The 132,548-nt window shown below is 60.7% G+C and overlaps 2 protein-coding genes across 3 annotated transcripts; both read left to right on the top strand.

Moving 5' to 3' along the window:
* The first annotated feature begins 47,338 nt into the window (after positions 1-47,338).
* BACE2 (beta-secretase 2) lies at positions 47,339-103,253 on the top strand. Of its 2 annotated transcripts, none has more exons than XM_055127373.1 (9): positions 47,339-47,803; positions 73,590-73,678; positions 79,787-80,003; positions 81,283-81,403; positions 82,104-82,238; positions 84,282-84,373; positions 87,115-87,264; positions 88,012-88,180; positions 102,839-103,253. In XM_055127373.1, exons 1-9 carry the CDS (start codon positions 47,543-47,545, stop codon positions 103,090-103,092), a joined length of 1,488 nt encoding a protein of 495 aa, XP_054983348.1. In that variant the 5' UTR covers positions 47,339-47,542; the 3' UTR covers positions 103,093-103,253. The 2 variants fall into 2 exon arrangements, with proteins under 2 accessions (XP_054983348.1, XP_004602388.2); XM_004602331.2 differs by having other exon boundaries at positions 47,378-47,803; positions 81,283-81,411; positions 84,272-84,373; positions 102,839-103,251.
* A 7,561-nt stretch (positions 103,254-110,814) lies between these two features.
* Positions 110,815-128,415, top strand: MX2 (MX dynamin like GTPase 2). Its single transcript, XM_004602517.2, has 14 exons — positions 110,815-110,884; positions 112,562-112,689; positions 113,786-113,978; positions 114,567-114,701; positions 115,063-115,217; positions 115,577-115,715; positions 117,224-117,422; positions 120,395-120,473; positions 121,313-121,435; positions 121,565-121,706; positions 122,910-123,068; positions 124,592-124,668; positions 126,503-126,748; positions 128,182-128,415. The coding sequence occupies exons 2-14, from the start codon at positions 112,606-112,608 to the stop codon at positions 128,413-128,415; spliced, it is 1,965 nt and encodes a 654-aa protein (XP_004602574.2). The 5' UTR covers positions 110,815-110,884; positions 112,562-112,605.
* The last annotated feature ends 4,133 nt before the right edge of the window (positions 128,416-132,548 follow it).

The following is a 132,548-nucleotide window of genomic DNA, read 5'->3' as shown; positions in this document are numbered from 1 at the left end:
CCTTCTTTCCTTAATTCCTTCCCTCCTTCCTTCCTTCCCTCCTTCCTTCCCTCCTTCTTTCCTTCCTTCCTTCTTTCCTTAATTCCTTCCCTCCTTCCTTCCTTCCCTCCTTCCTTCCCTCCTTCTTTCCTTCCTTCCTTCTTTCCTTAATTCCTTCCCTCCTTCCTTCCTTCCTCCTTCCTTCCCTCCTTCTTTCCTTCCTTCCTTCCTTCTTTCCTTAATTCCTTCCCTCCTTCCTTTCTTCCTTCCTTCCTTCCTTCCTTCCCTCCTTCCTTCCTCCTTCCTTTTTCCTTCTGTTCTTCCTTCCTTCCTCCCTTCTTCCCTCATCCCTTTTTACTTTCCTTCCTTTCCTCCCTCCTCCTCTCTTTCTTTCTCTTTCTTTCATTTTTTTGGGGAGATTTTTGGTTTTGTTTTTTTGTTTTGCTTTTTGGGTCACACCCGGCGATGCACAGGGGTTACTTCTGGCTCTGCACTCAGGAATCACTCCTGGCAGGGCTCAGGAGACCATATGGGGTGCCGGGGACCTAACCCAGGTCAACCACGTGCCAGGCAAGCGCCCCAGCTGCTGTGCTGATGGCTCCAGCCCCGCAGACCGGATCTGCAGACTCAGGTGCAGTGCACTGGCCTCGCTTTGTGCCACTGCAGTCGCTATCTTCTGTACAGGCCTTAAAGCCTCATTTTAGAAAACCCAAGTATGCTTTCTCCGCACTAGGAGAGGGAGCGTGACCGATGGCGGGTTCAATCCAGCAGGCTCCAACTAGGTCTGCAGGCCTTGTTCAGAACTGTGATCTCGGGACGGCTCTGTCTGGTTGGAAAACTCTGTGGAGTCATGGCGATGGGGGAAACGGACAGGGATGGCGTCTTATTGGACCGTCCATTGATGGGGCGGGGCGCACCTGGCCGTGCTCAAGGACCCTCGGGCAGGAGCACCGCTGGACCCAGCTCACCTGGTGCCTGTGTCTGGTGAGGAATCAGCTGTGAGGGTGCGGCTGGGCCGGCCTCTTCCCTTGCAGCAATAGGAGGAGCTGCGGCGGGTGGGAAACTACAGCACCCGGAGCTCTGGGGATCTGGGAATCTGAAGGGCCTGAGGGAGGCTGGAGAGGGGCCGTGAGACCCCTCCCTCCCCAGGCCAGCAGTGAGCGCAGGCACGAGGCCAGACCAGCCATAGAGCTGGGGCTATCCCCACCCCACCTCTGGCTGGGCGGTTGCAGGGGCCACCCAGCAGGGGCCCGGCCTGAGCTTAGGGTCTCCCACGGCTGCTGCCCAGAGTGGGGGCGGCTCCTGGACAGCACAGGGAGCTGGTCCTGCACCTCCCCTCCCTGCAGCTGGGACAACTGAAGGGAAGGAACTAGAGACCGGGGGAGGGAGAGGGTGGGGGAGAGGGAGGAAGAGGGAGAGAGAAAGAAAGAGAGAAGAAGGGAGGGAGGGAAAGAAAGAGGGAGAAGAGGGAGGGAGAGAGAGGGAGATGGGGAGAGAGAAAGGGAGAGAGGAAGAGAGAGAGGAAGAGAGAGGGGAAGGGAAGAAGGGAGAGAGAGGGAGAGAGCAAGGGAAGGAGAGAGGGAGGGAGAGAGAGGAGAGGGAGAGAAAGGGAGAGAGAGGGGGAGAGGGAGAGAGGCAGGCAAAGGGAGGGAAAGAGGGAGAGGGAGGGAGAGGAGACAGGGAGAGAGGAAGACAAGGAGAGAGAGAGAGGGAGAGAGGGGGAGGAAGGGAGAGAAGGGGAGGGAGGGAGGGGGAGGGAGGGAGAGGGAGAGTCAGGGGAAGGAGAGAGAGGGGGAAGGGAGGGAGAGAGGGAGGAAGTGAGGGAGGGAGGGGGAGGGAGGGAGAGAGGGAGACAGAGAGGGAGAGGGAGAGAGGGGAGGGAGAGAGAGGGAGAGAGAGGGGAGAGGGAGAGAGGGGAGGGAGAGAGAGGGAGAGAGGGGGAGAGAGAGAGGGAGAGGGAGAGAGGGAGGGAGAGGGGGAGAGAGAGAGGGAGAGAGGGAGAGAGAGGGAGAGAGGGAGAGAGGGAGGGAGAGGGGGAGAGGAGGAGGGAGGGAGAGGGGGAGAGGGAGGGAGAGAGGGGAGGGAGGGAGAATGCTCCTAAGACACAGAAAATCAGAAATTCCTTAGACTTCCCTCAGCGTGGACTCTGCCTTGCGCACACCCCTCAGCACCTTCTTCCCTCCCCCGAGCCCCCAAACCTGACCACCTCTGCGTGCAGGTGGGGGGCTGGGGGGCAGTCAGGGTTAGGCCCCCCTCGAGGGCCCGGTGGCGCGTGCCGCACTGTCACTGCATCGGGGGCTGACGCCAGGCGCGTGCGATATCACTAGCACGGTGACTGCGACTCCGCAGCGGCCCTGCCGTGCTGCCAAAACACGCGCGGGGTAATCGCCCTGTGATGACAGGACGGTTCCTCCTCTCCTTACCCTCCCCCTCCCTGGCAGGCTCCGCACCCTCCCCGCGGGCACCTGCCCCCACGCGGCCCCAGCCTCCCCACCCACCACCCCCCCTCCCCCGGCTCCCACCGCCCCTTGGAGAAGCTGCAGACACGGAGCCAGGGCCCTGGTCTCTGCTCATGGCATCCGCGATGCACCCCGCCCCGCGTGCAGGGACCACCGCCCAGAGACCAGGTATGGGGGCCCGATGGGGCCCAGCTGGGAAGGAGACCCTGGTGGGCTCAGCAGGACCCACCCAGCCTCTCTGTGGAGTCCCAGGCACAAATTATTTCTTCTCCTATTTTTTTTCCTCTTTGCTTTAATTTTTTTTTTCCCTGTCAGTACAGGAGCACCAGGAGGGGCGCCGCCTCCTACCCCCTCACACCTGGAAGGGGCCCCGGGGGACTGATCTGGGCTTCCATGGGGGCCAGGTCAAAAGTCTCCCCCTGGTTCAAGGGGGTCACCGGGGGCTTCTGTTCTATTTATAACCTCGGGCTTCTCGGGGGGACCCTGGCGCGCCGCTCCCAGGGGCACCCCAGGCTGGGCTGTTTTTTACAGAGTTTGAGCTGTTAATTGCCCTCCTTCCCTCGCCTGTGCTGCTAAAGTTAACGTGCCGACTTTCTCCAAGGCGCCCTGGGACTATTTCCTGGCAGGGTTTTGAAGTTTTGAGCTCCAAGCCTACGCCCCCTTCAGGGAGAGGAGCGCGGGGTCCCTGGCCCTGCCCGCCCCGGGGGCCAGTCTCCGCACTGACCAGCAACTGTCAGCGCCGCCCCTGGGCACAGAGAATATGAACCCAAGACCCAGAAACCCGAGAATGTCAATTCAAGATGTAAGTATAAATCCAAGATGGTAGAACTTGAGCAGAAAATAAAGCAAGCCCACCGACAGCAGGAAGAGATGGACAGAAACTTTTTCAAAGACTTACCAATGCCCAAGAGGCCTGTGAACAAACGCTCTGTGTGACTGATCGTCAGGGACACGCACATCAGAACACGGAGATATCGGCCCAGCCCGTGAGACTGGCGCACATCACAAAACAACCAGTATGGGCATGGGTGTGGGTGTGGGCAGAGGGACCTCCGTCCAGTGCTGGTGGCAATGCCGAGTGGCCCAGCCACTTGGGAGAGCAATGTGGGCACCCCTCAAAGAACTAGGCATTGAGCCTTCTTAGGATCCAGCAGGCCCACTTCTTTTTTTTTTTCTTTTTGGGTCACACCCGGCAATGCACATGCATTCAGGAATCACTCCTGGCGGTGCTCAGGGGACCATATGGGATGCTGGGAATTGAACCTGGGTCAGCCGCATGCAAGGCAAACACCCTACCTGCTGTGCTATCACTCCAGCCCCAGCAGGTCCACTTCTTGGTGTTTACCCCCAAGGGCCCCAAATCTCTACTCAGAAAAGCCATCCGCACGCCTCTCCCCAAGGAAGCACCATTCACAACCGGCAAAATCTGGAAACAACTCAAGTGTCCGAGAACAGGTGGCTGGATAAGGAAACTAGGGCACGTACACACAGTGGAATACGGCTTGGCCGTAGGAAGAGAGGGAACCACTCGGTGTGTTCATCTGCAGAGGATCTGGGGGTTATCGTGCTGGTGGAGTCGGCCAGAACAATCTCTCTCGTGTGGGGGATGGGAAGGAACCCAGTGAGGAGATGACTAACGCCCAGAGGCCAGACCAGCTGAGACCTGGTCTCTGTGGGAAGGTCACGGGCACAGTGGGTGGGACAGGGGGACGCTGGGACAGCGGAGGGAAGACAGGTGCTCTGCAGACACCGGCTTTACCGGAGCCAAGGAAAACCCCCTCCCCAGATCCGCACCCGGAGCTGCTCCCACCCTCCGGGTCATTTCCGAGTTCCCCCGGGGGGCAGTGGCACCCTCTGCCCCAGACACTGACGAGGAGGATGTGGAGAAATCTCTAGTACCCGGCAGGCGGGCAGCCAGCTCCAGGGTGTGCACTAGACCTCAGTACCGCCTGCGCCCCGGGGTACCTGCAGCCTCTCCCACTGTCTGGGGACAAAACCCCGGGGTTCTCAGTGCCTAATACCCCCCGGCAGACCCAGCTGCAGATGCCAGCTGTCCAAGCCATTGGCAGGGACGTTCTACAAAGCACCATTGTCCTCGGGCAGCTAGAACGCTCTCCGAAAATTACTGGGGCCCGTGGAAGAATTCCTCGGAAAGTCACACCATCCTGCAATTAGAGCTGCTCACCCCCACTAGCCACGGACAGGGGCGGCTGACAAAGCACGGAGACGGCCTTCCTGCGCCCCTCAGGCCTGATGACCTAGAATTAGTGGCGGAGAAAGCGCAGCTCAAACACCAGGAGAGAGGAAAAGCAAGACGCCGGGCGCCAAGCCTGCCACGGGCGAGGTGGGTGCCACCATGGGACTGGAGAGCAGCTCGTCGGCAGGCAGAGGAGGGAGTCCTCCCTCTGCCAGGCCGTGGGTGCTCTCGATCTGGCGGTTCTGAGGGCTAAAGATGACGGCTGAGGGGCTGGAGCGATAGCACAGTGGGGAGGGCGTTTGCTTGCATGTGGCCAACCCGCGTTTGAGTCCCAGCATCCCATAGTGTCCCCCGAGCACCGCCAGGAGTGATTCCTGAGTGCAGAGCTAGGAGGAACCCCTGAGCTCCTCAGGGTGTGGCCCAAAAAGCAAAATGTAAAAAAAAAAAAAAAAGAACACTGGGGGGGAAAGACGACAGCTGAGATGTACGAGGAGCTAAGCAGTCAGGCCTGTGGCTGTCGCGCTGCTGCCACGGCTTCACACAGTGCCCTGGGCCCGGCAGACACACCTGCTTGAGGCCGGCCTGCCCCCCGGGGCCCCTTCAGGAGAAGGGGGCTCTCGGTGTGGGTGGGCCAAGAGCCTGGTGGCTGGTGGGGTGTGTGGGATAAGGGGCCTCATCGTTCCAAACTCCGAGGAGCATCGGGCACTCCCGAAGCCAGCAGCAGAGAGCCGGGCGCCCGGGCTGCGGGGCAGGGGGGGGCGGCACCGGGGCGACAGGACCCGCCTTGCAGAGCCGCCCAGAGCGAAGCCTCGGAAGAGGGGGCGTCTGGCCAAGCTGGCGAGAACAGGCCGTCAGCCAGCACTGGGCGTCCGGCCTGGAGCCCCACTCAGCCTCCTGGCCACAGGCGCCAAGACACAGGGACTGTTATGTGTGCTTAGCAGGTCACCCTGGCCGCAGCGTCCAGCCTTGACCGGGGTGGGACCAGGGCGTAGCCGAGCAGGAGCCGTGATGGGCCCGTCACGCTGAGCTGCATGGGACCGGGCCTTCCTACAAGCCGAGACCCTCCGTAAGACACGTGTGTACTCGGCGACGTGAACAGCCATCGGCTGCCCCCCTGCGTGGTTTCCCCGCGTGCCCGTCATCCATCGTGCCACGTGCCGGGCTCCTTGGCGCGGGGCCTCGCCCTGGGCGGCCTCTGGGAGGACGCAGCCACGTGGGGAAGGCCCCGGTGCACTGCAGGCCCCGAGCCTCCTGCCAGCCCCACTGTGCCCACGGAGGACACTGATGGACCGTGGGTCCCTCCCGGATGCCCAGGACCCTCCAGGGCAGGTTCACTCCCCCCCGCCTGTGCCCACATCCCAGAGCCAACGTGGCATTGCAGACGCCAGCTGCTGGCCTGCCCGATCTTCCCTGTCTGCAGGCCCCTGACAGTGTGCCCAACAGCTGGGCAACCCTTGGTGTCCCGCGGACGGTTCCTCAGTGACCAGGAGGGTCCCCAGGACCACGCGCACGGCAGCGGCCTCGGCCTCCCCACATGGGCCTGGCAGGGTGCCCACGGGCGGCTCCTCCCGCCCAAGTCAGGGCCAGCAGCGGGCAGGGGTCCCCAGCACAGGACACCTGCAGGGGCAAGGCGAGGCCATTGCACTGAGTGGGGAGAGTGGCCCTGACCCCTACACTCTGGTCACCCCCTTCCAGCTGAGTGGGGCGGGTTGTTGGGCCGGCCACCGGCTGCCCGCACCCCCCTAGCCGGCTCAGCCATGGAAGCCAGGACGGCCCACTCCAGGCCGGCCCTTCTGGCCCCCAGCTGGGCGATGGGTTTGGGGGTTGGGGGGTGGCCTCTTCCCCTCCGGGCCCCTCCAACACCATCACCCTAGCAGCAGGGCACAAACAACCTGTGAGTTTCCTGGGGACAGGCTGAGTCCTTTGCGGCGCTGATGGACGCTCCCCCAAGGTGTGGCAGCGTGAGAAGCAAAGGGGGGTCCGGGTCTCCTCTCCGAAGGCTCAGGGTCCCAGACCCCGGCAAGACTAGCCCAGCCGGGCCCTCAGAATGGGCAGCCCCAGGCTCTGAGCCACACTGCGAGTGAAATGAGTCTTCAGAGAAGCTCCAGGGGCCACAGTGAGTGCACAGCGGCAGGGAGCTTGCCTTGCAACGGCCAAGTCGGGTTCGATTCCCGGCATTCCATACGGTCCCCTGAGCCCTGCCAGGAGTGATCCCTGAGCACAGAGCTAGGAGTCTGCCCTGAGCACAGCCAAGTGTGGCCCGAATACAAAAAATAAAATAAAAGAGAATAAAATAAAATAAAAGAGAATAAAATAGAATAGAATAGACTACAGGGGCGCCGGCCTGCTCCTTCTGTCATGCCTCCGTCGCAACAGTCCCAGACGTTTTCTGCCTGTAAGTGCGAACAAACTGGCAGCTCTGCCTTCTGTGGCAGCCGCGCCCTCGGCCTCTCACTCCCTGACTGTGCGCCGTGGTCAGCGGCTGCTCTCCGCAGACCTCAGCTGGTCACTCAGACCTTTCGCTGCAGGACAGAGAGGGAGCGGAGGCCATCCTGTGCCAAGTTCTCACAACCTGGAGAAAATGCCTACAAGCCCAGGAATGAGGACTGTGTGTGTGCACGTGTGTGTGCATGTGTGTCTGTGTGCGTCTATGTGTACATGTGTGTGCATGCGTGTCTGTGTGCATGTGTGTGCACGTGTGTGCATGTGTGTGCTTGCATCTGTGTCTATGTGTGCATGTGTATATGTGTGTGTGCGTGTGTGTGCATGTGTGTCTGCTTGTGCGTGTATGTGCATGTTTGTATGTGTGCATATGTGTGTGTATGTGTGCGCATATGTACATGTGTGTGCACATATGTGTATGCACGTACCCTTAAGAGAGGCACCAGGGGTCAAGGCCTCACATCTTTTGCTTCTAGTCCTCACGGCTCCGCAGCAGGCCTGGCGAGAAGGCTCCCATCATGAGCCATTAGCAGCGGCTCTCCCCACCTCTGCCTGGTTCCGTTTATCTCTGGCCTGGTCTCTCGCTCGCCTGCCGTCACCGTGACCGTGAGATCAGGTGCTCCACGGCCTCAGCCGCCAGCTCCAGGCCTGACTCGGCTCCACGCACAGTTTCAACCTCGGGGCAGGAGCTGGGAGCACTGCTGTGGCCTCGCCCGGGCCTGGCCAGGTGAGGGTGGTCCCAGGCCGGCCTCAAGAGTGGTGGGGACCCCTGGCGCTGCTCCCGCTGGCACCCCCCTCCCGAGACTCTGCAAAGGCAGAGAGGGGACCCGGCCCAAGTCTCCGATACAGTCAGCCTCGGGATGGGCCGGCGGCTTCAGGACACCCCAGACGAGCACCCAGGACTCGGGGACCACTCGCACCCCCTCCCCCCTCCCAGCATCTTAGGGCCCCGAAAGCCTCCAGCACCCAGAGCTCACGCTGACCCCGCTCACCTTTCTGCCCTGGGAGGAACATCTCTGGCTCCGTAACCAGTGCTCCCAGGAGGGCCGTCTCCGGCCTTCAGGGGGCGTTAGCTACACACCAGCCCTTCCCGCTCCCAGGAGGAATTGCTCGTTCTCTGCCAGACACACTGAGCCACCCGCCCTCACCTGGGCCCCTTCTGCTCCTGTCACAGGCCTCTCACCGGGAGGCTGACTCTCGAAGAATCGGGCCGGCTCTCCTCTCTGCCTTTGCAGAGAAGAGCGGGGTGTGACTCTCTGAACAGTGGCGCCGCTCGGACCCAGGAAACGACTGCCAACTTTCTTGCTGACTGCAAGTCAAGTTTGCTGAGACTTTTCTTCTCTCTGTCTGTATTTATTTATTTATTTATTTATTTATTTATTTATTGGAAAGGAAATATTGTTCCAGGGACTATTTCGAGAAATACATCTCTATTTAAAGATCATTATCCTCAAACATGGACATCCAAAGTCATTGACAGTGCTGCATTCACATGAAGTAGCGGGGAGGCAGGTTAAACATGGCTCCACTGTGTGTGAACTTGGTAACTCTCGGTCTATTTTAGAATGCTTTAGTTCTGTGTAATTACTACGGTTTCTAAAGGAGTTTCTGTGTAATTACCTCGTAGTTTATTTCATGGTAACTAGGCAATTAACTTGTCTCACTTCTCTAAATGGAAAATACTATAATTCTAATACAAATGGTTTGGATGCTAGTTTTCTCAACTGTAGTTTAAAAATATCTGTATTTTAAAAGCTTTCTTCCTTTGCTCCCTTCCCTTTCTTCAAATAATGTGTCCTCTTTAGTTAATTTTTTTTCCTTTCCTTTTTTTTTTCTTAGACTAAAGAAAGGCAAGTTGGCTAAAATCTAATTGGACTGCTCCAAATTATCGAGACATCTTTTGTGACACAGAAAAACAACAATGGGGGTTCAATTGTCCACACAGTGAGTGCTGGGCAAGGGTCTGTCAAGGCTGAGTCACGGGCTGATGGAAACCAGGTGGTAACGGGAGAAGAAGACAGTGGGTTTGCACTCGCTTCTCCCTAGACTGGAATCAGCCTAGGAGGAAGGGGCTTGACTTGAGCTTGTATTCTGCATCTTACCGGGAGAGAGGACACAGCATTCGGCTCACATCTTAGGTATATCCCGACCCTGTCCCCTCGGGGAGAACCACGGGGTCAGGAGGTAGAACTGGGCATAAAAAAGAGACATTGAACATTCACAGTAATCCCTCTAATGACAACCCAGGGAATGAGGAAATGTCGATTCGTCGTCTCTGCTTGTCCCTGTCTCTAAAACCAGCTTGGGTGGCACTTATGCGGCCCATTGAAGTGCCCGATGAATTAATCTCTGAAAGCAAATCAACCCCGAGAGCCTGCCAGAGGCACTCTTCTTCCTTGGTGGATCTGATCAAGCCATCTGTCCGCTCATCTACACAAACATCCAAGGAATACGGGCTGCCCACGGCTCCAGGGTCCACAGAGAGGTGCTTCCTGCCCCTGGGACCTCCCTGCCCAGGTGAGGGGCAGTCAGGTCGCCCGAGACTAGAGCAGAGCAGGGCCGGCCCTGAGATGCACACACTTTACTACAGAAACGCACCGGAATCCTTGGATGTGGAGACCCAACAGCGAATGGGAGGGACCCAGGATCCCTGTCTTCATGGTGCTTCCGTCCTGCGAGAACAAGCAAGAGGGCCAGTCGGACCAGGTCCAGACACAAGTGCTGGCCTTCTGGGCTGGGCTGGCCACGCGAGTCGGGGAAGGGTTCTCTGAGTGACTTTGGAGTCAGGACTCAAGGGGAGTCAGGACACGGTGAGTCTCGGAAGCCCCGGGAGACTCGAGGTGGGCTGAGCGAGCACCGGGGTCGGAAGGAGCGGCCAGTGGAGAGTAAGAGAGCTCTGGAAACGAGACCGGGGAACAGCCCGGTGGACCGGGGCACGTGGGACCAGGAGAGCCCCGGAGAAGTCAGTGGGGGGGGGGGGGAGTCGGTTGGGGACTCCATTTGCGGGAGACAGGAAGTCAGGGGAAGATGTTTTGGTTTTGTTTGGGGCCACACCTGGCAGTGCCCGGGCTTCCTCCTGGCCCTGCACTCCTGACCTGGACTCCTGACCTGGACTCCTGCCCTGGACTCCTGACCTGGAGGCCCTCTGGGCTGTCGGAGACTGGACCGGGGCCAGCCACGCGAGAGGCAAGTGCCTTACTTGCTGTTCCGTGTCTCCGTGCCAGGGAAAGGGTCTGTCAAGGAAAATCAAATCACATTTTCTAGTTTTCTGGCTCCTTCTCTGAAACCAGACCATCATGGGTGGGGAGAGAGGAGACAGAGCAGGTCATTCTCTTGCGTGGCTCGGGACGGCGGCACGTCACCAGGTGTTGGTGGCAGATGCTGTACGTAGAAGAGGTTGCTGCTTATGTTTGTAAAGGTAGCAGCTGGTTGGTCTTGCTGCTTAGTTCCATGTAAGGAGGCAGAAAATAATAGGAAACAAAAATGACACCTACTGGGCTGGAGCGATAGCACAGCGGGGAGGGCGTTTGCCTTGCATGTGGCCAACCCGGGTTCAATTCCCAGCATCCCATATGGTCCCCCCAGCACCACCAGGAGGAATTCCTGAGTGCAGAGCCAGGAGGAACCCCTGAGTGTCGCCAAGTGTGACCCCCCCAAAAGAGCTCCCCCTCCCCAAAAGACACCCGCATCTTTGGCTTGAACAACCTCAGAAGTGGGAGTTTGCTGCCATGGAGAAGGTTCTAGAAATGATAGGGCTGGAGTTTTGATGGGGCACTTTCATCCCGGGGCAACTGTGTTTGATATGCAGGTTTGGCATCTTTTGAACAGACACTCCACTCAACGCGTCTCGACTTGGAGAGGGAGTTTGTGCCGGGAGAAGGCAGGAGACGCTTAGGAGTTCATCACAGACACCACAGATACTGCGGGAGGAAGAGCAGGGAGAGGAGGGTCTGAGGAAGAGGCTGGGACACTGGCAGGAAGAGAAGGGCAGGGCCACCGCTGAGGCTGATAAGATGCAGATGGGGAGCCGGGGACACCCTGAGGAAGGCCGGAGGTCGGAGGAGACATCCCAAAGGGAAGAGATGCAGGGATGCGGAAATGGCGCAGGGCTGAAGGCACCTGCGTGCTTGTGGCCAGCCCTGGTTCCAGCCCTGGCACTTCCTGGGCCCCAGGCATCCCTGACCACAGCCTGAGAGCCCCCAGTACCTCGTCCTCCGCAGAGAGAGGGGCTGACCACCGTGGCCACGAGCTGAGACGCCAAGGGGGACGAGAGCCAGTCGCTCCCACCAACAGTGTCTCAGAGGACAAAGACCCCCAAGGAGTAGCTTCAAGGACTTGAAGGCTCGGTGGCACGGAGAGGCGGTGTAGGCACTGGGGGGGGGGGCTAACGTGGGGAGGGGGCTGTGGAGGGGGTGGAGATAAACACAGGCTCCAGGGCAATATTCTGAGGGAAAGAGGCATTCACCCCCGATGGCTGGTTTGAGATGACTCCCTGGGGAAGGAAGGGCTCGCTGAGGCTCGAGGGGGTGGTCTGAAGGGCAGTGGACACGGGCCAGGAGGATCGCTCCACGGCTGGAGGCCTGCCTCGAGAGTGGGGAGAAGGCAGCTGGGACAGAGGAGGGGTCACTGAGTCAATGAGGGTTCGGGATGGGAGATGTGTGCTGAGAGTAGGTAAAGGACCAAACGTGACGGCCTCTCAGTGTCTGTACTGCAAACCATAGTGCCCAAAAGGAGAAAGGGAGTATGGGGGAGATTGTCTGCCACGGAGGCAGGGGGAGGGTAGGAAAAGGGGGGTACTGGGGACATTGGTGGTGGGGAACGTGCACTGGTGGAGCGATGGGTGTTCAACAATTGTACGACTGAGACTCAATCATGAAAGCTCTGTAAGTGTATCTCATGGTGATTCAATTTTAAAAAAGGACAGTCTGGTGTCCCACACGAAGGCCAGAGTGGGGGGCTCTAGCCCCCTAGAAGAAGGAGATTCTGAGAGCAGTAAGAGGGAAAGGCAGAGTATGTGGGTGCAGAGGCCCCCTGGGCCGATCAGAGAAAAGATGAGGGGCTGGAGTGATAGCACAGTGGGGAGGGCGTTTGCCTTGCACATGGCCGACCCGGGTTTGATTCCCAGCATCCCATAGGGTCCCCTGAGCACCTCCAGGGGTAGTTCCTGAGTACAAAACCAGGAGCAACTCCTGAACATCGCTGGGTGTGACCCAAAAAGCAAAAAAAAAAAAATGAGAGAAAAGATGAAATGTTGGGACCGGAAAGCCACCCAGAGTCGGGGGAATACGGCGGCCAAGCCCGGTGGCTGCCCCGTCCCTGGGGACACCTGTGACACATGTCTCTACTTGCATGGGACAGGGCAGCCTCTGGCCAGCACGAGCCTCAATGACGCTCCTGCCCAGTGCCCTGCGCTGTCTGAACAGGAGACGCTTCACCCCAGGCGTGTCCTAACTCTTCTGCCGCTAGGCAGGAGGCCCCCGAAATGCCAGCGCCCCAATATTCCTCCCCCGCTGAGAGCTGGCTGTGCCGTGACGGAGGGCAGGAGAAGATCTCGGGCGACCTGGGAGGGCCCCCCGTAGGCCGCGGGGGACCTCACACGGGCGAGGCACGGGCTCGACCTGCCCAGCTGCCATCCCCGGGCCCTCCTGGCCCACCTGCCCATATACACACATGCCCAACACATCTGCTCCACCACGGTGCTCAGCTCTGTGGGTGGGGACCCCTTTTTTCATTATTTTTTATTTCTAGGCCACATCTAGCAGTGCTCAGGGCCTACTCCTGGCTCTGTGCTCAGAGATCACTCCTGGCAGGCCCATGGGACCACGTGGGGGGCCGGGGATCAAACCAGGTCAGCTGCATGCCAGGCAAGCGCCCTCCCCCCTGTTCTATGGCTCCTGCCCCTGGAAAGCATTTTGAGGGGAAGATAAAATCTAAATCAGAGACTGCAGAAAGAGGGCAGGGGTTAGGGGCTCGCCTGGATTGGTTGACCCTGGCCCACTCCCTGGTGTCACACACGGAGCCCACCAAGGGTCACTCCGGAGCACAGAACCAGCCCCGGCTGCCAGGGTCTCGGGCTTCGCCCCGCCTGAGGCCAGCCCGCGGCTTGCTGCCTGGCCAGACACATGATACCCCAAAAACCGGTATCATGTGTCGTGCTCATGTGGGGCTCAGACGGCACAGTACAGGGGACAGCCCGGGGGCTGGCAGACTCATTCCCGGCGGCCGGAAGCGGCTCTCTTGGCTGCAGACGCCGGCCCGCCCTGTCCTACGGACACCAGCGGGGGGGGGGGGGTGGACAGGATGTGCCCCCTACCCTGAGGACAGTCTCTCATCCTGCATAAAGGAAGCAGTGTTCGTCCTAAACACTGAGTGATTTGTCCCAGGCGCTCTCTCTCTCTCTCTCTGGTTATTTCAAGTGGTGAATTAAGAAACATCCCAAAGATGCTCAGTGCATGGCTATAGCTGGCTTCGGGTTCACAACTGCCAAGAACAGAGCAGTCAGTAAGAGCTGCCCATGAGCAGGGATCAGCCCCCCCCCCCCCCGCTGTGGAGAAGCCGGCAAATACGTCTCTCGGGGGCTGGGGGTGCCAGGGTGGGACCGTGTAACAGCCTCTGGTCGCCCACCACCAACACCTGTACATGGGGGAGTGCAGGTGGTTCCAATAAAACTTTATTTACAAAAGCATTCGAGGGGCCGGATCTGGGCAAGTCCCCGACTTGGCGATGCCCCTTATCCATGGCCCCCCACCCTGACGGTGGGTCAGCCCCGCACTGGGAGGCAGCTGGGGGGGAGGGTAAACGGCCTTGCTCTGAAAAAACTTGTTTTCTGCAAAAGCAGGTGCAGGAAAGAGTGTGAGGCCAGGTGGAAGCAGAGGCACGGCTGCCCCGCCCACTGCCCCGCCCACTGCCCCACCCACTGCGCGGCCCACTGCCGCACCCAGGGGTGGGAGACAGGTGCGCTTACCCCGAGGCTGCACGCACACGGCCCCAAAGGTGACAATCTTCGGGTACTACACACCGCGCCCCCCAGGCCGGGCCTTCCCACCTCGCCCTGCCCGGGGGTCCCGCTGCCCCTTCCGGCTCCTCTGCTCTCGGGCTTCGCCCCGCCTGAGGCCAGCTCGCGGCTTGCTGCCTGGCCAGACACCACCCCCTTGGCGCCCACGTGCGGGCAGAGGGCCCGGGGTCCGTACTGGGCAGGGCAGCCCATAAGCTCCTGACGCCCCCCTCACCTCCAGCTAAGCTCCCACCAAGAGGGGCCGCATACGGGGGTCCCCTCCCTGGTGGAGAGGGCGCCAGACCCCCCAGGACCGTCCTTCCGCCTTCAGACCCCCACAGGGGGGCTCACTGCCGCCCCGGGGAGTCTGAGACCACGCCCAGGAGTTCCCTGAGCTCTGCCAGCGGGGGCGCCTCCCTGCGGGGGTCGGGGGCGCTGCCTTGCTCTCCCCTGGGCCCCCTCCGGGTTCAGCGCTGGCAGAGGCTCCCAGCCGCTCCCCAGGTCGGCTCGCTGACCCCCTCTGCTGGCCGGAGGAGCGCGCGGCCGGCCGGCCAGTCCCTGGAAGCCCCTGTCCGCGGGTCCTGTCCGCGGGTCCTGTCCGAGGGTCCTGCCGTCACCTGCTCTGCACGCAGGCACCCTCCTGGGACTGGCCTGCGGGCACCTCTGCATGGCTGCCCCGGGGTCCCGCTCCCTCTTCCAGCTCCTCTGCCTTCGGGCAGGAGCCTGCGGGCCTGGGTGCTTCGCCCGCGTGAGGCCAGCCTGAGACCCGAGGCCCGGCAGACACCCCCTGCTGGCGCCCCTTGAGTGCAGAGGCGAGGTCCAAGCATGGTCCAAGATGGACGGAGGACGGGCCGGAGCCCGGTGCGGAAAGGGCGCAGGTCCAGAGGGTGCTGCCTCTCCTCCCACCACCCAACCGAGGCAGCACATGCCGGCCCCTGGGGAGTGTGGCTCTCACCTCCGGCCCACTCACTGCGGCGTCTGCGGGGGAGGTGGCGAAGGAGAGGGACACGAGCTGAAGAGGGGACACCCAGGACCCCCGCTCCCTAGCTGCAAACGTGGACGCGCTCTGGAGAGCCCTGCGTGTGCACCCGTCATTCCTGCCGCTCCGAGGGCAGGGAACTCAGGGGGAGGGCCCGAAGACCCAAGCAGGTGGAGAAAAGGCGTTTGGGGCACACTGATGAGCTCCTCACATACACACATGCACGTGTGCACAAACACATTGCACAGACACATGCACACACATGCATACACACATGCGTACACATGCACACACATGCACACACACATATACTCACACATGCACTCACACACATATGCACACATATTCACATGCACACACATGCACATGCACACACACATGCGCACACACATACCTATACACACATATGCACACACATGGATGCATGCACACATTCACACACGCACACATGCACACATATGCATGCACATGCACACACACACCACACACTCACACATATAGACACACATACCCACACACATGCACACATGCAAACACATGCACACACTTCACACACACATGCACACACACGCATATACTTTAGGAAGTTCATTCAAAGAGCAAAAGCCTCAAAACCACCAGTGCAAGGTCCTGGGTGCTTCCAGGGGGAACAGAGCAGCCTTTAGACCCCCATGTCCCAGGGTGGGGGACCCCATCATCAGGACCTGGAGAAGGGGCCTGCGGGAGTGTGGGGTCCCGTCCTGTCCCACAGGGAGGACCCTTCGTGGGGCTAAGGAGGGGACGTAACCGAATGAACAGACGCAGAGCCAGAAGGAGGAGGAGAGAGAGAAAGAGAGTTTATTCACAGCAGTTACAATACTTATACCTCTTGGTGGGAGGGGGGTGGTATGCATGCTTGGACCCCCATAGGAACAGTAGTAGAATGTTGATCAGGCATGGCCTTTGACTAGTGAGACAAATGGTGAAATGATAAGATCACAGGAATCCCAAGCAGCCTCTGCCTGACTAGACGATAAGAGCCAAACTCTGTGAGACGGCTCCCTACACGGGAGGGAGTAGCCTCAGAGAATGTGGGGGACTTCTTTTTCCAGGGAGGTTTCCGGGGAGAGCCAGACAGCCTTTTCTGAGGAGGCGCTAGTGAATCCCTGGGGAGCGTTGCCGGCCTCCTTCCTGCGGACAGGTGTGACAACAGGGCTGACCTGGGGCCACGCCCGGCCGTGCCCAGGGCTTCCTCCGGGCTCTGCACTCAGGACCGCGGCTGGGCTGAGACTGCTGGAGACCAGACCAGGGTGGCCGGTCCCTCTCGCACGGGCCCAGCAGTGGTTTGGAACATCATTTTAAGACGTGCCTGCGTGTGCCGTCTCCAGGAGCCATGTCTAAGTGAATCAGCGTTTCCGCATGCCTGCCTGTGTCTGAGGCATGTCAGCCGTCCGTTCCCTCCACGGACACGGATTCTCCTACCCGGGGCTGGGCGGGAGAGTGAGCAGCACACGGGCCCCACGGGAAGTGCCCCGGGGAGGGACACACCAGCGTCAGGGTTAGAGGCCCCTCTGGAAGAGGTCACGTGTCCAGCTGTACTCTGAAGACTGTGGATTGTCGGCCTCGTGCTGAAGGGACGGGGACGCAGAGATGTGTAGCGCACCAGCTGCCCACAAGAAGTGGGGGCGCCCTCGGGAGCAGGCCGAGAGCAAGGGAGCACTCTGAGGGGCCCCAGCCAGCTGGGGTCCTGCCGGGTGTCCCTCTGGGCAGCGGGTCCCAAGGCAGCCGGAACCCTCGTCCTCACGGTGCCCCCCTTTAGACCCCCACACGGACCCTCGGCTTCTGCATCATCTTGTCTTCACTTCCGTGTCTATTCCCGTATATTCCTTTCTATCCGTCCACCACAAATCAATCATTGTCCGTCTCCTTGTCTATTTGCCATCTGTCTGTCCGTCTGTTACCTATCCACATCTGCCTTCTACGACCTGTCAGCACGTATTGACTATCTGACCTGTCTTCACGTATTGATTATCCCTCAGTCCCTCTCTGGACGTCTGTCTGGCAATCACCTAGGGTGTGACCTACCAGCCATCTGTGACAGCCTCAGACAGCCGCCACTCTCTATGGTGACCACTGGCCGAGAGCAGCGGGGACGGATGATCAGCCATGCAAAGCCAGGTTCTGGCCCTTCCCGGGAGAAGGAAGAGAAACCCGCCCGGGAAACACTCGGGGCGAGCCCTGGGGAGACTGAGGCAGGAGAAAGCAGTCCCCGAGAACTAACCCAAAAAATCTCAGTGCGCGGGTGGGAAGCTGAGGAGGATGGAGAGCGGCCAGGAGCAGGGGGCCTCGTGGGCTGCGGAGGGGCGGTGGGGAGGGGGCAGGCGCGGCCCGGAGCATCTCTGCCCACGCACAGGCACCGGAATGCCGCCTTATTCGCCGGCATCTGCAACGGGCCACTCCGACTGCACGGGTCTCTCCAGGACGCACTTGCTTTATTTCTGGGAGCTCAGAAACGGCGGAAGCCTCCGGAAACTTGGTTATCCCACAGAGGAGTATTGACCCGCCGCGCCTGTGGGGGAGGATGAGGCAGTGCAGCTTCCTGGGGCTCCACAGGCCAGTCGGCATCGCCCAGGCGAGTTCCGGAAAGTTCTCTGTTCTGCAGAACTGGACCGGTCTCCATCGCACACACTGTGGTGGTCGGTCAATACCCACCAGCAATGGGCCAGCAGAGAAGGCCCCGTCCTCCCCCCCAGGGCACGTCAGCCCTGCAGCCCCCCGCACCCCATCCTGCAGAGCCTTCATGCCATGTTTGTTGTCCATTTGAGGCTCTGAGCGGAAATGTTGCAGAATCGTGGAGACAAGTGTGAAAGGCTGAGAAACGTGGAGGCGCGAACAGTGCGGGGCCATCTGGGCGTGGAGATGGCACTGACTTCTCAGAGGGAGCACGCCCGGCCGGCCCTGGAGGCAGGGCTGCCGCTGGCTGCTGACGTGGCTGCTGGCTGTCAATCTCACCGGGGGGGTTGTTCCCCCTAACAGACCAAGACCCTCTCCCTGTGGGCAGGCTCCGCATCCGGAGAGCTTCCTCAGGTCTGTTTCCACACACACACACGTGCACAAACACACACACTCACACATGTATGCACACACACGCATACACACAACATAAGCACACACTCACATGCATGCATACACATGCACACACAGCACACATGAATGCACGCACACACCACACACACTCACACATGCACACCACGCATATACATACACCACACACATGCACACACATGCACATACATGCACACACACATGCACGACGCACACACACGCATATACACAAGCACACAATCACACATGCATGAACACATGCACACACAACACACATGAGCGCACGCACACACCACACACATTCACATATGCACACCACGCACATAACACACACCACACACATGCACACACACATGCATGCACACACACGCATATACACAAGCACACACTCACACATGCACGCACACACTCACACACAACACATGCACACACACACACACATGCACACACACACACACATGCACACACATACGCTCACATACACACTCACGCACTCACACCACACCCCAGGACCAGAGAGGTCGAACAGAGGGGAAGACTCTTGCCCTGCACGCATCTAAGCCAGGCCGATGGGCCCTCAGCACCCCAGATTGTCCCCCCCACAGCAGTGACGCCCGAGTGCAGAACCAGGAGTCAGCCCTGAGCACTGCTGAGTGTGGCCCCCAAACAGAGAAACCAGTGCCCCCGCCCGGCTGCCTGCCTCACTTGGCAACTTCCCAAAGCCAAGAGCCGCAGCTGCCCCATGTCGGGCAGAAAGGGAATAAGTCCAGGCTCAGCTGCAGCTTCTAGAAAGTTCTGGGGCGTCTGAGGCGTGTGCCCCGAGGACAGAAGCATGGGTTGGGGCGGGGGTGTCTGTGACGGGCTGTGCCCTGTTTGGGTGTCTTGGGCCCCGTCTCCTCAGAATCAAGCTCAGTGATGCTCATGGGCCCAAGCCCGGACCCCTGACCAGCGGGTGCACAGCCGCAAGGCCCAGCACTGACCTCGGCCTCCCAGGCCCGGGTCCTGCTGAGGCATGAAGCCACCCCTCATGCCCTCCCGGCGCCTCCCCCCACAGAGTCTCCCCTTTGTGCTCCCGAGTCCACCTGCTCCACCCTAACCTCCCCCCACACCCACACCCCTGCTGCACCCCTACAGCTCCCGGCTGTGCCCCGGGTGATCCCCACCATGCCCCCCAATCTCCTCCCTCCCCTAACCCCTCTCTGATCGGACTTCATGTACACTCCACCCTCTGGCCCTGCCTTCCTTAAGGGAAGCCGTGCTCCCTCCTTGGGTGAAGCCGTGCTCCCTCCCTGCATGTGATGATGCTCCCTCCCAGGTGTGATGATGCTCCCTCCCTGGGTGCCACTGTACTCCCTCCCTGGGTGTGATGGTCCTCCCTCCCTGGGTGCCACTGTACTCCCTCCCTGGGTGTGATGGTCCTCCCTCCCTGGGTGTGATGATGCTCCCTCCTTGGGAGTGATGGTGCTCCCTCCCTGGGTGTGATAGGGCTCCTAGGGCCAGAGTGAGAGCCCGGCAGGTGGGGCGCTGGCCTTGCATGTGGCCGACCCAAATTCGATTCCCAGCATCCCATATGGTCCCCTGAGCACCGCCAGGAGTAATTCCTGAGTGCAGAGCCAGGAGTAACCCCTGAGCATCACCAGTGTAACCCAAAAAGGAAAAAAAAGGCAATTAAATGGCTGTGCAAGTCCAGGTCACAGTGGCACCAGCACATTTTCAGGTCCCTGTAGGACATAAAAGTCACAACTATTCTGACGAGAGAAACTATAGTGACTGCCAGACAGCACCCACCCAGAAAATTAACATCAACCTGCTCTCACGTGGGAAGAGTCAGGGCCCGAGGAGCTGACTCCGGGGTCAGGACACCTTCTGGGCGTGTTCAGGGCCCGGGTTTAGACCCCGGCACCACGTATATTTTTATGGACCGCAAATATATATAGTAGAAGACTAATATCCACAACCAGGGAAAACAAAGGCTAGTAGGACTGGTCAGGGGTTGGAACCAACCACAGTGTGTGTGGGGTGGAGGGTGGGTAAGACAGAGAAGGACCAGGGTGACCATAGCAGCTGGGAAGGAGCTGAGGGTTCAAAGTAGGGAGGGATATTCTGGATAACCTTTCAGTAGCAATATTGCAAACCACAGTGCCCGAAAAGGAGAGGAGGGAAGGGAAGGAGGGAGAGGGAGAGACAGAGACAGAGACAGAAAGAGGGAGAGAGAGATGGGTTGGAAGAGAGAGGGAGAGAGAGAGTGGGAGGGAGATAGACGGAGAGAGATAGAGGGGGAGAGAGGGAGAGTGGAAGAGAGATAGAGGGGGAGAGAGGAAGAGAGAGGGAGAGTGGGAGAGAGATAGAGGGAGAGAGATAGAGGGGGAGAGAGGAAGAGAGAGGGAGAAAGAGAGTGGTAGAGAGAGGGGGAGAGATAGAGGGAGAGAGATAGAGGGGAGAGGGAGAGAGGGGGAGTGATAGAGGGAGAGAGATAGAGGGGAGAGGGAGAGAGAGGGGGAGAGATAGAGGGAGAGAGATAGAGGGGAGAGGGAGAGAGAGTTGGACAGATAGAGGGAGAGAGATAGAGGGGAGAGAGGGAGAGAGAGGGGGAGAAAGAGGGAGCGAGAGGTGGGTAGAGAGAGAAGGAGGGAGAGAGAAGAAAAGCACCTGCCACAGTCAGCCGGCGGGGGGTGAAGGGAGGGACCCTGGGGCCACTGGGGCTGGGAAACGCACACTGGTGGAGGGTCGGGTGTTGGAGCACTGTAGGACTGAAACCCAATCGTGAACAGCTTTGGAAGGGTCTGTCTCACAGTGACTCAATTAAAAAAAAATTTTTTTTTAAATCCCTGAAACCACATGTGCACCCAGAACCGCTGAGCAGCTCAAATCCCCCGGGGGAGCAGGGGCCGCCCAGAGAGGGATGGCTGAGTATCAAGGGCCGGCAGAAGAGACCCCCCACCAAGCCCCTACACATGGGCCTGAGAGGTCAGTTGTCAAACTCAGTGTTTAGGGACAGGAAACAGAACAAACCTATGGGAATAAGGATATGCACGAGAAAAGTGCTCACGGGACGGGCGGGAGGATGTAGAGAACCACAGTGGCCAAGCAGACCCGTGGAGAACCCGCTGAGTTTGTGCAAGAGCCACGTTAGGCGTGGGCACCTCGACATCAGCCCACAGATGTATGGGCACAGGCGCGGGCTGGACACGACAGAGACATCGAGACAGTATGTGCCGCAGACACAGCCACCATAGATCTGGGGATACAGGGTCACAGGGTGGCACGGTGACATGCAGACACAGAGAGGCCTAGACAGTCACACGCAGACACGGACACAGACACAGAGACACGCAGACACAGAGACACACAGACACAGAGACACACAGAAATACACAGACACAGAGACACACACAGAGACACACAGAAATACATGCACAGAGATACACATAGGCATGCACAGACACACACAGACACACACACACACACTCACGGCCATGACCATGGGCTCGCTCATCCTCCCCGGGCTGGGCCTCCTTCTCCCAGCGGCCTCCCTGACAGAGCCTCAGGCAGGCGGAAACGCAGCGTCCAGTGTGCCCGGGGCAGGAGGGCCTGATCAGAGAGAAGGAAGCATCAGGGAGGGCCAGCCGCAGACAGCCGTGCAGGAGAAGGGGCGAGGGGGGCCGGGAGCTAAACCACAGTAGTTAACACGCTTGGATACGCTGACCATAGGGCAGGCAGTCCCGCCAGCAAGGCCTGCACCAGAGGTCAGGGCAGGGGAGGTCCCGGGGAGCCACCCCCACGGACAGGGCCCAGTGACTCCCCACAGACAGGGCCCAGTGACTCCCCCACAGACAGGGCCCAGTGACTCCCCACGGACAGGGCCCAGTGAGTCCCCACGGACAGGGCCCAGTGACTCCCCACGGACAGGGCCCAGTGACTCCCCACGGAGAGGGCACAGTGACTTCCCAGGGACAGGGCCCAGTGACTCCCCACGGACAGGGCCCAGTGACTCCCCCACAGACAGGGCCCAGTGACTCCCCACAGACAGGGCCCAGTGACTCCCCACGGACAGGGCCCAGTGACTCCCCCAGGGACAGGGCCCAGTGACTCCCCAGGGACAGGGCCCAGTGACTCCCCAGGGACAGGGCACAGTGACTCCCCCACAGACAGGACCCAGTGACTCCCCACAGACAGGGCCAGTGACTCCCCATGGACAGGGCCCAGTGACTCCCCAGGGACAGGGCCCAGTGACTCCCCAGGGACAGGGCCCAGTGACTCCCCAGGGACAGGGCCCAGTGACTCCCCACGGACAGGGCCCGGTGACTCCCCCAAGGACAGGGCACAGTGACTCCCCAGGGACAGGGCACAGTGACTCCCCACGGACAGGGCACAGTGACTCCCCAGGGACAGGGCCCAGTGACTCCCCAGGGACAGGGCACAGTGACTCCCCCACAGACAGGACCCAGTGACTCCCCACGGACAGGGCCCAGTGACTCCCCAGGGACAGGGCACAGTGACTCCCCCACAGACAGGACCCAGTGACTCCCCACAGACAGGGCCAGTGACTCCCCACGGACAGGGCCCAGTGACTCCCCAGGGACAGGGCCCAGTGACACCTCACACACAGGGCCCAGTGACTCCCCAGGGACAGGGCCCAGTGACTCCCCACAGACAGGGCACCGTGACTCCCCACAGACAGGGCCCAGTGACTCCCCACGACAGGGCCCAGTGACTCCCCACGGACAGGGCCCAGTGACTCCCCACGGAGAGGGCCCAGTGACTCCCCAGGGACAGGGCCCAGTGACTCCCCACGGACAGGGCCCAGTGACTCCCCACGGACAGGGCCCAGTGACTCCTCAGGGACAGGGCCCAGTGACTCCCCAGGGACAGGGCCCAGTGACTCCCCAGGGACAGGGCCCAGTGACTCCCCAGGGACAGGACCCAGTGACTCCCCACAGACAGGGCCCAGTGACTCCCCACGGACAGGGCCCAGTGACTCCCCACGGACAGGGCCCAGTGACTCCCCACGGACACCCAGCCGGCAGGGCGAGTGAAGGACAGGGTCCTGGCGGGGCAGCTGGCTCAAGAGCTGCGAAGCCTGAGGCGACCAGGACGGAGAGAACTCAGCAGGGTGAGGGGCTGGCCTTGCACACAGCCCACCTGCTTCCACCGCCAGCACCACAGGGTTCCCCGAGCACCAGGAGTGCTCCCTGAGCACCTCGTGGGTGGCCCAACCCGACCCCCAAGAGAGCTGCTCTGGAAGGGCAGACCCCTGCCTGTCCCGCACGGTGAGGGGTCGGAGGCAGGCAGCTGGAGGGTCACAGGGACAAGCTGACCCTGCGTACCTTAGCCTGAGGTTGCCATGGAGTTGGGGGCCAGTGGGTGCAGCAAGAGACCCCTCTGGAAACATCATGTGGCCGTGCAGACCACGCCTCACCCCAACACGGGTCCGGGCCGGCAGAGACCAGAGGCTGATTCCTCGGCTCCAAGCACGGCCAGCAGGGGGGCTGTGGCCCCTCAGTTCTCCCCACACACACACCTTAGAAAAGGGCAGGGGGGACTCGATCCCGGCACCAGACACGGTCCCCCAGCCGGAAGTGGCCCCTGAGCAGGGAGCCAACAGCAAGCCCTGAGCACAGCTAGTGTGTCCCCAGACCACACAGACCCCCAAAGCCAGCCAGCTCTCAGACGCTCTTTGAGGGGCCCCTTTTCTCTGGAGAACGTGAAGCCCAGGTGCAGGAGGGACAACAACACACGCACAGACACGCTCACACATATGCATACACACTCACACTCACAAACTTGCACGTGCTCATGCACAAATATGCTCACAAATATGCTCACAGACAGGCTCATACACACATGCATACACACATGTTCACAGACACACACGCACAAACACACTCACAGACATGCTCACACATGCACACCCAGATACACACACATGCATACATACATGCTCACATATGCACACACAAATGTGCTCACTGACATGCTCACACATGTTCACAGACACACATGCACAAACACGCTCACAGACATGCTCACACACATGTACATGCTCACACACAAACATACTTACAGACAGGCTCACACACTCACAGACATGCATACACACATGTTCACAGACACATACACAAACACACTCACAGACATGCTCACACATGCACACCCAGACATACACATGCATACACACATGCTCACACACGCACAGCACATACACATGCTCACACATGCACACACATGCACAAGCATGCTCACAAACATGCTCACACATGCACACCCATACACACACATGCATTCACACACAAGCATACACATATGCTTACAGATGCGCACAGACACACACAAGCACATTGACAGACATGCACACACATAGACACACACACATGCATACATGCTCACACTTGTGCATGCATGTGCTCACATTCATACACACTCATGCTCACATACCCACATGATACACATGTCACACCCATGCACACGGACACACTCATACAGACACACTCGTGCACAAGTTCATGTGCATGCACACAGATATGCTCACGCACACACACAGACATGCTCATAAACATGCACAAGTTCACATGCGTGCATACAGACAGGTTCACACACATGTGCAGAGACACACAGGCACACGCGTGTGTACATGCTCCACGCATGCACACCTTGCGTGTGCCACTGTCCCTTAGAAGCCCCGGGTCTGCCTTCTCGGGCACTGGCCCCGGGAGTGGCCCGCCCTCAGCAGTGAGGGGCGCCCAGCGCAGGGCGGGCTGGGACAGGGCGCTGCGCGCAGCCTCCGCCAGAGGGCGCTGGAGGGCCGCTCAGAGCCGCGCGGGGCGCGGGGACCGCAGCCACCCGGGCGCTGGGGCGCTGAGACCCTCCCCGCGTGCCCCTCTCCGCCAGCAGCCGCCCGGCCCGCCCTCGCCCGGCCCGGCCCGCGCCTCCTCCTGCGGGCCAGGGCGGAGCCGAGTCTCCGAGGACGGGCGGCGGGGGCGGGGGCGGCCCTGCGGGGTCAGCGCGGAGCCGCGCCAGCGCCCCCCTCCCGCCCCTGCTGTGTCCCAGGTGTCAGAGGCGCCCCTGGACTGCGGGTCTCTCAGCTCTCGCTCTGGCCCACTTGCCGCGCCGGGGGCTTCTCCCCGCGGGCCCAGACCCAGAGCCTGCCCCGGCCAAGGCCATCGGGCCGGTCCCTGCCCAGAGCGGGCTGCAGGGCGGGGCGCGCCCACACGGGGCTGGCGGGAGACCTGGGGCCTGGCCTGCAGCTGCCCATCGAGGCAGCGCCCGGCTCCCCGGGGTGGGGGCTTGGGGAGACAGGCCAGCCTGCCTGCATGGACACCCAGTAATGACTGTGGCGCGCCTCCGGACGGGCGCCTTTTACCAGCCCCCGCCCATAGACCTCAGGCTGCGGGCCAGAGACCAGAGGGGCCACGCAGCCAGATTAGGGGCGCGGATCCCAAACAGAGCGTCCGACTCGCGGTCCGCGCTCCTCATCAGTCAACCAGAGAACGAGCGCCGAGCGCTGGCGTGTTTCCTTCCAGCTGGGCTGGGGAGGAGCCCAGGGTCTCGGGGCTGCCTTCTCTACGGCCATCCTTGCTCAGTTGATCCCGGCACCTCCAGGAGGGAGCCCTGAGCACAGAATCAAGAGCAAGCCCTGAGCACCGCCAGATGTGACCCCCAAACCAAGAGCTTCCTTTGGTTTCAAACCGAGCCGTGAGGGCCCGGGCTGCCCTCACAGGCTCCCGCAGAGAGGGGCAGGCAGAAGGGGGACTGGGGGACAGAATGAGGGGGGGATGTGTACACAGTTGTGATGCCTGCAGGAATGAGCGTGAATGATCCAACTGCGCGCGCGCGCACACACACACACAGTGGCATCACCGTGTAATTTGTACACGCACAGCAAATGCTCATGGCTCAGCATGGAGGTGACAGTGTCAGGGTCCAAGATGAGAGTGGTGGCAGCAGTGTCCGGAGTGGGGCGGCCCCGTGCTGGACGCCCTTCTGTGGGGATCAGACAAGCCCACGGTAACGTGAGCTGCGCGCAGGGGAAGCAGGGGCCCGGAACACAACCCCTCACACGATGCGTGTACAGCATCCACCGGGGCGCTGAACACGTGAGCCAAGGCATGATCTCCCTGGGAGGCAGCTGGACAGGGAGAGGGAGCACTGTGCAAGGCGAGAGACGGGCAGCGCCAGAGAGGGCTAAGGCGCACCTTGCGTGTTCTATCCGAAGCACAGCATATGGTTCCCCAGTCCGGCGGGGAGTGATTCCCGGGCACAGAGCCAGGAGCACTGGCAGGCTTGGCCAAACCTCGTCCCTGAGGGGGGGAGGGGGAGGAGGGGAAGAGGGGGAGAGGGGGAGAAAGTAAGAAAGAGAGAGTGAGGGAGGGAGAGTGGGGAGGGAGAGGGAAAGATAAAGAGGGGGGAGAGAGAGGGAGAGAAAGGAAGACAGGGAGAGAGAGGGAGAGAAGGGAAGAGGGAGGGAGGGAGAGGGAGAGAAGGGAAGACAGAGAGGGAGAGAGAGGAAGAGAAGGGAAGAGGGAGGGAGGGAGAACAGCCACCCAAATGGATAAGGGCAAAATACATTGAGCAGTTCACTTTCTTTTTTCTTATTTCAAGTATAAATCCTGCAAAGATATCCCTCCAATCATAGTTTGGGCTAAACTTAGCTCTGAGACCATCAAGTGTCCAAACAACATCTCTCCCCCCTGAGTTTCCCGCCCTCCGGAGGAACGAGAGTTAACCCAATAGTTAACACTCGGCTGAAGCGGAGGCAGACTCTGCAAGGCTCAGGAGAAGTGCGCACCCATCAGCCACGCTGGCCACTGAGGCTCAGGCCAGCTCCCCCCGGGCACCCGGAACAGGCCGTGCCCGCCGTCCGTGAAGGCGCAGCCTCGAGAGGGCCCTCAGCAGACGGCAGAGACACTGAGCGCCCAGCTCCCACGGACGCTGACCGCCAGCACGGGACAAGCTTCCTGGAGCCAGGGCCCCCCCGCACCCACCCTTGGGCCTGGCTGACGGGGTCTGCTCCCCGCTCTTCTTGCTCCCCCGCCTCCCCGAGATCCCCAGCCCCCCATCAGAGTCTGGCGTGTGATATTCCATAATCCCTGGGCCTTGGCCCCCGTCCCAGACTCGGGGACGAGGAGCAGCAGCTGGGCGCTGGGCCCCACGGGCCACCCGTGGGCGTGGGTGCGATTACACAATCACTGACGCCCGCCAGGGACCAGCGAAGCCTCCTGCAGAGCCAGCGGGCTGGCGGGAGCCCAGGAGGGGTGTGGCTGTCGGGGGGGCAGGGCAGCCTCCCCCCACAGTGCTCGGAGCCTTGCAGAGACTGAGCTGGCAGTCCCTGCGGCAGACCACCAGCTGTTCTCATCGGAGGGGTGAGACGGGAGATGAAATCATTCATTCTCCCCACAGTCGCCGAGCTGGGTGATAGGGCCGGGAGGGATCGCGGGCAGGGAGCAGCCCAGGGCCTTAGCCTCGCTCTCTGGGGGCGGGCGGGCAGTGTCCACGCCTCAAGCTGCCCCCTGAGCTCCCCTGCGCCATCCCAAGGGATCAGACCCCCCCAGCACCGGGCTTCACAACCCTTTGTGGGTGCTGGACATGGTCGTGGCTGCACGAGAAGGGGTCCAGGAGAAGCCCCCCATCTCCTGCCTATGCGAGTTCCAGCCCCCCCCCCCAGGGCGAGGCCAATCCTCGCAGAGCTTGGCCATCATGGGAGCAGGCGACACCCAGACCAGAGTTTGGCAGCTAAGACAGTAGGAGCACTTTGCACCGAGTACAAGATGAGAGAAAACATCACAGATTGGGGGCCCCAGAAGTCGGCCTGGGGGTGTCCTTGCGTCTCTGTTGGGCACCAGGCTGTGGGCATTGGGGGAAAAGCCACAGCCGCCCAGGCAGAGGGCCCCTCCCAGGGGGGCGGGGAGCGAGCGGTGGTTCTGGAACGTGCAGAGAGCAGGGAGGCCTAGAAGCAGCCGCTGGCAGGATGGACACGGCTCTCAGAAACGCCCCGCAGGAGCAAGGCCCCGGCCCCCTCACCTGGACTCAGAGCAAGTCTCGGAGCATTGTACTGAGTCCTGGAAAAGTAGCTCCTTGCCAGCGGTACTGACTCTGTAAGCAAGACGGCGAGGTGGGAGATGAGGCACCCGCCAGCATAAGAGCCGTAAGGTATAGGGGTGTAGACTGAATAACGGAGCCTGGAGGGAAGTGGATGATCAGGATCCAGAAAGAGAGGAAGGGGCGGAGGCGTTGCCTTGCACGCCGCCAGTCTGGGTTTGTTCCCCGGCATTCCCTGTGGTCCGTCTGCCCAAGAAGGGGTCCCAGAGAAGCCCCCCGTCTTCTGCCAGATGCGGTTCCAGCTCCCAACAGGGTGCAGCCAACCCAGGAGCACCTCCGGGAGTGCTCCCTGAGCACAGAGCCAGGGGTAAGCCAAAAGCTCAGCGTGGCTCAGAAACCAGAAAAGAAAAAGGAACGACGACACGTGTTAGGAAGTTAGCTGACAGGGATTTTAAGACAACTCATTAGTGACACACACGGAGAAAAACATGAACATGATGTTAGAACAGTTGGAGACTCTCGGCAGAGGAGGGGAAACTAATAACGAAACACCACGGGGAGGGTGGATGAGAAAGACAAAGGTCACAGGTCAGCGACTCCTGGGCTGCACCGGAGTGTTGGCACAAAGGCCTTCGAAGGGGAAAACTCAGACACAGAAACCGTCCAGCTTGAAAACAGAGAGGAAAAGGCTCATGGAAAACCAAACACTTCGGTAACGTGGTAAAAATTAAGTGTTATTATGGTCGGTGCGTGGAGTCTGGCTGGAGAAGGATTAAACACTAGAGCATGGAATAGCGCAGAAGCGAAGAAAGACCCCAACAGCTCCAGATTTTGTGGAAACAGCTTCCCCGAGCCCTCAGAGAAAACAAACGTAGAAGTCCAGGGCAGCACGTGGCAGCCGGTGCCGAGACCCTGGCACTCGGGTCATGCTACCAGGGCGTGCCGGAGAATGAGAATGATAAAATGCAGCTTTTTATCTGGGTCCAGCAGGGACCAGAGCTCAGAGCCCTCAAACACCACCCACCTGCCCCGGAGCACCTCAGGCCCGAGCAAACCTCGCTCAGAACTAACAGGAAACGCGAGTGTTTTCGGACAAACACGAGGAGGAGGGCGTCTCACTGGTCTGCCTGAGCTGCACAAGGGCCTGAAGGAATCTAGAAACGGCAGCAAAGTAAGGAACGAGGGGCAGGGCGGCCGAAACGTCCTCCCTGGGACAAACTCTTCAAGTCGACTCGCTGTTGAAAGTAAACCCGGGGGACCCCTAAAGGAAAACCAGCTGGTGCGGGAGGCAGAGAGGAGCCCCGCCAAGCAGACGCACGGCACCTGGGAGGGGACCGGGTGTCGGGGGGGCAGGCCAGCTCTGTGGGCAGTGAGGACGGGGCTGCCCCAGAGACACTAAAACCACAGCCCGGGGGGGGGGGAGGACCAGCTGCCCGGACCCCAGACTCGAGGCCATGTGGCCGGGAGGAAGAGCAGGTGCTAAGACACCCCCACGTCAGGGCTGGAGCGAGAGCACAGCGGGGAGAGCGTTTGGCTTGCACGCAGCTGACCCAGGTTTGATTCCCAGCATCCCATAGGGTCCCCCGAGTAACTCCTGAGTGCATGAGCCAGGAGTGACCCCTGAGCATCACCAGGTGTGACCCACCCCCCAACAAAAGACCCCCTGCCGGAGGGCGCCAGGCTCCTGCAGGAAGCAGCTGTGTTTGTCTTCCTGAAGAACACCGCACAAGGACAGAACGCCCCGTGCCCGTGCCGGTTGGAGCCGCCCTGCCCCGCACGGAGACACGCCTGTCCCACGCGGCCCGTGCTGCCTCGCACCTGGGCTGCCCTCCAGGTGGGCTTCCCGAGTCCCGTCTCTTTAGTCCCTCTGGCACGGGCCCCTTGCACAGGAGATGATGGCACCCGCACTGCGTGGGCCCGAGCAGTTTGAACACCCATGGCATCATGCCACAGATCCAGCCAAGTCGGTTTGTATTTGACCCCGAGACAGTCCACACCTCCCGCGGGGCCTGACGCTAACCTTGTCTTTGAGAACAAAATGACTCCATCTGGGGCTGGCCCCTCGCCTGAGTCCCCGGGTGGCAGGGGACAGAGCTAAGGGACGGTCTCATCTGCTCTGTCTGTCCTCTTAGCCGGCAGCCCTCCCCCTCCGTGGGCCAGGGCTGCTGCCCGGCCGAGGGGAGAGGCAGCACACAGGCCGGGATGCGGCCACTCAGACTCCGGGCCCGCCCGGCCCCCAGGGAAAGGCATCAGTCAGCCCAGGCCAGGGGAGCACCGTGAGGGAGCAAGTCGGCTTCCCTGCAGAACGCTGCCTGCTGGAGTCAGCACTGAAAGCAGAGGAGAGAGGAGCGGGGCGTGACCGGAAGAGAGAAGAGTTGCCCAAAGCAGACGGTGCCCGGCAGAAATCAATCAGCGTTTGGTAGCAGCCCCGGTGGCGCGGAAGCAGATCCTGACCAGTCCATCTGCCAGCTGGACAGAGAAAAGTCTGGGGCAAGCAGGTCCCCCCTGCCAGGCTGTCAATTAGACCAAGCAGCTCCAAGGGACAGAGCAGAGACAGAGCTGCCCCCGGCGCGGTCCTGTCCCCACGGAGCCCTGGCTTCAGGGAGAGGGCCAGTCCCGGCAGGGGTGGGGCTGGACGGGCCGCTCTCAGCTCAAGCTTCCCGGGGGCTCCGGAGCAGAGCAGGGCACGAGGCTGGCAGGGGGCACCTGGGCCCCGCTTCCTGGGGGCTGCTGGCGTCCTGAGCTGGGTGGGGCACCCTCTCCCTGCCACCCCGATCTAATCCCCACCACCCCTGGCAACTTGCCAGGGGCCCCAGGATGGCCCTGGGAGGGAGGGGAGAGCGGTGTGGTCGGAGGGGGCAGGGAAGACCCTCATTTTTAAAAAAAATTTTTATTAGCGAATCACTGTGATGTACAGTTACAAACTTAAGAACTTTTGTGTTTGCATTTTACTCATACAGTGACCGTTTACCCATCCCTCCACCAGTGCTCATTCACCTCCACCAATGATCCCAGTATCCCTCCCACCACCCCCACCCCATCCCCCACCACCCCACCTCTGCGGCAGGGCATTCCCTTTTTCTCTCTCTCCTGTTGGGTGTTGTAGTTTGCAATAGAGATACTGAGTGGCCTTCATGTTCGGTCTATAGTCTACTTTCAGCTCGCATCCTCCAACCCGAGTGGGTCCTCCCGACATCCTCTACTTGGTGCTCCCTTCTCTATCTGAGCTGCCTCTCCCCCAAGCATGTGAGGCCAGTTTCCAAGCTGTGGGGTAGACCTCCTGGTCCTTATCTCTACAACTCTTGGGTGTTAATCTCCCACTCTCTTACTTTATATTCCACAGATGAGTGCAATCTTTCTATGTCTGTCTCTCTCTTTCTGACTCCTTTCACTTAACATGATACTTTCCATGTTGATCCACTTATATGCAAATTTCATCAGGAAGACCCTCATTGTATCACTGTATCACTGTCATCCCATTGCTCATCGATTTGCTCGAGTGGGCACCAGTAACATCTCCATCGAGAGATTTGTTGTTACTATTTTTGGCATATCGGATACGCCACGGGGAGCTTGCCAGGCTCTGCCGTGAGGGCGTGACAGCTGCAAAAAAGTAGAACACAAAAAGTTAGTGAGTGAACATCAAAAGCTGCACAGCTAATTGTTTGCCGGCTCCAAAGCCTCTACCTGACTTCTAAGAAAAATTTAAGTAGGCAGTTCAGGACAGAGAGATATTGCTCAACGAGCTGGAGCACAGGCATTGCACGCTGAGGGCCATGTCCAGGCCAGAGCGATAGCACAGTAAGGCAGGTGTCCGCCTCGCATGCATCTGTTCCCCAAACCCTCCAAGAAGGCACGGCCAGTACGTCCTGAGCGGTGCTGGGTGTGACCCAATGCCCCCCTCCAATAAAACAAAAACCAAAACCCCCAAAGCGCATGCTGAAGGCCTCAAATTGAGCCCCGACACCACTGCAATTATTTCAGGGCCTGGTTTGTCCCTCTTTGAGTATTTATTCCTACAACGGAATGCTTGTTTCTTAGATTTTTTTTGTTGTTCTGTTGTTGCTGTTCAGGGGCCACACCCTGCAGTGCTCAGGGCTTACTCCTGGCTCTGTGCTCAGGAATCAGTCCTGGTGGGGCTCAGGGGGCCATACAGAGTGCATCGGTCAATGCAAGGTAAGCACCCTACCCACTGTACTATCTCTCTAGCCCTCTTAATCACCTTTTTTTTTTTTTTTAACCAACTCACCTCTCTCCAGAAGCTGTCCCTCTGTGTCTGAGCAAGTATAAGGGAGGAACAGCTGTCTACCCCCTTTCTGCCTTCCAAGGAAGACCAACAAAAAGTGACAAACCTGAGACTCCTGTCACCCCAGAGAGTGCTTGCAAAGGTCTCCAGGTGACTATATTTTCACGAGGCCACAAAGTTTGTTTCCTTAAGAACTTTGTCCTAGTTGCACAAAATTAAAGTTATATGTCATTAAAACGCAGACGGTGCCTATTTATGCAAGATCACATCCAACAGGCAATTGTGATCTAATTTCTAAAAAAAAAAAATCAATGTCAGCGGTGAGCATCATTTATTTACACAAGAGTCTTCTAGAACATTCTAGAAAATCACACCATCTCAGATTTCTTTGTCCCCTTTTTGCCTGTGTTTACCCTGGGATCTTTAGAGGTGGTGAGTAAGTCAACACTTACTTTCCCTTCCCTGGTCCCTTCTGGGGCTGTTTCTCACACATCTGTGCAGTAGGAGCCGTGGCCAGGACAGCTGCGGGCCGGGGCTTGCAGGCTGTGCTCGGCCTGGGGCCTCAGTGGCCGAGTGCTGGTTCTCAGCAAGTCCATCTCCTCCGGCGCCCACGGTCCCACTCGGGCTCTGCTGACACCTGCCGGGGATTCTCAAGGCGCCGGTGCCGCCCCTCACCGCAGAGACTGTTTTTCTGGGTACATCGAGATGTACCTTTACCCGAAGGCCGACGTGGACCCTGGGGGTCGGTCCCCCTTTGGCCACTGTGGGTGTCTCTACCCCCGATACCCCAGACACCCTGACTCCCCCTGTCCCTCCGACCCTGCTCGGAGCAGGCCTTCAGCGTGTTGCTCCTTCACGTCCAAGCAGAGTCAAGGCAGAGTTCCCGGGGGCATCACAGGGCATCTGGACCTCACACCCCCAACCCAGACCTCCCCTCTTCTGCCACACAGCCACTGGGAACGCATTCAAATGCAGTCCAGCGTCAAGCTCAACTTGCTCATGTGTGGGATCAGTGTGGGATCAGTGTGTGGGATCAATGTGGGATCATTGTGTGGGATCTGTGTGTACGATCAGTGTGGGATCTGTGTGTGGGATCAGCATGGGATCCATGTGTAGGATCAGTGTAGGGTCCCTGTGTGGGATCAGTGTGAGATCAGTGTGTGGGATCAGTGTGTGTGATCAGTCTGGGATCGATGTAGGACCAGTGTGTGGGATCAGTGTGTGGGATCAGTGTGGGATCCGTATGTGAGATCATTGTGTGGGATCTGTGTGTAGGATCAGTATGGGATCCGTGTGTAGGATCAGTGTGGGATCCTTGTGTGGGATCAGTGTGAGATCAGTGTGTGGGATCAGTGTATGTGATCAGTCTGGGATCAGTGTGGGATCCATATGTGGGATCAGTGTGGGATCATTGTGTGGGATCAATGTGGGATTCATGTATGGGATCAGTGTGTGGAATCAGTGTGTGGGATCAGTGTATGGGATCAGTGTGGTATCCCAGTGAGGGATCAGTGTGTGGGATCAGTGTGGGATCCCAGTGAGGGATCCATGTGTGGAATCAGTGTGGGATCAGTATGGAATCCCAATGTGGGATCAGTGTGGGATCTCAGTGAGGGAACTGTGTGTGAGATCAGTGTTGGATCAGTGTGTGGCATCAGTGTGGGATCCATGTGTGGGATCTATGTGTGGGATCCATGTGTGGGATCCCAGTGTGGGATCCCAGTGTGGAGTCAGTGTGTGGGATCAGTGTGTGGGATCCATGTCTGGATTCAGTGTGTGAGATCTGTGTGGGATCAGTGTGTGGCATCAGTGTGCGATCCTAGTGTGAGATCCATGTGTGGGATTGGTGTGTGGGATCCGTGTGTGAAATCAGTGTGTAGATCAATGTGTGGAATCTGTGTGTGGTATCCATGTCTGGGTTTAGTGTGTGGAATCAGTGTTTGGTATCCCAGTGAGATCTGAGCCAAGTGAATTCACAGTTTACCATATGCTTCCAGAAACTTCTTCCAAGGAAGGATCTGCACTGACACACAGATCGCCATCCCTCACCTCTGCTCCTCCCCTCTGTGCTGTCTCCCCATCTGGTCTTTCCCCCGAGAACAGTCAGCACCCTGGCTGGGCCCCCCACCAGGCAGCAACCCGAGCAGAACCACGCACAGCCGGGCACCGCGTGGCCCCCAAAATCTCCTGGGCTCAGGACAATGAGTTTCCTACAGGCAAGCGAGTGGATTTTAAAACATGCATGCACACACATAAGCACAAACACAGAGGCAGACGGGCACAGATGTGCACACCCACACATGTATGAGCACAAATACACAGGCATACAGGCACAGATGTGCACACCTACAAACTTGTTACCATGTGTGCACAGATAGACATGTGGACACACATATGCTGTGCACATCAGCATATGTATTTATATAAGACCACAGTACTGTATCTGTACAGATACACATGAACATGGATATACCTGCACAAATCACATACATGCATTGCTGTGCACACATGAACACATGTATGTGCATGCATATAGAGAGATGTGTATGTGTATCCACACTCCAGCAAGTTACATATATATACCTAAGGACAGTCGTGTACATACATGGGTATGGACACACATGCTTCTCTGCATACCAGCATACATATGTACACACAAAAATGTGTGTGTGCATATGAATGGGCACACATCACATATGAACATAGATGGACCCACATGCACACATGACTATATATTTACGTGCATGAACATGTGCATATATGCAGGTATATAGAAACACGTAGTCCATATATATCATCACCTGTATGTAACACATCCAGTGGCAGAGTGGTGCCTGTACATGCACACATGAGCATAGATGTGTACAAACACACATGAATGCACATGCATGGGTAAATGTACATATATGAATACCGGTATGTACATTTACCCATGTGTCTGTGGTGCCAATACACACCAGCACATGTGTGTTCATGCACAAGGACATGCTGGTGTACTTGCATGCACACACGTGCACACCCCCTCCTGGGTAGTAGTACTGCATTACAGGCTGTGGAGTGGAGGAGCTGCGGGCTCGGGGGAGGAACCTGCTGAGTCCGTCGCCTCCCGTGCAGCCTCCCGGTCTCCACGCAGCTGGGGGACGAGGCGCCATGATGCACGTGAGCCCTCCCAGCGGGGGGAACGCAGCGGAGTTTCCCCCTCGCCGCCCTTGAAATTGGCTTCGAAAGAAGCCTGGGAGAAAGTTCCGTCCATCTGCTGCCCAGCCCCCCGCACCCCCTCGGCAGGGTCACGCGGCATGAGCAGCCGGGGAAGCTCGCAGCAGCCGCCCGGCCCCCGTGCCCACACTCCGGCGCCGCCTTCCTGCGCGCTGGGCACTGGGCACGGCTCCTGGCTCGCCAAGCGGGAGGCGTCTTGGCAGGGACCGGAGCCTGGTCTGCGTCTGACGTGACCCCCCCATGTGCTCGAGGCCCAGACTGGGCCGGGTGCCTGGTGCTCTCCGGGCGGGACCCCCCGGCTCCGTGGGTGCCCACCCACCCCTGCACCCGCGCCGCCAGCTGCTCACTTCCCACACACGCCACGTGCTCATCCACACGCCAGTCCAGAGCCCAGCGATGGGGCTGACGGCGGGGCTGACGGCGGGAGGGGGGTGGGGGCGGGCAGTGGTCTCGGGCCTCCCAGAGCAGCCGAATGCGACCCCAGGGGGCATCTTGGACCCTTCCTGGGGGGCCCCTTCTTGCCAGTGGAGCCAACCAGACCTCAGACTACAGGAACCCCTCGGATCCCTGGCAGGGGGGATTCTGAATTAGCTGTCGCCTGTTGCCAGTTCGGAAAAACATTCACTGCTGCCAACTCTCTCACGCCCGGAATCAGCCACCCCGCCCCACCCGCCTCACGGACCACTGTTAGGGGCAAACGCAGCCCTGGACGACAGCGGTGACCACTGAACCCATTTTGCAGAAATGCCCCCCACCCCGCAGCGTGCCCAGCCCCCACCGTGCCCACCCCCCAGCGTGCCCGCCACCCCCAGCACACCCACCCCCCAGTGTGCCCACTCTCCAGTGTGCCCACCACCCCCCAGCATGCCCACTACCCCCCAGCATGCCTGCCACCCCCCAGCGTGCACACCCTCCAGTGTGCCCCCCACCACACCCGCACAAGCACCAGTGAGTGGCCCCAGAGGGTGTGAGTTGCGGCCGGAAGGGCCGGGCAGCTCCGCAGCAGGACGCTTGCCGACTCGCGGCCAGAGCTGGACCGGACTCTCTGGGGAGCAGGACATCCTTCCAGAGCAGCCAGGGCAGGCTCGCCAGGGGCCCGCCTGTGGGGCGCGGGGTCCCCCCTCTGCTCCCGGCCATGCCCCCGAGCCCCCCACTGAGTCTGTACCCAGAAAGCACAACTGTTTGCTTTGTGTGGCGGCTCCCCCTGACAGTGCTCAGAGCCGACTCCTGGCTCCACACTCAGGAGTTGCTCCCGGCAGGGCTTGGGGGACCCTATGGGATGCCGGGGACCGAGCCCGGGCCAGGGGTGGAACCCAGGTCAGCCACACGCAAAGCAAACCACTGTGGCCCCAAAAAGCACCACCTTGGGAAGGAAGGGAGACTCTCGCAGGGGAGCTCGGGAGGCTGTGAAGGAGGGCTCGGGGGTCCCAGCGGGGCACAGGGAAAGGGAGAAGCAGCTGGTTACGCCGAGGCTCCCGCTCGCGGCCCCCTACCCCGGACCACAGCTCCCAGGACAGTGCCCGCGCCCCCATCCTCTGGAGCAGCTCCAGAGACCCAAAATCCTTCCACTACCTGGCGGGCCACAGCTGAGGTGGGGGGGCAAAGAGGGGCTGACGGGCTGGCTGGCGGGGCAATGGGGACCAATGCCAGCAGCCCGGGCCCCTCGCTCCCGCCGGAGAGCAGGTCCCGTCAGGGGCAGCGAAGGCCACACTGTGACCCCGGTTCCCAACCCCGAGGGAGCTAGCATCGCCCTGTCCAGTGGCTGGGACGCAGGGAAAGCAGACACCGGTCACCAAGGGCACTGCCCGAGGACCCTGCTCCTAAGGGCCCGGCCCGGCCGGAAGGAGCCCTCGGAACCTGCAGGCCCCAAGGTGTCCCACTGACCACAGCCACGCCCTCCGTCGGCCAGGCACAGATGCGTGGGGAGGACACGGCGTGTGAAGCTGTCAGTGGCCCAGAGAGGGTCATGTCAGTGGGCAGGCCTCGCAGAACACACACCTCGCACACGACAGTGCACATGCAGCATACATGCCTCACACATACTACATGCAGCATACATGCCTCACACTTACTACATAGAGCACACATGTCTCACACATACTGCATGCAGTATACACATCTCATACTTATTACATACAGCACACACATAACACATGCAGCATACACAACCCACACATACTACAGATAGCACCGGCCTCACACATACTATATACATCACACCTCACAATACTACATACAGCATGCACATACCACATACAACACACACCTCACACATACTGCATGCAGCAAACAACCTCACAATGTGACACGTAACACATGCATCACACATACTTCATACAATACATACCTCACAATACTACATACAGCAACATACATCACACACTACAATGCAGCCATGACACACATACTACATACATCGCATGAGTCATACACACAGCACATGGCACACACTACATATAATACATATCACACATGATACATACAGCACACATAGTGCTGTGTGCTGCATATACTATGTATGCTGTATGTGTTAGATGTGCTGTGTATTATGTCTGTTGGGTTGCTATGTGGAATGTGCTATATGTTGAATATGTAGCATGTGCTGTGTGTGTGCTGTGTGTGTTCTGTTCAGCATGTGCAGTGTGTGCTGTGTGTGTGCTGTGTGTGTGCTTTGGGGTATGTGCAGTATGTGCTGTGTGTGTGCTGTGGGTATGTGCAGTGTATGCTGTGTGTGTGCTGTGTGTGGGTTGTCTGTGTGTGCAGTGTGTGCTGTGTGTGTGTGCGGTGGGTACGTGCAGTGTGTGCTGTGTGTGTGTGCGGTGGGTACGTGCAGTGTGGGCTGTGTGTGTGTGCGGTGGGTACGTGCAGTGTGGGCTGTCTGTGTGTTGTGTGTGCTGTGTGTGTGCTGTGGGGTATGTGCAGTGTGTGCTGTGTGTGTGCTGTGTGTGGGTTGTCTGTGTGTGCAGTGTGTGCTGTGTGTGTGTGCAGTGGGTATGTGCAGTGTGGGCTGTCTGTGTGTGCTGTGTGTGTGCTGTGGGTATGTGCAGTGTGTGCTGTGTGTGTGCTGTGTGTGTGCTGTGTGTGGGTTGTCTGTGTGTGCAGTGTGTGCTGTGTGTGTGTGCTGTGTGTGTGCTGTGGGTATGTGCTGCAGTGTGTGCTGTACGGTGGAGGAGGTAGGTGCCGGTGCGCCCTGGACAGTAGTACTGGGTGCAGGGTGGGGCAGCACCCGGGAATCCTTGGAGCTTGCCTGGCCTTGCGCCCTCCTGAGTGCCCCAGGATGACACTGAGGCGCCTTCCCGGTGGGGGAGGTGGGGGCAGGGCCCAGGAAGGGGCAGGCACTGGCGCCAGGCGGGCCATGGGGCACTGGGCGGGGCCTGCCCGGTGGCGCCCAGCAGGAGGTCCACCCGGTGCCAGGGGCGGGCCCAGGAGGGGACTTGCCCAGGCAGGCCTTGGGGTGAGGAGCCATGCCCTGCCCCTCTTCCCACCTGGTGCCTGCCTCCTGCCCACAGGGCTCCCTGAGCACTGCCAGGAGCAACTACCCGAGCACTGGGCTGGGAGCAGTACCCGAGCACTCTGGGCATAGTATTAGAACCAAAAATATTCAAAGACTCAAGATCCTATCGCCAACCGCCACCCCATCCCAGACGGAGGCCGGACTCCTCCTGCAGTTCTCACAAGCAAAGCAGCCCTGGGCCAGCCTGTTGGGGCACAAGGCCTTGCCACGTCCTTCCAACGCCTGTGAGAGAAGCTCCACAGGAAGGAGACGTTGGAGATGGCGGCCAAGGGCCAAACGGAGCCCGTCGGTCCAAACCCGCCCTGAGCTCAGGCACAGAAGCTGGGACACAGGCACAGCCTTCGCCCTGCATGGGGAGCCCGGCCTCTGGCACTGGTGCATCACGCCTCCTCCCTGGAGGAGCAGCCCGGCCCAGGGGCTCACCCCGGGAGCCCAGCCTGCCCTCCCGACCCCCGGGTCCCCCCCGCCCCACGGTGACCTCACGGGTCAGTCCCCCAAGAGCAGGGCTTTGGGCGGGTGCCCGGTCAGGTGCTCCCCTGGCTCTAGACTCAGTCCTACCCCCAAACCACCCTCCAGCTGCTGCGTGCTGGGCCAGAGGAGGGGCAGGAGATGGCCGGTCCACACAGACCCAGGGGCCGTGCGACTGGGGTGTCGAGTGGGGCCCGTGTCCCTGAGGCTGCCACAGCAGTCCCAGGAATCCCAGGGGCCCCGAGAGGCTGGTTGAAGCCCCTTTCCACACTGCTGACAGTGAAGGCGGTTCTCATGGAAGTAAGAACTGGAGGGAGAGTGGACTGAAGAGCGTTTGCCTGGGGAGCACTGGCCCAGTCGGTACCCTGAGCACTGCCAGGAGAGTCCTGAGTGCAGAGCCAAAACGGAAGGGAGGGAGGGAGGGAGGGAGGGAGGGAGGGAGGGAGGGAGAGAGGGAGGGAGGGAAGGAAGGAAGGAAGGAAGGAAGGAAGGAAGGAAGGAAGGAAGGAAGGAAGGAAGGAAGGAAGGAAGGAGAGGGAGGGAAGGGAGGGAGGAAAGAAGGAAGGAAGGAAGGAAGGAAGGAAGGGAGGGAGGGAGGGAGGGAGGGAAGGAAGGAAGGAGGGAAGGGAGGGAAGGAAGGAAGGAGGGAAGGAAGGAAGGAAGGAAGGAAGGAAGGAAGGAAGGAAGGAAGGAAGGAAGGAAGGAAGGAAGGAAGGAAGGAAGGAAGGAAGGAGGGAGGGAGGGAGGGAGGGAGGGAGGGAGGGAGGAAGGGAGGGAGGAGGGAGGGAGGGAGGGAGGGAGGAAGGGAGGGAGGAGGGAAGGAAGGAAAGGTCTGAAGGAATGTGTTGAAAGTATGTGCACAAACAGATCTGGTGTCTCAATAAAACTTTATTCGTAACCCAGGCAGCCACCCGTCAGTAATGCGGAGATTTATCCGATGAGGGGTTGAGTAGGACGCTGGGCTGTCTCGGGAGCCTGAGTGTGGGGTTGGCTTCTGTGTGGCACCTCTCGGGCGTGCTTGCCGGGTGCTGGCGCAGCCCGCCATGCTGCTGCCTGCCTCCTGCTGAGCCTCAGTCCCCCGGGAGTGGCCCCTCCCTGTAGCATGCCAGGCTGAGGGGAGTTGATGCAGACAGTCGATATGACAGGAGGGGCACGGGCAGGTTTCCCTCTGCCAGACAGCCCCGCTGTCCCCACCCATCCCCGGCTCCTTACAGCACAGAGCTGGCCCAGCCCCCCGAGCCCTGAGCCCTGCACCACAGCTGAGTCTACGGCGGAGAGCTGACCCAGCCTCACACGCCGCGCCTAGTCTCAGGAGGGGTGCCAGGACAGGGAGGCTCCCACGAGCGCCCACCTCAGGCTGGAGGTTCTGGGGCCTTCTCAGAGCAGGGGCAGACTCGCCCCCCACAGCCTCTCCCACACCCCTCCGCCTTCAGCACGTAGAGGGCCCAGCTTCCTGGCCAGCCTCAAGAGGCGCCAAGCCGAAGAGTCGCCCCAGTCGACAGCTCCTGGGGCTCGCGGCAGCTCATGTGGCTGCAGGACACCTCCAGATTCCACGGTACCCACGGCCCCGTAGGAGCACAGGTCACTGGATGGGAAAGAGCGTGAACACCCACTAAGCTCAATAAGGAATAACGCAGAAGGTGCCCCCAGCAGCAAACAGCTCCGTAAACTCTCAATGCCTCGAAGGACCCCACTGTGGAATTTAACAATTTCCACAAACTTTCTTTCACTCAACTGTTTTTTTTTTTTGATCATTTTGTTTACCATCTTGTTGCAACTAGCAATATAAAATAAATTGCTCTGCACTGCTTAGGAGGCAGGATTTTGGTGACACCAGTGGGGAGAATACCCCACTGGTGGTGGGACGGGTGTTGGAACACTGAGTGCCCCAAACAACCGTATTAGGAAGCACTTCGTAGACCGTGGTGTTTAAATGCAGCGAAGAGCAAGATGGTGGCACGGCTCCAAAACTAATCCTAAGAGAAGGCTGAGTTGCCTCGGGGACCCCAGTCCAGACTGAGAACTCCGGGGTCTTCGTGGAACGGGGGGGGGGGCCAGATTCTCCCTCCGGCCCCCGATGGACAGCCGCCCACCTGACACCCTCGGCATAGGAACAGCCCAGCTCCTCAGCTGGACCTCCTCAGGCCGCCAAGCCTCCAAATGGCCCCCACCCCACAGCTCCGGAGCACGTGGCCACACGTGTGGTCACACGGCACCTCCCAGTTTCAGAGTGCTGACAGCCCCTGGGAGCACAGCCAGCGGGATGGGAAAGTCGCGTGGAAACCCACAAAGCTCAGCGAGAGGAACAATAGCACAGAAGACGCAACTAGCACCAGGAAGTCCTCAAGCTCTGCAGTGGCCCCGCGGTGGCGTGTGGCATGGACAGCAAATTGACTCCCGCTGATCTATTTGATCATTCTAGTTGCCATTTGACCTGAAGATCTACACAAAGCAGGTGCCTTTGTGCCTGCTAAAGGGGGCAGGTGTGGAGGGCGGGTGGAAAACCGGGGACACGGGTGTAAGGAAGGTCGCACAGGTGCCGGGATTGGTGTTGGAACAGTGACTGCCTGAAACATCAGTCATGAACAACTTTGTAGATCACTGAGTGTAATAAGAAGGAAGAAAACAAAAGGAGGAAAGTTGAGTCTCGACACTTGCTCTGGCCTCTTTCTGCCGGGCTTCCAAAGGAGCTTGGTGCTCCTGCATTTTTCTTTTTTTATTTATTTATTATTATTTTTTCTAATTTTATTCGTTTTATTAATGAGTCGCCATGAGGGTACAGTTACAGAGTTTCGTGCTTGTGTTACAGTCATACATTACTCAAGTACCCATCCCTCCACCAGTACCCATTCTCCTCCACCAATGGCCCCAGGGTCCCTCCCACCACCCTGGCCCTCCCCTCCATCCTACCTCTGTGGCAGGGCATTCCCTTTTGTTCTCTCTCTCCTTTTGGGTGTTGTGGTTTGCAACAGAGGTATTGAGTGGCCATCGTGTTCAACCTGTAGTCTGCTTTCAACCGCCTCTCCCATCCCGAGCGGGTCCTCCAACCACAATTTCCTTGGTGTTCCCTTCTCTATCTGAGCTGCCTTTTCCCCCAGCATGTGAGGCCAGGTTCCAAACCATGGAGCAAATCTCCTGGTACTTATTGCTTCTATTCTTGGGTGTTAGTCTCCCATTCTGTTGTTTTATATTCCACAGATGAGTGCAATTTTTCTATGTCTGTCTCTTTCTTTCTGACTCATTTCACTTAGCATAATACTTTCCATGTTAATCCACTTATATGCAAAGTTCATGACTTCATCCTTTCTGACAGCTGCATAGTATTCCATTGTGTAGATGTACCAAAGTTTTTTTAACCAGTCATCTGTTCTCTGGCATTCGGGTTTTTTCCAGATTCTGGCTATTGTAAACAGTGTTGCAATGAACATTCGAGTGCAGATGTTATTTCAACTGTACTTTTTTGCCTCTCCGGGATATATTCCCAGAAGTGGTATTGCTGGGTCAAATGGAAGCTCAATTTCTAATTTTTTGAGAAGCGACCATATTGTTTTCCAAAAGGTTGAACCAGTCAGCATTCCCACCAGCAGTGTAGGAGGGTCCCTTTCCCCCATATCCACGTCAACAGCGGTTGCTTTTGTTCTTTTGTTCTTTTGGCCAGTCTCTGTGGTGTGAGGTGGTATTCATAGTTGTTTTGATCTGCATCCCCCTGATGATTAGTGATGAAGAGCATTTTCTCATATGCCTTTTAGCCATTTGCATTTCTTCCTTGAGAAAGTTTCTGTTCATTTATATCCCCCATTTTTTGATGGGGTTGGATGTTTTCTTCTTGTAGAGTTCAACCAGTGCTTTATATACCCTTGATATCAACCCCTTATCAGATGAGTATTGAGTGAATATCCTTTCCCATTCCGTAGATTGTCTTTGTATTCTGGTCCCTGTATCTTTTGCAGTGCAGAAGCTTAGTTTAATATAGTCCCATTTGTTTTTCTGTTCCCACTTGGTTGACCAGTTGCATGTCATCTTTGAAGATCCCTTCAGTTTCAGTATCATGGAGGATTTTGCTGACCTGTCTTCAATGTACCTTATGGATTGTGGTCTGATGTTGAGGTCTTTAATCCATTTTGATCTGACTTTTATGCATGGTGTTAGTCGAGGTGTAAGCCCATTTTTTTGCATGTGGTTGTCCAGTTATGCCAGCACCATTTGTTGAAGAGACTTTCCTTGCTCCACTTCACATTTCTTGCTCCTTTATCAAAGATCAGATGATCATATATTTGGGTTGCATGTAGGGATATTCCACCCTCTTCCATTGGTCTGCGGCTCTGCCTTTGTTCCAGTACCATGCTGTTTTAATTGTTACTTCTTTGTAGTAGAGTTTGAGGTTGGGGAGGGTGATGCCTCCATCGTCTTTTTCCCAAAAATTGCTTTAGCTATTTGTGGACGTTTATTGTTCCATATGAATTTCAGGAGTATTTGATCCATTTCTTTGAAGAATTTCATGAGTATCCTTATAGGGATTACATTGAATCGGTATAGTGCTTTGGGGAGTATTGCCATTTTGTCAATGTTCATTCTTCCTATCCATGAGCAGGGAATATGTTTCCATTTCCTCGTGTCCTCTTTTATTTCGTGGAGTAGCATTTTGTAGTTTTCTTTGTAGAAACCCTTTACCTCCTTAGTTAGGCTGATTCCGAGTACTTGATTTTCTGGGGCACAATTGTGAATGGGACCAAAAAGAAATGGATAAATTCCTTGATTCCTACAATCTCCCAAGACTGAATCAAGAAGACCTGGAATACCTGAATAGACCCATTAATATCAAGGAAATTGAAACAGTAATCAAATGTCTTCCCAAAAACAAAAGCCCAGGCCGGGATGGATTCACTAGCGAATTCTTCCAAACATTTAAAGAGGACTTGTTGCCAGTTCTCCTCAAGCTTTTCCAGGAAATTGAAGAAACAGGAACTCTCCCAAACAGTTTCTATGAGGCTCATATCTCCCTAATACCAAAGCAAACAAAGACACCACTAAGAAGGAAAACTACAGGCCAATATCCCTGATGAACACGGATGCGAAGATCCTCAACAAAATACTAGCAAATAGAATCCAACAACTCATCACAAAGATCATACATCACGCTCCTGCATTTCTCAAAGGCAGTCAATGCGCATTCTTAAAGGAGCAAGCGAGTTTGGATGCCATGGAAGCTTCTGGAGACGACAGAGGCTGCGTCTCGCCTCCGAGCCGAGCAGCCCTGGCTCCACCTCTGTTTGTACCTGAGAGAGAGATGGGAGTTTGGGGGTCAGTGGGCGCTCCCTCCTAGTCCAGAACAGAAGGCTGGAGGTTACAGTGGCCATGAGGGACACTCACGGGGCAGTGCTCTCCCAGGCCCCCAGGTGTGGGGTCGCAGGATGCTGCAGTGGCCTCACCCCCCAGGCCTCCTCAATCTACCTGCTCAGCCTCCTGCCCGGCTCTCTCTCCCGGGGGGGCACAGAATTCGGAGGAGCTGGGGGGGCCGGGCAGGAAGGGGATGAGTGGGCAGCTCAGAGGCACTTTCTAAGGAGTACAGGCCACACCAGGAGAGCCCAGGCTCAAACAAGTCTGGAAAGAACAAACACAGGGAAGGGTGTGTCTGAGCTCTATGGAGAAGTTGCTGGAAGGAGCAGAGGCGGTGGGGAGAGGAGCAGCCGTGACACCTCTGCCCAGGAACTGGGGTCTGCTGACCTCGGGGGTGCCCAGGGGCCCCTCACCCAAACGCCTGCCGAGGAGGAAGCTCACGTGTGACTTTCCTCCTTCACTCATCTGCTCCTGGGGTCGGCTAGAATTCCTGAACACAACACAGAGGCAAGACTCCAGCCACGGGCACCAAAATCATGGTGCAAAATGGGGGGCCACCTGCTGGCCTGAAGGGGGGCGGGGGCGGGGAAGCGCCCAGGGGGCCGCCAGCTCTCTCGAGATGTGGAGCAGAGATCTAGAGCAGTTGCCCATGATGGTTCTTTCTGAATTCACAATTAGGTAACAAGAAGCGGGTCTGAGGAAGATGAACAAAGTCTCTCTGGGTCACGGGTGGGTCTCACAGCGTGAGGGGACCGGCCAGCGGCCGGCTAGAGCAGAGCTGGGGCTGGAGGCGATCAGATCTGGCAGGGGAAGAGCCCGGGGGAGCAGGGGGCACGCGAGACCCCTGCTCAGTGAGAAGGCTTGCTCTCTGCAAGCTCAGGGCACCCAACAATGAGCCTTTGTTTCTCTGGGTGCACAAGGAAACTTGTGTGGGTGAAAACGGAGGCGCTTATACAGCCTGGAGGGGAGGAGGAAGGGGAGGAGGGGCGAGGCCCGAGAGGCCGAACTGGGGTTAGCCCCCCACCCCCAGTCTTGCACCACTTCAGCACTGCATATGGCGCCCAAGGAGTGACCCAAACCTCGGGAAAAGAAGGAGGGAAGGGACAGGAAGGACAGGACAGGGAGGGACAGGCAGGGAGGGAGTGGGGGAGGGGCTGGAGGGATGGGACAGGAGGTGCTAGAGAGGAGGGGGAGAGGGAGGGCAGGGAAGGAGGCCACTAGAGTGAGGAGAGGGAGGGAAGGAGGACCCTGGCACAAGCCCACAGGGCGACAGAGACCCTGCCCCCAGCACAGCTGACTCCTGTCCCTGCGGGCTCCTTGGAGGCCCCGGGGCTGGCAGCACTGTGGAAATGGCCCGTCCTCTGCCTTCTGCAGCCTTGCACGAAAGTGACTGGGCAGGGGCGCCGCGTGGGGCAGGAATGTCCAGTCAGGAATGTCCAGTCGGCTCTGCCATAGACCAGCCAGGCTGGGTCCTGAGGCTAGGGGGTGGGGGGTGGTGATAAACTTGGGGTCTCGCCTGGGAAGGTGTCACTTAGAGCAAAGTCATGTCCGCACCCAGACCGCCCTGTCCAAGCGGCTGGGGCAGTGCCAGCCTGGATTCTGCAAGTGGGAACAGGGAGCCTCGGGAGCTGGCACTGCGGGGCCCTGGTGGCGCTCAGCGCCAGCCCGACGCCGCTCGGGATGGGCGGGCTGTCTGCAAGCATCCAACGCGGTTCCCTGGCGGGAGGCGCCCAGGCCCGGCGACTCAGGGCTTGGGCAGCAGGATCCATGGCGCTGAGCTGGGGCCAGGGCCGCTGCGAGCCTCAACTAACATCCCACACAGCGCGGCGCTGGCCTGGCCGCACGGTCCGGGGTCCGGGGCCAGGGCGGGACGCTCGCGCGCTGCGGCCCCGGGATGGAGCGGGGCCAGGTGCGCTCCGCAGGGCGCACAAGCCCGAGCCGCAGACGCCTCCCCCTCCTCACTCTCTGCAAAGCGCTGTGTGTAGGGGGTTCTCGCCCGCCCCCTGCCACCCTGGAGACGCCCTCCCGGCCTCCGCTCACACCCCGTCCAACTAACCCACTCGGGAGTGCAGAGGGGAGGGGCCGGGACTTGGGGGTGCAGGACTGGCCGGACCACCGCCTCCCCAAAAAAATCTCAGGGGAGCCCGGGGTACTCTTTGAGGGGAGGCCGGACTCGCGGGCTCCTCCGGGACCCCCGCCCAAGCCGCGGTGGGGTGCGTGGCCGGGGTGACGGCGGCGGGGTGGGGGGGCGGGGCGCGGCCTCGGCCCTCGCTGCCCCTTTAACGGATCCCCGAAACGGTCCCCCCTGGCACCCGGCGCCTCGTCACATCCGCCGAGCGGGCGGCCCCGGGGAGAGCGGGGGTTCCCCGGCGGGGGGCGCGGGCCCCGCGCTGACCTTGGCCGCGGGGGAGGAGCGCGGCGCGGGCCGGGCGGCGGCCGCCAGAGGGGGCAGCGGCCACCAACTCGCACAACTTGGCGCGGGCTGGGGCGGCTCCCGCGCGTCCGCCGCCGCCTCCCGGGCTCGCCGCCGCCCTCCGGGCCCCCCGCCGCCCCCCGCCGCCCCGACCCGCGGCCCCGGACCCCGGCGCGGGCATGGCCCTGGCGCGCGCGCTGTTGCTGCCGCTGCTGGCCCAGGGGCTCCTGCGCGCCGCCCCGGCGCCCGCGCCCCTCGCGCTGCCCCTGCGCGTGGCCGCAGCCCGCAGCCCGCGCCCCGCGCCCCGCGCCCCCGGGCTGGCGCTCGCCCTGGAGCCCGCCGGCGGCCCTGTCAACTTCTTGGCCATGGTGGACAACCTGCAGGGCGACTCGGGACGCGGCTACTACCTGGAGATGCAGCTCGGGACCCCGCCGCAGACAGTAGGTGCGGGGGGCGCGGGTCCCGGCCGCGTGTGCGGGCGTGGGGGGCGCAGGCGCGCGCGCGCGGCGCTGTTGGCACAACTTGGGACGGGCGCTCCGATCCGCGCGCGCCCCCAGAGCGCCCGGGGACGCCGTGGCTCGGGGAGTCCGGGACGCGATGCCGCCGGCGCTCGGCGTCTCCTGGGGGTCCCGGGCCCTGGGGGCTGGGGGCGCCCTGCCCTGCAAGGGGGGGGGGCGCTGGCCCAGCTCACCCGCTCCAGCCCGGTCCGGGGCTGCTGGCGCCGCCTTCCCCGCACCCGACTCCTCCTCCGGCCCCGGCAGCCGCGCACCCGCGTGTGCCCAGGACTCCGGGCTCTCGGGGAAGGTGGACCCCCAGGACGGGAAGGCAGCAGAAGCCAAGCGCGCCCCTCTGCCCCGCTGCCCGGCTGCGTCTCTGGGCACGCTGGTAGCAAGACAGGCAGCTCCCCCCAGGCGTGTAACTTAGCACCACCCCGACAACAAAAAGAATAGGTCCCCCAGTGTTCAGGGCCCGCTGGTGGCTCGAAAGCCGCTGGCCCAAGGGTGACTGAGTCAAGGCTCCTTAGAGCAAGCCCTCTCCAGGAGCCTCTGTTTGTATTTTTAACGTTGTCATTTGGCTTCTAATTCAGCAGCGATTTCTCCACAAATAGAACCGTGCTGGGGACTTTGGTGTGAATCTAATTGCATTATTCACCACTCCAGAAAGACCGGCCATGCAGATACTTTCTCCTCCAAAAAAGGAAACTGCCGAATAACTTCTAGAATTGTTTAATTAATTTAAACCAAAAGACAAGGAACCCTCACAGCCTTGTGTTCTGCCCAACACTTTGATCCTGGCTCCTTTGATCTCCATGTGGCCTTTGCTCTCTCCAAAGGAGGCTGTTTGCTGAGCCGCCTGGGGAAGGAAGTCAGCTGAGAAAGCTCAACTTGACCCTGTGATGTGGTTCTGCTGGTCAGGCCGTGCAGAGGCCTGCGGGAGAACCTGGCAGGGTGTCCCTCACGAGCTCTCACGGGACGGGACGGGGGTGGTGAGCGTATCCTGGCCTGGGACACTCGGGGCGGGAAAGCATGACTCCCAGACTGAATGGGTGTCCTGTGATGTTTGAGCGGAAGGGAATTCTCTCTGCAAAGTTGTGGAGTTTGGGGCCACCTGGACCTGTGGACCAAAGGAGTCCCGGCCCGGGGCAGGAGGGGCAGAGACAGCTGCCTCGAGGCACCACAGCGTCGGAGAGATGGAGCCAGGAGGAAGGCGCTTGCCTGGGTTTGATGCCCAGGTATGGTGGAACCCTGAGCACAGAGCCAGGAGCAAGCCCTGAGCACAGTGAATATGACCCGAAACCCAAATTGTCGTCCTCGTAACCATTACTATTAATCTTATTGATCTTTCATTAGTAGCAGCTCGTCTTAGTCGTGCCGTGGCCTTGACTGAAAACCGTGACTTTGAAGGAACAGTGTATCTCAAGCTCTGCTCTCCCAGGGTCCTTTCCCCGCCCTTGCCACCGTCATGAAGAGCACACGTGTTAGCCCACTGACTTGCGGGGCGCACTTGCGTGCTCTCCGTGGCCAGATCCTCTTTTGCGTCGTGTCGCTCCTGCGCATCCTGGAGGTGGTGCCTGCTGGGGGCTGCTCGCTTCCTTTGTTGGGCTCACACAGGTGCCCCTTGCTGGCTGCACTCCTGGATGGCGCTCACACGCCTTTCTCTGTGGCATTGGGGGGCAGGGGTGGGTTTCAGTTCCGAGCTGCTACCCACCAGCTGTGCCAGACGGTGGAGCCCCAGGCTCTGTCCTTTGCATACAGGGACACCAACTTGGGCCTCACATGCTTGGCAAGGCAGGTGCGTCTGCCCCAGACGCCCCACGTCCCCCCGACCATGCACACACACACACACACACACACACACACACACACACACACACACACACACACACCAGGCCCCTGTGCTCCCATTTTACTTTGAGCAACGCAGCTCCTCCCAGGTTATTGGGGAGTTAAGCCTGACGTGCTTCCAGGCAGGGCCACCTCTGTCCCCCCAGACTGAGGTTTTGCACTGGTGGGCCCTGAAGCCCCAGGGCCCCTCTGCCAGCCTGCCTCAGCAGGAAGCAGCCCTGGGGCCCCGTGCACGAATCCGCCCGCGCTCTGCCTCTGTGCTCCCCGGCACCACCGGTGCATCTGGACTCGGCCAGCCCGGTGCCCCCTGGGATGTCCCTGGCCACCCCGGGTGGCGTGAGTCTCCCTGCTCTGCTAATGGCCAGAGATCAGGCATCTATTCTCTGCTGATCCTCCAAAGCCCAAAATAAAAACTGCTTAGGTGGAGGGAAACGCGGACGGATGGGAAATAGCCCCGGCTTCTTCAGGAGTTAAGTAGCGGCTCCGGGCAGTGCCGGGCCCTGCTGGGGAGCCCGTGCCTCCCCACCCCCAGGCCTCCCAACATCTCAGACTTCTTCTAACTCTTCAGAGGGTGGGAAAGCAGGAGCTGGGGAGGGGGACTGGCGTGTCCAGGGCCGCTGGACAGGAAGGAGAGGGGGACGCGCAGGGGGATAGGCAGGCTCCCGGGTTTAAACTCTCAGCTGCCCCCTCCCACCGCCGCTTCCAGCTCCCTCCCTGTCCTGCCAATGTCTCTCATTGGTGCTCTCAAACCAGCCTGCCCATGCCTGAGCTAGACACCCCCACGCACAAGAGGAAGCTCTCCCCACCCTCCGCTCCCCTCCTCTGGGGTCTGCAGGCAGCCCACCCCCCCCAGACCATGTGGGCAATGGGAGAGTAGGGTCAACCCCTCAGGAAGACCCCCTGCTCGAATGCGCTTCCGAGATGCCCGATGGATGCCCGGGGGTCTCACGCCGGATGGGGGCGTAGTCAGCTCCCGGAGGTCCCCGAGGCCGGCCGGGTTGGCATGGAGATGGCGGGTGCCCTGTCTGGTACCCATTACGTGTGACTCTCTCTAGTGGTGGAGAACCGGCACCGGCTTGAACCAGCAATTTGCTCTTATTAATAATAATAATGGTGTTCTAAAGTGATTCTAATTGCAGCAATTTCCATTATTTGAGGGAAAAGGGACTTTCATGCTCGCACAGTGAATCCCGCGGAAGATGCAAAGGTCCGCATCTCCTTACCTGCCGTGGCCTCAGAAAAGCATCTGAGTTTCTGCTGAAAGGGTTTCTGGAATTTTCGTTCTGATGGAGCCAGGGGCTGGGAAAGGCCCCTCTGGACACACGGGATGTCAGGGGCCCACGGTGTTGGCGGGAGGGCCCACCTTTTAGAACCGGCACGTTGGCTTGATCTTCCACTGTTCCACTGTCCTCAAGTCGGGGGGTTGGTTTCAGATGGGATCCGACTTCAGAGTTGTGGGTTGTTTTTTTTTTCCCGCAAAGCCCGTGCGGTTCAGCCAGATGGTAGTGACTCAAGCCGCTTGGGAGGGAAAGATGACGGATCAGAAGGATGAGCAGGACAAGTCTTCCTGCGTGCTCTTTGGAGTGTGAGATCCTTTCTGAGACCCCGAGGAAGAATCCAGGACCGAGGCTGAGAAAGCCCGGAAGCCGCGGGGGTCAGACAGAGCCATGGGCCAGCCCTGACCGAAGCCTCTCCACTCTCTGACGGTGCAGTGCTGAGCGTTTGCGTCCTTGTGTAACCCTCCCCTAAGCAAGAGCCCCTTCGGTCATCTGAATTCACCTGGGGTTGGGCAAACTGAGGCTTGGCAACTGAGTGTCCAGGCCCTTGTGGGATGCTCAGAGTTCCGTGCTCTGGGACAGACTGCCACACGCTGGCACAGGTGTTGGGACCCTCGTCCCCGTGTCCGGCCCCGTCCTCACTGGCCAGCCCTCGCTCCTGGTCTGTGTCAGGCGGTCGCTGTGCTAGATCGCCGGGAACCAGGATACTGGACACTGCAGCTCTGTCCCCTCCCGGGGCTGGACGCCACTGCTGGCCCCGTCCAGGGCTCTGTGACGGCTCCGTCCTACCCCGGCCCGGCCTCCTGCCCTGGGCCAGCACCCTGAGTAAGGGGCCTGTCATCCACAGGGTCACTCTGGCTCCCCCCACGATGAGTGACACCCACATGGGCAGGCCTGCGGGGGAGGGGTGCCGCTGGGGTGCCCCCCGGAACGTGCCGTGACAGGGCCCCCGAGGCAGGGAAGCACAAGGGAGAGTGTGGGGCAGGAGGTGGCCAGAAGGCCGGAATATTCCAGGGATTTCTGCCAGGTCCTCCCCCAGCCCCGGGAATCCCGAGGGCCCCGGAATCCCGACAGAGGCCACGGGACTGGGTGTGGCCAGCTGGGGTTTCACGCGCCCACTCGGACCGTGGGGCAGGTGCGTCCAGAGGTAGCATCACCCGCCCCCAGCCCAGGGCCCCCGAGGCTGGCAGGGGCCTTCCCAGCGTGCTCCGGGGGCTCTGCTCTTCTCAAGCCCCCCGGGTTGGGTGGGGTCTGGACGCACTGGGCACAGAGCCCAAGGGAAGGGCAGCCGTGGCTCGTGGCCCTGGGGGCGTGGCTGCCTGGGGTCTGTCCTTCTGCCCACCCTGGGGCGCCACCCCACCTGGACTTCGTTTTACACCTCAGACCTTCAGGGTTGGCTCAGCGGTGAGTGTCTGCTGTGTGTGTGTGTGTGTGTATGCATGTGATGTGTGCGTGTTTGTGTGTGTGTGTGCGTGTGTGTGTTTGTGTGTGTGTGTGTGTCCTGGGCTCCATTCTGGCCTGGTAGAAGTGGCAAGTGTCTGCTCTGTGCGTGTGTACGGGCGTGTGTGTATGTATGCATGTGTGTGTGCATGTGTGTGTGTGTGTGTGTGTGTGTGTGTGTGTGTGTGTGTGTGTATCCCGGGTTCCATCCCAGCCTGCTGGAAGCAAATCTGAGCATCATGAATTTGAACCCCCCCCCCAGCAGGAGGCCAGTGCAGCCTTTGGTTCTAGGACCCGGGACCCGGTTGAGGGTGGCCCGGGGTGGTGCAGGAGCAAGGGGCCGTGTGGGGTGCGACGGTGTCCCCTCTGCTCCCCTCCCCTGCGTCTGCTCTGCCCACCTGCTGGGCGAAGGGGCCCTGGCTTAGGGTGTCACAGTGTTGCAGCTGGCAGTGGCCGGCCTGCCCGGCCCCGTCTCTGTGTGTGGAGGGCGTCGGGGTCCAGGCACGGGGCGCCCTGCTGGAAGGCCCCACCCCACTCCCCTTGGCCCGAGTACACGGCTGTTTGACTCCCGGCCAGGGAGACAGTGGCGGGGTGGGGGCGGTCAGCAGTGCCCCCGACTCAGCCACGTGGTCCCCAGCTCAGCGGCCTCCAGGCCCCGGCAGCCCCGTCCCCAGAGCCTCCCTTCAGCCACTGCCCGGGCGGCGGAGACTCCGAGTGCCTCTTGAGTCTCCAGCCCCCTAAAATGGGGGAGAGCTTTCTCTTTTGCTAAAAAAAGGGGGGAAAATCTGTTTTTGAGCCCAACAAGGGGTTTTTGGAATTCTCCCGGTGAGTGCGGCCGGTCCCCAGGAACTCGGTAGGCCGCACAGCCTGGAACCCGAGACCGGGGGGAGACAGGACCTGGGGGGACTGGGGAGATGGGCCGGAAGTGGGTCAGCAGCCTCCGCCCCCCTGAGAATGGGCCCCAGGACCTCTGGCCCCTCCACCCCTCCCAGGAGGGAGGGGCGCCCCAGAGCTGCTGAGGGCGGACAGTCCCCTGGGTCCAGGAGCGGAGGAAGAGGAAGAGGAGGAGGAGGAGGAGGAGGAGGAGGAGGAGGAGGAGGAGGAGGAGGAGGAGGAGGATGTCATGTGGGACAGCTTCACTCAGAACTGCCTCTTCAGCCCGGGCCCGGCGTCCGTGTGCAGCTCGCGTGTCTCAGGCCGCGGGCCGGCCCTTCTCCCAGCCATGAGTCAGCTGGCGGCAGGAGGAGGCGGCCTGTCCTCACACAGGTGTGGCTGGGCGGCCTCTAGGGAAAAGCTGTTTGTGCCGGGTGTGGCCAGAGAAAGGTGCCAGGACTCTCGGGGGAGGCGCGGCCTGGGCCCCTCCTCACTGACAGGCCTGGGGCCCGTGTGGGCACCCTCTCCGGCCCAGTTCGGCCACACCGCAGGGCCCGGGCCGTCCCTGGAGACTTCACAGGACACGGCTGGATCTGGGTGCAGCCTCTGGGGCGCTCGCGCGAGGGGAAGCAGCCGCGCCCCCTGTACTTGCGCGTTTCCAGCTGCCAAGTGGCCGCCAGCCCCATAAATCATTAATCTGGAGTGTATGCGCTGAAATGAAACAAAGCTTTTAAAACGGCAGCAACAACAAAAAAGAGCACAGACAAATGGTCAATTGTAAGAGGAGAAAGAGAGACGGAGAGAGAGGGGGAGAGGAGAGACCTAGAGAGCGAGAGACAGAGATGGAGAGGAGAGAGAATGAGAGACCTAGAGACAGAGACCGAGAGAGGCAGAGAGACAACAGAGAAGAGAGAGAGACAGAGAAGGGCAGAGAGAGAATGGGAAGGAGGGGGAGGGGGAGGGGGAGAGGTGCTAGTGTGTGGGGGAGGGGAAGGCAAGACTTCTTGCTTCCAGAAGCTTCCAGGAGAGGAGCTGGGGCAGTGGGGGCTCCGGTGGCCACTGGCCGGTTAGCCGCCGCGCAGGGGCAGTGGCCACCTTGGGCAGCAGCGGGCCGTGCAGCCCTCGGGCATCCCTGGAGGCCGTCCCTGCCGGGACAGAGCCGGAGCAGGGAGTCAGGACTGGCTGCTGGGGGCCCAGGTGTGGGCAGAAGCCCCTCACTCCCTGCCTGCTCCCTGCACCCACCCCAGGCTTGAGCCAGGAGCTCTGAGATCCTTCTAGAAACCCGAGCGCCTCCTGCCCTCCCCCTTGTTCCCGGGCGTTGGTATCTCTGGTTTCCGGCAGCTCAGGTGCGGGCCGGGCGCTGCGAGAGCAGTTTGGGGGTGGGGGGCCCGTCTGGAGCACGCTTCCCCTCTCCAGATGCTGCTGCCCCCTCTGCCCCCTGGGCCATCTCTGCCCCTGCAGCTGGCGCTCCGGAAGCTTCTGTGCTCCTCTCATGGGTCGCATGGCTCCCACCGAGGGTGACCTTGGACGCCGCCTGCCACAGACCTGAAAGACCCCACAGTGGGGACGGCGCCGGTCTTGCATGCGGCGGACCTAGTTTCCTTTCCTGTGCACCACCCAGGGTGCCCTGCGCCCTGCCAGGAGGGGTCCCGGGCAGGGCCGTGGCCACGAGAAGACACGACCCAGGACTGCGTGTAAATGACCCGTCGCAGCCACCCGAGAGTCCCAGGGCCTCCTCTCCCGCCCGCTCAGCCTGGGTCTGCGGGCGACTGGGCAGAGCCTCTCCCCGAGTGCCCAGCCGGGGGCTCGGGGACAGAGCGGCCTCCAGCTGGGTCCCCCCCTCCAGCTGCCCAGGGCTCACATGACTTGCCGCTTCCTCCCCGGCTGGGTGGGTGAGCTTTGCACGGGAAAGGAAATTGCCTGACTGCCTCCTCTCTGCTCCCTCCGCCCTGCAGGGCCCGGGCCATGGGGCTGAGGATATCCAGGGGTCAGGACACGGGGGAAGGCAGGGGAGGGCTCTAGAGTCACTTTTGTCATCATGGCTCAGGCCAGGCTGCTGGGCCAGCGGGTGGTCAGAGGGGCTCTCCCAGCCCCCACAGAGGGGGCACTGCCCTCCATGTCCATCTGCAAATGGCCACGCCCTGTCACCGCTGGCCACTACAGCAAGGAGGGCATTGGCCTTGTACGCAGCTGACTGGGATCCATCCCGGCACCGTGTATGGTCCCCCGAGCCCCAGCAGGAGCCGTCTCTGAGTACAGAGCCAGGAGTGATCCCCGAGCACAGCCGGGGTGTGGGTGAGGAGGGAAGAGGTAAGGGTGAGGAGGGAAGGAGAGGTGAGGAGGGAAGGGGTGGGGGTAAGGAGGGAAGAAGAGGTGAGAAGGGGAGGGGTGGGGTGAGGAGGGAAGGAGAGGTGAGAAGGGGAAGGGTGGGGTGAGGAGGGAAGGGCAGGGTGAGGAGGGGAGGGGTGAGGTGAGGAGGGAAGGGGCTGGGTGAGGAGGGGTGGGTGAGGTGGGAAGGGGTGAGGAGGGAAGGGGCGGGGTGAGGAGAGAAGGGTGGGGTGAGGAGGGGTGGGGTGAGGAGGGAAGGGTAGGGTGAGGAGGGAAGGGGTGGGGTAAGGAGGGAAAGAGAGGTGAGAAGGGAAGGGGTGGGTTGAGGAGGGAAGGAGAGGTGAGGAGGGAAGGGTGGGGTGAGGAATGGAAGGGGTGAGGAGGGGAGGGGCGGCGTGAGAAGGGGAGGGGCGGGGTGAGGAGGGGAGGGGCGGGGTGAGGAGGGGAGGGGAGGGGCGAGGAGGGGCGGGGCGCAGGTGTGAGTGGCGTGGGGGGCAGAGCCTTGGTGCCCGGGTTCTCCCGGTGGGCCGGAGTGGACTCAGCTGTGGCCAAGGAAAGTGGAGGGTGAGGTGGTCACTGGCCGCTGACCGTCCGTGGGCTGAGAGCCGCCCCCGGGAGCTCCCTTATAGTTGGGTTGTCCGCAGCTGGGGGGGCGCCCACAGACACGCAGCCCCGCAGCTCTGCGGACTCGGGAGCTGGTGCCAGAGCCCCGAGGAGTTGTGTGGGGGCGCACGCCCACTCCCAGCAATACGCCCCTTTCCGCCCCGAGTCGAGGTGCCCGACCCCCGACCGGCTGCTTTGAGCTCGCTGGCAGCAGGACGGGCTGAAGGAGCTGCCGAGAAAGCGGGCGGCGGGGCTGGGGGGCCGGAAGCAGCCCCAGGAGCCCAGGCCCGCTGGAGCCTTTCACCTGGGAAGGGAAGGGAAGAGACCGCGCGCCTGACACCCGACACTCGCCACTCGCGTATGCCCGCCTCCCGCCCCCGCGCCCCCCAGAGCTGCACGCCCAGAGCTGGTCAGCGGAGCTCGGCCCAGCAGGGCGGCAGCCTGACCGTCGGGCCTCAGAGACTCGGCCTCACGCGGGCTCGGGCAGCTTGTCCCTGTCCTTGTGGCTCCGGGGGTCGCGATCACCCGGGAGACCCTTCCCAGGGACAGAGCTGCCGCCCACCTGCTCAGAGGGTGAGGGCCGGGCGGCCTGTCCCTCCCCAGCCAGGGCCATGGAGAGAGCCCTGGGCAGCTATCGGGCAGGGCGGGGGCGGGGGCATGGGGGAGGGGCAGCGCGACAGGAACTGCACACATGCAGGTGCAAGAGGTCAGAGGGGACACGTCCGGCCCTGCTGCCTCCCCCTGGCGGGAGCAGCCAGACCCCAACTCTGAGGGTCTCCCGGCACCCCCCACCTCGGTCTCCGTCAGCCCCTGGCTGGGGAAGGTGAGACGGGAAGGGTCTAGCCTCAGACCTGCTAGAGGGGTGCAGAGGCACCCACCTTTTCTTCCAGGACAGGGAAGGAGAGTTTGCAGCTCTGGTCCAGGGTGCTGTCAGACCAGAGAATGTTCTAGTAAGATGAGGACCAGTCACAGCCCCCAGACGGGCATCCAGACACAGTTCAGATCTGGCTGACCTGGTGTCCAACTGACAGCTGCTCAGGAGCTGGTGCAGTTATTTCGGGAAGAAGCAGGAAAAGCAACGCATGCCTGTTGCTCTGGGGGGTATAGTGAGGGGTGGGTGTAGGTTCAGGTGTAGGCAGGGGTGTAGGCAGAGGTGTAGGTGTGGGTGTAGGTGTGGGTGTAGGCGAAGTTGTAGGTGAGACTGTAGGTGGGAATATAGGTGGAAGTATAGGTGCAGGTGAGGGTGTAGGTGCAGGTGTAGGCAGGGGTGTAGGTGCAGGTATAGGTGTAGGTGTAGGTGCAAGTGTAGGCAGGGGTGTAGGTGCAGGTATAGGTGTAGGTGTAGGTGCAAGTGTAGGCAGGGGTGTAGGTGCAGGTATAGGTGTAGGTGTGGGTGCAAGTGTAGGCAGGGGTGTAGATGCGGGTGTAGGCAGGGGTGTAGGCAAGGTGTAGGTGCGGGTGTAGGTGCGGGTGTAGGTAGGGATATAGGTGTGGGTGTAGGCAGGAGTGTAGGTGCAGGTGTAGGTGCGGGTGTAGGTATAGGTGCGGGTGTAGGTGTGGGTGTAGGCAGGGGTGTAGGTGCGGGTGTAGGCGGGGGTCCTTCCACACTGTGCTCCCCGCTGTGCTCCTGCCACATCGTGCTCCCCGCTGTGCTCCTGACACACTGTGCCCCCCGCTGTGCTCCTGGCAGACCCACGGGGGTGCTCTGTCTACACCCGTGCCCCCCCGCTGTGCTCCCTGGAGGGCTGTGGGCCCCGTGCTCCTTCTGCTGTTTCCGTCCCACTGTGTGACTTGCATTCTGTGCCACTCTCCCTCTGTTTGCACAGCCTCAGAAGTTGGGGTGCGTAACTCGCACTCAGGGTGCAGTCTCACCCTCAGACAGTCAGGGGCCCTTAGAGCACGCCAGCCTGCCCGGCTAGGCTCGTGGAAGGCCGCCCTGGGGTCAGGAAAGCCCCGTCCCCCCCCAACCTTCCCCAGCCTTTTCCCGCCTTTCCCAGCCTCGCTGGCCTTTCTCGCAGAGGGGCTCGAGTCCCTGCAGCGCGCCCGCCCCCGCCTGCCCCCCGCCTGCCCCCCGCCCTGTCAGAGAAACACGAGAGCACCGTGACGTTTATTTGGTTCTCACAAATCAAGGCACATCCACCAGGGCCGAGCCGTGCGGCTGGGGCAAGTGGGACAATTAGGGCTCCCGGAGGAGCGGCCGCCCTGGCTGCTTCCGAGCCGGGCACTTCGCCGGGAGCCCGTCCCGGCCGCCTGCGTGGCATATCGATCCGACCCGGCTGCCTCCTCCGGGGACAAGAGATGGACACCGTGGGGCAGCTCCAACGTCCACTCAGTCCTGGGGCAAAGGGGCGGCAGCTGGGCGGGAGGGTCTGAGGGTCCGGCTGGGTTCGGGGTGGGTCAGTCTCGGTGGTGGGGGGGGGTTGTTCAGACAGTGGGCAGCAGACCCCCGTGTTTTCCAAACACTCGTCAATGTCTCTGGCCGCACCCCTGCATCCTTCCCCCGCATCCATCATCCACGATTGAAGCACGAGTGGGGGGCAGGGGGGCTCCCGCCTGGTGCACAGCTGACCCGGCTTTGACCCCGCCACTCCTTAGGGACCCCCGAGCACTGCAGGGGTGGCCCCATAAACAGGCAAACTGGCCTGGGGCCGCTGGATGCCCAGAGCCTGTGCGGGAGGAGGGGGTGGCGGGCAGGGCCCCCCTTCGCTCCCCAACCCCCTCCCTGCCGGGCTCACCCCTTCTCTGCGGCGTCCGTGTCTGCTGCTGTGGTGCATCTCAGACCACAGCCAGTCTCGGTGTCCAGGTGGAGAGACGGACCCATCACAGGGGCGGGGCGGGTGGCGGGCCGCTCACCCCCAGCCCCTTGCAAGGGAGACGAGTATTGACTTGGAGTCGGGTGGGGAGGGGGGGCGGGCTGCATCCGGCAGTGCTCGGGGGACCCCATGGACGCTGACTGGGGTCTGCCACCAGCCCTGGGACCGGGGAGACGTGTCACCGACCCACCCACCCCCCACCCGCAGACGAGACGGCGTCAGGGATGTGACCCTGCCCCTGCGCCCCGGTGGAGGGTGGGGGGCCTGCCGGAGCCCTGGGCTCTCCCACGCTGGCCGGGACACCTGCAGAGGGGCTCGAAACAGTGGCCCTGGGCTCCCGCGAGGGGCAGCGACAGAGACCTGAGTCCCTGCAGAGCCCCGCAGAGAGGACACGGCAGGGAGGCGACACCCACGTTCCGGGACAGACGCCAGGGCGCGCCCTCGGGTGGGGAACACACTTCCCAGCTTCTGGGGTCACTCCGAAGCCCGAAGCAGTGACCCCCAAGACTCATCCCGGTTCCTCCGGGCCTATTTCCCGAGGCTGGGTCTGATGGCTCTGGGGAGACGCTGCCGGCACTCAGGTGCCCACTCGGGCCTCCAGGTCTGAGCGGCCTTTAGACCAGCGGGTCCTGGTCAGCCAGAGGGTGGCCACTCCGAGTCCTTGATTCTTGCAATCCAGCAGGGAGGCTGGCCATCCTGGGATACTGACCGTCCTGGAGGCTGACCATTCTGGGGAGACTGCCCACCCTGCAAGACTGACCGTCCTGGGACACTGACCATCCTGGGAGATTGACCGTCCTGGAAGACTGACCGTCCTGAGAGACTGACCATCCTGGGAGACTGACCATCCTGGGAGACTGACCGTCCTGGGAGGCTTACCGTTCTGGGAGACTGACCGTCCTGGGAGGCTGACCGTTCTGGGAGACTGACCGTCCTGGGACACTGACCATTCTGGCTACCCGCTTAGTCTGGCCCCTGGCGAAGGCCCTGGGGTGGGCAGGGGCCCTGGTGGCTGGGGCACTGGTGACACATAGAGGAGTCTCAGGCAGCTCCTGCTATGGTCCCTGGAACACAGGGAGGATGGGGGGGATGGGGGCTGGCGGCCCAGGGAGGGTGGCAGCTGCCTCAGGGCCCAGAGGTCGCGTGCTTACGTGTTCGGGGAAGCCCAGGGGTCCCATCAGACACCCAGAGGACGAGCTGGGCACGGTGGCGAGGGAATCGGGCAGTGGAAGCTCCAGGACCGAGCCAGGCCGTGGTCTGGGGGAAGCCGGGGTGAGGGGCTTCCTGTGTCTGGGGGGCCGGGGGGCAGCTGGGGTCCAGGGACCGTCGGAGGCAGCTGTGCCCGAGCTGGCCAGCTGTGTGACCCTCTCTAGCCGGTGCACACATTGCAGATTTCACCAAGGTTAATGCGGCGCACTTTGTTTTGTGTCAAGCGATCATTTCTCCCCTTTCTAGAATGTTCCGGAAGATTTCCGCGTGACCTTTCTAATAAAGCCAGCTTCGGGCAGCGTCCGTGTTTCACCGGCGTGGGGATGACGGAGTGCTGCAGCCCTCACTCTCCTCCCAGGTCAGCGTTCTTTCAGGCTGCCTGGACACCATAAAAATGTGCGGATTGAATGTCCGTCCCGCGGGTGTCTGCTCTAGGGCTCTGCCGCCTCTCGGCAGGGAGTGATATCTCTGATCACCACGTGCTGCGAAGGCATCTCCACACCCCCCTCGCGGGCGTAACCAGGGGCAAAAATGACCAAGGCCTTTTGACAGAACCCAGAGGAGCCGCCGATTTGCTGAGCGCCGAGGGTCGCGGCTCTCCGATCAGATGGACCGTGCGGAGATTGGAATGTGGGATGCAGATAAGGCTTGTGGCTTCACAAAGGCGCTCTGGGAGGCAAGACGATGTGTTCCTCCGTGAAAAGGGGCTGAGGTGGCCAGGCAGGGCCGTTCACAGCCGCCGGTCTGGCCCCCGGTGTCACCCCCGGGCCTGCAGCCGGGGACGCTCCTGCTCCCAGCACACTCAGTGGTGACAGGCCCGCGCATGCTCCCGGCGATGAAGTGGACCCGCAGACCCTGACCCCAGAGGCCACTGTTAAACACAGAGCAGACACGGTCGGCTTCTCTGCCCAGCGCGAGAACAGACGGCGTCCCGGCTGGCTGGTCCTCCTGTCCCGTGCCCAGACCCCGTTAGCTGGTCACACCCCGCGACAAATGGGGTCGCCGCGGATTGGGGAAGCATGTTGGGGAGAGGGAAGACAGATAAGTCAGACAAGGCTCACAGCCAGCATCGCCGGCTCGCACTGGGCAGAGACCGGGATCCCGGGGACGGGGAGGCTGACCGTGGTGGCCTCCCTGGGAGGGCTCTCTCGGCCGCCCGGTGCCAGCGAGCTGCTCAGAGGACACAGGAACTTTCAACAACCCCCAGGAATTTGTTTTGGCGGTGCTTGTTCGGGGGCCACCCCTTGCAGTGCTCGGGGGCTACTCCTGGCTCTGTGCTCGGGACAGCATCCTAGTGGTGCCTGAGGGACCCTGAGCAATGTCCAGCATGGGTCACACTGGGGGCCAGACCAGTGCCCTGGTTCCTGTGGCCCCTACCCCCAGACTTGAAAGGAGACTGCAGAGAGACTCTCTGAGCAGAGTGTCTGCGGCAGCTCCATCCACAGCAATCCAGGGACGGGAGCACCCGAGGAGCTCTGAAGGGCTGAAGGAGCGAGGGGCAGCCCCTCCGCCCAGCGGGCCCTGGTGCGGGTGGTGCCCCTGGCAGCCCTCACTGCCCGGAGTCAGCTAGTGGCACATGCCACAGCATCACCACGTGGCCCGTGGCTGTCCCTTACCCCCCCGCCCCGTGGCACCCTCTGGCCCTCTGCCTGGGACTGCCGGGAGAGACGCTTTTCTTTATTATTTATTTATTTATTGACGTTGTTTTTTTCCCTGACGTTTACTAGACTCTGGGACAGTGTTCGAGTGCTGGGAGCCCGGGAGCCCTGCAGCCCGCGCTCTCTGCCCCGAGTTCAGATCTGCAGCCATGTTGTGGTTTGGTTTGGGTTGGGCGTTTTGGTTTTGGTTTTCGGTTTGGGCGGTAGTTGGGGCACACACCTGGCGATGCTCAGGCAGATGCTCGGGGCTCTGCACTCAGGAGTCACTCCTGGCAGTGCTCAGGGGACCCTGTGGGATGCTGGGGATGGAACCTGGGTCGGCCGCGTGGAGGGCAAGCGCCCTCCCGGCTGTGCTACGGCCTGGCCCTTTGGGGCGCTGGACTCGCCGTCGAGCTGAGGGCACCTCCCGTGAGACGTTCTGCCTGTGCTCAGGACCTACCCCTCCAGGGGGATGTGCAGCCAGGGGGGGGTTGGGTAACGCGAGGGGAACGGCTTCTTGTCCCTGGTGGGCCGGGAAGGCTGCCTAGGCGTTGTCCGGCCCTCCCCGCCCTCCCCGGCTGCTCTGGCTGGGGCCCTTGTTTGGGTTGGCATCGGTGGGTGGGTGGGGTTCCCTCCCCGCCCTGGCACCTGGGACTGTTCAAACATCCGCCTCCTTTCACCCCCGGGCCGGGAGTGGGAGCTGCGTCCTGCCAGCGGGAGATTGTGAAAGTCGGGAAATTCCACAGCCAGGAAGACCCGGGGCTTCCCCCCTCAGAGGGAGACCCACGCCCCATCCTGGCCACACCCCTCCCACAGGCCAGAGGCTCACGGGAGGAAGTGGAGAAACGGTTCCATGTTACAGACCTGCAAACTGAGGCCAGAAATGCCGAGCCGAGAGTCAGCATGACGGGGTCCCCTCAGAGGCCCCGAGTCTCGGAGCCAGCAACGGGCAGCGTCAGGCCAAGCATGGCCCGTGGCCCTTTTGTGGGGCTTTCGGGGTGGCTGCCTGCTCCCCGCGGGGCGTCGTCACCCTCTGTCCTCCCCGGGGCTTCCCCTCAGTGTCCGAGAGAGCGAGACGCCCTCGGCCCCGCGGCCGGCAGGAGACGCCTCAGACCCCCGTCGAACAGCCCCAAGCAGGGAATGTTGTTTTTATTTTGGGGGGGGCGGGGGGCAAGGGTGGGAACACACCAGTGGGTGCTCAGGGCTCTACTCCTGGCTCAGTGCTCACCCCTGCAGGGAGTGAGGCCCTGTTTAGTGTCCGGGTTGGAACCGGGCTAGGGCGAGGCGGGCGGGTGCCTGAGGCCTGTGCTGTCTCCGCCGGCCCTGCCCCTCAGCGCGGGAGGGCGGGTCGGGGTCTGTTCCGGGCTCTGCCTCCGCTCAGGCCGAGCAGAGGCTGCATGCAGGGCCGAGGGCCCCTCCCTCCCCCTCAAGGCCCGCTGAGCGCCCAGTGCCCCCACGGCGCAGCCCCCTCCCAGAGACGGGTCAGGGTGGGGTCAGGACCTGTCCAAAGGGTTCTGCTGGGAGGGGCCTGGCTCAGGGACCCCGGGGCCATCCACCTGCGACCTGAGCCAAGGAAGGGCCCGGCCCCGCCCGACCCCGGGCTCCCGGGCCAGGCAAGTCACAGGCCCCTGCCCCTTCCCTGGTGGAGCTCAGCGCCATTGTGTCATGGGGTCTCTCAGCCGAGCCCCCAATGTCTGCACACCTCCCGAGAAGGCCTTTGCTGTGCCCCCGTCTCTCTGTCTCTCTCTTTCTCCCTGTCTCTGTCTCTTTCTATCTCTGCCTGTCTCTGCCTATCTCTGTCTCTCTGTCTGCTCTCTGTCTCTCTTTCCCTCTCTCCCTCCCTCCCTCTCTCCCTCTCTCTCTCCCTCTCCCTTTCTCTCCCTCTCTCTTCCCGCCTTCTCTCCCTCCCTCTCTCTCTCCCTCTTCCTCTCTCTGTCCCTCCCTCTCTCTCCCTCCATCCCTCTCTCCTCCTCCCCCTCTCTCCCTCCCTCTCTCTCCCTCTCCCTCCCTCCCTCCCTCCCTCCCTCCCTCCCTCCCTCTCTGAGCTGCTGACTGGCAGCCTGTGAGGATCGCCGTGTGGAGTCACTCTGGCTGCCCCTGACAGTACTGTGTGAGGAAACAAGCTCCGAGCTCCGTTTCTGGGATCGCAGTGCTCCAAGGCTCGATTAACACGATCAGAGCCGACCGTCGCCGGAATAACTGGGCAAACCGCCCCGTTGCTGGGCCGGGACGCGGCTTCCTGTTCTGAGCCACTGCCAGCGGCCGGCAGATGGGCTGCCCGTCAGGGCACGTGTTCAGGGAGCCGCCTTGGGGACTGTCCGCTCGCTTTCCTCCCTGTTGGCCTGCTGATGGAGGACGCTGCCCCCCCCCACCCGCTGCCCCCACCCCTGCCCGCCCTCCCGGCAGCGCCCACCCGAGGGCAGTGTGCGAGCAGGCTGCGAGGGCGGGGCTCAGGAAGGCCAGCGCGACAGGCACGGCCTGTGCGTGGGGTCCAGCGGCGTGGGGGTCCTACGCTGGGGGACAGGCCTGGCAGCCGGAGGGCGCACAGGGGCAGCAAGCAGGGCGTGGCCGCCACCGAGGGCCGACCAGCAGCTCTCCTGCCCGAAGGCTCGATTGGCTTCCTCCAAGCCCAGTGCTCTCTGCGGCACCCAAGGTGGCTTTTTCGGACCCCAGCCACCTCCCGCTCCCCCTCTCCTGAGGCCCCGGGGTGGCGGGTGGAGCAGGACCAGGGAGGGGAGGAGCCGGCCCCCTACAGAGGGTCCACCGATAGCCCCTGGGGCAGCTGCATGGCCCCTTGGAGAGAGGGCCAGTCTCCCCCCACCAGCTGACGCCCCTGGGCCCAGGCAGGCTGTGCCTGTCCTGTCACAGTGAGGAGCTCGGACCCTCCAGGGGGAAGTGGAGCCAATGTGAGCTCAGACCCCCAGGGAGTGCACTGCCCCCAGCCGGGGCGGGGGGAGAGACCAACCCCTACAGACCCCTGGGGGAGAGACCGCCCTCCACAGACCCCTGGAGAGAGACCACCCCCCCTACAGGCCCCCAGGGGAGAGACCACCCCCCACAGACCCCTGAGGGAGACACCACCCCCCTACAGACCCCAGGGAGTGCCACTGCCCCCCACACCCCGGGAGAGAGCCCCCACCTCTTCCAGATGTGTGAGCAGACAGCCGGCCGGGCTCCTGCGGATGGGGCTGTCCTGTGCATGTGCCCTGGCCTCCCGCCCACTGCTCTGCCCCCACGTTGGCCCCCCACCCCGTGAGGCCACATCTGCACTCGGCACAGGACCGCCTGGGCCAGCCAGAGCTCGTGGGAGCCCGGCCACCCTGCAGCCTGCTGGGCAACTGCTACGTGGAATCTTGCTGTGACATCTCGGTGTGCGTGGGATGGGGGGAGGCGGTGTCCGAGCTCCCCAACGGGGGGAGTGTCACTCACCAAGCCCGCCCCCTCCCAGTCTCGGGCAGGCGAGGGCTCTGGGGCCTTCCTCTAGGCCAGCCCGTGAGTGACCAGCAGCGTGCACAGGTCACCCGCTTCCTCTCTCCCTTTCACATGTCGGCATCACACCAGCCGCGCTCAGGGTTGCCTCCGGCCCCGCGCTGGGGGAATCACTCCTAGCGGGGCTTGGGGGACCTCGGGGGCGCTGGGATGGAACCCAGGTCAGCCGCGTGCAAGGCAAGTGCTTTACCTGCTGGACTGTGGCTCGGCCCGAACACACCCTCACTCTCCGTTGGTCACCCCAGGGTGGCCGGGGCCAACTCCTTCATGCAGTTCAGAGGTTCACTGAGCAGCTGCTAACGACCCGGCGCTGTCCGTGGTGCTGAACACAAGGCGTGACCCACGCTGCCCGGACCCTCTGGCGGATTCCGGTGCTGGGGGTGGCAGATGGGGGCAGTGAGCTGTGGCAGACCAGGCAGGGGAGGCCAGGAGCAGGCCGCATGGCCACTCCGGGAGGGGAGTCCAGGCGGGGCTGAGCCGGGGAAGGTCTCTCGAGGAACACGGCGAGTGTTTCTTCCTGCAGCCTCTCTGGGGGGCACTGCTCGGGCAGTGGGAGGGGCTGCAGAGCGGGGCATGATGGGCGGGTGTGGCCAGGAGCATCTGAGCCCCGGCCACGGGGCAGCGGGAGGAAGGGAAGGGGAGATGGACGGAGGAGCAGCCCACCCGGGTCTGCAACAAGTGTGTTTGTGTGTGTGTGTGTGTGTGTGTGTGTGTGTGTAGGGGCGGAGGTGCAGTTCTTAGAAAGGCACAAACACACAGTCGTGTAGCCTCAGCGTCCCTCGCCTTTCTCTGGGGTGTGGCGACAGGGGGCCTAGAGGAGGCTCCAGGACCCTCCCCCTGCCCCTCCCCCCAGCCTCCTGCCCCCCCCCAGGACAGACCTCTGCCCATCCCCAGCACCCTGACACTAGGACGAGGGAAGCTGCAGGGAGGCAGCCACCAGGACCGGGGCCAGCGCCCGGTGGGACCACACCCAGGGGTGCGGCTGCCCACGGGGAGGGGAGACGCCCCGGAGCCCCGGGTCTGGGCTGCCCCCTCGCTGTCTGCGGTGAATGTGACTCGTCCCCAAGCTCCCAAGACCTTGGGCAGTTCCCCCGGGAGGCTCAGTGCTGCTCCCAGTGTCCTTTCGGGGAGCTGTCACCTGTGTGTGGAGCGGCGCCCAGGGAGATGAGATGACTCGGAGACTCAGGCTGCGGTGGGGAGAGGGGGCGGCCGGGTGGGTGTGGGGGGTCACCAAGGGACCAGGAGCATTTGGGGTCCACCATTTGAGATGGGGCAAGGTTTTTGTAACACAACAGACTCCTCTGTGTGTGTGTGTGTGAGTGTGTGTGTGTGTGTGTGTGTGTGTGTGTGACTAGCAGGAGAGTCTCAGGCCTGGCATCAGCATCAAGTGTCCGTCCACAGTATCTTTGGCACAGGGGAAAGGTCAGCTGGCCTGCGCAGCCCGGAGCAGACACCAGCCGTTCTCTGGGGGCTGCCTCGTTTGCTGGGGAGATTTATTTTATTTATTTCATTTTACCTTGGTTTGGGGGGCCACACCCAGCAATGCTCAGAGGCAGCTCCCGACTCTGCACTCAGCAGCTACTCCTGGCGGGCTGGCGGGGCTCGGGGAACCCCGGGGGCGGGGCGGTACTGGGGCCGTGGGCCACATGCAAGGCAAAGGCCTCCCTGCTGTGCTATCGCTCCGGCCCCTGCTGGGCGGTTTCTCTCCACCCCGAGAGTGGACAAGGGGGCGGCCAGCTGGACCCTGCAGTGCCTGTGACTTGGGCGTTCGTGGATGCCGGCTGGGGCTTCCCTGGACACGGGGTGGGAGTGGCCTGTGTGGTCAGCCCTCCGTGGAGGGTTGCCCTGTGCAGCAGGGCAGAGTGGGGGCGGGGCTGTGTGCGGGTGGGCGGGGCTTGTGTGCGGGTGGGCGGGGCTGTGGGTGCGGGTGGGCGGGGCTGTGGTGGGTGGGCGGGGCTTTGTGGGCGGTGGGCGGGGCCGTGTGTGCGGGTGGGCGGGCCAGGCCTGGCGGGATGCGAGACGGGGGAGGGGAGAACGTGGGACCCAGAAAGGGCCGGTCGCGGGGCCGTGGTGGCGAGGACAGTGGTCGTGTGTGTGGAGGCGGAAGGTCAGCCTGATTAGCCGCCTGGCCTCTCCCGCTGGGTGGCTGCCCGAGTGACAGGACGGCCTGCCGCAGGGACACGCAGCCGTGGCTGGCCGGGAGCGGCCCAGCAGCGCATGTCGTGGTGCGAGTCCCGGTGATCGGGGCTAATGAACGAGCCGCTGCCTTCCTGGCCGCCCGCGCCCGCGGTGGGCAGCGGTCCCTTGGGGGGGCTGTTAGCTCTGGCGCAGCTCCCCCGCTGAGAGGGACGGGACTCTCGGAGGCAGACTCAGGGGTCAGGTCCCCCTTCCCGCACCTCCTCCCCCCTTCCTGCCCCGGCATCTTCTCGGACACAGTGCGCCTGGGCGGCCCGAGGAGGACGCTGCATCTGAGACCTTAGTCCCAGGGTGCGGGAGGCACCGCCTTGCTCTCCCCGGCCGTGGGGTGTGGCTTGGGGGTTCCTAAGAAGAGACCCACTCCGCCGTGCCCGTGCCCCAGAAATCTTGGCCTTCCTGGCACAGAGTGAGTGGGGTGTCTCGGGTGACAGCCAGGCTCCTCCCGCCCACGGGCTGACATTCTTCCCCGGGGAGAGGAGGGCAGAGGAGGCTGAACCAGGCGCCAAAGGCCAAGGATTCCTTCCACGGGGTGGGACCACTGAGGCTGAGACATCCCGAGGGGCGGATGGTCACTCCGGAACTGCTTTCCCCCAGAGAGTGAGTCCAGCTGGGGGAGGGTGCAGACACGGGGTCCTCGCAGGCGAGAGGTCCTGGGTTTGGTCCTTAGCACTGCATTTAGAAAAGGAGGAAAGGAGGGGGGAAGGGGGAGGAAGGAAGAAGGAAGGAGGGACAGGGAAGGAGGGATAGGGAAGGAGGGAAGAGGGGAAGGAGGGAAGGGGGAAGGAGGGACAGGGGGAAGGAGAGACAGGGAAGGAGGGAAGGAGGAAAGGAGGGAAGGGGGAAGGAGGGAAGGGGGAAGGGGAAGGAGGGACGGGGGAAGGAGGGAAGGGGGAAAGGAGAGACAGGGAAGGAGGGAAGGAGGAAAGGAGGGGAGGGGGAAGGGGGGAAGAGGGGAAGGAGGGAAGGGGGAAGGAAGGAAGGGGGAAGGAGGGACAGGGGAAAGAGGGACAGGAGGAAGGGGGGAATGAGAGACAGGGAAGGAGGGAAGGGGGAAAGGAGGGTCGGGGGAAGGGGGAAGGGGGGAAGGGGGAATGAGGGACAGGGAAGGAGGAAAGGGGGAGAGGAGAGATGGGGGAGGAAGGAGGGACGGGGGAAGGAGGGAAGGGGGAAGGAGGGAAGGGGAAGGAGGGACAGGGAAGGAGGGAAGGGTAATAAAAATACTGAAACCCCAATCAAACTCGAATGACCTCTTAGTACCTGTGTTGCAAACTATATGCACAAAAGGAGAGAGAGAAGAAAAGTGCCTGCCACAGAGGAAGGCTGGGGAGGGGGAGGTGACCGTCGGGGATGGTGGGAGGGAAACGGGGGACATTGGTGCCGGGAATTTACACTGGTGGAGAGACGGCTGTTGGATCCTTGTATGACTGAAACCTGATCACGAACAGCTTTGTAATGGTCTGTTTCATGGATATTTAGTTTAAAAAAATTAAGATAACATTTTAAAAAAAAGGAGGGAAGTGACGGGAGGGAAGGGGAGGAAGGAAGGGAGGGAGAAAGGGAGGGAGGGAGGAAGGAAGGAAGGAAGGAAGGAAGGAAGGAAGGAAGGAAGGAAGGAAGGAAGGAAGGAAGGAAGGAAGGAGGGGAGGGAGGAAGGAAGGAAGGAAGGAAGGAAGGAAGGAAGGAAGGAAGGAAGGAAGGAAGGAAGGAGGGGAGGGAGGAAGGAAGGAAGGAAGGAAGGAAGGAAGGAAGGAAGGAAGGAAGGAAGGAAGGAGGGGAGGGAGGGAGGAAGGAAGGAAGGAAGGAAGGAAGGAAGGAAGGAAGGAAGGAAGGAAGGAAGGAAGGAAGGAAGGAACGAACGAGGGAGGAAGGAAGGAAGGGAGAGAGGGAGGGAGGGAGGGAGGGAGAGAGGGAGGGGGGAGGGAGGGAGGAAGGAAGGAAGGAAGGAAGGAAGGAAGGAAGGAAGGAAGGAAGGAAGGAAGGAAGGAAGGAAGGGAGGGAGGAAGGAAGGAAGGAAGGGAGGGAGGAAGGAAGGAGGAAGGCAGGTGGCAGGCAGGCGGCAGGCGTGGTTGTTTAGAGCAGGTGGAGCATCTAGCACACCACGTGCCTTCAGAATCGGGCCCCCAGAGCCCACTCTGGCCAGGGTCATTTCTGCTCGTTAGTGTGGTCACAGCAGCATGAGCTGACAATGCCCTCAGGGGAGGGCACCCTGCCCGCAGCCCCCCCCCCACGGGCTCCCGGGGCCCCTGCAACCCCACACTCTGGACTCGGGGGGTCCCTCCGTGGTGCGAGGCCGTCTCCAGGCCCACCCTCACCGGGCGGCAGGTCCCAGAGCTTACGCTGACTTTGGGGGATTCAGAGCCCGTCCTGTGGGGGCTGCTCTGGGCACTGGGCACTGTTGGGCGCCCGCCCGGGACGGAGAAGCAGCTCACAGGCGTTTCTCTGCTGCCACCTCCTCCCCGGAACCGCCAGGCATGCGGCAGTGAGCACGGCCTGGCCAGAGCTCGGGCGAGCTGGAGCTTGGCGCAGGGCGCTCTCGCCGACTCTCCTCTCTCGTTTGCTGAGTCTGTGATCCTTGATGGCTCCCTGGGGGGCTCGGTCCTGGAACACACCAGCCTGAGGGCCAGAGGGGGCCCCGAGTCTCTGGCGGCTTCTGGCCGGCACCAGGCCCCGCCCTCCTGTGCCCGCAGCCCCTGGCAGCTACTTGTTGTCCCAGGACCTCGCTCTGGGGGACGGGTCGTCCTGCTGAGGCCAGGGCGGCAGGCGGCACGAGGGGCTGCCCAGAAGCTGCTCGCTGCCCCTCGCCAAGTGGCTGCAGCGTGGCCGGTGCACAGTGACGGCCCGCGTGCCTCTCGTCTGCGCTTCCTGAATCTGCTCTCCGCACCCGGGGGAGAGCACGGCCTCTCCTGTTCTTCCCTGGAAGAATCTCCCGCTTGTTGGCGGAACAAACATGGAAGTTGGCCAGGAGCCAGTGCAGGGAGCACGCAGCGCCCTGCCTGCCCCGGGCTGAGGGGGCGCTCAGAGTCCCCCACCAGAACCCCAAGCCAAGACCCACAACCAGCAGGGCCGGGTCAGAGGCTGCCGCCGCCCACGCCGCAGGGGGAACGGAGCCGACATTCAGGCTGCGGCAATGGAACGGGGAGAAGGGTGGAGGGAGGGAGAGACAGACGCTTCTGGCCCGGGGACCACGCCTGGCAACGTGCCAGGGGTCACTCCTAACATGGTCAGAGGACCCGGCACGGGAGCGGGAGGGGAGACAACTGCCCGCCCCCGGGAGGATTCTCCAGCAGGTGGTGAGACACATGGAAGCCTCTTCCCATTGCCCAGCCAGCTTCACCCTTGCGATCTGACCCAGAAAGGCGCCACTGGGACGGAACTGGAGCCCTTGTGTTACACAGAACAGCCGGGACGAAGGGCGGGTGCCAGAGCGTCTCGCTCACCGGTGCTGGCAGGAGAGCCCAGCACGGGACAGACGCCTGATAACCCCGCCTGGGCTCGCAGACTGAGGACACAAACCGTGGCGGGAGTGCAGGGGACAGGTGGGAACGAGGAGTGACGAGGGGAGGGGCAGGGCAGGAGTGGGAGTCTTGGGCTCTGGAGTGGTGTGAAGGGGCAGTAACGTGTTGGCATCAAAGCCGTTGGGAACAGTTTTTCCCCAGCGTGCCCAGACACGCTGTGCACCGCTCCCGGGCAGACGTGGGGTGAAGGGTGACGGGTGCTCGGAGAAACCAGCCCGGGAGACAGCCGGTGGGCACTCACTTCATTGCCAAATACTCGCATATCCTACAAGGGGTCTTGACGTCAGAGGGTGGTCTGGTCACGTCGAGTTTACATCACTGGCCTGTCCCCTTGCCAACCCCGCTTTGCCCGGCCCGGCCCAGCTAGGGCTGGACGCTACAGGTGGGGGTGACTCGGACAGCGGAGCTGACGGTTCCTGGGGGGTGGGCGAGACTCACGGCCGGACACCTGGTGCTGGTCAGGGGCGCCCAGACACTCCCTGCGGGTGGCCGTGCAGGGACAGGGCTCTCAGCCTGTGGCCGCTACCAGCCATGTGAACTTCACAACAACTAAAAAACCAGAGAGTCGGGGAGGCTGGAGCAGTAGTGCAGCTGCCCCGCACACGTCCTGGTAGGGTCTCAGCCCGCCTGCCAGCGCCCGCGGTGACTTCTGCGGGGATGTCTGTGGCAGCCTTGTTCTTTGTCACCTGCAACGGGAAACGGGCCAGTCGGGGCGCTGAGTGGGCGGTGCCTGGCAGAGGCATCTCCCCCGTGGTCTCCCCCGTGGCTGCCGGAAGATGGTCAGACACACGGCAGAGGCCGGAACCCTGCCACGCAAACACACACCCCGCCACTCCTGGGAAGCAAAGCACGTGATAGGGACGGCACTGCTGTCCCGGGCAGGCCCCCGCGAAGCCGGTGAGCAGAACCCCAGGACAAACCCCAGGAGCCTGGAGAGAGAGCTGGGGGGGGAGGGCGCGGGCAGAGACGTCACATTTTCTGTCTTCTGTTTGGGGACACTTGAAAAGCTGAGAGTTTGCAGGGTTGTGTGTTTTTTTTTAAGTTGTTCACAGTAATTTATTACATTCAATATTTCAACACCTTCCCACCACCATTACCACCTTGCACCACCATTATTTCTAATTTTCCCACTTCCACCCAAGCCTGCCCCAAAGGCAGATGCTAACTAATTTATTTTGTATTGCTGGTTATGAATAACCCGCTAAAAATAATCAAAAAGGTTTCCTTAGAGGAAAAGTGTGTGAAAATTGTTGTACCTCACCTTGGAGTCATTAAGCCCCGCCTAATAGATCACTAACGTGTTGTTACAGGTCAAGCCTTGTGCTAATATATATGCATATATATGTGTATATCAGCTGCCTTCCACTTCACACCCCATCAGTGCCGTGTGCTACTCTTGGTGTGTCGGTGGCATAAAGTATGAGATGCCACACTGCCGAGAAAGCGGCCACACGCTCCAGGGATTCTAAAATTTTAAATAAGGTGCTAGAGCTGGAGTTAGACTTTAGCTGGATGGTGATTAGGGGGCCCAGAGGCATGGCTAGCGCGTGTTGCCCTCTTCTGAGATCTATCCGTGAGTCTCTGGGTCCTGGCCAGTGAGTGGGCTGATGTGGCGCCCAGAGGCAGCTCCTGGACGGGCTGCCAGGAAGCCAGACGCACAGCGAGATGGGGGAGGGGCCCACCCCAACTCCGAGAGCCCAGAGGTTTCAGTCACAAAACCCACTCACCTGGGTGTTCAGCGGATTCACCCGCAGGTGTGTGTGAGGGCGTGAAGCTCAGCCGCGAGCATGTGGAGACTGGTTTCTGGAGCTGACAGCCGCGGGGTTCTCTCGAGGCAGGAGAGGGACTCGCCCGCCCCCCCTCCGAGGTGCCCCGGGCGAAGGCAGCCTGGCGTGGGGGTAAGCGGCACTGCTGAGTTTGCAGTTTTTCGGGGTGTCCCTGAAGCCTCCTGGGAACTGGAGGCGATGCCCGTGGAGGCTGCCCTGGGGGTGTGGTAGGAGCGGTGCCCTCAGGGTGTCTGGCGGAGAGGCAGTGGGGTGACCCCTGTAGGACACAGCCGCAGCCCGGTGGCTCCCAGGGCAGCCTAGGGAAGGAGGGCCCGGGATCTGCTCCTGAGTGCGTGGGGACCAAAGGCTCACCTCGCCCCTGCCCACAAGTCCCCGGGCAGACTCCGGCCCCCAGAAATCCATGCCACGGCTCTTACATCCGTGTTTGGGGGGCCACACCCAGCAGTGCCCAGGCCTGACTCCTGGCTGTGTGCTCAGGGGTCACTCCCGGTGGTGCTGGGGGATCGGACGGTCGGAAGGGGGCAAGGCCAGAGCCCTCCATGCTGGGCTGCCGCGCCAGCCCCCCGGGTGACAGCTGTCCCAGGGCTCCGTCCCGGGTACTCCCCCGAGGCACACGGCTGGCCCTGGTTGTCACCCTAAGGCGGCTGTTTCCGAGCGCCTCACCTGAGTGACCGCGTCTGTCTGTCTGTCTGTCTCTCCTCCCGGACAATGAAGCTGCAGATCCTCGTGGACACGGGCAGCAGCAACTTCGCCGTGGCCGGAGCCCCTGACGCCTACATCGAGTCCTTCTTTGACAGCGACCGGTGAGTGAGGGGCCCTGCGGGCCTGGCTGTGTTTGGGGGCACCAAGGAGCAACCTGCGGGCCCACGAGGGCAACACAGCCAGAGACCATCCCCGTGTCTGTGCACGTGTGCATTTGTTTGTGCGGATGCTGTGTGTGTGCATGTGATTGTGCGTGGGCACGCGTGTATGCGTGCATGCTCATGTGTGTAGGTGTAAACGTGTCTGCGTATCGTGCAATGTGCTGTCTGAGTATATGCATTTATATAGTTTTATGTATATTTGTCCATTGCATGTGCACATGTGTTTGTAACTATGTGTGAGTTCATCCGTGTATATGTATTTGTGTATGTGAACATATGTGTGTGTTTGCTGTGATATTGTGTGTATTGTGTTATAGTTATATCATATTTGTGTGGGCTGGAGCGATAGCACAGCGGTTGGGCGTTCGCCTTTCATGCAGCCGACCCGAGTTCGATTCCTCCGCCCCTCTCGGAGAGCCCGGCAAGCTACCAAGAGTATCTAGCTCGCGCGGCAGAGCCTGGCAAGCTACCCATGCATATTGGATATGCCAAAAACAGTAATAATAAGTCTCTCAATGAGAGACGTTACTGGTGCCCGCTCAAGCAAATCGATGAGCAACGGGATGACAGTGACAGTGACTAATACATTGTGTGTGAATATGTTTATATTTGTGTGTGTAGACATTTGTGAAAACATTTTTATGTAACCGTATATCTGATTGTGTATATGTTTGTGTGGATGTGTGTGTCTGTGTGTATGCATGTAGGATGCTGCATGCCCATATTCTTGTGTCTACATTATGCATAGAATGTGTGTATACATGTGACCATGGGATCATGCGTGGCTGTGTTTGTGTTTGTAGAAATGGGTCTATAGAGAGCTGTGTGCATACAATGTGCATGTGTGTGCATGCGTGTGTTGGTGTGTCATCTCTGTGTTGTCATGGCCCGTGTGTGTGTATATGTGTGTGTGCATGCACGTGTGTTGTAGGTATGTGTGTTTGTGTCAGGCTAGAGTGCCACCGCCAGAGTCGGGGGTCTGTGCAGCGTCAGCCCTGTGGGGGCCGTCTCCTGCCTGCTGTCCCATGTGGCCAGCCCTGTTGCTGGCAGGCTGAGGCTGCAGGGGAAGGGCGGGAGGGTGAGGAGTGCGGGCACTGAGCCTCCCCGTGCCCCGCCCCTGCTCGCGGGCGCTTCTCTGCCAGGAGGACTTGGTGCTCGGGCTGGCGCAGGGGAGGGGGCTTGGTTTCCGCCCAGAGGTCGCGTGTTCGGAGCTCTGGGCTCCTGGCTTCAGGTGGGAACCTCCCAGGCTGAGGGTCAGTGGCCGAGACCGCCCACCTGCTGATTTACGGCCCCCCCCCCCCGGCCTCCCCAACCTCTGGTGTGAGCAAATCAGGAGACCCCCCGCGGGCGGGCAGTGTGCGGGCCAGTCCTGGGCCACCGCCCAGCAGCTCTGCTGAAGGAGCCGAGACCCCAGCCCCTCAGAGCTGCCTCTCCGGGAGAGAACTCCCCGCACAGTGCTCTCCTGCGTCCCCGCAGAGGTGGGGAGCCCCGTCCTTCGCTCCCATCCTGCCCTGGCCCCTCTCCCCGCGGCCTTCCCACTCGGCCCCTGCCCCCATCGCCCTCCCGGCCGCAGCTTCTCCTTTCGGAGGCTTGTCTGAGGCCCTTGGCGCCCTCCGAAGCAGTTTCGGGGGGGCCCCGTAGGGGCCGGCACGTCCCGTCCCCGCTCCGGGTCTGACTAATGCTTTGTGCTGCGCCGGCCCCCGTCCTGCCATGCTTGCAGGCCTGCTCGCCTCTGATCAGGCTCTGTGACAATGGGGTTCCCGGGGCAGTGGCGGGGGGGCCCGCATCTCCCCCCAGCTGCTCAGGCTCTTTGCTCCTCGGAACATCGCCCAGTAATTGGGCCGGGCCTGGGGCGCTGACGGCTCTGCTTTCAAGTGTGTCTGGTGGCTGCTCCTCACTGCGCCTGTCACCCCCTTCAGACGAGAACGTCCCCTCGGTGGCTCAGAGGGAGGGGCCTTTGTCCCCCTCTTTGTTCTTCCCTCTTTGGCCAGGAAGGTGGGCCTGGAGCCGCCCATGGGTGCCCCCCTCGCCCCGGCCCCCGTGCATGTTCGGGAAATGAAGGATCTTTCCCTGGTTTGTTCCGGCTCTGTCTGCGCTGGCCCGAGGCCCTGGACTCGAGTGCCGTGTGCGGGGGCCGCCAGGGTCTGACAGGACCTCCAGCAGTGCCTCCTGCTGCCCTGCGGGACCCCCGGCCCCAGACTCTGAGCACCCCAAGTCACGAGCACCTTCCTGTTTCTGACCCTCACAACGTCCAGCGAGGCGGAATAATTCAGTATTTCCGTGGCGTGGACTGGGGCTCCGTGCCCAGCACTGCCCTCGCGTCCAGAGCCCGTGCCTGCCCCGTTGCCCAGCCCCCATCTGGGCTGCGCCCATTCTTTTTTAATTTTTTTTATTTTATTTTTTATAAGGTAATTCACCAGTCCCATCACCATGACACCTTCCCATCACCACATTTCGGGTGTTTCCATCCCGAACCCCAACCCCTGCCCCAAAGCAGAACCGAAATAATATAGCATTTCCCTCTAAGGCTGGTTGCTCTGACTCTGAGTCCCGTCGAGTGTGGTGCAGTGCTCTTGGAGTCTGGGTCGGGCGTGTCCTGTGAGGTGTCGCTCGGCCTCGAGGTCCAGGAGAAGGTTCACTCATGGGTGAGGCTCGGCCTGAGCGTGTGGAGGGTGGCCGTGAGCAGGGCGGGGGTTGGGTTCTGGAGGTTTCCGGCTGCTGGGCTGGGTCCCTCGGGGCGGGGAGGGGTCTCACCCGCCCCCTGTGGGGTGCCCCGAGTGAAACAGCCTGGCGCGGGGTCTGTCAGCCTGGCTGTGGTGAGCGTCCCGTTGCTCCCTTCCAGGAGAGAAGGACACGCAATCTGGATGGTGGCCCATGACCCGATTACCTGGCGCCGCCGGGGGTGGCTTGTGGGCGTGGCTGCCGGTGTGCCGGAGATGGGTGTGCCGGGTTCTTGACCGCGCCCTGAGCTCACGCTCCGGCTGGTGCCATTCAGACAGTAAATAGATGAACCCCAAGAGCCCGTCGTCGTCGTGCTAACCACGCTTCATGTTTTACATCCCGCTCGAAGTGAGAATAAATTAAATGTCTCCAAAATTTGTCTGCCAGACATTTTAAAAATAAGTTCCCTCTCCGATTATGAAATGCGTTACACATTTCACAGAACGTGTGGGAAATGCCAGTCCTTCGAAACCTACTGTAGTTAAGCACAGCACCTGATTTGTGGATCTTCATGAGACCCAGAAAATAGGTCAACTTCGGGGTGCCCCACTGCTCATGAAAATGAGTGTTTCCCCTCCCAAGTGCCACCTGTCGGAGGTGACTCAGTGTATTCGGGTTTTTTTTTTTATTTTTAAAGAACTTTTAATGGCGGTTCTGCCATATGCACAAATTTTCCTTTTGCTTAAATTTTTCCAGTCAATGAAAATGTCTTAGGATATTGCTTTTTCTGTGTTGTGTAATATTCCTTTGTATGGTCTTACCCTAACTGACTGAACCGCCTCCCTCTGCCTGGGCATTGTGTCTGTTATAATAGAGCACTGTGGCTTAGAGCAGAGCACAGTTCTTTGTCCAGGAGCGTGGCCTCTGAATTAAGGACTGTTTAGGGGGACTCCAGTGGCCCTCCAGGCACCCAAGGGCCCCTCCCGCAATTCTCAGCCCACCAGGCAGACCATTGGGTGTGAGGACCCGAGGGTGCACCCGATGATGCTCAGTGCTCGGGCTGAGTGGTACCGGGGACCCAACAGGTGCTGGCTCTGTGCAGCTCTGCCTTCCCTCTGCTCTCTCCCTCCTGCCCCAACATTCACATTTTTTTTTTGTGGCCACCAAACAATTTTTTTTATTAGTGAATCACTGTGGGGTACAGTTACAGATTTACAAACTTCCGTGCTTGTGCTTCAGTAATATGATGGTCAAGTGCCCGTCCCTCCACCAGTGCCCATTCTCCACCACCAAGGGTCCCAGCACCCCTCCCACCACCCCCACCCCGCCCCCCACCCCGCCTCTGGGGCAGGACATTCCCTTTTGTTCTCTCTTCCCTTTTGGGTGTTGTAGCTTGCACTAGAGGCACTGAGTGGCCGTCGTGTTCAATTATAGTCTACTGCCCTCGTGTCCAGAGCCCGTGCCTGCCCGAGCTGGTATGTGGAGGACCAGCCAGCTACTCGGGTTGGGAGATGGCGAACATTCACGTTTTTAAAGCTTAAGAGAGATACAAGCCAAGAGCAGGAGACCTGGTCTCAGCGGGAAGCTGGGTTGGTCGAGGCGCGGGGGGAGTGTAACTTAGGGAGGGACACTAGGACAATGGCGGGGGTTGATGTGCCTGCCATGGGGAGGGGACTATAGTGGAGGGTTGCGGGCACCGGGGACGGCATGGGTTGAAACAACGTGTGCTGGAAACTTGATATTAAATATCTTTGTAACTTTGTCATTCATGGTGATTCAATAAAAAATAATAAAATTGAAATTAAAAATCTAATTTCAAAGAAAGATACAAAAGCTAACGGTGGTCTCATCCCTGGGGTGACTCTACTCCCAGGCCCCAGAGGAGCCTGTTGGACCCTTACAGCAGCCCCCTGTGGTGTGTGTCAGGATTTCCTGGTGGGGCACAGGTCAGACCCCCACACAGCAGACAGCCCGGGGCTGGGCACTGGGACGTGGGCACTTCCCAGGGGCACTTCCTGAGGCACTTCCCAAGGGCACTTCCCGAGGACACTTCCCAGGGTCACTTCTGGGGGGCATCTCCCAGGAGCACTTCCCCAGGGCACTTCCAGGGGGGCACTTCCCAGGAGCACTTCCCAGAGGCACTTCCCAAGAGCACTTCCCGGGGCACTTCCTGAGGGCTGCCGAGAGCCGCCCCGTGGCCTCCATGCTGCACGTGGTCCAGTTGGTTTTCAAACTCCGATGTGTGCAGGAACTGCTGGTCGGTGGGGTCAGTGCTACTCTACTGCGGGGCGGCCACTGGCCTTGCACGTGGCCAACCCGAGTTCCATCCCCTACGTCCCATACGGTCCCCCGAGCTCCGCCACAGAGACCTGTGAGTGCAGAGCCAGGTGCAACCCAAAGGCAAAACCAAAACAATCACTGGATGGGATGGGACACCCCCGGGCGGGCTGGCCCCGGGCCCCCAGGGCCGCATGTTCCCATGGCTCCACCCAAGGCTCGGTGGAGCCACCTGCTGTCCCCTGCCCTGCTCCATCCTCTGCACAGTCCTCAGCCCCCGGCCCCAGGGTGGCTCCGGCCTGACTCGGACCCCAGGTCTGGAGTGTCCCCACACGGTCCTGTCTCTGGGGTGCCCTGCGGCTGAGGCTGTCGGTCCACACCCTGGGGGTGGCCCTGCGCCCAGACTTTCACTCACTCACATGCCCCCCGCCCCTGCTTCTCAGAGGGAGGCACGTGAACTTGGGGGTCATTGCAAGTGGGGGGTGAGGGGGTGGGAGTCCCGAGGGAGACGTCTCGGTCTTCAGCCATAACATCGCTGTGGATAAGTCTCAGTCCTGCTGCTGCAGGCCGGTGGCCCATCGGGTACTGGACTTGGTTGTTGGGGTCACAGGTTAGCACAGGCAGGTAGACCCCCGCTTGGGGCAGTGCCCCCCAGGGGCACAGCTCAGCCCACTGCCTCTCTCTGGGGAGGGCCTCCCAAAAGAGCGGGTCAGGAGGCCCCTGGGGCGCTCCCCAGACTCCCCACTGGCCAGTGGTGCAGCGGTCAGCACTAGAGTCCGAGGAGGTGGTCAGAGCCAGCCGAGCTGGAAATCGCCTGGTCACTGGGCAGTGCCCAAGAAGAACCTCAGGGCCACACGTGGCAACCGCCAGGGGACCGGGAGGTGCTGGGAGTCGAACCCAAGTCAGGCATGTACTACGCATGTGCCCTGCCCCCTGCCCCCGAGTGCCCTGTCCTGTCCTCTCACCCCGTGTCCCGCCGTGCTGGTGACCAGCGGCAAGCGTGGCTCTGACCGCACGCCCAGAGCAGGCGTCCGTGTTAGCCACCAGGCCGCCCTGCGTGGACACGGCCCCCAGGACAGCCCAGTGTACCTCCCTCTGTCCCCGCCGCAGGTCCAGCACCTTCCGTCCCAAGGGCTTTGACGTCACCGTCAAGTACACTCAGGGCAGCTGGACGGGCGCCGTCGGGGAGGACGTGGTGACCATCCCCAGAGGCTTCAACCGCTCCTTCCTCATCAACGTGGCCACCATCTCCGAGTCCGAGAACTTCTTTTTGCCGGGGATCAAGTGGAACGGGATCCTGGGTCTGGCCTACGCCGCCCTGGCCAAGGTGAGCGGGGCCAGGGGCCAGGCACAGGACGGGGCGGCCACGGGGCTGCTGGAGGGACTCTCAGGCCTTGGGCCAGCTCAGGCCACAGGCGGTTGTATCTGCGTGCCACGGTCACGAGGCCAGGGGCTGCGTCTGGAACCTCCTGCAGGGCCTGTGTCCACACAGCCGGGTGTGTGTCCTTCTTCCCTACAGCTTCAGTAGGTTGAAGAGCGCAAATTCCCTTTTTTTTTTTTTTTTTTTTTTTTGCTTTTTTGGGTCACACCCGGAGATGCACAGGGGTCACTCCTGGCTCTGCACTCAGGAATTATTCCTGGCGGTGCTCAGGGGAACCATATGGGATGCTGGGAATCGAACCCAGGTCGACTGCATGCAAGGCAAACGCCCTCCCCGCTGTGCTATCGCTCCAGCCCCGAACTCGGATTCCTTTAGTGGGTGCTGGTTGGGCAGAGTCCTTAGGGCACGAGAAGGAAAGGACTGTTCATGGCCCAGACGATCCCGTGAGGACGGCGCTGACGGGGCAGGAAGGGGCCCCGTGGGCTCAGAGGCCCCCTGTGGCTTCCGTGTCACCCCAGAGCTCCCCAGCTGACACCCGCAAAACCAAGGGACCAGCAGCGGGTCTGGGACCTACCTGGGAAGCCCTCTCGGAGGGTCCAGGACCTTCTCCCGAGGGAGAGGCGGGGGGTCCTGCAGACACTCGCCCCTGCCCGGGGCAGTGTGTGTCCATGCAGGGAGGCTCCTGGCTCGCTCGGGGGCCCCACGTAGGCCCCAGGGATCCGCACTGAACCCCGAAGCCAGACCAGAGATCTCAGTGGAGCCAGGCTGTGTCCCGGGTGGGACCTGCCATGGCCCCCTCTGCGGGGGTTTTCCCCCGAGTCAGACAAGAGAGGCTGGGGCTGCGAGGGCCGCTGCGAGACTCAGTTCCCTCCCGGTCTAGGATCCGCTTCTCCTCGGCCCCCTCCCGCCGTGGCTGCTGCTGTGGGCAGTGCTCCTGCCGCTGGCCCGCTGGCCTCATCACCAGCTTGGTGGTGGTTTGGCTTATGGGAAAAGTCAGGTGTAAACGTGTGTCATGGGCAGGGAGCGCTTCTGCCTCGCACACAGCCGACCCGGGTTCCAATCCCAGCATCCCCAACGGTCCCCTGAGCCCCCCTCCAGGAGTGACCCTGAGCATCAAAACAAAACAAAATGTTATCGTGCTGGTGTCTACACTGGCGTCTACACTGGCGCATCCACTCTGGTCTACACTGGGTGTGCTGAGTCCGCGCCCTTCCTTCCCCCGCAGCCCTCCAGCTCCCTGGAGACGTTCTTCGACTCGCTGGTGACCCAGGCAGAAATCCCGGACGTGTTCTCCATGCAGATGTGCGGGGCGGGACTGCCCGTGGCTGGCACCGGTACCAACGGAGGTAGTCTTGTGGGTATCTTTTAGTCTTCAAGGGGCGAGGTCGCAGGTGGGTGGGGCCCCGGGGTGGGGGGGCACAGGCCAGGGGTGGGTCACCACGGAGGCAGGGCCATCCCCTGCCATTCAGCACTTCCCAGACTCCACTGGAGCTTCTGGAGAGTTCTGTGGGGGGCTGGGGGGGCCTGTGCCCCCCAGGGCCCTGACCCAGACCTCAGAGGGCTGAGCCGCAGGAAGAACCGGCAGCCTGGATTCCGCCCGCCCCCGTCTCTGCTCCCCGTTCCTCCCGGGCAGGGCGGCCGAGGGTTTGAGGGGAAACGCACGGGGTCTTGAATACCAAGTGGAACTGGGAAGTTGGGAGCAGTCTCTGTCCTGCTTCCCAGGAAGGCCTGGGCGCGGGAGTCGTCCGCTCTTGTTCGCGGGACTCGGCGATTCTCCATCCGTGTAACCCGCTGCTTTACTGTGCTTCTCTAGGGACAGCAGAGCTGTCTCTGAGCCGTATGTTCCATGCTCCCTAAGAAACCCGAGGGGCGTCTTGCGGAGAGGAGCACGTCCTGAGTTTGACCTTTGGAGAACGACTCAGTCCCAGCTCAAGAGCAGGGGAGAGGCGGGGGGCCGGGAGGCTCCGGTGGAGGCCGTGCCCGGCCGTGTGGCTTGCTGGGGTGCTGTCGGCCTCCCCCTTACCCTGCGAATGATTGCCCCCCCAGGTCCTGGGCGGGGTCGAGCCCAGCCTGTACACGGGAGACATCTGGTACACCCCAATCAAGGAGGAGTGGTACTACCAGGTGGAGATCCTGAAGCTGGAGATCGGAGGCCAGAGCCTTCACCTGGACTGCAGGGAGGTAAGGCCAGCGTGGGCCGGGCGGGGGGGGGCGCTATTGGCGGCCTCGGGGGGCCTGAGGGCTCATGTGGGGCAGATCAGAGGGTCCTTACAGCAAACGGCCCCTTCCATTGGCCTTGACTCCCTCACCCAGAGCGCTGTGGCTTCCTGCCAGCCACTGGCCCCCTAGGGGGTTGGCGTCAGGGGGGGTGTCAGGGGAGGCATCAGGGGGGCGTCAGGGGGGGCGTCGGGGGGCATCAGGGGGCGTCCTCGACCCGGCCGCTGGGCTCAGCCCCTGCATGCGGCTGAAGCCAGCGGCTCTTATCCACAAGAGATGAGAAATGGGCCCCTGGAACCCCGCCCCATCCCCAGCTCTGCCCCGCCCCCGGCGCCCCATTCCCCGCACACGTTTCCCCCGACGAGAGCCACCCGCGGGCTCCAAGGCTCTGGAGCCAGCCGCCCCATCCCTCGGACCACGCTGCCCTCAGCCCTTTCCTGCCACGCTCCCGGAGGGCAGCTGACCACACTGAGTCCCACTGTCCCACTGTCCCACGCACCTACGTGCTCCCTCCTGCCCCACACAGCCCAGCCTGCTACATGCAGACACTGCTGGGGCCAGGGTGTGACCGTCCACTCGCTGACCGCGGGTTCCTGACATTCATTTTTTTTTTTTTTGCTTTTTGGGTCACACCCGGCAATGCTCAGGGGTCACTCCTGGCTCTCACTCAGGAATCACTCCTGGCAGTGCTCGGGGGACCCTATGGGATGCTGCGGATTGAACCGCGTGCAAGGCAGCCGCGTGCAAGGCAAATGCCCTCCCTGCTGTGCTTTCACTCCAGTCAGCCCAGCGTCCACTTAGCCAGGCTCTTATGGTCCCCAGTGAATCCAGGGATGGGTCTCAGAAAAACCACAGACGGTGCAAGGGCAGGTGTGTGCTAACATGTGTGTACATTGTATGGTGCCGTTTGGGATGTGCTGGGATATGTGCATGTATGTGGTGGGGTGTGTGCATGGATCTGAGTGCTGTGCCCCATTTATGTGTGTGCTGTGCACATGAGTTTCGTGTGTTTGTGGTATGTCTGTGTGTGCTCTGCCTGTGTGTGGTATATATGTGTGCATGTGGTATGTGTATGTGCAGCTGTGTTTGGGTGGATGTGCTGTGTATGATGTAGTATGTGTGTGTTGCACAGCCTGCTATGGTATCTGTATATGGCATGTCTACATATCACATACACTGTCATATATGTGTGGGGTGTATATGTGGGGTATTGTGAGGGTTCATGTATGGGCATGTGTGTGGTAAATGTGTGTATATATCATATGTAGGAATGGGTGTATGTGTACGTGTGTTTGGTGTGTGTATACTCTGGTGCATGTGATGTGTGGTAAAATGCATGTGTGGATATTAGGACATACATATGATCTCTATGCTTGGTATGAGTGTATATATATATATATATGTTTGGTGTGGTTATGTCTGTATATATGTGGGAATGTGTGTATATGTATGTGATGTGCATTTGATGTAGGTAGGTGTGTGGATATGTATTTGGAGTGTGTGCATATGATATGTGTGCATGTGTATATGTGGTGTGTGCATGTGTATGGTGTGTGTATGTGGTATGTGTATGGAATGTGTACTGTGTGTAGTGTGTGGTATATGTGTGCACATGAGTGTGGTGCATGTGTGTGCATGGATATGGTGTGTGTATATGTGTAAGGTATAATGTGTGCTGTGAGGAATACATGTGCATGTATATATGGTGTGTACATGTGTCCATGTATGTGGTGTACTGTGTGCTGTGTGTATAGTGTGTGGAACATGAGTGCATATGTGTGTATGGTACGTGAGTGCGTGTATGCGGTGTGTGTATCCAGGCCCCCTCACCCATGCACAGTGGCCCACAGCCCGTTCTCTCCCCCTCCCCGCCGTGGGAGAAGGTGTTTCCCCTGGGGCCTCCGTGGCAGGGTGCCCGCCCACATGGGGGGCTCTGGAGGGCGGCGGGTGGGGTCCCGGGCACGTGGCCTGCCCTGTGCTCATCCCGCCTGTTCCAGTACAACGCAGACAAGGCCATCGTGGACAGCGGCACCACGCTGCTGCGGCTGCCACAGAAGGTGTTCGACGCCGTGGTGGAGGCCGTGGCACGCACGTCCCTGGTGAGTGGGCGGGCTGCGGCTGGCGTGGGGGCCGAACAGGCAGGGGGCGGCGTGTCCACCCAGGGCCTAGCCATGGGTGCCGCGGCGGGCAGCAACATGTACTCGGGTCCCTTCCTCCTGTGGCCCCCGTCCACAGTGCTGGGCCTCATTCTCCCGTGAGTCACCGCCTGATTCTAGGAGTCAGGGCCACGAGCCGCAGTCATTGCGGTTTCTCGGCCCTGCCGGGGATACCCCGAGGCCCAATTCTCTGGGGACCCTAGACACGTCAGGGCCTAAGGCAGTGCCCCAGCCTGCAGACCCCATGGGCGGCCAGTTTGGGTGGGATCAGCTGCGGTTCCTGCCCCGTCCACTGAGTGCTGCGGGTTTGTGCCCGTGAGCATTGGCGGGGCTGGGGGGACGGCTGGGCCCTCGGCAGGTCGGGGCTGGGGGGACGGCTGGGCCCTCGGCAGGTCGGGGCTTTCTCGGCTGGTCCGCTCGGCTCCCTGGGAGGCTGTGACGAGCCCCGGCCGGGGACCCCACACGCCCCTCTCCTGCGGAGTGCACGGCTGCGTGGCTGGTGCCGCGTGGCCGGTTCCCGCCGGGAATCCCGGCAGATGTGAAGCCGGCCTTGTCACAGGGCAGAGGAACAGGCCCTGCCTCGGACGCCCAAACTCGCCGAGAGCTGGGGAGAGGCTGGGGGCGAGGAAAGCCCGAGGGGCTCAGGGCAGCCGCCACCGCTGCGGCGGGCGGCAGAGACCCTGGAGGGTGCCGTGCCCGAGCCGGGCGCTGCCGCAGCAGTAGAACCCCGAGGCCCGGAGCGTCCGGGGGCGGGTGTGTGTGGCCAGAGGCACGCGGGGCCTCCCCCCACCCCCCCAGCGCGGGCCCTGCGGGGCTGTCGCTGACACCCGTGAGGTCACCGGCACAGAGAGCCACGAGGTGGCAGGCAGGGTGACGCCAGCCGAGACGCCTCTAAAATTAAGCTCTGATTTCAGTGCTCGCAGGAGGAGGCTGGGAGGGGTTGGGGGGAGGGAGGGAGGGAGGGAGGGGGCCGCCAGCTGGCTGCGCGAGCCCGGGTCTGAGCTTCCTTCCTTCTCGTCTGCCCACGGTCCCTTCTTTTTTCCTTTTTTTTTCAATTTTTTTTCCTTTTTCATTTTTTTATCGAGTCGCCATGAGATCCAGTCACAAGCTTCCATGCTTGGGTTTCAGTCATGCGATGTGCGAGCACCGTCCCCCCACCAGTGTCCCCCGCATCCCTCCCACCCCCCCGCCCCAGCCCTGCCCCTGAGGCAGGCCCTTCCCTCCTGCTCGCTCCTTCTGGGCGCCTGCTTTGCGGGAGAGGCCCTGGCGGCCGTGGTGCTGGCTCCTTGTCTCCCGGCCCCCTTCTCCCTCCTGGGCCAGGCTGCAGAGCTGTGGCCCCTGGGCTGGGGGCGGCACCAGGGAGCAAACTCAGGGCCTCGCCAGGCTGGGCTTGTGCCCTACCCCCTGGGCCGCCTGACCCTGCCTGATCTTTGTACTGGCCAGGGCCCACTAGGGGCGCTGTGTCCACCCCCACCGGCCGATGCCTCCCACTCTGGCATGTCCACGGAGCAGTGGGCTGGAGCGTGTTCCTGCCGTGTGCTGGGCCCTGGGGTGACCCTGAGCTCCAGGGTGCAGCGAGGCGGCCCCTCCCCCAGCACAGGGATCTTCCCTGGGACCCCACTCCCGGGAGACTGGGCTTTTATAAAAATGCGGGACACTGACTTTAGAGTCTGACTCAGTTTCCCCCGAGCGCTGCAGGGGTGACCCCCATGCACAGAGCCCGGAGATCATGGCGTAGCCCCCAAAAGCAGACCCCCAAGAGGAAGCAGAAGCTGCTCCGTGCCAGGACAGGTGGGCGCAGCGCAGACCCCGGCTTCTCCGTCTGCCCCCGGAGTCAGCCCACCCACCGCGCCTCAGCCTCATGCCTCTCTCTCCTCCCGCCTCCCCCACCCCTTTCTGGGGGTCCCCCTCACCGCCTCACCCCGGGGCAGCTCCTGACGTCCACTCTGGCTCCTGATCCCCTGACCCCACATTCCGGCCCCCCAGCCCGGAGCCCCACCAGCTTCAGCATGTCCCGGAGGCCTTAGTCATCTGCCACGGCAGGGCCCAGACACGAGCCCCTCCCTGAGCACCCCAGCCCCCCTCCAGCCCAGCCAGCTGTTGTGTCCCCCCCCCCGCCCCCGCATGTCCCCAGCCGACACCAAGTGCTGGTGGCATCGTCCATCCTCCCGTCCCTGTGAGAGGCTCTCGGCCCTTTGTTTTTGCCAAAACTCTTTCCTGGTGCCGGGGGGAGAGGAAACAGGAGTTGACCTCTCAGACCAGTAACGCTGCCTGTTAACTGCTCCAGAGAGAGGGCCAAGGAGGAGAGAGGCACAATTGACTCCCACCTCTCAGAGGAAGACGTAGTCATGGAGGACTTCCTGAAGGAGGAGGCATTTGCTGATTTGGGAAGCAGAAGTGGGGGGCCCTGCAGAAGGATGCGGAGCACACTCAGGGCTCTCACCCAGGGCAAACTCACCAGCCCGGGGTTCTGGCGCCTCTTCTAGGGCCTTCACTTAGGTGTCCTCACCTGCCGGGGGTGGGGTGATCAGCGCCCAGGCGGAGGCCTTTGGAGTCAAGTGAATCCTGACGCAGATGCCCACCCCCCCCCCACACACACACACATGGTCAGCTGTGTCTCCCCGAGGGCGTCTGTGAGCTAGGCCAGGCCTGTGACCTTTGCCCTGTGACCCGCTCCCGTGCAGATTCCGGAGTTCTCTGAGGGCTTCTGGCTGGGCTCCCAGCTGGCCTGCTGGACCAACTCGGAGAGCCCCTGGTCCTACTTCCCCAAGATCTCCGTCTACCTTCGGGGCGAGAACGCCAGCACCTCCTTCCGCATCACCATCCTGCCTCAGGTACGGTGCCCCCGGCCCCAACACCCAGCCGGGCCCCCGACACCCCCAGTGCCCTGGGACTGTCACCCAGAGCGGCCTTCGGGAAGGGCCGGGGCTCCCGCTGGGCCAGGCACGGGGAGACCCTCATCCCGGCGGGCTCTGGCTCACGGCAGGGAGGGGCTTTGGTGTCCAGCCAGCCTCCGTGTCCTGCCCGGAGCGTCCACACGAGGCCCAGGGCACTCGGGGTGGGGCCCACCGCCACCCCCTCCCAGGAAGTATAGAGACAGGAGGACACCCTCCTGGTCCAGGTGTGTCCTGCCGACTCCCTGTGGAGAACCCAGCCCTCGTAAGACCCCCGCTCTGTGCTAGGGCTCCCTCACGGCTCTGTGCTCAGGGCTGACTCCTGGATCTGTGCTCAGGGTTGACTCCCAGCTCTGTGCTCAGGGTTGACTCCCAACTCTGTGCTCAGGACTGACTCCTGGCTCTGTGCTCAGGGCTCACTCCCAGCTCTGTGCTCAAGTGACATATGTGGTCCCAGGGGTCCAATCAGGCTTGGCCTCGTGTGTGACAAGCACCTTAGCCTCTGTGCTCTCTCCCCAGCCAACCTGGACCATACTGAGTGTCCAGTGAAGGCTGACGGCCTCCTTCCCCGGGCACCCGGCTTCCGTCCTGCCCAGGAGGGCCCACGCCCACAGGGGCAAGGCAGCCCCGCCTGGCGCCCCCCCTGCCACGGGGGCCGGGCCTGACTCCCGTCTCTGCCGCCCACAGCTGTACATCCAGCCCATGGTGGTATCCAGCCTGAGCTACGAGTGCTACCGCTTTGGCATCTCGCCGTCCAGCAACGCGCTGGTGCTGGGGGCCACCGTCATGGAGGGCTTCTACGTGGTCTTCGACCGAGCGCGGAAGCGGGTGGGCTTCGCCGCCAGCCCCTGCGCAGGTAAGGGGCTGCCCGGGAGGGGCGGCCCAGAGTGTCCTGCGTCCTCTCGGCTCTGGGCGGGAGGCCTTCGCCAGCGCCCACCCCGCCGTGCGTCATCTCTGCAGAGCCGCGTGGCTCCGAGTGCGGGGCTGTGGGGCAGCCCAGACCGCCGGCATCGGGGCTGGGCCCAGGGAAACATCCGCCAGCGTCTGTCACTGCAGCATGACGGGAGATGGCGCGGACGGAGAGCGGGAGGCACGCCTCACACGCAAGTCTGCACCCCTGGTGCTCCGGGGTCCCCGGGCACTGCCCTGGGCACGGCGCCAGGAGCAGCCCCGAGCACCACTGGGTGCGGCCCAGAACCTCCCAAAATACAAACTAAGCAGAGGTACGTGCAGGCGTGCACTGATCACTGCCACCCTCACCCTCCCGCTCACACTTACCCAGCACCCACACCGCTTCCAAACACTCCCCGCACCTGGGGCATGAGTCACAAGGGTGGGGGGGGAGCTAGAGAGAAAGGAACCCGCCCCGGTGGGTGTGTGCACAGGGAAGTCACTGCTACAGCCCAGAAGCCGCCGCCCGGCCTCGGGCCCCTCAGCGTCCTGCAGGAGCATCCGCCACGTGTCCCCCTTGTGGCGTTTCTCCTGTGCGGACAGTGGCCCCCAGTCCCTCTGCAGATCTGCAGAGACCCCGGGGCATCTGGGCAGGCACTGTCACCTGGACACAGATGTCCGCGGATGTCAGACAAACTGTTCCCAGGGCACTGGGTTCAAGAGGACAGGCCGCGCCTCTGTGCCGAACCAGAAAAGGGGCATGAGGTTCATCTTGGAGATGGGGGCAAGGGAGCAGAGGGAGAGAGAAGGAGGGACAGAGGGAGAGAGAGAGAGAAAGGGAGGGGGAGGGTGTCCGGGGAGTGACTTTCCAGCACCCGAGAAAATGCTGGTTTGTCTGTCGGGAGAGACGGGTCTCACGTGGGGCGGGCACTTGCCTGCACGCAGCCAACCCAGGCCTGACCCTGGCACCACACAGCTCCCAAGCACAGAGCCAGGGACTCTGCACTCAGCTCCGAGCACCCCCGGGGTGACCCACAGGTGGAATGAACTCTCAGGGCTGTGCTGGCACCACCGGGCAGCTGCGGCCAGGAGAGCAAGAGGCCAGGGGTCCTGCAGCACCGCGAGGCCTCTGCCGTCACAAGGCGCCTGGGGAGTTGAGAGCGAGCCTCAGGGCCCCACTGTCCTGCGCGGGGGGGGGGGGGGGGGGAGAGCGGGTCTTGGTTCTGGTGTGGGCGAGTCGAGAGTGGGAGTAGACGCCACCCCTGCCTCCTGGCCTGTTGCGCAGGAAGTGCCAGCGGCATCAGGTTGGTGAGCTCTGCCCCGGCACCAGCCCTGCAGGGCGGGAGCGCCTGAGCGGCCCCGCGGGGCAGGGGTCACCCTGCACCCAGGCTCCGTGTGGTCTGCAGGGCGTGTGGGGTGTGATGCACCCTCGGGCGCTGTGCCCATGGGCACCGTGGTCTCAGGCACCGAGGTTTGGGGCGCCATCGTCTTGGGAACTTGCGCGTTCCCCTGGAGATCTCTCCGGCCTGCGGAGAGACAACAGTGGAAAGCGCTCCTAATTAGGTGGATTTTGTGAGGGTCCCGACCTGAAATAAGACTAGTGAGGTTAGTAAACAGGGGGCCCAAGACGACACATGCCGATCAAGGGCAACTTTATTAACTGCCACGCTGGTTTTATACTTTTCTTAGCAGGGGGTTGGTACATAAGTTGTCAATCATCAGGGAAGTGTCTTCTCAGACCAAATAAGGAAAGGTTCGGGGTGTATTAGGTGGGCTTACAACATTCTTCAAGAGTAGATTGAGAAATAGTGGGGAGAGGAAGGCAAGGGTTTATCTGGCAGGAGCATCTGGCAGGAGGAAGGCACAAGGTAGAGGAAGGTATTCTACTTAGGGGCTTAATGGCGTCTCTTAGTTAACTGCCCTGGGCTACTTTTACCTCTTGAGTTTGGCTATTTCCTTTGTCACAAGGGCACCTGTGCCTCAGGTCAAGCAAAGCTGGTAATGGAATTTTCCGGTTTGTCCAGGGTAAAGGTTTCGGGGTCCTCTTTCGTTCAGGGTCCTGAGCAGTCCCCAACAGGAACTGGCATCTCGGGTGGCTTTGTCTCAGCGTCTGCTCATGATCCAGGGCACTGTACTCTCAGGCACCGTGGTCTCAGGTGCCGTGGTCTCAGGTGTCGTGGTCTCAGGCCCCGTGGTCTCAGCTGCCGTGGTCTCGGGCCCCGTGGTCTCAGGTGCCGTGGTCTCAGGTGTCGTGGTCTCAGGTGCTGTGGTCTCAGGCCCTGTGGTCTCAGGCCCTGTGGTCTCGGGCCCCGTGGTCTCAGGTGCTGTGGTCTCAGGTGCCGTGGTCTCGGGTCCCGTGGTCTCAGGTGCCATGGTCTCAGGCCCCGTGGTCTCAGGTGCTGTGGTCTCAGGCCCCGTGGTCTCAGGTGCTGTGGTCTCAGGCCCCGTGGTCTCAGGTGCCGTGGTCTCAGGCCCTGTGGTCTCAGGTGCTGTGGTCTCAGGCCCCGTGGTCTCAGGTGTCGTGGTCTCAGGTGTCGTGGTCTCAGGCCCCGTGGTCTCAGGCCCTGTGGTCTCAGGTGTCGTGGTCTCAGGTGTCGTGGTCTCAGGCCCCGTGGTCTCAGGCCCTGTGGTCTCAGGTGTCGTGGTCTCAGGCCCCGTGGTCTCAGGCCCTGTGGTCTCAGGTGTCGTGGTCTCGGGCCCCGTGGTCTCAGGTGCTGTGGTCTCAGGTGCTGTGGTCTCAGGCCCCGTGGTCTCAGGTGTCGTGGTCTCAGGCCCTGTGGTCTCAGGCCCCGTGGTCTCAGGTGCCATGGTCTCAGGTGCCGTGTTCAGGTGCCGTGGTCTCAGGTGCTGTGGTCTCAGGTACTGTGGTCTCGGGCCCCGTGGTCTCAGGTGTCGTGGTCTCAGGCCCTGTGGTCTCAGGCCCCGTGGTCTCAGGTGCTGTGGTCTCAGGTGCCGTGTTCAGGTGCCGTGGTCTCAGGTGCTGTGGTCTCAGGTACTGTGGTCTCGGGCCCCGTGGTCTCAGGTGTCGTGGTCTCGGGCCCCGTGGTCTCAGGCTGGAGCAGGGTCACTCCTGCAGGGAAGGGAGAGGCAGTCCCCCCACCAGGCTCCCTGGCTCCTTGCCTGCCCTCACGGTCAGCATCCCAGGAGGGAACGGAATCGTGAGGTCAGAGAGCTCTGCCGAGAAGGCAGGAGGGAGGGGGAGAGCCGACAGGGTCAGAGGGCAGGAGAGAACACGGGCTTCTCCAGAGGGGCGTGAAGTGAGAGGAAGCCCCGCACAGCCAGGAGAGCCGCTGTGATCCCCGGGTGGTCTCCACATTCTCCCCTTGACCTTAGGGTCCAGCTGGAGCTTCTCCCAGCTGGAGGCCCAGTTCTGAGGGGGCCCAGAGTCCCCGGGGCTGGTGGCGAGCAGCCTCCACGGGCCACATCCTGGTCTCACTCCCTCTGAGAAGCCCCTCGCCTGGCCTGTCTGCCCCCCGTCTCTCGCAGGCATTCGCCTGTCACCGGGTGCCCGGCCAGAAACCCCCCTTGCCCGTTGCTCCTTCAGCCCAGAACTGACGCATTGTCCCACTGCCCTGTCCTCCTGCTAAACCCGCGGCCGGACGGGCCACCATGGCCACCTCTTGCGCCCGCTCGGGGCCCAATGCCCGCCCTTTGGGCCCAGCCCGGCCGCTCCCCTGCAAGGTCCTTCCCTTCTCACTGCTCGAGGTGTGAGGTCAGAGCCATGCCTCTCTCCTGCGAAGTGCTCGGCAGTTAAAGTAATGACACCCCTCGGGCTGCAATCAGGACCCAGCCAGGCCCAGTGCCCAGAATAAACCGAAGGCGTGCCGCCCCTTTTCCTCTTTAAAGGGTTCATTTCTCATTGGTGACATGTTTCAGATAACAATGAAATATCTTGCCCCACCTGTGCTGTGGGCTGGAGACTGGCCCACAGGCGGGGCTGCATCCTGGAGCCTGGGACTTGGTCACTCTGCGGTTCCTCCTGGTTCTTCAGGGCTGGTCACAGCCCGTCCCCGGGTCCTGGGGTCCCCGTGGCCACGCCCACCACCACTGCACCCTCCTGCTCCAGACCGCCTCATGCTCCGGACCCACCCCTCACACACACACACACACACACACACAGACTCACACACTCATACACACACTCACACACACTCATACACTCATACACACTCACATGTACTCACACATACACACATAGACTCACACACTCACACACACTCACACATACTCATACACTCATACACATACAGACTCACACTCACACACTCACACATACACTTATACACTCATAACACAGACTCACACACTCACACACATTCACTCACACATGCTTACATATTCACACACACATACATGTGTGTGCTCACACACACACGCCTGCTCTCTGCCCTGCAGTGTAGACATGCTGGAGCCATGGCGCTGGTGGCTCTGGGCCAGGGGCTCTGTCCAGGGTCACTCACTCACCAGGTGGTTCAGATTTTGTAGGAACTGAGGTCAGTGGGAGAGGGGGGAGCCAGGAACCTGGATGGAGGGAGGGAGAGAGAGAGGGAGAGAAAGAGATGAAAAGGGGAGATGGAGAGAGGGAGAAAGAGAGACAGGAAGAGAGAGGGAGGGGGAGAGAGGGAGAGGGAGAGAAAGAGAGGCAGAGAGGGGGAAAGAGAGGCAGAGGGGGGAGAGAGAAGGAGGGAGAGAGGCAGAGAGGGAGAGAGAGATGCAGAGAGGGGGAGAGAGAAGGAGGGAGAGAGGGGGAGAGAGAAGGAGGAAGAGAGCGGGGAGAGAGGGAGAGAGGAGGGAAAGAGCGGGGAGAGAGGGAGAGAGAGAGGGAAAGAGAAGGAAGGAGAGAGCGGGGAGAGAGAGGGAGAGGGAAGGAAGGAGAGAGCGAGGAGAGAGAGGGAGAGAGAGAGGGAGAGAGAAGGAAGGAGAGAGCGGGGAGAGCTCGAGTCTCAGCTGGGCTGTAGGTTTCTTACTCTCACTCTGTGGCTCACCCTTTGCTTCCTTCCCCTTGGAGAAGCCTGAATACATTTTGGCCTCAGCCTCTGTCTGTCTCTCTGTGTCTGTCTGTCTCCCCCTCCCTCCTGCTGGATGACTTGTTCCCTGACCCCCCACCTCTCCCACTCACTCAGTTCTGTCCAGATTTTGGAATGTGTGTTTTTTTTTAATTTTTTTTAATTTTTTTTATTTTATAAAGTAGTTCACAATAGTTGGTTACGTTTGATATTCGAACACCGGTCCCACCCCCATGACACCTCCCCACCACCATATTTCAGGTGTTTCCATCCCGAACCCCAACCCCTGCCCCAAAGCAGAACCGAAATAATGTATTTTGTATCATTTTTCATGAAAAAAAAAAAAAACTCTGAAGATGCTACAAAAAAGTATCCTTAGAGGGAAGAGTGTGCAGACACTGTATCTCACCCGGGCCGGTCAGCCTCTGTAAGAGATCACTGACATGTTGTTGAGGGTTGAGCCTGGTGTGCTTTTTATATATGTGTCTGTAAAAAAAAAAAAAAGCATATTTTCCCTCTGAGATGGGTGAGCAGCAGAATCCTGACTCGGCAGAGTCGCTGCCCGACAGCCTGTCTCCCGCGGGCGGGGAGCGGCTTCTGCAGGAGCAGGGCAGTAACCCCACCCCAGGGTGGACACGAGGGCGCCCGGCCCCTCGGTCCCCAGCCCTATCTCCTGGACGTGGAGGCACACCCAACCCACAGTCCCCTCCCCCGCGGGTGGCCCAATTGTTTAGGGATCACACTGATCGCATGCCACACGCTCTCGTCGAGAGGGTGCGAGTCCAGGCGGACGAGGGCAGCGGGGGCACATGCGGCCCTTCGCCCAGCAATGCTCAGTGACCACTCCTGGCTCTGCACTCAGGAATCACTCCTGGCGGTGCTTGGGGAGACCCTATGGGATGCTGGGATTTGAACCCAGGTTGGCCACATCCAAGGCAGATGCCCTTCCCTCTGTACCCTCGCTCTGGCCCTCGTGTCCACTCCTAAGTAGCCTTGCTCACTAAGATTCTTCTGTGATTTACTCAATGACTTTCCTTTGAATTCCCTTACATGTGTGCAGTCTTTTCTCCAAGACGGTCACTCATCCACCCCCTATTCAGCAAGAAATCCGTCTTTTTTTTTTTTTAATTTGAAATTCTGGCCAATTATCAAATTTGAAATTATCAGCCAAGTGCCGGCTGATAGTAGTTTGGAGATCTTTGCTTACTTTTTTGTGGGAGTGATGTAACTTCCATCCTACTTTCCTTTTCCTTCTTTTTATTGAACATTCCCTGGTATTCTTTCTCGGTTTTCTTCCCCTCGCCGAGCTGCCCCGAGGCCCTTCTCTCAGAAAGTGCCGCGGGGGCGTTTGGATGCGCTTCTCTGGGTGTGAGACCCTGGTGCTGACGAGTGGGGCTCCGGCTTCCCGGGCCCCCTCCCGTCCCCGCCCGGTGTGGGCCCCGCTCGTGTCACTCAGCTTTGGGTCAGCTCAGCGCCTCGGGTTGTAGAACCCTCACCGTGAGTGAACAGTCTGCATGTGTTTGCTGAGTGGCCTCAGCCCATCAGCCCTGGGCCCCCTCCCCCCGCAGCCTGAGAAAGGGCCGGTGTGGCCGCGCCCGGGGTCCGGGACAGCTCGGGTCGGGGGCTCCCCCCAGACAGAGCCAACCGTCCCCTGATCGCGCACACCCGGAGACCATCAGGAGGAGAGCAGCCTCTGGGCGGGCTAGCCTTGGCTCACCTGAGGCCTCGGTGCACCCCGACAAAGTCTTTGCAATGGGCTTTCTCCGGGGCTGGCGCAGAGACGGAGCCCTCACGCGGGACCGCCGGCACCGGCGCTCTGCGTTGACCGGCCGGGAACTGCCCGTCCCGCCCCGCACATCCCCTGCACCTCCCTGAGCTCGGTCCCTGGTGGAGGTCACGGCGGAAGGGCCACACCAGGAGGGGCCACGCTGAGGGAGATTATGTCAGAGGGGGCCACGGCAGAGGGGCCATGGGCCATGCTGCCGGGGGACGATGCCAGGCCCTGGTGGGAGCCTCTCTGGAGAGACCCTCTCTTGCCCTCCTCCCCTTGGGCCTCGGCGTCCCGCCTCCCTGCAGGGGCCAATCCCACCTCCCCCACCTGTGCCTCTTGACCACTGGCCTCTTGGCCCGCAGCCACCTCCTGGGAGCTGGGCCCGAGTGTCTTCCCCGCGGCCTCCCTGGCCAGAAGCACAGCCTCGGCCGTCTCTGGGCTCAGAGACACGTTTCGGCATCGGAGACTGTCTGTGTGCTGGGTGTGTTCTGGCGGGAGCTTGTGTTCCCTTGGTGTTGGGGACTCAGCTCTGTGTTCCTGTGTTCTGTGGGAGCGCGTGCTCTGACACGGGCACAGGCCTGGGCTGCCCTTCCCGTCGTGCCCACCCATGCGCGGTGTCCTCTCTCTCTCTCTTTCCTTCTCCCTCTCTCTGTCTGTTTCCCTCTCTCTCTCTCCCTCTCTCTCTCTGTCTCTGTCTCTCTCTCTCCCTCTCCATCTCTGTCTCTGTCTCTCTTTCTTCCTCTCTGTCTCTGTCTCTCTCTCCCTCTCCCTCTCTGTCTCTCTCTCTCCCTCTCTGTCTCTGTCTCTCTCTCCCTCTCTCTGTCTGTTTCCCTCTCTCTCTCTCCCTCTCTCTCTCTGTCTCTGTCTCTCTCTCCCTCTCCCTCTCTGTCTCTGTCTCTCTCTCTCCCTCTCTGTCTCTGTCTCTGTCTCTCTCTCCCTCTCTGTCTCTGTCTCTGTCTCTCTGTCTCTGTCTCTCCCTCTCCGTCTCTGTCTCTGTCTCTCCCTCTCCGTCTCTGTCTCTCTCCCTCTCTCTCTCTCCCTCTCTGTCTCTGTCTCTGTCTCTGTCTCTCTGTCTCTCTCTGTCTCTCTCTCTCTCTCTCTCTCTCTCTCTGCTGGGAAGGGGAACGGTGTGGGGGGGGCTGGTTTTTGACGAGAATCTCTGGAAGCTTCTCAGAATACCCACAGGCCGTGTCTCCGCCCCCCTCTCGGCGGGTTGCTCAGAGGCTCGGGTGGGCGGGTGGTGGAAGAGGCGCCACTGCTGCTCACCGCCTGCTGCCGCGTCTCCTCAGCTCACTCCACCCGACGGCGTCGCCGTTCTCGTCTCCGCTCACGTGAGCAAGGGACCGTCCGGCCTGGCCCTGACCACAGGGCTGCCCTGGGGACAGCGCCGGGGAGAGGCCGCCGCGCCCTCGGCTGCCCTAGGACTGGGAACTCATCAGTGCTCAGACCGCCAGGGCCGCCTTCCTCCCGGGCTCCCGAAATGCCACCGTCTCTTTTTATAGACCAGACACCTCGCACCCGGGCGCTGCCTAGATCTCGGCAGCTCCAGCCGGAGGCGCGGGCGCGCGGGGCCGTCTTCCCCGCCGTGAGTTTCCCTCGTCTGCCGCACGTTCACACTTAAAAATAGGCAGCGAGGGGCTGGAGCGATAGCACAGCGGGGAGGGCGTTTGCCTTGCACGCGGCCAACCTGGGTTCGATTCCCAGCATCCCATATGGTCCCCTGAGCACCACCAAGAGTAATTCCTGAGTGAAGAGCCAGGAGCAACCCCTGTACATCACCTGGTGTGACCCAAAAAGCAAAAATAAAATAAAATAAAAAATAAAAATAGGCGGCGTGGCCGGCGGGAACCGGGGTCCGGACGTGCTCCTGAGGAGTGGGAAGGTGAGCCGGGACCCCCAGCGCCTGCACACAAGCGACCCGGCCCTCCCTGCAGCCAGCTGGGGGCCACCCCGCCGGAGCTCGGGGCTCACTGGCTCTGTGCTCAGGGATCGCTCCTGGCAGTCTTGGGGGTCCTCTGGGGTGGCTGTGTGCATGGCGACCCCCCACCCGATGTGCCGTCACTCTGGCCCCGGCTTCATCGTCATGTTTTACGGATCAGCGAGCCCCCGAAGGCAAGGCGACAGGGCAAGACACTCGAGAGCACAGAGCATGCTGCCCGGTAAACTGAGTCTGCTCGGAAGGTCCTTGCTGCCGAAGGCTGCACCTGGGGGCCACCCGCTCCACTCAGCCCACCCAGCCCTCGCCGTGTTTCTAGCTGAGAAACGGACCCTTTCTCCCCCGACACTCCTGTCAGCGGGAGCTAACCCGGGGGCTGACGGGGCGGGCGGGGTGGGGGGGGGGAATGGATCAATGGGGCGGGTGCAATAGCGGGAAGGGAGTTTGCCTTGCATGTGGCCAACCCAGGCTCAATCCCCGGCACCCCGTAGGGTCCCTCAAGCACCACCAAGAGTAATTCCTGAGCGCAGAGCCAGGAGTAACCCCTGAGCATCATCAGGTATGAACCAAAACAGCAAAAAAAAAAAAAAAAAAGGAATCATTGAGCTTTCAAAGCAAGACAAGAAAATCACAAACTGAAGCTCCGGAAGGCTGCCCGGCTGCTGAGGACTCGGTTATTCCTCCCGTGGCGGCCACCCATCAGTGCTGTTCTGAGTGAGGGGAGGGATCCCATGGGCAAAGGCTTTCGGCAATTGGGCCGAGATGACACAGCTTGTAAGGATTTGGGCCCAGAAGTGTGAGCCCAGGATCCACGGCTTAAACCAGAACGCCACACAGGCAGGTAGGAAGGAATGCAACGGGAACAGCTACACCCATCCTTGGGCCGTGGAACTAGCAGCGTGTGTGAGTCCCAGCTTGCGAGCAGTCTGGTAAACCCGCGTCCGGGAATAAACCTGCAGAAGTCTTTGTCACCTTCCTTAATATTGAGCAACACTCAGCAAACGCGACACACTATCTACTCAACAGCCCCAAATTGTGCTAATTTTCAAAAACTTAAATTTTTTTTTTTTTTTTACTTTTTTGATGGGGCTGGAGCAATAGCACAGCGGTTGGGCATTCGCCTTTCACGCAGCCGACCCGAGTTCGATTCCTTTGCCCCTCTCGGAGAGCCCGGCAAGCTACCAAGAGTATGGAGCCCGCACGGCAGAACCTGGCAAGCTACCCGTGCGTATTGGATATGCCAAAAACAGTAACAATAAGTCTCTCAATGAGAGACGTTACTGGTGCCCGCTCGAACAAATCGATGAGCAATGGGATGACAGTGACTTTTTTGATGATAAAAGTAATACGTGTCCAGGGGCTGGAGAGATAGCACAGTGGGTAGGGCGTTTGCCTTGCACGCGGCCGACCCGGGTTCGAATCCCAGCATCCCATATGGTCCCCTGAGCACGGCCAGGGGTAATTCCTGAGTGCAGAGCCAGGAGTAACCCCTGTGCATCGCCAGGTGTGACCCAAAAAAGCAAAAAAAAAAAACCAAAAGTAATACATGTCCATTGGGAGTAAGTCCTCGAGATGAATGGTTGGCGTGCGCTTCTACACTGGGCTCGGGAGTAGGGTGATTTGAGTTAGGTGGATGTGGCGGGGGGGTCTCTCCCCAGGCTCTGCCTTGCAGTCGGGAGCACGAGGTGCAGGGTGGTTGGATCTGTGGGTGAAAAGCCCAGAATAGGGGGCCGACAGGTCCCCCCACCACACAGAAAACCGTGCCTGGACCGGCCTCTCAAGCATGACAGCCCCTGGAGCCCAGCAGAGTGGGGGTCCCTCTGACTTCCCTTTCCCTCTGCACACAGCCAGACGTGTGTATTGTTCTTCAACAGACTGTTCTGACTGCCACGTTCTTTTGACTCTTTTTAAACAGTGTGATTAAGATGCAACTGGTATCCAATGGAAAGTTGTGTGCTCGGGCGCAATTTGAAAAGTTTTTACATATGTCCATTCCGTGACCCTCATCCCCACAAAGCATCCTAACTCCGTTCCCACCCAGCCGCGAAGGGCGACGTACTTTTCGGTCTGCCAGTCTCAGGCCAGGCTGACCCCTCAGAACTGCCCATCACCCTCAGCCTGACCACTGTCACTCCGATGAGGCCCACATGTTAGAATCCTACATAAATGGAATCATAGTGTGCATGCATGTGGGGGGCATGCATGTGTACACGTGTGTGCGCACGCATGTGTGCATGTGTGCGTGTACGCACATGTGTGCACATGGATTTGTGTGTGCATGCACATGTGCGTGCAAGTGTATGCATGTTATGTGTGTACATATATTTATGGCATGTGCATGCGTGTATGTGTGTGCATGCGTGTATGTGTGTGCATGTGCATGTATGTGTGCACTCGTGTGGTATTTGTGCATGCATGCCATTTGTGTACGTGTGTCCATGCGTGTGTGTGCACATGGTCTGTGTACGTGCACGTGTGTGTGCGTGCGTGCGTGTGTGTGTGTGTGTGTGTGTGTGTGTGCGCGCGCTGTTTCCCCTGACTTTCACTCAGTATAGTTGCTTTGAGACTTCTCCCTTCTGCTTCGTGTAGTCTTGTTCATTTTAACCCAAACACACTTGGTTAATTAGAACATTATGGGCTTATCGCTGCCCCTGTTGAACTCGGGGCTGCCCCAGGGGCTGGAGGAAAAGAGCAAATAAGGCTCCCTCAGCAGCCGCCTGACCCGCATCTCTCAGGGACGGACACCTGGGGATGGGGTGACTGCCGAGTGACAGGGGAACGTGCCGAGCACGGCAGTGGGCCTGATCACTTTAGGGCGACGGCGGCTTTCTCGGTCCCTGCTCCTGCCAGGGTGTTTGAGCCCCTCCCCCGCCTTCTCACAAGCCTTCACCACTTCACCTGTGGGCGGGTAGGGGGGTCCGTCTGGTTCCGCCCCCGAGAGCCAGCACTCCGGCATCTCCTCGTGGGCTTGTCTGCCACCCGTCCACACAGCTTCTTCGGTGAGGTGGCTTGGAATGAACAGATCATTTTGTCCCTTCTGACGTGATTTGTCTTCTTGAGCTCTCCGATGTCTTTATGTTCAGACTACAAGTCTTTTAACAGAAATGTGACTTGAAAACATTTTCTTCTTGGGGGCTGGAGCAATAGCACAGCAGGAAGGGAATTTGCCTTGCATGCGGCCAACCCGGGTTCGATTCCCAGCATCCCGTGTGGTCCCCTGAACACTGCCAGGAGTAATTCCTGAGTGCAGAGCCAGGAGTAACCCCTGTGCATCACCAGGTGTGACCCAAAAAGCAAAATAAAAATAAAAACAAAAATCATTTTCTTCCAGCCCTTTGATTCTCTTGGTATTGTCCTCCAAAGAGAGCTTCTTAATTTTAATGAAACAAGATACATCCTTTATTTTCCTTTTAGAAAATTGGGATTTTTTAGTGTGAAACAAAAAATAAATAAATAAACAGTGTCCCTCAACCAAGGAGCAGTGTTTCCTTCCTAGATATCTTATACATTTAAAAATTGCTATCTGGGGCCTGAGGGAGAGTAAGGCCTTTGCCTTGCATGACCTGAGTTCAACTCCCAGCACCCCAGCACCTCATGTGGTCCCCTGAGCACTGCCAGGAGGGACCCCAGAGAACAGAGCCAGGAGTAAGCCCTGAGCACCATTGGGTGTGGCTGAAAAAATAAAACACAATAAATAAGTATTTTTTAATAAATAAAAAATTTATTTAATAAATACATTTTAATTGTTATCTGGGGCCCAAGAGACGGTACAGCAGGTGAGCTGCTTGCCTTGCGTGGGACTGGCCCAGGATTGACCCCTGACACCCCTTATGGTCCTCTGAGCACTGCGAGGAATGAACCCTAAGCACTGCTGAGAATGCCCTGCCCCAAAAAATGTTAGTTTCCAAATAGTAAGGGATTTTTAGGGACTTTCCAGATATCCTCTTGTTGTTGCTCCCTGCGGGGTGTGGCCCGCTACTGTCCTCTCCCCGCCCCTCCCTTTGCCGTCTGTGTCTCAGGGACCCGGTGTCACGAGTGGCGGCCACACTGGGACTCCCACATGGTTGCGTCCCCGGGTGGCACTGGGCAGGCCTAGAGCAGGGATGGAACTGTCAACTCGTGCCTGCAGGCAGGTCCCCATGGCCCGCCGTCCCGGGACCTGTGTGTAGCTCCCCTGCGTGCGGGGCTGGCGTTAGGCCCGGCTGTAATCTGTGCAGGCCAACAGTCCCGGCCTGGGGCCCCCGGGCCCCGCTGTGTGGGGCTGGAGCCGCCCTGCAGGCCCCGTGGGTGCGCAGTGGCGAGTCCGTCAGCACAGCTGCGTCTGAGCATCGTGCTGTTCCGTCCCTGTGGGGGACCGAAGCCGCTCGGCCTTGCTCGCTCGGGCCTGTTGCTGGGCGTCTCCTGCCCGCCTTATCCCCAGCCCTTTCCCTTCTTCCTCCAGCACGCGGGTCTTTCTCTCCACTTCCTTCTTTCCTCTCATGGGGGAGAAGCCCGGGCCGGCCACCCTCGGCAGTGCTCAGGGCCGACTCCCGGCTCTGAGTTCAGGGCTCACTCCTGGGCGGGCTCGGGAGACCAGGTGGGGTGTCGGGGCTTGAACCCGGGTCAGCCACATGCAAGGAGGCGCCCTCCCCGCCCTCCTCGCTCTGTCGGCTTTCGGGGCTTGCGGGCAGTTCTCCAGGGGAGTTCACCCGACGGCTCTCGTCCTGGGTCCACTGAGCTTCTTGGAGCTGTAAACTTAAAATTCCCGTCAAATTGGGGGACTTTAAAAAAAATATATCATTCTATATATACCTCCTTTCCTCTGCCTTCCACCCTGTGCTCTCACTAGGGTGCTCTGCTTCCCTGGGCCCTCAGGCCCTCTGAGCACCCAAGGCCGAGTCACTGAGGATCTCTTACTTCCCAATGCTTTGCTCGCTCTGCACTCCGTTTTCCGTGGTCTCCCTCACGGAGCCCGTGAGCTCACCCGCCTTTTCCCGCTGGGTCTAGTGCGCGCCTAACGCTGTGTGGCGCATCCTGCCTCCTGCCCACGGGAGCTTCTGTCTGTGGCAGACGGCTCGGGCGTCCCTCCCCCACAGCCATCGAGAGGGATTTCCGTCATAAAAGCAGCAGGGTTAGAAATTAAATATGTGGAAAGATTTCTATCGCACGCAGAGTGCGAATGTCGTGTCTAGGACGCTCGCCTTCATTTGAAACATGGCAGCCAGGGACGACTCTGAAGATGGTGCTTATTGCTAAGTGGTGGATTTATGAGTGTCTTTACTGCTTCTTCTCTGACTTAGATCTTCGAGTTATCTACCGTAAGTGCACGTGAAGTGTGGGGTTGAGTGTTTTTTTAGGTATTTTCAATGTTTGTGGAGTGTTTGCTCTCTGCGGAGGCTTGGTCACTCTCCCTGGCCGTTTCCCAGAGATGCGTGTCGGCTCCGTGCGGCCCCGGCACAGTTAGACACCGAGTCACGGGGACAGTGCCCCGTGGCCGTGTGGGGCTGTGTGCAGGCCCAGCCTGACTTCCCCAAGACACCCTGGGCTCCGGGGTCTGAGCGGAAGGCGCCCCTCTGCCTGTCTCTGCCCCTCTCCCCGCACCGAGAGAGCCAGAAACCCACGTGGCCACGGCCGGCATCTGTCGCAGGAAAGTGCGGCCTCTGCCGCGCGCCAGGCAGCTCCTCCCTGTCAGGGACCCGGCCCCCAGGTCCCTCCTCTGCCGCTGGACCCTGTCCTTTCCCGAAGTCTGAGCAGACTCCTGGGGTGGCTCTGAGATGCCGCCGTCGTGGGAAACACGAAATGCTCAGCGACGTTATTTTCTGGTGCCCCGAGCACCGATTCCAGAGTCCGTGACGGATGACCGAGTAATGGGCCTTTCACTTCTTCCTGGTGAAATGTCACAGCCGCGGCTGTCCCCTTGTGTCTCCGCAGAGGTGGCGGGTGTGCCTGTGTCGGAGATCTCCGGACCCTTCTCCACGGACGACGCGGCCAGTGACTGTGTGCCCGCCCTGCCCCCGCAGGACCCGCTCCTGTGGCTCGTGTCCTACGCCCTCCTGAGCGTGTGTGGCCTCATCCTCCTCGTGCTGGTGGCCCTCCTGCTGCTGCCCCGGCCCTGCCGCCCCCTCCGGGGGGACGCCGAGGTGGTCAACGACGCATCCTCGCTGGTCCGGCACCGCTGGAAGTGAGGCTGCCGCGGGCTGGTGTGCCCGTGCGGGCGCCGTCCCGCTCTCGGAGGCTTCCAGACTCACTGTACTGGGTTTTAACACCTTCTCCTCCTCCCTTCCTCTGAGAAATAAAACAAACACACCAGAACCCTCATTCTCAACAAAGAAAAAAAAAAGTGAATTGGGCTTCAGGTTTATGCTACTGGCTCTGCCAAACTGGTCCAGCGTGCCACCAACACACACACACACACACACACACACACACACACACACACAGAACCCAAAACCGGTGTCAGCGTCCGTGACTCCGGCTGCGTTGGTCACGCCGTTTAGCCCCCAGGAAGCACTCACTCTCTCTCTGTTGCTTCTCGAGCCGGGCCTCACCTGAGCTGTTCTCGGTGCCGTCTGCAGTCGGAAGCGCCTTGGCGGGGTGTGTCTGCACCCACGGTGGGTCCGAGTCTTCTGGAAGACCCCCCCCAAGCAGCCTTCACCTCTCGGAAGACAGAGGCCTCCCGTCTGCCGGCCCTGAGGAGGGGCACCCTCTGCTCCTTGGCACTGCACTCTGCCACAGGGCCGTGGGACCAGAGCTCACAACTGCGTCTTCCGAGTCCCTGGGGGGCCGCGGGGCGGCAGCTGGTTGCAGCCGTTGCCCTCCCCTCCCTGCGGAGACCGGCCAGTGCAGCCGGGAGCTGGGTGCTCTCCGTGGCAGCTGGGCGCTCTCCCTCCTGCTCCCTCCTGCTCACAGTGAAGGAGCCTTTCCTCAGGGGACCCCCATTCTCTCCCTGGCGACGGCCTTGCCCACGGCTCCGCAGCTGGGTGGCTCGGGGCCCTCCCGGGAAACAGGGTGAGCCTTTCGGCCAGAGGAGGGGGTGGCGAGTGTGTGGAGGTCGTGGGGGCACCTCTGCTCCTCCCCCAGCCTTTGCAAGCGTTCACTGATGCCTGGCTGGGTCAGGCTCACGGAGGAGGAGCCGACCTCCACACTCCTTCCCTGCAGCCTGTGGGGTCTCAGGGACAAGTGAGTGCGTGCCAGTGGCCCCTGCCCATGGCAGAGCGCCACCACTGGTGTCACTCATTTGACCGCCTTTACCCAAGACAAGCCAAAGACTTGGTCTGGTGCAGTGTCCTGTGAACCCGTGCACTGAGGAGGCGAGAGAAGCCGGTCTCGGTGCAGCGTCCTGTGCGCTGAGGAGGCGAGCGAAGCCGGTCTCGGTGCAGTGTCCTGTGCCCCCGTGGGCAAGGCCCCGTGTCCTCAGGTGCTCGGGGAGCCACACGATGCCCACTGGTAAGAATAGGCGCCATCTGCTCTACAGGGTGCTGTGCCCTGCGGTGTGCTTGGAGGGCTGGATGGGAGGGTCCTCTGAGCAGGTGCTCGCCATCCCCACTCGTCCTTTCAAAACACGCTTCCAAGTTGGAAGTCTCTGGAACGCCAGTTCTCCCGGCCTCAGCGGCTGTGCTGGGCACTGCTTGGCGGGGCGTGAAGAACGCCTCCTCCCCGCCCCCGCTGTGAGGACTGAGAGCCCCTGAAATCAGGGGCCGCAGCGGCAGGAATAAGCCGGTTCGCTCCCTCCCAGGGGCTCCCACCAGCCCCTCCAGGGCGTGGGTCAGGCTCCGGAGCCTTGGCACCGTCTCCGTTGGGCAGGGACCAGCCGGCCCCGGTCCCAGAACACGAGCTACTGGCAAGTTCGAGCTCCAGCAAGGGTGCTTGTTGGGGTTGGGGTTTGGGTGCCACACCTGGCGGTGCTCGGGGCTGACTCCCGACTCTGTGCTCAGAGACCACTCCTGGCGGGGCTCGGGGATCAAACCCAGGTCGGCTGCGTGTGGACAGACACCCTCCCCGCTGTTCTGTCTCTCCAGCCCCCGCGAGGAGATTCGAACAATGCTTGCCATCACAGTCTTCGGTTCCTGCCGAGCTGCTCTACTTTTCCGTCACCCTCGTGCGGTTGGAGATGACATTTTTATGGAAATCCTTAAATCACAAGAGCCCAGCGTCGCGCCCAGGGCGAACTAGGCACCGTGGAAGGGGGCCTGTGATTTCTCCTGGCAAGCCTCCCTGCCGAAAACTGGACTTGAACCGGGCTATGCCCAGGGTACCAGCCTCCCCCAGCTCCTCATGTGGCTCCTCCACTGGGCGGAGCTTCCTCGAGGCTTACTTTAGACAGGAAGTGAAGGAGCACTCGGCCAGGGGGTCACTGCCCTCGTCACCCTCCCTGGAAAGGGCGGGAGAGAGCCTCGTTCTGGAGGAAAACAAGTTAGCATTAGCTTGTTGTCAGAACCTCGTCAGCCTGCTGACAGGAAGTGGAGCTTTCCTCATGAACAATGTGTGCGGCGGATGGGGTGGGGTGCAGGGCGTGTGTGTGTGTGTGTGTGTGTGTGTGTGTGTGTGTGTGTGACACACGCTCATGTGTGCGACACTCTATTTTCGTTCATTTATTCCAGAACCTGGAGTCAAGGTCTGTCTTCAGCTCCTAAAGATGTTTATGAGAGGAAGCAAGGAACGTGGGGAAAGGCAAGAGAAGCTAGGGTGCTTGCCTCGCTCACGGCTGACCTGGGCTCGGTCCCTGGCACCCCAGAGTGTCCCCTGAGCCCCTACCACAAATGCTCCCTGAGCAAACAGCTAGGAGGAAGCCCTGAGCTCCATTGGTGGTGGCCCAAAAGCCAAAGTAAAAAATATATATATTTTTTGTCCCAGAAATGATCTAGGGACTGAGTCCCTGGTCTGCCTGGGGGACTCAGAGGGACCCCGGGCAGCGTCACCGAGCCCACACAAACGTCTTTTCTCTGAACCCAGAGCAAGTGCCTGACCACCCCGGGCGGCAGGTCCTGGAGGCGACCACAGGGGATGTTTTCCTGAGCTCAGCCGACTCCCTCCCAAGCCCCGGGAAGGGACTTATCTGACTCATGATAGAACAGAGGCGTGCCAGAGATATGAGCGGGGTCAGCCACAGCCCAGGACTCCCAGGGGGAAGCCGTCCCCGCCCCGAGCTCTGGGCAGCCGCGCTGGCCTGGCACCTCTTGGCCGGGGGCGTTGCAGCGTCTGGGTGAAGGGGGGAGGGAGGATTGTTTTTCCTCTCTGTGTTAGATTTCTCTGACCAGGCTCCCACACAGAGAAGTCGCCCGGCCCAGCGCCGAGTCCTGGCCTCGCGCCTCCCGGTGGGGGGAGTGAGCGCCAAGCCTGTTCTCTAAACAACGGTAATTGGGTTTCACACACTTGGTCCTTATTGGTGGAAACCGGATAATTGGGTGGAACGCTGGCCAGGGTGCTTTTCACCCAGCAACTTAGTAGAACGGACTACTGGCCCCCTTGGTGGAAGGACTCGCCACTAAGTGGGTTTTTTTTTCCACTTAGGGGTGGGGGAAAGGATTAAACACCTTGGAATGTAAGACTGCAGGTTTTGCCAGTAGAGATACTAGATTTTTTTGTGCCAGGCAAAGTCCCTATAACAGAAGCTCTTGTGTACATTTGTAGGTGTTTTTAGAATTTCATATCTGGACTTTTGGCAGTTTCCCTGTAGAACAGCAGCCAGGGAGCAAATACAATTCAGAGGGTGGGAAAGGAAAATTCAGATGGAACCAAAGCATGTCAACAAAACCAGCAGAATTAACTCTCTTGGGAAAGTAGCATTAATTCCAAGATTCCCTCTGATCTCTTCCTGCCATTAAGTTTTCTGAAGCAAATGAGGTGTGCATTCTTGAACCTACCTGAAGCTTCCAGAATATTCTAGCTGGAGTCAGGCAGGGGATGTTAGTGAAGATGCACATTGAGAAAATGTGGCGCCTGGTGCTTGGCGTTGCCTGAGGCAGGTGAAGACCCACTTCCTTGCAGGAAGAGTCGCCAGTGGAAAGTTCTAGAAGCTGGGAAGAGAGGTGGGATCAGATGTCATCTCCTGGTGTGGGCAAGTGAAGAACGCCCCTGGGACATCCCGGGCAGCTGGGCTCACCCTGAGCCTTCAGCATGGCCCCCCTTTCAGCAGATTTCCCAAAAATAAATAAATAAATAAATAAGCCTCAGGACTCCTCGTCTGTTAAGAAGCGGCATCTCGAGTGGGCGCTCGCTTCCCGCCATGCCTAGAAGAATCCGTTCAAGCCACAGGAGACAGACCGGTGCCCAAGCAGGCTGGGGTGGACACTGGCTACTTGGGGGCTGGCTGCGGGGCAGGGTCAGGTGGGAGCCGGGAGTGGGGGGGAGCTGGCGGTCCCCTGGAGGAGGACCACTGCTGACACGCTTTGGAACTGAGCCTGAGAGGGGGCAGGAGGCTCCCCTGGGTGCCTCGGCCTCGGGGCCCGGCCCTGTGCGGGAACAGACCCTGCCAAGGCCGGAGGGAAACCGCAGCCACGTAGGCAGGGGTGGGGAGTAGTCCCGGGGCCCTGGTGGCCTGGCAGTCGCTCCGCCCCTCGGCTGTGCTTCTAAGCAGAGGTTATTTACCCACAGGGGCCGGGCATCCCAGCAGCACCGCACCCGGGCCTGGCTCCAGGGCACGTGTCGTGGCCAAGGCTGGCCCGAGAGGTGCACGGTTCCGGCCCCAGCCCAGGGGAACTGCACCAGCACACGAGGGCGCCTGATGTGGCAGGTCTGGGTGTGTCCCATGGTCAGGGGTGGGCTTTCTCGCACCCCTCACCCCCATGTCTGGTCAGATCCGTGCCCTGGGCAGCAAAGGTGGGTGGGCAGCTCTTGAATGGAGAACCGTCAGCACGGGGTTCGAGGGGTCAGACCAAGGCGTGTGCCACACACGCCGCGGCCCCGGTGCTCTGCAGAGAGAAGGTGTGTCCATCTTGGGAGTTCGCGGCTGTGCGGCCGCCCTGGTCTCAGGCCTCGTGAGGCAGAGCCTGTCCCTGCCGCGGGCGTCTGCACCGGGGCTGGCTGGGGACGTGCGTTGCTGCAGGGGTGTAGCGTGGAGGCCAACAGCTCTGGTGTGCTCGCCTGACTGCTGCGGTTCCTGGGCACGGATGGAGCCTCCCTCTCGGGGCCCACGCCCTGGACTCGCGTGTCCCAGGGGCCTGTCTCTGCACGGGAGGAAAGTGGCAAACACCCCAGAAGTGGCCCCGCAGAGCAAGTGAAGAATCTTTTCCCTGAGCCTGAGCAACCCCGGCACGAACGCCCGCCCCGCCGCTCGCTTCCCCGTGCTCCTAGCTGCCTGGGAGCAATTTAGAGCTGCTGTTTGCTCCTTTCCTCAGGGCCTGAGTCGTGCCTCACGTTGCTCCTGGTGGTTTGTGACTCTGTCGAGCCCTGGGGTCCTTTAGGTGAGGGTGAATAAACCCGCCCTGCGCCAGCCAGAGAGGAGGTGCTGCCGTCTAAAGTGATGCACTGCCTGCCATGCCCGCCAGTGTGCAGTTAACTGTACTTTAAATGGACAGCCTCTGTGTCCAGCCTTGTCCTCTCTTTACAGGGTGACTCGCTGCCCCCTGGAGGTGTTTCCCGCCCAGGGGAGAGGGGCAAGCGGGACTTTTCCGAATCCAACGCTGATGCTTTGAGTGTTTTGTCAGATGCGTTTATGTGCGTACCGTGAATTAACCGCCTTCCGTATGTAATTCTAACATGTCCCATGTAGTGCTGAAGACACTCAAGCTGTTTTACATTTCCCTGAAGGCGTCCCCACAGTGTCTAGCGTCCCTGCCGCCTGCAGTCAGGGCGGGCCCCTCCTCGGCCTTCTCTGCCCTGCGCTCCTGCAGGGGTTTTCTAAAGGAACCTTATTTTTCTACTTCTGCCCTCTGTCCCCTGAAGAGCTCCGCTGCCGAGAAGGAAATCGAAGGGGGTTTGGTCGGTTGGCTGGAATAAAAGTGCTTCTGATTTATCGGGCTTGGAATTTCCTTTTTGAAGGCTTATTCCGGGTCAGGATTCTGCAGTGGCGGTGATGAGTGTGTCGTGGCAGGGGGTGGGGGGTGAGGGTCAGCTCCTGGAACAGAGCGAAGACGGGACGGGCTTGGGGAGGGTCTGTGCAGCTGTTACATGGGAAAAGGAGAGGACTGGGGTTCTTTAGGAGGCATGGAAGCCCCCTGCCCCCGGCTCGCAGCCAGCCCCTGCCCTTTGCGCTGGCCGGAGCAGTGGGCTGCAGCCCTCCTCAGCACCCGTGCGTGCAGGAAGGAGAACACCCCGAGTCCTGCCCTGGCAGCCGGAGGCACCCGGCTCTGAACCCAGGCTCCCCAGCGCACAGCCATGAGGCCCTTCCAGCTGTGTGGCACAGCGCCTGAGCAGGAGGTGCCCACCCCGGGGCTCAGTTCCCAGAGGGACGCACCCAGCAGACCCTCACTCACGGGGACGGCAGCGTGCCACAGCCAACCCCACCGCCTCTTTCGATGACCAGACAGGCCCAAGAGGGCCTCAGCGCCGCAGAGGTGGCAGGCAGCTGCTGGGGAGTGTGGCAGAGCCGCCTGCTCAGGCATCCTTCCCGCCCTGCCTTCAACGTTGGTTTCCGCCGGCTGCCCCCTGCTGGCACGCGGCACGGGCGTGGGGCCACGCCTGTGTCACTAGGTGGCGCTGTTGCGAAGGCTGGGCGCCACATCTACCGTCCCTTCATCCTGAGCGCTTCCCGGGAGACCCCACTGACCACTCCTCACCCCCACCCCCGTGTTTCTCGGACAGAACCCGCAGCCAGGGCGGGGTAGCTAGAGGCAGAGCACTTGCACATACAAAACCCCGGGTCAGTGCCCCAATAACCACAAAAATGAGTTTTTTTTGTTTTTTTTTTGCTTTTTGGGTCACACCTGGAGATGCTCAGGGGTTACTCCTGGCTTTGCACTCAGGAATTACTCCTGGCGGTGCTCAGGGGACCATATGGGATGCCGGGGATCAAACCCGGGTCCACCGCGTGCAAGGCAAACGCCCTACCTGCTGTGCTATCGCTCCAGCCCCCAATAATGAGATTTTGAGGCAGGCCGGCATGGGTTAGAGAGATAGTGCCACAAAGGGTAGCACATCACATACGTGGCCAACCCCAGATGGAATCTTAGCACCGCACAGGGTCCCCTGAGTCCCACCAGGAGTCATCCCCGAGCACAGAGCCAGGAGCAAGTCTTGCTGGGTGTGACCCCCACACAGAACCAGAAATGCTAACGCAGTGGAGACACTGGGTGGGGGCGGAGTCTCCCCAGCGTACAACCCGGACCCTGGCTTTGGCTGTGGAGCAGAGAAGTAAACCGAGTCACGCCAGGGAGTCCGAGTCTCTGGGTTTTTTTTCTGTCGAGGCAGCGTGGACCGGAGAGACGGGCAGGTCAGGGGAGCCGGGCTCCTTGATTCTGCCACACTGTTTTCCCAAGATTAACACTTGGAAATTCTTCTTTTTTAATGTGGGGGCACTGCTATTTATTCAGCCGTTGACTAAGCTGATTGAACTGGGCATGAACTCCACAACACTTGGAAATTCTAAGGGGAAAAAACGGTTTAAATGGAGGAGAAATGAAAATGCTCCCGGGACAGGCTCTCAGGAGCACTGTCGTCCGCAGAAGGGTGGGAGCGAACATTCCCTGCACAGACAATGCTCGACAGGAGCCAAATGCAGTGAAGCCCCCGCGCCCCTGCGGTACCCCCCAATCTCAAATCAATCCAGCCCCTCCCCTTCCCGTATCCAGAGCCCAGGGAACGTTCCCCCCCGCCCCCGCCAGCAGTCCAACCCCCCGCCATCGGCACCCCCCACCCCGTGAAGGTCCGAGATCCGGGATGTGGGGTGTCGCCCACAAACACCACAACCCTCCAGTTTCGTTTCTGCGGCAGCCCGTGGTTTCGTTTCTCTCTGGGGGAGGGGCAGGGCTGCCAGCACATAAGAGGGCAGCCGCAGAGGGGACCGAGGAGGACCCACAGGCTCCCGTCTGGAGAAGCCAGGTAAGAGGAGCTGGGAGGATGGGCGAGCGGTGCTGGCAGCTGAGCGGCAGGCTGCCCCGTCGAGCCTGGCCAGCGGCCAGCAGCCTCCTACCAGCAGGGCTATAAACAAGTGCGGCAACACCCAGCGGGCCGGCAGGGAGCCAAGGCTCCTCAGGGCTCCAGAAACGGGACAGAGGGCCCACCCCAGGCGGCCCCTTCCCTGACCCGGACCCTGAGGGGCTGCCTTTGGGGGTCAAAATAAGAACTGCCGTGTACGCGGGGAGGTGGCAAACTCCAGCCCCCGGCCCCCGCGGCTTCCCAAGCCCCTTAATGCAGCGTCCAGCCCCAGGGGCCGGGCGTCCTGCCAGCACCCCCCAAACCACCCTCGCCGCAGCCTCCGCAAGGAGAGGCCACAAGGAGCCAGGACCCAGCCCCAGCAGCGAGACTCGATCCCGAAGGTCCCCAAATCCCAGCTGGGGCACAGAGGTGAGGGTGGCAAAGCCCCGGGGCAGCTGTGGGGAACCCCCACCTCTTCACCTGTCACCCAGGCCACCGCTGGGCCTTTGGGGCAGGGTGAGGGGTGTCCCAGCAGCCTTAGGGGCAGGAGGGGCATGGGGGGGTTGGGGGGAGGAGCAGAACCGTGTCTGACAGAGGGGCACGAGGCAGGGGAACTGGAGCCCCAACTGGGGCTTTAGACCGATGTGGGGGCTCCAGCACCTTTTGCTTGCACAAGGTGACACACCTGAGGGAGACACGGGTCTCGGGGCAGGCAGGGAGCACTTCAGTGCAGACTGGAGCACCTCCAGGAGCCTCAGTGCAGACAGGGAGCACCTCTAGGGGTCTCAGTACAGACAGGGAGCACCTCCAGGAGTCTCAGTGCAGACAGGGAGCACCTCCAGGGGCCTCAGTGCAGACAGGGAGCACCTCTAGGGGTCTCAGTACAGACAGGGAGCACCTCCAGGAGTCTCAGTGCAGACAGGGAGCACCTCCAGGGGCCTCAGTGCAGACAGGGAGCACCTCTAGGGGTCTCAGTACAGACAGGGAGCACCTCCAGGAGTCTCAGTGCAGACAGGGAGCACCTCCAGGGGCCTCAGTGCAGACAGGGAGCACCTCCAGGGATCTCAGTGCAGACAGGGAGCACCTCCAGGGGCCTCAGTGCAGACAGGGAGCACCTCCAGGGGCCTCAGTGCAGACAGGGAGCACCTCCAGGGGCCTCAGTGCAGACAGGGAGCACCTCCAGGGGCCTCAGTGCAGACAGGGAGCACCTCCAGGGGCCTCAATATAAGGCTGAGGGTGCTGGCCCAGCCCAGAAGGGGCTCCCCTCCTGCCTCACACATGCCCTGCAGAGCAACTGGCCCTGGTTACGGGGACAGTCTCCTGCCAGCAGGTGCGTCTGCACTGTGGCTTTAGGGCCCAGCCCCCCACTGCAGACCACTCACTGCTACCTCTGGGGTTCGAGCTCAGAGGAAGGCTCGTGACAGGGGCTTCAGGCCTGGCTGCAGTGGCTGCCCTGCCCCCTCCCGCCCCCGTCCTCAGCTCAGACCTTCTGCCTCCCCGGGCTCCGACCCTGCTGACACCCACTCCCCTGCTCCCTCCATGGGTGCCCCCTGACATGCTGCCCGGCCCTGCTGGACACAGCCAGGGAGGCCCAGAGTGGGGTGCAGGGCCCACCCTGGACGGAGCCTCCTGTCCTTGCAGCCGTAGGTGCAGCCTGTTCTCCTGACCCCCAGCCACCGCGAAGGATGAATTTCTTCCAGCACCAGGCTGACCCAGAACAAGCCACGAGCCAGCAGCGGAGGGGACCCAGGAGCTCCCAGAAGACCCCGGTGAGTGGGATGATGACCTGGGAGAGGGACCCCCAAACTTGGAGGCCGCCCTGCCCCCTCCCCAGGGCCGCGTGCCTCTCCTGGGCGGGTGTCTGGGGTCTCTCCATGTGGGGTCTCTCTCCCAGGCCTGTCCCAGTCCTGCTGTCCTTTCCCACGGCCTGTCCCGCGGGCCAGCACCCCTCCACGTCCGTCCGTCCCTCTCAACGGCCACCCTCATCCCAGGCCCCCAGGCCCCACCCAGCACACCAAGCCAAGTCTGTGGCTCAGCACCCCCACCCCGGCCTCTCACGGGCGGCCCCCTGTCCCTCACAGCCCCCGCAGTCAGTGCCCTGCTCCGCGTCCCCGTAAACTGGTCTTTCCCTGCTGACCGTCTCTGCGTGACCCTCCACCCCCTCCACCTACTTGCAAAGGGTAGGTGGGATCTCTGCTCAGCTGACCCATCACCGTCCCGAGCACCTGCCCAGGTGGGGCATCGGGGAGGGGCCCATCTGTGCCTCTTGTCTTCTTGGGGTGCACACCCTGGAGTGGAACCCCTGGGTCCTATGGGAGTCCCACCCTTGTGTGTGTCTGTGTGTGGTCGTGTGTGTGTCTGTGTATCTGAGTGTCAGTGTGTGTGTCCGACTGTCCGTGTGTGTCTCTGTGTGTGTCGTGTGTGTGTGTCCGTGTGTGTGTCTGTGTGTGTGTCCGGGTGTATGTGTCTGTGTGTTGTGTGTCCGTGTGTGTGAGAACTCCTGACGCAGGGACCTTCCCACCCCTGGGAGCCCTGGTGACCTTGTAAGTAGAAGGAAAACCCCAGCAGGAAGGATGCGGGCCCTTAAGACCCAGCTGTCCACAATCCTCGGGCCACGCCCATCCCTCGGGCCAGGCCCTTTTCCCAGGCTACACCCTTCCCTCAGGGAACGCCCACATGTGGCCACGCCCAGGCTCTCACCCAGCTTCCTGACCACGCCCTCCAGTGGCCACGCCCCTGTCCCGTGGCCACGCCCAGCCTCCCACCCAGCTCTGGCCACGCCCATGCCCCGCCCCCCGCCAATGCAGCCCCAGCTCGCTGGGCTGAGAGCCTGAGGGCGGAGGCTGAGGCTGGTGCTGCCCGCAGGCGCCCGCGAACACCCTGTACACCCAGTATGAGGAGAAGGTACGCCCGTGCATCGACCTCATCGACTCCCTGCGGGCGCTGGGCGTGGAGCAGGACCTGGCCCTGCCCGCCATCGCCGTCATCGGGGACCAGAGCTCGGGCAAGAGCTCCGTGCTGGAGGCCCTGTCGGGGGTGGCCCTCCCCAGGGGCAGCGGTGAGCACTGGGGACACACGGACAGACAGACAGGGGGCAGCCAGAAGCACGCACAGGGTCCTGGACAGCCGCGGAACAGGGCTGGGTGCCTCCCCCCAGCCCCCCACGTTTGCAGCCCTCTGGCTGGAGCATCAGGGCTGGGGGCCTCCCAGCTTCTCTCTGGCGGCCTTGTGCAGGGCCGCGGGGGACTCAGCAGCAGTCCAGGGGGCGACAGGCCTGGCTTCCAGCCCAGGACCGTGGCAGAACACAAAGCAGAGCCCTGAGGCAGTTGTCTGCACCCAGGGAGCGCACCCCAGCACCCCATCGGCTGGTCCTGCCCTTCGGCATCCGTTGCCTCTCGGGGACCCCCAACCCCCAAGGCTGGGAGCCCCCCCAGGCCGCCGAGGTTCCCCTGAGCCTTCCCAGCCCGGTCCCTGGGGAGTCTGGGCTGAGCCTCGTCTCTGCCTGTACCCCCTAGAGAGCCTCTCACCCCCTCAAGAGCAGGACACGTAGAGGTCACCATCCCCGAGCCCCCACTCCTTTGTCCAGGCCCTGGGCGGGAGGGTGGGGACAGGGCAGGAAGCTGAGGGCGTGGGCTCTGCCGCCCAGGAATCGTGACCCGGTGCCCGCTGGTGCTGAAGCTGAGGAAGCTGTCGTGGGGCTCGTGGAGCGGGAAGGTGACCTACCGTGACACGCAGCTGCAGCTGCAGCACCCCGCCCAGGTGGAGAAGGAGATCTGCAGAGGTGCGCCCCTCCCCCAGGGCCGCGGGGTGGAGGGGGTGGTCCTGGAGAAACGCGGGTGTAGACAAACAGACCTATGTAGTCGGGACAAACAGGCATGTAGATGGGATGGTGATGCAGACGGACAGATAGGCGGTGTAGACGGGATAAACATACAGGTGTAGACAGGAAGGTGATGGGGACGAACAGACAGGCTGTGTAGACGGGGCTAGACAGGCTGGTGGAGAGTGGGTAAAGAGGCCACTGGCCGGTGGAGACCCGTGAGGCTACTGCAGGCTGTGGCCAGGCTCCCAGAGCCCCAGGTGCCGGGGGAGACTCGGGTGCCCGAGTGGGCTCACTGGTGCTGCTCCCCACTCGCCCCCAGCCCAGGACCTCATGGCTGGGAGAGGCGTGGGCATCAGCCACGAGCTCATCAGCGTGGACATCAGCTCCCCCGGGGTGCCCGACCTGACGCTCATTGATCTCCCGGGCATCACGCGGGTCCCGGTGGGGGACCAGCCCCAGGACATTGGCCTGAAGGTGAGTATGCAGAGCTGGGACAGCCCAGGTGAGGGGGCCTGAGGGACCCGGGGCTCCCAGGCGTGGCCCTTCCTCTGTGTGTGTGTGTGTATGAGTGTGTGTGTGTGAGTGTGAGTGTGTGTGAGAGTGTGTGTGTGTGAGTGTGTGTGAGTGTGTGTGTGAGTGTGTGTGTGAGTGAGTGTGTGAGTGTGTGTGAGTGTGTGTGTGAGTGTGTGTGAGTGTGTGTGTGTGAGTGTGTGTGTGAGTGTGTGTGTGAGTGAGTGTGTGTGAGTGTGTGTGTGTGTGAGTGTGTGTGTGTGTGTGTGTGTGTGTGTGTGTGTGTGACGGGCGCCCTGCTCCTGTGTGCCCTGTGACCCCAGATCAAGACTCTCATCCAGAAGTACATCCAGAGGCAGGCGACCATCAACCTGGTGGTGGTCCCCTGCAACGTGGACATCGCCACCACTGAGGCCCTGAGCATGGCCCGGGAAGTGGACCCCGAGGGAGACAGGACCATCGGTGAGGGGCGGGGAGTCGCTGTCCTTGCCCCAGCCCAGAGCGGCAATGAGGGTCCCTGGGGTCCCCTCTCTTCCTCTCACTCTTCTGCAGTCACAGCCTGTGGGGGTCCGGCACCCCGCTCGGGGGCCCATGCAGAGCTCAATTCCTCTAGAGAGGAGGGGCCCCTGCAGCTCCTCCCAAGCCCCCGGCCCCCACACCGCCCCTCACCGGCACAGGACACCAGCTGGCCCCGCCCGGCTCCCCTCAAGCCTAGGCCTGCCCTGGGGAGGAACCGAGTCACAAAGCGCGTGGCCTGGCTCTCCCCCTGGGCAGGGAGTGTCCTGTGTCCGTTCTCGCCGCCCTCACTGTCCTCAGAACCAGTCATGGCGTCCCGCCGTCGTGAGGGCCTGCCGGCTCTGTGGGCGCCCCAGTGGACGCAGGCCCAACCCGTGGGCGCTGGAGAATGGTGGGAAAGGCCCAGGGCTGACCGGGGCAGCGTGCGCCGTGCAGGTGGGGGAGGGGGGGAGGCGGGCCCTCCCCGGCGCCCAGGGCTCTCCTTGCTCCTGTGTGGGACGTCTCGCACCCTGTCCCCTGGTGCCCGGGCCCGTGTACGATGTCCTGAGTCTGTCCTGGGCCATCTGTTCGCTTCCAGTAAATGGCACCCTGGGCCCGTCCCTGAGCCCCCGTCTGTCCAGTGTGAGCTGGCCTGGACTCTGCCCCTGACCCTGTCCCCTGGGACCGAGCTCTGGGCCTCTGTGGGGCTTGATCCTCTAGTTCCAGCCCAGGCCTCATGCTCGTGGGGGAGAGCCCTGCTGTCCTGCGGTCTGTCTGGGTGCCCGTTCGGGAGCGGGGGGACGCCTGGCCGGGGCTTCCTTCCCTCTGCCACTCCCCACCCTGCTGCACCATTTCCCATTGGGACTGGAGACCTCCCCGTGGGCGAGGTTCGAAGTCCCCAGTGAACTAGCTCACGTGGCACCGCCTCCCTACGCCCCACATCTGGGTAAGGCCTTTCTGGTCCCCGCTGCCCATCCACCTGTCCGTGTGACCAAGGGGAGGCAGTGCCCTGCGCCCAGGCCCGGGCTGGCCCGTGCTCACACAAGCCTCTCAGAGAAAGGAAATGCAGCTTCTGGTTATAGGATGCGTCAGAGAGTCTCTATTTTACTTTTTTTTTTTTCCTGCTTTTTGGGTCACTCCTGGCGATGCTCAGGGGTTCCTCCAGGCTCTGCACTCAGGAATTACTCCTGGCGGTGCCAGTGGGGGGGCCCTATGGGATGCTGGGGATCGAACCCAGGTTGGCCATGTGCAAGGCAGACGCCCTCCCCGCTGTGCTATCGCCCTGGCCCCTGGGAGAGCGGGGAGAGGCTGGCGCAGGCAGGTGGCCAGTGTGCCCGACCCAGGAGAAAGGCAGAGGCGTGAGCCAGGGCCAGCCGGGCACGATGCGGGGCCCGGGGGCCCGGGGTGGCTGCTTGCGGGGCCCGTGGGCGGGAGGAGAGCGAGGCCTTCTGGGCTCTGAGCTTCGCGGCCCGCAGGGGTCCTCACCAAGCCCGACCTCGTGGACAAGGGCACGGAGGGCAGCATCCTACGAGTGGCCCAGAACCGCACCTACCACCTCAAGAAGGGCTACCTGATGGTGCGCTGCCGCGGCCAGCAGGACATCGCCGACCGGCTGGGCCTGGCTGAGGCCGCCGAGAAGGAGACCAAGTTCTTCCAGGGCCACCCGCACTTCAGGTCAGTCTCCGGGGTGGCGGGCGGCGGGGGCACCTGCCCTGCACTGCCTGGCACTGTCTGTTAATTGTTGCTGTTTTTTGAATTGTGTCCCCATGAGATATACAGTTACAAAGTCGTTGGTTGGGTTTCAGTCATACAGTGTTGCAACACGGTCCCTCTACCAGTGTCCCCAGTTCCCCTCCCGCCACCCCCCTGCTACAGCAGACATTTTTCTTCTCTCTTTCTCCCTCCCTTTTCCCTCCCTCCTTCCTTCCTTCCTTCCTTCCCTCTCTCCCTCCCTCTCTCTCTGTCTCTCGCTCACTCGCTCTCGCTCTCTCTATCCCTCCCTGTCCCTCGCTCTTGCTCTCTCTTTCTCCCTCTCTCTTTCTCTCTTTGTCTCTCTGTTTCTCTCTCCCCCTCTGTCTCTCTCTCCCTCTCTCTTTGTCTGTCTCTCTGTCTCTCTCTCCCCCTCTGTCTCTCTCTCCCTCTCTCTTTGTCTGTCTCTCTCTGTCTCTCTCTCCCCCTCTGTCTCTCTCTCCTTCTCTCTCTGTCTGTCTGTCTCTCTCTCCTTTGGGGCACTAAGGTCTACAGTGCAGGTGCTGACAGGTTCCCATGTATTTGTCCCTACCACTTCTCGGTCTCCAGTTCATGTCCAGGGTGGTCATTTCCGACTCTCACTGCCATAGTGGCCCCTTCTCTGTCCCCCAGTTGACTATATTGGTCTTCTTAAACCCTTTCTTCTTGAGCTCTGAGGACAGTGCTCAGGGCTCTGTAAGGTAACAGAAGATTTTAATCTGCCTGCTTCTCTGAGTCCTCTAGAATTGTGCATGATTCATTTCTTTGGCAGCCACACCCAGTGGTGCTCAGGATGGGAGCACGCCTGTGGGGTGCTGGGGGTTCGACCTGGGCCGGCCACATGCCAGGCAGATGCACTCCCCACTGTGCTGCCGCCCCCACGCTGTGGCGTGACATAGCAGCCCACGTTCCTCTCGGCTTTGTTGTTTTTTGGGGGAAAGGTGCAGTTGGAGCCATACCTGCAGTGCAGGGGTCAATCCTTGCTCTGGACGGAGGTTATTCCTCTGGGGCGCCAGGAGTTGAACCAGGGTCCGCCACACGCAGGGCGAGAGCCTGAGCCCCTGGCCTACCTCTCTGCCCGCCTCCCAGTTTCGCAAACGCGGATACTGTGATGGAGAAGGGGTGAGCCCGAATCCGCCTCTGAGAATCTGCCCAGAGCCCACGACCAGCTGCTGTGAGCACCGCAGCTCCTGCAGAGGCCATGGCCTCGGGCCCGGTGTCCGCCCTCGGGCTGGGTGCTGCTTCTGTGGTCTTTCTCTGCTGCTCCTGAGTGGAGCGCGGGGGGGCGGGGGCGGGGGGAGGGGGACAGGAGAGAGGCTGCCTGGGCGGCAGAGGCATGTCAGGAGAGACGTGGGCTGAGGCTGTGGCAAGGCCAGAGGGACGGACGAGGACTCTCCCCGGCCAGCTCTGCTCTGCTCTGCACCCAAGGAGTGGCCAGACCCTTCCAAGCAGCTGGCTTGCGCTTCCTAACCCAGGACGGTGCAGTATGGGGATGACAGGACAGACCGGGCGGGGGTCTGGCCACACCAAGGGAGCCAAGGGTTCACTAAGGCGCCCAGCGGGGCTTCTCCCTCGGTTCCTGCTGCTTTGGGGGGCAAAGGCACCAAGAAGAGGGGGGCAGGGAGAGGTACTTTGCTCCCGAGAGCAGGACCGTGGTGACCTCCTCCCAGCCCCCTCCCCTGACCAGGAGTGGGTCTCCAGGGTCAAGGTCCAGGCTGTGAGGTCGCTGCAGGGTGACACACTGATGACCACTGCTCCGTCGCAGCGGGGTCCTGTGACAGCAGACCACTCAAGTACGTCTCTGCAGACCCCCAGGCTCCTGTGTGCTGCAGCACAGTCCAGGCAGGAGGGGGGCTGCCCTGGAACCCCACTGGAGGAACGTCTGGGGGAGGGTCCATCCCAGATCCCGGCTGTCCAGTGGTGAACACAAGACTGGCCCGGGTTTAATCCCGCACCCCAGGTGGTCCCCCAGGCTCCACCAGAGTGAACCCTGAGCACAGAACCGGGAGTCAGGCAGTGTGGCCCAAAGGCAGAGAAGGAAAAAGCAAAAGGAAATCTTTTCATTTCTTTTTCGAAGAATGTTCTATGCCAGTCTTTAGCCCGTTTTTGAAAATGGCATTTTCCACACCTGGCGATGCTCGGGGGTTCCTCCTGGCTCTGCACCCAGGAATCACCCCTGGTGGGTCGCTGTGGGCAAGGCAGCTTAACTCTAGGTACTTTTTAGTCTCTTTTTTATTTCCTTTGGTGTCTGTGATCTCATATATAAAACTAATGCCACTAAAAATCTGCTCATTTTTTTTTAGGAATTTGTGGTCCCAAGTCTCGCATTTACACCTCTAATCGCTTTGTGCAGCTGATCTCAGTTTCATTCTTTCCCTGTGGGTTTTGAAGATCTCCTTTCCCTGCTGTGTATTTGACATTCTGTCCAGGGTCAGTTGAGCCAACGTGCCTGGGTCTGCTCCATAGATCTCTGGCTGCATCCTGATGCTGATGACACACTGTTTCAATGATCGCCACTTTGTGATATGTTTTGGATCCGAGATGCATGCCGCCTCCATCGCTGTCCCTCTTTCTCAAGATTAATTTGGCTATTTAGGCTTGAATATTTGAGATTACAAGTAAACCACCGGTTGGGGCAGTGCCTCTGAATCACGGCAAAGTTAGGTGGGCTTTGTGCTCCTGGAGACGACAGGTGACCACACCAGGAGTGAGCTTGCAGGGGTGCTGAGAAGAGAAAGCCGGTGTTGCTCGCCAGTGCCACCTTCTGGGCAGAGGCTTACCCAGCAGTCAGCAGCATTCTCACGTGCTGGCCTCCGTGTTGCCCCCACGGCACCTAGCCCAGTCCCACCACAAAGGCCGTCATGGTCAGGGTGCCCTGTGAGTGCCCAGTCTCACTCCCACATGCTGCCTGCTTTCAGGACCCTCCTGGACGAGGGCAGGGCCACCGTGTCCTGCCTGGCAGAGAGACTCACCTCCGAGCTCATCCTGCACATCAACGTGAGTCCTGGGCTGCTGCGGTTTCTTCTCCTCCCCCCATGCCACCGGGCGCGGGGGCGGGGGGCTGTCCCACCTTGGCAAACACCCCACGGAACAGCCCAGAGAGGCAGTGGGAGGTGAGGGGCTCAGGGACGGGGGGAAGCGGCAGCCAGAGCTCTGTTGTTTCCACCTCTGGGCGAAGCGTGACCCCCGCTGAAGGCGGTGTATGCAGACACGCACCCACCCTCCGGGGTGACCCCTGGGCATCACCGGTGTGGCCCCCAAACCAAAACAGCAGCAGCAGGTGGCGTCTGTGGGGCTGGGAGGGACCCCTGGGGTCCCGCTGGGTCCCTGCGTGCCCACTTGCCTGGACGGTGAGGGCTGCCTGCGCTCGCCGGAGCACCGCTGGCCAGGAGGGCCCGTTCTGCAGAGGAGATGCAGGGCCTGTCGGCACAGCCCCCGGTGAAACAGGGGCCGACACCACACCACACTCCCTGCCCCTCCTCCCGCGCCCGGGCCTGTGGGTGCCACTCAGGGCCGCTCCAGCCCGAGGCCGGCCCACGCCTCCGCCTGTCGCCACCCCCCTCTCTTTTGTCTGCCTGTTTGTTTTCATTTGGGGGCCACCCTGGGGTGTTCGCGGGTTAGTTCTGGCAGTGCAGGGGGACCCTGTGGTTTGCCGGGGCTCCAACCTGGGTCTTTCCGCAGGCGAGCGCCCACCCTGCTGTGCTGTTGCCCTGTGCATCCACTGATCCCTGCAGTTCTGTAGAAGCCCAGGGCCCCCCAAACACACCCCCGCTGGGACCCTACCCGCTCTCTGCCAGCCGGCTCCACCCCCTGCCCCTTCCTTGTTTTCTGTCCAGAAAACGCTCCCGTTCTTGGATGAGCAGATTCGGGGGAGCTACCAGAGGGCGACCGAGGAGCTGGGCCTCTACGGGGCCAACGTGCCCAGCAGCGACACCGAGAGGCTGCTCTTCCTCATCGAGGTGGGCCCCGGCCCTGTGGGCGTCTGCAGAGGACCCCCCACCCCCCGGCACACCCAACACCCCAGCTCCCTGCTCAGGGGACCCTGTCCCAGGCCCCAGCCCAGCCTGCGGGCTTGCTCTCCTTTTCAGAAAATCAGGGCGTTTAACCGGCACATCGAGAAGCTGGTGGAGGGGGAGGAGGTCCCGCCCGAGAAGGAGATGCGGCTGTGCAACCGCGTCCGGGAGAACTTCAGCAACTGGTGCATGGTCATCCTCGCCCACGCGGAGAAAGGTGAGGAAAGCGGCCAGCGCACGCGCGCCCCACACGCTGACCATGCCCGCCCCACCCTGCCCTCTCCTACCCCAGGCCCGAGTTCCGCCAGCTCGGTGTGGGTGGGCGTCTCCTCTTGGGTGTGCATTCCCGGGTCCCACTGGGAATTCCGGGTCCACCAAGCCCAGGTTCTTAGCGCGGGCTCGGTGCGGCGTGGCAGGGCTCCTCCAGCCGGGCTGGGAGCCTCCAGACTGCCCTGGGCTCATGGGAGGACGGGCGGGAGCCGCTCCCTAGTCCTGGGCCCTCAGTGCGGCACCGCTGCCCGCGCCCGCGTCTTTGTTCGAGGCTGGACAGTTCACTCACTCCTTTCCCGCTTGCCAGCCCAGCTGCAGCCCTAAACTGGGACACGGCCTGCCTGCTCTGCCCGGCTAGGTTCCCGGTTCTCTTCTGCTCAGAGCAGATGCCAGCCGGATGCGTGCAGGTGTGTGGACACATGTGCACACCTGTGTGATGTGAATGTGGGTCTATACATGTGTGCCCACGGTGCATCAGGAAAGCATACACATGGCCGTGTGCTGTGTGGGTAGATGTGTATATGCACATGTGTGTATGAGAATGGGAAGGCATGGGTGTGTGCTGTGTAGATATATGTGTGTACATGTGTGATCATATATGTACTGGGTAGGTGTTCTTACATGTGCTTGTATGAACATGTGCATGATCATAGGTGCATGCACGTGTGCCTGTGTGTGTTGGAGTATTCCTCCTCTGTAGACTGGATGTTTAGTTGTATATCTGTAAACGTATATAAAAATGTTGAATGCTGGTGCAGAAGAGATAGGCTGGGGTAAGGCACGAGGCTGGACTGTGGCCAACTTGCTTTGACCCCTGACACTGTCTGTGCCCCCTGAGCCCAGCCAGGAGTGATCCCTGAGCAAGGAGCATCACTGGGTATGACCCAAAAAAGAATGTTTAACTTTTTGTTTCCATTGAACAAATCAGAATTTTTTCTAGTAATTAGTTAGATTTTTTTCCTCTCAAGGCAATGCCTCCCAGGTGAGACAGAAGTCCATAGAGTAGGACTTTCATTTCCCAAAAGTTGGTATTTGCTCAAGCTGGCTTCCCACCGTGAACTTTTTCTTGACCACTGTGGGTAGACACGATGCCAGACGTGGCTGTCAGCAGACTCTGGCATCAGCAGGCTGCACTTGTCTTCTGCCACAGCGAAGAACGTCATGCATGACGAAGTCTCCAAATATGAAAAGAGCTATCGCGGCAAAGAGCTCATAGGATTTGTCAACTACAAGACATTCGAGATCATTGTGCAGCAGCACATTGAACGCCTGCTCCACCCAGCCCTGGAAATGCTGCAGAAGGCTGTGGGTGAGAAACTCCTCTGTGTGTGTATGTGTGTGATGTGTGTGAGTGTGTATGTGTGTGTTACAGTGAGTGTGTGTTTGTGAGTGCGTGTGAGTGTGTCTGTGTGAATGTGTGTGTGTCTGTTAATGTGAATATGTATGAGTGTGTGTTTTTGAGTGTGTGCCTGTATTAGTGTGAATGTGTGTGAGTGTGTGTTAGTGTGAATATGTGTGAGTGTGTGTATCTGTGTATGAGTGGTGTGAACATGTATCTATGAGTGTGTGTGAGTGTATGAGTGTGTGTGCCTGTGAGTATGTATCTGTGAGTATGTGTGTGAGTGTGTGAGTGTATGAGTATGTGTGTGTGAGTGTGTGTATCTATGAGTGTGTGTTTGTGTGTGTGACTGTGTGTATCTGTGAGTGTGTGTGTTTGTGTGAGTGTGTGTATCTATGAGTGTGTGTATCTGTGTGAGTGTGTGTCTGTATGTGTGAGTGTATGAGTATGTGTGCCTGTGAGTGTGTGTATCTGTGTGTGAGTGTGTGTGCATGTGTGAGCGTGTGTCTGTGAGTGTGTGAGTGTGTGTGTATGTATCTGTGTGTGAGTGTGTGTCTGTGAGTGTATGAGTGTGTAAGTGTGTGTATCTGTGTGTGAGTGTGTGTGTGAGCGTGTGTCTGTGAGTGTATGAATGTATGTGTGTGAGTGTGTGTATCTGTGTGTGAGCGTGTGTCTGTGAGTGTATGAGTGTGTGTGTATCTGTGTGTGAGTGTGTGAGTGAGCGTGCGTCTGTGAGTGTGTGAGTGTGTAAGTGTGTGTGAGTGTGGGAGGGCACATCCCTTCTTCCTCTAGGTTCTTCTAAATTGGGTTTAGCAAACGGCCATCACACGGACAATCAGGAGCAGAAGACCAAACTGGGCTCAGAGTGACAGCACAGCAGGGAAGCGTTTGCCGTGCACACGCTGATCCGGCACCCCATAGGGTCCCGAGCCCCCCAGGAGTGCTCCCTGAGTGCGGAGCCAGGTGTGGGCCCCGAGCGCGCCCCCCTCTGAAGGGGAAACAGGAAAAGGCCCGGTGGGAGGAGGCGTCTAGAGTGCACCTGCTGTGGGCTCTTGAGTGGACGGGCGACGCCAGGCGTGTCCTGACCAGAGCAGAGCGGGCGCCCGGCCCTGGGAAGCCTGTCTCAGGCGTGTGGCTGCATGCTCGTCCGAGCAGCCTCCCTGGCGGCAGACCCTCTGGGGCTGCCCTGGCAGCTGTCCCCGGCCCTGGACGCCAAGGTGTCGGCCTGTTAGGCTTCTGCCGAAGTCACCTCCACACGCCGGAGGGGCACATTTGGAAACGTGGCGGCAGAAACATGGCGGGTGGGCCCTGCAGGCGTCTTCTCCGTCGCCCGGCTCCTTCCAGGGGTGTTGGGCGGGAGAGGGATGGCCCCACAGAGTGCTGGCCGCGTGACCGTCCTCTCGGCCTGTGGCTGGGGATGGACCCTCGCATGGGGCCCGTTTTCCCCGAGTCTCCATCCCAGCTGAGTCCTGCTTGCGTCTCTCCCTGATCAGAGATCATCCGTCAGACGTTTGCGGACACAGCCAACATCCACTTTGGTGAATTCTTCAACCTGAATCAAACAGTCCAGGTAAGCCCCCTCCTGGCCGGTCACCCTCCCTCCTGGCTCACTGGCCAGTCTCACGGTTGGTGCAGGGCCACTGAGTGTGTTCTGTGGTGGCCCTCGTCTGCTGGTCTGCTGGCCGCTCTCTCCGGGGCCGTCTGCCCTGGTGCTCCTCTGGGAGTTTCAGGGTTGGTGGCAACTCCTGGAACACAGGACTGCCTCGTGGCCCACCTGGTGCTTTAAACCCTGTTTTTAGAACCCAGGACCCAACACGAGCCCCACCCAAAACGATTGTGTTTGACTTTAAAAGACAACTCTGTGGGGTGCAGAGACGGGACAATGGGGAGGGTGTTGTCTTGTATGTTTGATCCCTGGCACCTCATCTTGCTCTGAGCCCTCGGGAGTGACTCCTGAGGGCAGATCCAGGAGTCAGCAGAGCAGCATTTGCAGATTCACTTTCAAATCTCTTAAAGTGAAAGTGTGACTGCTAAATTCAAAAAAAAACAGAAACTGAGCTGTGGACATAAGTACTAAAAGTACATAGACTGTCTCAAAAGCGATCTTTTAAATTAAAAAAATATATAACAGATATAATTGGTTTTTTTTTTTTGCTTTTTGGGTCACACCCAGCGATGCTCAGGGGTTATTCCTGGCTTTGCACTCAGGAATTACTCCTGGCGGTGCTTGGGGGACCATATGGGATGCCAGGGATCGAACCCGGGTTGGCCGCGTGCAAGGCAAACGCCCTACCCGCTATGCTATCGCTCTGGCCCCCATAATAGATATAATTTTAAAATATATATAATATATATTTATCTAAATATAATAGATATAATTTATAAATAAAATAAATGTAAAAATAAATAAAAATGGAAAATAGAAAATAAATAAAAATAAATTTTAAAACTATGAATAAATAGACACAATTTTCCCTGGAGCATGTGGGCACAAATGCGCCCGCATTACCTTTTTATTTTTATTTTTATTATTAAAAAATATTTTTTTATTATTTTTTTCCCGCATGGCAGAGCCTGGCAAGCTACCCCTGATGTATTTGACATGCCCAAAACAGTAACGACAACATGCTCTCCATTTGTGCGGGATGTTGACCCGAGCTTGCTGGCACGCACCTGCCTCTGGCTGCTCAGCTCTGGCTCCGCTCATGGGCGAGGAGCATGGCCCCGAGCCAGGGACACCCGTCAGCCCCAGTCTGAGGACGGGAGACTGAAAATCAACGGTTTAAAGCAAGACTCTCCGTTGGGCCCCACCTGGCTGCATGGCCAGCTGGGTTAGTGTCCGTTCCCCGTCCTGTGGGTGCAGAAAGGAGCCATTTTCCTCTGGCACGACAGCTGCTCCTTCGTCTTTGTTGCCAACCAGAGAAACATAGATGACAGTTCTGACTCTCGCCACCTTCTCGTGGCAGCTGCGTGTGGTCCCAGGGCCCTTCCTCCCCTCCTGGGGTGACTGACCTGCCGTGGGAACCTGGCCCCCTTGCCCCAGGCCAACGTTGTCCACCTCAAAGTGAAACAGCTGCCCAGCGTTGGGAGGGGGTGGCTGAGAGGTGACATCAGGTCAGACCGGGAGGACGGGGACGCACAGGCGGGTGGGACCGAGGCTGCTCACTGAGGAGAGACGGGGAGGAAGTCCTCAGAGGGCCGCTTCCCGTTTGGGAGTGCAGACGCCGCTGCTGCTTCCTGTGCTGGATTGGCAAACAGACAGACAGAGCCCCAGAAAGGTATGAAAAACCCCTTCCAGGGGTCCTTGGTAGTGAGTGTCCCACCTACTACCATTACAACCCTCCCTCAACTGTAGGGACATCGGGGGAAAGGAAGCAAAGGGTCTCTCTTTCCTGTCCAACCAGAAGCTCATCGAAGACATAAAAGTAAAGCAGATGGACATCGTGGATAATCAGATCCGCCTTCAGTTCAAAATGGAGCAGCAGGTTTATTGTCAAGACCACATTTACGGCAACATCCTCAGGAAAGTCCGGGAAGAGGCATTTAGCCCACTGGGAAAGCCTTTAATGATGCCATCGAAAGCCCCAAATAACAGTTCAACAGCTTCCTCCGCCAATGAGATTGGGTTACACCTGAATGCCTACTTCCAGGTGAGTGGGGGCGAGCAGGGCCGAGCCAGCCCTGTCCTTGCCCTTTCTGTGCCTTCAACTGTTCACGTGTTTTCCTGATGCAGTTTTACACCAGCCCTAGAAAGGTACTTTTCATTTGACTACTCAGACCTGTTTGCAGAGGCAGAGCGTGACCCCCTAGCAGGCACGATGCCAGCCTTCATATCAGATACTCCCAGGAGTCACGCGGCACTCTCACTGGAGTGCAGCTGTCGAGAAACCTGCTGAGCTGATGGGTAGGGTCTCAGCTCTCCTCGATGCCCAGCCCCCTCATCTCTCTCAGGGCCTTCCGCACATGGGTACCACCCAGCAGGATCAAATCCCCTTTCTCTGCATGGTATGGCCAGGCTTGCTCTGTGGATCCGGCAGTGTATCCCGTAACTGACCCAGAAAGAACAATGAGGTGCCCGCAGGGTCAAGGGCGGGGCTGGTGGCAGACCCTGGAATGAGACATTTAAGCCAGAGCAGCAAACGTTTGTGAAAGGGTGCCGAGCACTGGACAGAGAGCACACAGCAAAGGCGTCCAGCCAGCAAGGGGCTCGCTGTCCAGTACAGTTTGTGGGGATCTCTTTGCTGCTGTTTGGAGAAAGTATTTTCAGGAACGTCGCGGGTCTGGGGTGTCATGTTGGGGGTTCCCTTGGTGGCGGATAACTAAATGGGGAGCCTGTGGCAGGGGGCGTAGGCGCCAGCTTTCAGCTGATCAGAGAGGCTGAAGGGGCTCTGACTGGGCTTGAGCCAGGAGTGAGCTGGAACCTGTCCCACGGTCTGTGCCAGGCTGGGTCCCTTCAGGGCAGTGGCTCCTGGACGACCACAGTTCACGGCAGAGCTTTGTTTGGGGGTCACCCCTGGCCATGCCCAGGGCTTCCTCCTGGCACTGTGCCCCGGGTTCACTCCTAGCAGGGCTCGGCTGACCAAAGTCAGTGTTCAGTCGGCCAGGGATTGAACCGGGGTCGGCCGTGTGCAAGGCCGGTGCCTTTCCTGCCGTGCTGTTGCTCCAGTGCGGGGGTTCTTCCCTAACCAGAGCTAGAGAGATGCAGGGCCCAGTGGTCAGGGCCTCGGGGTGTGCCCGGAGTGGCGGGGAGAGCCGGGAACATCGAAGCCCAGAGCATGACCCCCTAGCAGGAAGGGCCCAGCCGCTTCCACAAGGAATCTGGGGGTCCCTTGGGGAGGTGGAGTGGGGGCAGAAGGTAGGGGAGGTGCTCCCGTGAATGTTGGGGTGTCAGAATGTCGGAGGGACCCGTGTGGGTCCTAGAGCTGCAGAGGTATTGGGTCATACATCGAACTCAACAGGACGGGAGAGGACCTCAACCAGGGCTGGGGAGGACCACCCGGACTTAGCATGCAGACCCCCATGCATGCATCTGGGAACCCCACGCCGTGTCCCCCCAGTTTACCCTCTTGCGCCCCTCCTCCAGGAAGCCAGCCAGCGCCTGGCCAACCAGATCCCGCTGATCATCCGGTTCTTCATGCTCCAAGAGTACGGGGAGTGTCTGCAGAAGTCCATGCTGCAGATCCTGCAGGACAAACAGAGCTTCTCCTGGCTGATGCAGGAGCAGAACGAGACCATGCTCAAGAGGAAGTGCCTCGTGGACAAGATTCACCGGCTGGACCAGGCGCGCCAAGCGCTCTACAAATTCTACCATGCATAAGGCGGGTGGGAGGCTAGGGTGGGAGGGGACCCCGAAGGGAGAGGCTTTGGGGGCCTTCTTCCCTGTGCCACTATCTGAGGAGGCACTGCGGGGAACGGCCTGGCCGTGGCACCAAGCTCCGCTCTGCCTGGACCCACACCCTGAGGAGTGGGTCCGCGGCCCCTGGGCCCCTGCTCCTGTGTACCAACGCCCCACGGGACGTCAGTCACTGACAACCTCCCCCGGGCACGGGGGCCCCTGAGGAGTGACCTCCTGTACAGGAAGGAGTTAGGGTCCCCTGACTGCTGCTCGGGCGACAAGCTCTGCTTTCTTGCCGCAGTTTGCCAGCGGCGCTGAGTTGCCGAGGTGATGCCAAGTCCTGCGGAGAAGCTGTTTTCTTCTGTTTGGGTGTTGGCCGTTGTGTTGGGGCTGCCTCCGGCAGTGCTCAGGGACCCTGGGCGGAGCTGGGATTGAAACAGGGGGTCTGGCACAAGGCCAGCGCCTACCCTCCGGGCCCTCTGTCCTCTCAGCGGGAAGACTGTCGTACTCTGTTTTCATAGCTTCACCCCGAGCTGCACTGACCTCGCGGGAATTCCAGGACAGTTCAGGGACACCGTTTCTACGACCTGCTGGGCCCCAAACAGGGGTCCACAAATGCCAGTCACCCCTTCCCTTCAAAGGCAGCTCGATTGCGGCTTACCCCTGGCCCCCCACTCGGAAGCCCATGCCCAGCCAGTGCCCCGTAGAGTGGCGCCCTCGCTTTGTTCAGTCAGCCATCACACCTGGTACCCGGGCAGGCTCAGGGTCTGTTTCCCCGCATGCGGAGATCCAGTCTTTGCAGCACACCTGGTGGGAAAGGCCGTCCATGGCCTGCAGGTCAGCACGGCACTGCCGGGCATCGTGGGAGCGTGGAGGGAAAGTTGGTTCCTGGTGCTGTGTTCTGGGTCACTGGCCCATCCACCCTCCTCTGTGACACGGCCACGGATTGGAATCAGAAAGTGTGCGCCCTTCCTCTTTCTCTCTTTTCACCGATTTATCCAGCTTTATTTTTGGAGGGAGTTAGGCGAGACCCTTGAGGCTCCATGAGGATTTGGGGGCAGGTGTTTCTCTCTCTCGGCCAAGCTGCCCCTTGGGTTGCGGGCAGAAGGGCCTGACTCTGGGAGGCCTTCAGGGAGCGTCTGCCTCTTGGCAATACTGAACCGTCTCGTCCACGGACGTGGGACCCCCTCCTATTTAATCACAAGTTTTAGACCTATCTTTAAGCATTTTTTTATTGTCTCAATGGTACAAATCTTCCCCTTCCTTGGTTAATTGCTGAGAATTTTGTTCTTTGTAATGGTATTGTGAGTGGAACAATTTTCTCAATTTTCCTTTCAGGTTGTTTATAGGACTGTAACTGATTTTTAGGAATTTATTTTGTATCTTGCAACTTCCTTGAACTTATGATCCTAATGGCTTTGCCAATGCAATCTTTGCAACTGTTGTGCATTAAATCATTGCTTCCTTCCCAACCTGAATGCCTTTTCCTTTTCTTGCCCAAGTGCTTAGACTAGCACTTCCAATTTATGCTGAACAGAAGCAACAAACGAGGGTACCTTGTCTAGTTTTATGTGTTACTTGTTTTCCTGGAGAACCAGATACCCCAATCTGAAAGGATTATTGTGATACTAAAGCGAATGACATTGAGAAGAAAAGTGTCAAGCGAAACATTGTTTCTGTTGAGAAGCCATTTACTTTTCCATCCCCTCCTGTCTGAGTGGAATGGAATGTGCAAATGACATTCGATCTGCATATTCAATAAAGAGAGCCACTGCCCACTTCATTGTGTCTTCAAATTCTGGACTCTACTGTGAGAACCGAGCCTGAGAAAAATCTGAATCTGATATCGGGTGTTTGTTCCATAAACTGTATAACAAAAGCACATACAATAAATATATCCTTTATTATCCCTTGGATTCCACACATACAAACACCTAAATGCATCACAGCATCTCGCAGTGCACCGCGGGCTGCCCCCATGCACGTGAGGGGTCTGTGGGGGATGCCGGGGGGGGGGGGTGTCAGGTGGGCTAGAGGGAACAAGAGGATGATCTTGCAACAGAACTTCTGCTCCTGACAGTTTTATGGGGGCTTTATTTTTTTTTTTGGGGGGGGGTGGGGAGTCGTTGTTTGCTGGGCACACCCAGCAGTGCTCAGGGCTTATTCTTGGCTCTGTACTCAGAAATCACTCCTGGAGTGTTCGGGATCACATGGGATGTCAGGAGTCAAACCCAGATCAGCCGTGTGCCAGGCAAGCACCCACCCACCGTCCTGTCACTCTGGCCCCTGCTCCTACAGTTTCAAGGTCCAGACATGAAATCAAACTGTGGGGACCGCTGGTTCCTTCCAGCGCCCTGGAGAGGGGGCCTGGTCCAGCCCCAAGACCCTGTCCGGCTGGCCCTGGGGTTCTTGAGGTGCCCACGTTCCAGCCCCTGCTCCAGTTGTATCTTCTGTGCCCGAGGTCCAGTCTGTGTCCTCTCTAGACCCGGTCCATCTTCTCTCTCTGCCAAGGACCCATCCTGGGCTCCTGAGCCCCTAAATCCAGCACGGTCTCATCCCAAGATCCCGTATGACCTCTGCCAAGTCCCTTCGTCCCCAGAGTCACTTGCGCAGGTTCTGTGTATGACGCATGGGGTCTGCCCTTTGGAGAGACCCAACCCTGCCCAACCCCGGGCGCGGCAGGTCAGAGCAAGGCTCTGGGTGGACGGCCCCATGCTTTTGTCGGGAAAAGCTAACTGCAGCCAGTAAGTAGATTCTTCAGGTCCCGGGAGCTGAATGCAACCTAGTCCCTAGGAGTGTCCAGTAAACCTCAGCACCTGGCCAGCAGGGGAGGGAGGAACTGGGGGACTGCAAGGGTATTTCCGAGGGTCGACCTGGCACTGGCTCCAAACCGTTCCTCCGAATTCCCTGGGCAACTCAGGCCTGTGTCCACACCTACCCGCAGGGCAGGCTGGGAAGCAGGGTCCAGCTAAGCCTCGAGTGGAGAGGAAATCAGGTTTGGAGCTGCCGGGCTCAGAAACACAGGCACGCCTCCAGGGCGAGCAACCCTCACTCTGCAGAGTCTGGTCCTGGTGCCCCTCCTGTCATCGAAGCGCCCCTCCCCCGCAGTGTGTGTCGTCCCAGAGCCCCTCCCCTCCCACAGCTCAGTTCCTCATCTGATCCCAGGGGACTTAGAAGCCCCAAATGCCACCCCCTACCCCACCCCGTTCCCCCCGAAATACGGGAGCCAGCGAATATGGCCTTCTGTCCAGCTCATCTGGCCACCTCGACTTCTGAGCAGCTGGAGAAGGTGGGGGACCGTCCCCTCCACTCCTGTCTGCACCTGGGACCCATCCCAGGTGGGGCTCCTGGGGACCCAAGGCACACACTGCCCACCAGCCTGGTGCTTCCTGGGAGAAAGGGAGAAAGCTGGTCTCCTTCTCCTCACTGCTGGGGGTGGGGGAGGATCGAGAAGTCCCCTCCCCTTTCCTGGGCACTGGGACACCGTGTTGAGTGGCCCAAAAGTGGGCTCCTCAGCAACCGTGACAGCCTACAGCTACCACCAAGTCCCAGCCAGGCCTCGGTTTCTGTTTCCCCGGCACAGGACTTGCCGTTTCTGGTAAACTCCCAGTTGAGTAATTTGCCAAGGTAAAGAATTGGGCAGTTGGGTCTGGCTGGTCATGAAGGGTCACTGCACCCTCCTTAGAAACCGTTGCTAACCATTGCCTAATTGCTGGCCATCATTGTAGTAGGGCCAGCGCTAAAAATAACCCAGTAGATAGACTGCTCTGAACCCTGTATAAACTGCTTGTGATTTGGAGTCGGGGTCCTTGTCAAGACTCCCCTGCGTTGGACGAGACTCGGACCCTAGCTCGGGCTAGTAATCAGGTTCCTTCGCTTTTGCATTCTCGTGTGTGGAACCGGGTCTCTCCACGATTGGGGATCTGGAACTCGGGCACAACAGGATGTGCTGCTGGAGCAACGGCTGAGGGGTGCTGGGCGCTGCCCCCACACAAAGACTGCACAAAAGCCCCCCACAAGGCCCCGCCCCCCACGTCCTCCCTAGCATGCGCCTGCCCCCACCCCGAGCATCCCCGCACTTGGCCGAGACTCTGAGCCTCAGGGTCCTGTGATTC

Source organism: Sorex araneus, chromosome 2, assembly GCF_027595985.1.
Source record: "Sorex araneus isolate mSorAra2 chromosome 2, mSorAra2.pri, whole genome shotgun sequence".
Taxonomy (NCBI): domain Eukaryota; kingdom Metazoa; phylum Chordata; class Mammalia; order Eulipotyphla; family Soricidae; genus Sorex; species Sorex araneus.
The sequence above is the reverse complement of the archived record's forward strand: the minus strand, read 5'-3'. Positions and strand labels throughout refer to the sequence as shown.

Excerpts from the sequence above, each read along its gene's own strand:
- BACE2 (XM_004602331.2), top strand. The coding sequence starts at position 47,543 with ATGGCCCTGGCGCGCGCGCTGTTGCTGCCGCTGCTGGCCCAGGGGCTC. Across the intron at positions 82,239-84,271 it reads TTCACCTGGACTGCAGGGAG|TACAACGCAGACAAGGCCAT; the intron begins GTAAGGCCAGCG and ends CGCCTGTTCCAG. Across the intron at positions 87,265-88,011 it reads GCATCACCATCCTGCCTCAG|CTGTACATCCAGCCCATGGT; the intron begins GTACGGTGCCCC and ends TGCCGCCCACAG.
- MX2 (XM_004602517.2), top strand. The coding sequence starts at position 112,606 with ATGAATTTCTTCCAGCACCAGGCTGACCCAGAACAAGCCACGAGCCAG. Across the intron at positions 113,979-114,566 it reads GGCCCTCCCCAGGGGCAGCG|GAATCGTGACCCGGTGCCCG; the intron begins GTGAGCACTGGG and ends TCTGCCGCCCAG. Across the intron at positions 124,669-126,502 it reads ACCTGAATCAAACAGTCCAG|AAGCTCATCGAAGACATAAA; the intron begins GTAAGCCCCCTC and ends CTGTCCAACCAG.